The sequence below is a fragment of the Apodemus sylvaticus genome, chromosome 15, assembly GCF_947179515.1.
Source record: "Apodemus sylvaticus chromosome 15, mApoSyl1.1, whole genome shotgun sequence".
Classification (NCBI taxonomy): domain Eukaryota; kingdom Metazoa; phylum Chordata; class Mammalia; order Rodentia; family Muridae; genus Apodemus; species Apodemus sylvaticus.
The window spans coordinates 85136904-85264972 of record NC_067486.1 but is presented as its reverse complement, the minus strand read 5'-3'; the positions used below and the strand labels follow the sequence as shown (position 1 = coordinate 85264972).

Here is a 128069-nt window from a genome sequence, read left to right as displayed (position 1 = left end):
TAGGCTTCTGCCACCTAATTGTAACTATGTCTTCTAAAGGCCATTCCATCTTTCTATCAAGCCACTTGCATCAGAAGAGTGGATAACATGATAAGACCAGTGGAGTCCATAATTGTGGCTCCACTATTACACTTCTCTGGCTGTGAAGTTAAGCAATATTGTGTGGAATACCATGAGGGTGGATAAGGCATTTTGTTAGTCACAGGAAAATTCACAACTAAAATAAATATCTACTCCAGTAAGAGAAAATATTGTCCTTTCCACAGAGAAGTGGTCCAATACAGTCAACCTGCCACCAGGTCATTGGGTAGTCACCCTAGGGAAATGGCGCTATATCTTGGGCCCAGTGTTGGACTTTGCTGTAGGCAGATTTGGAATTCAGCAGAAGCTGTAGCCAGGGCAGCTTTGGTGAGTGGAAGTCAAGTTGTCAAGTCCATGCAAATGCTCCACTTCTGCCATCATGGTCACTTTGTTCATGGGCCCATTGGGCAATGATAGGAATGGCTGGAGAAAGAAGCTGACTGTCCACAGAATCAGTTCTATCTACTTGATTATTATCTTCAGCAACCGATTACCTTTTCATGAGCATTCACATGGAACACACAGATCTTTACATCTTTTGCCCATTTGGAGAGATTTATCCAAATATTTCTTCTTCAGATGTCTTTCTCACCAATTTTCCAATCATGCTCTGTCCAAGTTCCTGACCATAGGGACTTGGGCAACTTAATGTAACTTGCTTGTGCCTTCAACACCATGTAGCTGACCCATTGGCTTCAGCCCACAAATCAGTGAATAACCTCATATCTAGCCATTTCTTGTTCCAAACAAAATTAATGACCATATGCATTGCTGAAGTTCTGTCCACTGCAAAGATTTCCCCTCCCTGGTGCCTTTCAGAGTTGTCCCAGAAAGGGGTTGTAATGCTGCAACTGTTCACTTCTAGGTGTTAGCTGCATACAGTAAACCAGGTGCTAAACTTCTCTTCTTCAATCAACTGATCATAGAGCACACTCACGAGGCTACAGGTTCATGTTTGGCAGCAGATAGCATTGTAATGGGAGTAGAAACCATAGGTGTTTGGGCAACTTCGTTGTGTAACTTCTCGTGCCTTCAGACCTGCTCAGGTCCCAATCACACATACACCACTTCCATTTGACAATAGATTGCTACTGTGCATGTTGTACTTTATGACTTGGTGGGTCAGATAACAGTAAGCATATGATGGGTAGCTCAAGTCATATGGCAATCTGGTGGCCCATTGTCAAACATTTTAGTTTTCATTGAGATCCAATAGCAGGCCAAGAGATGTCTTTCAAAGAGAGAATAGTTTTTTGCAGATGACAGTAGAGCCTTGCTCCAAAAGCTCAATATACTCTCCTGTGATTCACCTATGAGTCCCTGCAAAAGGATCCAAACAGCAACCCCATCTGCTACTGAGATTTTAAGTACCATTGGTTCTACTAGGTCATATGGTCCAGTTGTAGATCAGGCTACGAAGGATCTTGGACCCATTGAAAAGCCTTCTCTTCCAGGCCCTGAACAAAGCCAGCAGCTTTCTGAGTCACTTTGTATATGGCCTGGAATAAAACACTCAAAAGAGGAATGTACTGCCTCCAGAATCCAAATGGGCCCACTAGATAGTGTGTGTTTCTTTCTTGGTAGTAGGAAGGGCCAAGTGCAATATGTTATCCTTCTCCTTAGAAGGAATGCCTTTGCATGCCCCACAACACTGAACTCCTAAGAATTTCACTAATATATAAGTTAATAACCTTTAACTTTGGTTGGATTTATTTTCCTATCCTATGATGCACATAAGTGTTACCAATGAGTCCAAAGTAGTTGCTACCTCCTGCTTACCTGGTTCAATCAGCATAATGTTGTCAATATAGTGAACCAATGTAGTAATTTGTGGAAACAATTGAGATCCTTTCTAATAGAGCTTGAGAGTTAATACATGCTTGAGGTAAAGCTGTACATGTATACAGTTGGCCTTGTCAACTGAAAGCAAATTCCTTCTGGTGGTCCTTAAAGACAGGTACCAATAAAAAAGTATTTGCGGAGCCGGGTAGTGGCGGCACACGCCTTTAATCCTAGCACTTGGGAGGCAGAGGCAGGCAAATTTCTGAGTTCGAGGCCAGCATGGTCCACAGAGTGAGTTCCAGGACAGCCAGGGCTATACAGAGAAACCCTGTCTCGAAAAAAACAAAATCCAAAAAAGTATTTGCTAGAAATTGACTTGCTAGCAGAGTAAGGGAAAGCAGACAAAAAGTATAAGCTTCCTTCTTCCATATCCTCCTATACTTTTCCAGCAGAAGTCGGGGGGCCCAGATTAAAGGTATGTGTCTTCCCTCCTCAAGATCTGGATCAAAAGTGGATTTTCCTACTTCATATTAAGCAGAATTCTCTCACAGGGGTGCCCTTGAGTTTGGGATTTAGTTAGCTGCAGATGTAGTCATGTTGACAACCAAGAATAGCTGTCACAGCTGTAATAGGCTCATATGATTGACTGCTTAGTCAGCAGTAAGCACAGAATGGGTAGTTCATCTGTGATACTACTTGAGAAGGATTAGTAGGTGTGACCTGTTAGAATAAGTGGCCTTCTTGTAGGAAGTGTACCACTAGGTGGGTTTTGAGGTTTCAAAATCCCAAGCCAGGCCAAGTGACTCTCTTTTTCTGCTTCCTGTGGATCCTGATAAAGAACTCTCAGCTCTTTCTCTAGCACCATGTCTGCCTGTATGCTGCCATGCACCCTACCATAATGATAATGAACTAAGTCTCTAAAACTTTTAGCAAGTCCCAATTAAATGCTTTATTTTATAAGAATTACATGACTAATATAATTCCTTTGGTCAATGTAACTGTGTCTACGCTGATACCATATTGTTTTTATAGCTCTGTAGGAGAACTTCAAATCTAGGGTAGTAACAGCCATTCGATATTAAAGATTGTTTAAGCTATACAAAGCTTTTTGTGTTTTCATATAAAGTGTAAAATTGTCTTTCAATCTGTGTGAAGAATTAATTGTGTTGGGATTTCTGTGGGAACTGTGTTGGATCTGTAGATTGCTTCCAGTAGGATGGCCATTTTCACACTACTAACTTTACTGATCAATTAATGAGGCTGAAATATCTTTCTTTCTTTCCTTCTTTCTTTCTTCTTCTTTTTCTTGTTCTTTTTCTTTTCTTTTTCTTTTTCTTCTTATTTTTTTGGTGTCTTATTCAATTTCTTTCTTCAATGACTTAAAAGTTTTTAATCAACCTGCCCACACCAAGAGCCTGCCAGCCTCCTAGATGATCCACAAAAATCAAAGACACAGGTAAGAATTTCACCCAAATACCCATGTCGGTTGGAACAACCACAGAGCCCAGCTAACACAGGGTTCACCTGCCCCGCCAAGCCCCACCTCCCTACTGGTCCACTTCTCCACTTGGGGCAGATCAGTAGGCCTGATACCCTCTCACACCCCACAGCCTATCTGCCTCCCAGGAAGCCCAAAGTAACCAGGGACACAGCCTGCCTGCCTCCCAGGATGTTCACAGTAACCAAGGACTCAGGAGGCCTACTCTAACTAAAGACACAAGTGGCCCACCATAATCAGAGATACCACTACCTACCTCCAAGGAGGTTGGCTCTTGTCAGAGATACCCAGGTCAGTCAACACCAGAAATAACCAGATGGCCAGGAGCAAGAACAGAATCATAAATGACAGAACCCAATGCAATTCAGTACCACCAGAACCCAGTTCTGCCACTTTAGCAAGCCCTGGAAACTCCAACATGTCTGAAAAGCAAGATAGTGACCTAAAATCCTATCTAATGAAGACTATAGATGCATTTGAGGAGGATATAAAGAACTCCTTTGAAGAAATACAGATAAATAGGTAGAAGCCCTTAAAGAGGAAAAAACTAATCACTTAATGAAATATAGGAAAATACAATCAAGCAGGTAAAGGAATAGAATAAAATGGTCCAAGAACTAAAACTGGAAATAGAAACATAAAGAAAACACAAAGTGAGGGAATACTAGAGATACACAATTTAGGAAAGATATCAGGAGCTACAGAAGCAAGCATCACCAACAGAATACAAGAGTTAGATGAGAGAAATCTCAGGAGTAGAAGATACCATAGAAAATATTGACACATCGGTTAAAGAAAATACAAAATGTAAAAAGCTCCTAACCTAAAATATCCAGGAAATTCAAGACACAGTGAAAAGATCAAACCAAGAAAAATAGGAATAGAAGAGGGTAAAGAGTCCCATCTCAAAGGACCAGAAAACATCTTCAACAAAATCATAGAAAAAAACTTTCCTAACCTAAATAAAAAGATGGCTATAAATGTTCAAGAAGCCTACAGAACACCAAATAGATTGGACCAGAAAAAAATCCTCTAATCACATAATAATCAAAACATTAAATGCACAGATCAAAGAAGGAATATTAAAAGCTGTAAGGAAAGAAGGCTAAGTAATCAATAAAGGCAGACCTACAAAAGTTACACAAGACTTATCAACGACAACAAAAGCCAGAAGATTCTGGACAAGTGTCTTCCAGACCCTAAAAAAACACAAATGCCAGCCCAAAATACTGTAACCAGTAAACCTCTTAATTATCATATTTGGAGAAATCAATATATTCCATGACAAAACCAAATTTAAGCAATATCTTTCTACTAATCCATCCCTACAAGATACTGAAACAAAATCTCCAGTACAAGCAGGGAACCTACAACCAAGAAAATACAAGAAATTAAATATTTCACAACAAACAAAAAGAAGAGAATCATACACACATAATACAACTTCCAGCAACAAAAATAACATGAACTAACAACCATTTGTCCTTAATATTTTTCAACATCAGTGGACTGAATTCCCCAATAAAAAGATAGAGGCTAACAGACTGGATACATAAATAGGAATTCTACCAGATCTTCAAGAGTTAAAACCAATACTCCTCAAACTATTCCACAAAATAGAAACAGAAGGAACACAGCCTAATTTATTTTATGAAGGCACAGTTACTTTGATACCTGAAACACACAAAGTCCTGACAAAGAAAGAAAACTTCAGAATATCTCTCATGAATATTTATGCAAAAATACTCATTGAAATTCTGAAAAAACAAATCCAAGAGCACATCAAAACCATCATTCACCACGATCAAGTAGGCTTCATCTCAGGGATGGATGGATGGTTCAATATATGAAAATCCATCGATGTAATACACTATATTAACAAACCCCAGGGGAATAGCCACAGGATCATTTCATTAGATGTTGAAAATGCATTTGGCAAAATTCAACATCCCTTCATGTTAAAAGTCTTAGAAAGTTCAGGAATTTGTGGCACAAACCTAAACATATAAAAGCAGTATATTGCAAACCAACAGCCAATATCAAATTAAATGGAGAAATACTTGAAACAATCCCCCTAAAATCCAGGACAAGGTTGTCCACTCTCTCCCTATCCAATACAGAACTCAAAGTTCTAGTCAGAGCAATTAGACAACAAAAAGAGATCAAGGTGATACAAACTGAAAAGGAAGAAATCAAAGTATCACTATTTGCACATGACATGATAGTATATATAAACAACCCCCATAACTCCACCAGAGAACTTCTAAAGCTGATAAACAACTTCAGCAAAGTGTCTGGATATAAAATTAACTCAAAGAAATCAGTATCATTTCTTTTCATAAATTATAAACAGGCTGAGAAAGAATTTAGGGAAACAACACCCTTCACAACAGCCATAAATAGTATAAAATATCTCGGTGTACCTCTTACCAAGCAAGTGAAAGATCTGTATGACAAGAACTTCAAGTATCTCAAGAAAGAAACTGAAGAAGACCTCAGAAAATGGAGAGATCTCCCATGCTCATGGATTGGTATTATTAACATAGTGAAAATGGCCATCTTACTAAAAGCAATATACAGAGTCAATGGAATCCCCACCAAAATCCCAACACAATTCTTCACAGACTTGTAAAGAACAATTCTCAACTTCATATGTAAAAACAAAAACAGATAACCAAAACAATTTTCAACAATGAAATAACTTCCAGGGTGTCTTAGGGTTTCTATTCCTGCACAAACATCATGACCAAGAAGCAAGTTGGGGAGGAAAGGGTTTATTTGGCTTACAGTTCCAAACTGCTGTTTATCATCAATGGAAGTTAGGACTAGAACTCAAGCAGGTCAGGAAGCAGTAGCTGATGCAGAAGCCATGGAGGGATGTTTCTTACTGGCTTGCTTCCCCTGGCTTGTTCTCTTATAGAACTCAAGAATACCAGCCCAGAGGTGGTACCACCCACAAGGGGCCCTCCCCCCTTGATCACTAAATGAGAAAATGTCCCACAGATGGATCTCATGGAGGTACTTCCCCAACTGAAGCTCCTTTCTCTGTGATAACTCCAGCCTGTGACAACTTGACACACAAAACCAGCCAGTACACAGGGAAATCACCATCCCTGACCTCAAGCTGTACTACAAAGCAATAGTGAGTAAAACCACATGGTATTGTTACAGAAACAGACAAGTCAATCAATGGAATAGAACTGAAGAGCCAGAAGTAAACCCACGTACCTATGGACACTTGATCTTTGACAAAGAAGCCAAAAATATACAGTGGAAAAAGGAAAGTATCTTCAATATATGGTACTTGTCTAACTGGTGGTCTATATGTAGGAGAATGAAAATAGATCCACATTTATCATCCTGCACAAAACTTAAGTCCAAGAGGTCAAGGAACTCAACATAAAACCAAATACACTGATTCTAATAGAAGAGAAAGTGGGAAAGAGCTTCAAACTCATTATCATGGGGAGTGGAGGTTGGGAACTGGGATGAGGGGGATTTCCTGAACATAACACCAATGGCTCAGGCTCTAAGATCAACAATCAATAAATGGGACTTCATGAAACTGAAATCTTGTGTCCTATTGACATAGTCAATAGGACAAATTGGCACCCTAAGGATTGGGAAAAAATCTTCACATAACCCTACATCTGACAGAGGGTTAATATTCAAAATATATAAAGAACTTCAGAAGTTAAGCTCCAAAAAGCCAAATAACCTAATTTCAAAATGAGATACAGAGCTTAACAGAGAATTTATAACAGAAACACTTAAATGGCTGAGAAGCACTTAAATATATGTTCAAAGCCCTTAGTCTTTAGAGATAGAAATTAAAATGACCCAGAGATTTCACCTCATACTAGTGAAAAGCTAAGATCAAAAATCATAATAGCTAAGAGAAAAAACTCAGGTGACAGCAGATGCTGGTAAGGATGTAGAGAAAGAGAAACATTCCTCCATTGCTGGTGAGACTGCAAACTGGTACAACACTCTGGAAATCAATTTGGTGTCTTCTCGGAAAATTGGAAATACATCTACCTGAAGATCCAGCTATGCCACTCTTAGGCATATACCCAAAAGATGCCCCATTATACCACAAGGGCACATGTTCCACTATGTTCATAGCAGCTTTATATGTAATATAGCCAAAAGCTGGAAACAACCCAGAAGTCCCTCAACCAAAGAACGGATATAGAAAATATGGTTTATTTACACAATGGAATAATATTCAGCTATTAAAAACAAGGACATCAGGGCTGGTGAGATGGCTCAGTGGGTTAAAGCCCTGACTGCTCTTCTGAAGGTCCTGAGTTCAAATCCCAGCAACCACGTGGTGGCTACACCATCTGTAATGAGATCTGACATGCTCTTCTGGTGTGTCTGAAGATAGCTACAGTGTACTTACATATAATAATAAATAAATCTTAAAAAAAAAAAAAAACAAGGACATCACAGACGGGATGGGAATGGATGGGAAATGGATGGGAAAATATCATCCCAACTGAGGTAACTCAGACAGAAAAGGACATACATGGTATGTACATGGTAGTATCCAAAAAGTACAGAATACCCAAGACACAACCCACAGACTGTAATACGTTTAACAAGTGGAAAGACTCAAATGAGGTGCCTCAATTCCACTTAGAAGAGGGAAGGAAATAATGACGGGAGGCAGGGGGAGGGGTCTAGGTGGGGGAGGGGAGGAGGCGGGGAAAGAGGGAACAGGTTCAGGTATTGGAGGGGGGACAGGAGAGAAGGCCAAGAGAATGGAGATAAGCAGCATCAGGGATGGGGTGGGAGGGGGCACCCACTAGAAAATACCAAAGAGCTGGAAAGTCAGAGACTCTAAGGATTCAATGGGAGTGACCCTAGCCAAAATGCCCAGCACTGGGGAGAGGGAACTCAAAAAGCCCACTTCTAGGAGCTAGAGAGGGTGTCAAGTGGAGAGACACAGTTACTAACACACAGTCAAAATTTCTGACCCAGATCTATCCTTGTCTAAAAGAACTGCGGGGATAAAAATTGAGAAGAGACTGAAGGAAAGGTAGTCCAATAATTGGCTCAACTTGGAGTCCATCTCATGGGAGGGCACCAAGGCCTGATACTATTACTGATGCTGTGATGTGCTTACAGACAGGAATCTGGATGTCTAGCTGCTGAGAGGCCCTACCAGCAGCTGACAAAGACAGAAGCAGATACTTACACCCAACCATTGAACAGAAGTCAGGGACCCTTATGGTTGAATTAGGGGAAAGTCTGAAGAAACTGAAGAGGAGAGCAACCACATAGGAAGACCAGCAGTCTCAAGTTACCCAGCCCCTCAGGGAGCTCCCTGAGACTGAGCCACCTACCAGGAGCATACAGGGCCAATCTGAGGTACAAATATAGCAGAGGTCTGCCTGGTCAGGCCGTAGTGGAAGATGATATGCCTAATTCTCGAGAGTTGAGACCCCAGGGAAGGGGGAGTTCAGGGGGTACCCTCTGGGAGGTAAGGGGAGGAGGAATGGGATGAGAAACTTTGGGATGGGGGAGCCGAGTGGGGGGAGTAGCAACAGGAATGTTACAAAGGAAAACATTTCATTGAGGCTGGCTTACAGTTTTAGAGGCTTAGTCCGTCATCATCATGGTGGAAAGCATCATCCAGAAAGACATGGTGGTAGAAAAAGATCTGAGAGTTCTAAATTTTGATCTGAAGGCAGCATAGTCTCCTTCACACTGGGTATAGCTTGACCTCAAAGTTCTGCCTCCACAGTTACACACAGTGCCATTCCCTATGGCTAAGTATTCAAGCACTTGACTTTATGGGGCTATTCCTATTCACCACCCCAAGAGACAATGCAAGCCAGGCTAGGTTGTGTTCTTTGGGGAAACCTATAAACTTTTTAATGTGAGCACTTAGAGTTATGAACTTCCTTTATGGAGTTCCTTGGCTGGGTACAAGAAGTTCGTTTTATTCTAGGAGTTTAATTTCCTCTGCGTTCTTCAGTGACTCGTTGTTCATTCAAAAAAGCATTGTTCACTCTCTGCGTTGACTAGATTTATGTTAAGTTGACACAAACTATAGTCATCTGAGAGAAGGAAACATTGATTGAGAGAATGCCTCCATAAGTTCAGACTGTAGGCCAGCCAGTAGGGCTTTTTCTTAGTGATTGACAACTGGCAATGCCCCTTGTGGGTGGGTGCTATCCCTTGGCTCATGGGTTCTGTAAGAAAGCAGGTTGAGCAAGCCATGGGAAGCAAGCCATTAAGCAGTACCCCACAACCCCATGGCCTCTGCATCACTCCTACCTCCAGGTTCCTGTTTGAGTTTCTGTCCTAGTTTCCTTCAGTGATGCACTACAATGTGGAAGTGTAAGCCCAATAAACGCTTTCCTCCCCAACTGGCTTTGTTTCATGCTGTGGTTCATCACAGCAATTGTAACCCTAACTAAGAAAGCCTTCAAGTATTTGTGTTTCTCAGCTTAATCTTGCTATGATTTCTAGTTTTATCCCACTCTGATCTTTGCAAAGTCAGTTATGTCAAATGATGTTTTGCAGGGACACACAGGTAAAAGTATGTCTTGCTAAAGTAGACACATAAAAGAATGTTTTCCTGAAGCAGACACAGGTGACTGGATGTTTTGCTAGAGCAAACGTGAAAGAACACATAATGGGGTGCAAATGTGACCCCACAGACAGTGGGAGCTGGAGCACTGGTTTGGTTTGCTCCACCTTGCTATTCTTTGCTAACACATCTGTACTGGTTCACCTCACCTGTACTGGTTCATCGTTGAGCTCCACTTGTGGTAACACCACTATTGAGAGAAACTTGGCAAAGAACTCCTCATGAGGTTCCCCAAGCATGTTGCTGCTTCAGCAGCCTTGAGCCAGTTGGCCAGCCTTGCAGTTTCTTCAGGAGTGAGCTGTTTCCGGCACGGTGTTTGCCTGCCAAGAGGACTGGGCTGCAACTGCTGATTAGTTGGGGGGGGGGGGGGGAGAGCTTGCGGTGGTGAGGGGATAGGAAAACCGGCTGGATCAAACTCACCCAGCCGCGACAAGGAGTGCTGGCGCTGTGCCAGGATAGGGTGAGCAGGTGGTAGACCTCTGCGGGCGGAGACTGCCCGGGCTAGCAGAGATTTTGCCTGGAGGGCGGGCCCCCAAATACCTGCTATGGGTGAAGCTGCTTGGCTGCGAGGTGGCTCGGCAGGCGGAGAGGAGGCTTAGATCATTTCCCACGGCAGGTGGAAACGCGAGGCCTGGAGCAGTGCTATTACATGGCGGGTTTAATAAAAAAGACAGTTTATAGTTTTATGCTTTATTATTAAAAGAATAAAATGAAAATAGGAGGAAGAGAAGATAGAGAGATGAGGGAAGGCCAAGACCACGTGGAAGAGAGATAGAGAAATAAAGAGTGGGATGAGAGAGCGGGATAAAAGCCGGGGGAGGGGGGCAGGAAGCCTCCATATATAGTAAGCCCAGTTACCTGGCAACAGGTACCGAGGGGCGGGGAAAGCCTGGCTGTAGCCAGGTGACTGCAGAGGTGGAGTCCAGCCAGAACGCTAGGACTGAGGGCCACAGGATTAAGTGGTTGAGTCTCTGGAGTGACCTTGTCCAACCAAGCTGCACACACCACGGTCCCACAGATTCATATTTGATGTTTGCTACAGGACTGAATTGCTGATAAAGAAGACTGAGCTCACCCCCAAAAACTATTACTAAACAGGCCCACTTCTCCCATATCGTAATAACTTTTCTCCTTCAGTACCTCTGGTGGGTGGTGGGCAAGAGGGGAGGTTGAATGTTTACTAAAATAGGCTGCAAAAAAGTTAAGCCTACAATTATCTGATAGGATATAGGGCATTGTTTTCTTTGTCTATCATCTTTCTTTCTTTTTATTAATTAAGGTTTGCTTTGTGCCCTACAATGTACTCACTCTCAAGATAGTTTCATGCATGCTGATAAGAGTGTGTATTCTGTATTCATTAGGTAGAATACTCTGCACACATTTGTAGAGCCCAATTCATTTATTGCATAATTTAGCTTTGAGGTGTTTTGTTGGTTTTTCTGAACATGAGGGGATGGGTCTAAATGTGAGGGTGGGATATGTAACTCTTTCATTAAGCTGTGCCTAGACCTATGTGGATATTTTTATACCATACCAAGTCCACATTACCGGTTTGAAGGCCCCAGTATGTGTCCCATGAGTATTTACAATCGTTATGCCCTGTTGGTGAGCTGGCTCCCTTTTGCCTTTATCTCTCCTGATTAGCTTTGATTTAAAGGTTACATGAGATCTGAGAGTTGCTATAGCAGTTGATTTGCATTTTATGGTTTGCATTGTAGTTTGACTTCTGAGTTCATCTCTTAGCTTGTGATGTAAAGACATCAGAGGCTTTCTTGGAACACATACTGTGTGGAGAAATTGGGAGAAGGGAAAACTACAATCAGAATATATTATATGAAAAATCTATTTTCAATAAAAGAACAGAGGAAAAGAAAGATCTACTTTGAAAGGCTGGAGAGAGAACTCAGCAGGTAAGAGTACTGGTTGCTCTTCCACAGGAGTGGGTTTAATTCCAAGCACCCATAAGACATCTTACAACCACCTGTGACTACAGTTCCAGAGTCTCTGACACACTCTGATGGCTTCCACAGACACCAGGCATGCATATGTTGCACAGATATACTTGAGGTAAAAACATTAATATACATACAATAAAATAACTACTTTGAGAGTCAATTCCCACCCTTTCCCGGAGTTTCTATTGCTGTGATAAAGCCATGACTAAAAGCAGCTTAGGGAGGAAAGTGTTTTCATAACTGCGGGCTTCTGTATCCCTACCCTTGCTCCAGACGGCATGGCGACAATATTTATTTACAAGCGCTTGGCCTGCATTTGGGCTTATTCCCAACTAGCTCATAACTCAATTAGCCCACTAACACTAACCCAAGTTTTGCCATACGGCTGGTTACCTCTCCTCAGTTTCATAAACCCAACTTCCTCTGGGTCTCAATGGCGAATCCCGCCCCCAGTACTGGACTGTCTCCTTCCCAGAGTTCCCCTCTCTGACCAGAAGCCCCACCTTAGTATCCTATCTTTTGCTATGTGCCAGAGTCCTTTTATTTTAATCAATCAGAAGGTGCCTTAGGCAGGCAAAGAAGGGCAGAGACATATCTTCACACAGGGCACAAAAATATCATTCCAATGTCTCTCCCTTTTAATCTAATAAAAGGCTTTCTCTTATATTAATAAACCATAAACAATTAAAAACAATTATGAGAACTGTCATGTAAAACTACACTCACAGCCAGGCAGTGTTGGCACACACCTGTAATCCTAGCACTTGGGAGGCAGAGACAGGCAGATCTCTGAGTTGGAGGCCAGCCTGGTCTACAGAGTGAGTTCCAGGAGAGCCAGGCTATACAGAGAAACCCTGTCTCGAAAAAACCAAAAATCCAAAAAAGAAAAAAAAAAAAAACTACACTCACAACATCCAGTCCATTTGTATTTGGCAACCTTGGAGAAAGTATTCTATTATCTATCCTATCCTGGAAAATTCAATGTTTTGTACTTAAAGCACTTTCTATCATAACTTGCATTTATTGACCTATCAATATCTTTTAGACCTTAAATCACTTTCTTAAATCCTGAAAAACTTAAGTTTAATTGTGACACTTTAACTTTCTAGTCTTCAACCCCATTAGAGGCATAAAAAGATAAATATTACCTGAGTAAACAGGAAGTACAAGCACGAAGCTTCCAAAACTACAACAATGGCAGAGACAGCGACTGCCTGGACAGTCCCCAAGGTTCCTCTACAATGTTGGAGCATCCATCTTTGGCCTCCTGGCCCAGCATATGACAAACTCTTTTTCTGAGGTAGGAATTATGAAGAACCTGCCTACCTCATTCCTGAAAGTCCGGCAGTGAACTCTTCCGTGTCCTGCTTGTGCATTGGTTGGGCAGCATGCTGCTGCAGGGAAAGCAGGGACTGCTTGTCTGCCCAGTGGCTTGCTTTGCCACACTTGAAGTAAACTCCACAGGGAGGTTCCTCGATGCCCATCATCCTCTCTGAAATAGATTATGGATGCTGCCAGGAGCACTTGTATCTCGCTGTTATGAAAAACTTTTATTAATAAAAATGTTTTAAATGACATGTTCTGAAGATCTCTGATGCTTTTGAAGATTACCCACATATCTACAGTATACTGATAGGCAAATGCTGCTTCTTTCTAGTTATCCACAATTTGCTGCTTAACTTTGAAAGCATCTACAGGGTGGTAAATAAAGCTTATTTCTGTAATTAACTGTAATTAGCTAAGTTAGTATCTATCATCACCGTATTAAGTTTAATTGGCTATTAGCTTCCATTTCTTAATTATCTTAGACAGTCTACAATAACAACTTTCAAGGACTAGAACTTCATATTGCATTTTTAAATGAGTTGAATAGGTACAATACCTTAAACAAGAGTTGAAATATATATACAGTATGTTGTAACAAAAATATAACCTTAAATTTGTGTCAATATATGAAATTCCATAGCAATGTAAAAATACTCTTGATTGGTGTTACTTTCAAGTTTAAAAATAGATTCAATAGCCAGGCAGTAGTTGCGCATGCCTGTAATCTCAGCACTTTGGGAGGCAGAGGCAGGCGGATTTCTGAGTTCGAGGCCAGCCTGGCCTACAGAGTGAGTTCCAGGACAGCCAGGGCTACACAGAGAAACCCTGTCTCGAAAAAAACAAATCCAAAAAAAAAAAAAAAAAAGAAGAAGAAGAAGAAGAAGAAGAAGAAAAGAAAAATAGATTCAATAATCTATCCTTTTGCCCTATCATTCCTATATCTCCCCTATCCCATATCTCCCCTACCCCATATCTCCCCTATCCCATATCTCCCCTATCCCATATCTCCCCTATCCCATATCTCCCCTATCCCATATCTCCCCTATCCCATATCTTCCCTTTTCCTTTGCATCCCTTCTTTCCCTCTTCCACCTACTTAGGAGAGAAAAAAAGATAAAGAAAAGAAAAAAGAACAAGAAAAAGAGATTCTTGGATCTGACCTCCTTTAAATTGCTTCCACCCTGACCAAGACCATTAACAACTTGCAACCAACATTCATCACCTGTAAAACAACCAAAACCCACCCACACTATAATTTGGGCATCACCCCCTAAAATTGTTTCCTGCTGTCTTGCAGGGGGGCAGTGTTCTCTTTGGGGGAGCCCTAAGAAACCTGGGATATCGCCAAGTCTAAGGAAAGCTAGTTGTATGATTCACCGTCCAGACTGTGGTGGGGAAGCATGGGGCTTAATGGAAGTCTTCGCTGCAACAGGCTGTGAGGCTGCAACAGGCTGTGAGGCTGCAACAGGCTGTGAGGCTGCAACAGGCTGTGAGGCTGCAACAGGCTGTGAGGCTGCAACAGGCTGTGAGGCTGCAACAGGCTGTGAGGCTGCAACAGGCTGTGAGGCTGCAACAGGCTGTGAGGCTGCAACAGGCTGTGAGGCTGCAACAGGCTGTGAGGCTGCAACAGGCTGTGAGGCGAGGTGTTTTGCAGTTGTTCTGGATGCACATTTTTGAGGAAACAGCTGTTGAGACAGTCTGTGAGACTGGATTGCCTGAGCTGTTTGTCTTGTCTTCATTGATATCTGGCTTTTTGCTGTGCAAACCAATAAACTTTTAAAGTAACAATTTTAACACATATATGGAATGTGTAGTGTGCACAAATCAGGTCATTGTTTGAGCAGGTGAAAGCATCTTTCTTTCTCTTTAAGTCTGCTTGAACTGTATGACCCAGCTGTAATATAAATTATCACCTGTGCCATTTGAAAGGATGGACTATAATAATAAGTCTTGAGGGTCATGCAGCCATCGAGATGCATGGGCTGCACACAGGCACTTCCAGGTCTCAGAGTTCTTCCCAGGTGGAGGGATCCACACTCAGGTCCCCTGTGCTGTTGTCCCTCTGGGTCTTTTCCTTTGTGTCTGCCAGCAAGATTTTCTTGGTCAAATCTAATCTTTACTAATTTTGAAGGAATCCATAGCTTTCTTATCCTGTTGAAACAAGACAAAACCTCTTCCCCAATGCAACTCATTTCCTGCCTTCTGTTCTGAGGCTATCACATTCTGAGGCTGACTTAACTCAGTAGCCCCTCCTAAAGATCTAGTGCTTTCTAGCAGCTGCACTGTTTACATTTAAAATCACTAAAGCATTATTTAATCTATCTCTAGGTGTCTTTATATCCCCCTTTCGTTTTATAAGCACTTCCTAGAAAGTCTTGTTAGATCTTTCTGCAAATGATTATCCTACCGGATTATAAGATGTGTGAGTGGCATGTGTATTACCACGATGACCAAAATATTGTTGTATTCTAATGGGCACATATGCTAAAGCACCTTCAGTGTGTAAAGGTGTTTCCAAGAGAGCCATCATCCTAATAATGTGCAATCTCAGGATCAGAACTCAAGGCAGAAACATATTAAAATATTAAGTATAAAATGTATGATATATTAACATATGTATATATCTTAGTTGTATAAATTCTACAAAATATAATACATAATCTATTGTATGACATTGCTCTAAGGTAGTATCATTAAACAGAATATACATTCTTTTTTATTATATATTGACTTTATTTACATTTCAGTGTTATCCCCTTTCCTCCTTACCCCTCCAAAAACCCCCTATCCCCTCCTCCCTCCCCATGCTCACGTCCCCCCTGCCCCCACCCCCTTTCCTGACATGGAATTCCCCTACACTGGGGCATCGAGCCTTCACAGGACCAAGGGCCTCTCCTCTCATTAATGTCTGAAAAGGCCATTCTCTGCTACACATGCAGCTGGAGCCATGGGTCCCTTCATGTGTACTCTCTGATTGGTGGTTTAGTCCCTGGGAGCCATGGGGTACTGGTTGGTACATATTGTTGTTCCTCCTGTGGGTCTGCAGACCCCTTCAGCTCCTTGGGAAATTTCTCTAGCTGCTCCATTGGGGACACTGTGCTTAGTTCAATGGTGAGCTGTGAGCCATAGGTATTTCGATCCACCTTCCAAGAAGGACCAAACCACACTTTGGTCTTCCTTCTTCCTGAGCTTCATGTGGTCTGTGAATTGTATCTTGGGTATTCTCAGATTTTGGGCTAATATCCACTTATCAGCGAGTGCATACTGTGTGTGTTCTTTTGTGATTGGATTACCTCACTCAGGATGATATTTTCTAGTTCCATCCACTTGCCTAAGAATTTCATGAATTCATTGTTTTTAATAGCTGAGTAGTATTCCATTGCGTAAATTACCACATTTTCTGTATCCATTCCTCTGTTGAGGGACAACTGGGTTCTTTCCAGCTTCTGGCTATTATAAATATGGTTGCTATGAACACAGTGGAGCATGTGTACTTATTATATGTTGGAGAATCTTCTGGGTGTATGCCCAAGAGTGGTATAGCTGAATATGCATTCTCATGTAGTGCTATGTCCAATTTTCTGAGAAACCACCAGACTGATTTCCAGAGTGGTTGTACCAACTTGCAATCCCCACCAGCAGTGGAGGAGTGTTCCTCATTCTCCACATCCTCGCCAGCACTGGCTGTCACCTGAGACTTACATCTTAGCCATTCTGAACGGTGTGAGGTGGAATCTCAGAGTTGTTTTGATTTGCATTTGCTTGATGATTAAGGATTTCTTTAGGTGTTTCTCAGCCATCCTGTACAGAATAAGTATTCTTAATTCAGCCTTTGGTTATCTAGGTTAATAGGCTGCAATTCTGCACTTCGGCCACAAGGTGGCAACATAGGTTTTAGATTGGATTCCTTTATTATGAATAAGTTTTAAATCTAAATCTAGTATCTGATTTTCAGTCTTTTCTTTCTCTAAGTCTGTTTTATTCTGACCTCTCTGAATATATATATATAAAATTGTATATAGATATACAATTTTAATCATTATGATGATTTCTATGCCTATAATTGTAACAAAGCTATATATGGTCCAAATACCCTCTTCTATAGTGTTTTTAACATGGAAAGTGATTCTTTTAAAATATCCCCTACTCTTTCCTTTCTATAGAGACTTTAATTTATTGTGCACATTTATAGAACGTTTTTACTTATTTTCTTTCTTTCTCCTTCCTGTGGAGACTTTATTTCTCTTTCTGCCTCTAAACTTAGTTTTAAGGATTTCTAGTTACTGTACTGGCTCCGAGGTTCCTCTGTGTCGAGGACTTCAGGATCTCAGCTTTCTGCCCTCCATAACCACACAGCCCTTTCCTCTGATTTGGAGATAGTGGTCAACAGCAGCTTCTGCTGTCTGTGCAAGCCTCAAGCCCCACCAGGCTATGACGCCTCACTTCTGCTAGCTCCGGTTTTCCTGCAGGTACCAGTTGGAAGCGCTGAGAAACTGTGGTTGCTTAGGAAACTTTTTTCCACCTTCTTCCCAGGACTTTTTCTAATACCTGAAGCTTGGATTCAGTGCCAGACACTGGATGCCAAATGTAGATGTTTTATGACAAACGTAGAAGGCGTTATGACACGGAGACCTGGTATATTTATTAAAAGCTTCAGGCACTAAGCTCGGCTGTTCTGAAGTATTTTAATGCAAGTCTGCGGGCCTGGCCTGCTTCCTGGCCACACGGCCCTTTACCGCCATCTTAGTCTCGCTCTGACTCCTGCTCTTTCATTCCCGTCCTGATGGAGATTCCTCTCCTTCTCCCTGAGTGCGCCTCTCACTCTCGGGCAGGAAGCCCTGCCTTGGCCTCTCCTGCTCAGCGTCGGCCATTCAGCTCTTTACTTAATGAATAAAGAAGGTGCCTTCGGCAGGCAAGGAAGGGCAGAGACACATCTTCACTCAAGGCATAAACAACGCTCCAACATTTTTCCTTCTGTTTGGTTGGTTTTGCTTTCTAACTTATAATTCCATCACAGAGGGAAGCCAGGACAGAAACTTGGAGGTAGCAATCGAGGCAGAGGCCATGGAAGAGTGCAGTTTGCTGGCTCGCCTTATCTTCATAGTTTTCTCTGTTGTTTTCTTGTAGCACCCAGGGCCACCAGCTGAAGGACGCCACTGCCCATCACCTGAGCCTCCCACACCAAACATCAAGAAAATGCCTCACAGGCTTACTAACAGACCAGTTAGCTGGGGACAACTCTCTTAGCTGAGGTTTTCCCTCCAAATTATGGTGGTTTGAATAAATATGGTCCCTATAGACTCCTTTGTGAATGCTTGGCCCATAGTAAATGGCATTATTAGGAGGTGTGGCTTTGTTGGAGGAAAAACTGTTGCACTGTGGCGGTGGTCTTTGAGGTCTCCTATGCTTAAGCTATACCCAGTGTGCAGTACCCAGTGTGTGGTACCCAGTGTGTGGTACACAGTCTCCCTCTGCTGTGTGGTACCCAGTCTCCCTCTGCTGTGTGGTACACAGTGTGTGGTACCCAGTGTGTGGTACCCAGTGCATGGTACACAGTCTCCCTCTGCTGTGTGGTACACAGTGTGTGGTACACAGTGTGTGGTACACAGTGTGTGGTACACAGTCTCCTTCTGCTGTGTGGTACCCAGTGTGTGGTACACAGTCTCCCTCTGCTGTGTGGTATCCAGTGTGTGGTACACAGTGTGTGGTACTCAGTGCATGGTACACAGTGTGTGGTACACAGTGTGTGGTACCCAGTGTGTGGTACCCAGTGCATGGTACACAGTCTCCCTCTGCTGTGTGGTACACAGTGTGTGGTACACAGTGTGTGGTACACAGTCTCCTTCTGCTGTGTGGTACCCAGTGTGTGGTACACAGTCTCCCTCTGCTGTGTGGTATCCAGTGTGTGGTACACAGTGTGTGGCACTCAGTGCATGGTACACAGTGTGTGGTACACAGTGTGTGGTACACAGTGTGTGGTACACAGTGTGTGGTACACAGTCTCTTTCTGCTGTGTGGTACCCAGTGTGTGGTACACAGTCTCCCTCTGCTGTGTGGTACCCAGTGTGTGGTACCCAGTGTGTGGTACACAGTATGTGGTACACAGTCTCCCTCTGCTGTGTGGTACACAGTGTGTAGTACCCAGTGTGTAGTATACAGTCTCTTTCTGCTGTGTAGTACCCAGTGTGTGGTACACAGTGTGTGGTACCCAGTGTGTGGTACAGTCTCCCTCTGCTGTGTGGTACCCAGTGTGTGGTACACAGTCTCCCTCTGCTGGCTGCCTCAAGATAAAGAGCTCTCAGCTCCCTCTCCAGCACCATGTTGTGTGCATCAGCCATGCTTCCCACAATAATAATAATGGACTAAAGTTCTGAAACTGTAAGCTAGCCCTAATTAAACATTTTTCTTTATAAGAGTTTCCATGGCCATGGTGTCTATCCAATACAAACTAAGATATAATGATTCTAGCTAGTGTCAATTAAAACAAAAGTAGCCCACATGGCCACCACTGATGGGGTCTCAGCAAGTCTCCAGGCAGCAAACAGCAAAGATACGAGATTGAAACTCAGTTCAGATTGACTTCATCAACCTGGACCAAGACTTTTAAAGAGTCTAATCTCAGGGAGTTTATTCCCAACACATTTAAACACAGTACAATTTGGGGGGGAAATCCTGGTGTAATACAATCCCTGGTACACAAACAAGCATAATTACATTAAAACTTGACTCAGGGTCCATGTGGTTTCCTCCAAGAAGAGCGTTCTAGAAATAGGCTACCTGTGTAGCTTTAAGGGCCCAGGGAAGGCCCTGGACTGGCCTTCGTCATTCAAACAGCACAAAGGTCATTGGGCTGTTGGCCACCTCTGGTCCTGGCTTGGGGAGCCTGGGGAGGCCCTGGCTGCAAATGCCAGTTAGATTACAAGTCGTCTCCAGTTCTGCTTGTAGAAGCTTGATATGGCCTGGCTCAACGGATAATGTGGGTCTCCAGGCTGTTCATCAAAGACAATCCTCTGTGCTTAACATTCCTGGTTTCTATGAAGATCTGTGGGCACAGGACCTTTGTGCTATGCTTCCAACACACCATCAAAAAAGAAATGACGGGGGCTGGAGAGATGGCTGAGCAGTTAAGAGCACCGACTACTCTTCCAAAGGTCCTGAGTTCAAATGCCAGCAACCACATGGTGGCTCACAACCATACAAAGCAAGATCTGACGCCCTCTTCTGGAGTGTCTGAAGACAGCTGCAGTGTACTTATATATAATAAATAAGGTTTTTAAAAAAGAGAAAGAAATGACAACAAACGATATGGAGAATATATGGAAAGCAGAGCCTTAGCTACTGTGTGTGGGGGTGCGGACTGGTAGAACCATGGTGGGAATCTTTATTGTGCTTCCTCAAAAACTAACAATAGGACTACCATGTGACACAGTGTACTGGTTGGTTCTTCTTTCGGGTTGACATGGTTTGGGATTATCTTGAAAGTTAGAATTATCATGAAAAAGAAACATCAATTGAGAAAATGCTGCTAACAAAGATTGCTCATGGCAAGTCTAGGGCATTTTCTTGATTAATGATTGATGAGTGATTGATGTGGGCAGGCTTGGCACACTGTAATGAATGGTTTAACCCCTGGGCAGATGGTCCTCATGGTATAAGAAAAAGGGTGGAGCAGGACACGAGGAGCAAACCAGCAAGCAGCATGCATTGCCTTCTGCATTGAGTTCCTGCTTTTGCTTCCTCCGGTGACAGGTGTATATGATGAATTAAACTTTTCCTCCCCAAATGGCTTTTGATCATGGTCTTTATCACAGGAACAGAACCCCTAACTAAGACATCCACTTATACCACTCTCAGGTTTATACCAAAAGGAGTGTCTACAAGCTATGTCATGGACTCCTGCACACCAGTGTCTATTGCTGTTCTTTTCATAATAGCAAGGGAATGGAACAAGCTGTGGTAGTGTAACAATGGCCCTATAGGACCTAGTTGGCAGAACTGTTTCGGAAGGATTAAGAGGTGTGGCCTTGTTGGAGGTGTGTCACTGGAGGCAGCCTTCAATGTTTCAAAAGTGTGATAGTTTGACTAGGCATGGCCTTCACAGATTCCTGACTTTGTATGCTTGGTCATAGGGAGTGGCACCATCAGGAGGCCTTTTTGGAGGAGGGGTGCCTTGTTAGAAGAAGTGTTACTATGGAGGCAAGACTTTGGGATCACATATGCTCAAGGTATGCCAACGTAGTCTCCTCCTTGCTGCCTGCAGAACAAGATATAAAACTCTCAGCTCCTGGTCCAGCACCATGTCTGTCTGCATGCACCCTGGTGATAATGGACTAAACCTCTGAAACTGTAAGCTAGCCCTAACTAAATGTTTCCCTTTATAAGAATGCCAGGATCATGATGTCTCTTCACAGTCCTAAAACCTGAACTAAGAGAAAAAAATTCATATTATTCATGGTATGCTCTCTGCCTCCTGCTTGTGGTTTGAGATGTGAGCTTAGGTTTTCCTTGTGCCACCATGGACTCTAATCCTCTAGAACCATGAGCGCAATTAAACGCTTTCTCAATGAGCAGTCTTGGTTGGTGTTTATCTCAGCAGTAGAAAAGTAACTAATACACGGCTCACCCATCAATAGATGAACTGATGATGAGAGTGTGCACGTGAGTGAGTGCAGTGGAACTTTTGTTACTTGTTAAAAGAGTGAAATTTTTAGGAAAATGATTGGAAGTATGAACATTATATTAGGCATCAGGCTAGCCTCAAAAGATACACACTATATGCTCTCTGTCCTATATACGTCTTAGATTCTAATTGTTAATTATGTGTTTGTAGGTAAAAGTGTATGTCATTAGAGGCCATGAGCAGAAAAAAAATTAAGTGAAGGACTGGAGAAGACAACAGAACTCATGAGTGATTAAAATGGAAGTGGGGAAAATTAGAGACCTTAGCATATGGCAGATACATTTGCATATAGTAGAGACTTTCATACAGCAGGTACATTTGCATACAACAGAAACATTTGCATATAGTAGAGACATTTGCAAACAGCAAGGAAATAGAGAGAGGAGGAGTGGCATTTTTGACAAATGTATAAAACTGAAATGGTCACACATTTTGTTATTCAGTTTTTTCTTAGGATACAAATTGACACAAAACCACAATTACATAAAAATGATTAAAATGAATAGAGGCAATTCAGTTACGCTAGATCAAGGTGCAACCAGATTATAAAGACCCATGAAGTATAAAGCCTATACCTCTATCTACTTGAAATATAAGAAAGGTTCAGTGATATAAAGAGAAAAAGCAAAGGCTTATCACATAGACTTGAGACTTCTATCTTATAAGCAAACCAGCAGAGAGGGAAACAGCTGTCTCAGTGTCACCTCAAGTTAAAGCTCTTTAAACATTTTAGTTTTTTATTTTGTGTGTACGAACACTTTGCTTGCATGTATGTCTGTGTACTATCTGCATGTCTGCTGCCTAGAAGAGTTTCCTGCAATTGAAGTTACAGATGTTTGTGAGCCATCATGTGCTTCGACTTTACCCTTGGTCCTGTAGAAGAGCAGCCAATGTTCTTGTCTACTGAGCCTGCTGCCCAACCCCAGGTCAGAATTTTTTATTTTCTAATTTGTAGTGAGAGCAAGTTATATTCTCAGTGCTTAATTGTATATTTAAAAGAATATGACTTGGGATTCTTACAATCTGGGAAGACACCACCAGTCTGTCTAGTATAAATATGGTGTCTTAGATATTTTTCTATCACGATGATAAAACATCATGACCAAGATAACTTATAGAAGATATAGCTTATTTGGGGTTTATTGTTCCGGTAAGATAGACTCCATGATGGTGCAGCAAAGGAATAGCTAATATTTTGAGACACAACTACAAGGCAGAGAAAGAGACATAGAAATGGTGCGAGTATTTTGAAACATGAAAGCTGCCCCCAGTGACACAGTCCTTCTAATAAGGCCACACTTCCCAGTCCTTCCCAAACAGCTGCACCAACTGGAAAGCACGTGTTTAAACATATGAGCTTATGGGACCGTCCTAATTCAAACGACCGCACCTGGGAGAAGTGAAGCCGAGTCCTTTTCCCGGAGCAGATGCCATGAACCCACCCATGGAGTCGTTGGGGTATGGGACACTTTCTAAAACTCTAGTGCCTGTTCTTCCCGTTCTTCCCGTTCTTCCCTCCAGATATCTCTAGGGACATCCTCACCCTGAACAAGACAGTGCAAAGTTTAAATACATCGATACAAATAGCATCTAGGTTATTGTTTTGACACAAGAACATATGAATCTAAACCGGTTTCGGCCTTTTTCATGGTTTGTTTTGTTTTCCTAGAACTGTGATAAACTTGAGACAGAAAGGATTTGTCTGGGATACATGTCCCCACTATAGTGCATCAGCAGAAGCCAGGGCAGGAATGCAAGGTCGAGACTTAGAGACAACAAAGGAATGCAGCTTACTGGTGTGCCACTGTGTGTGTGTGTGTGTGTGTGTGTGTGTAAAACATCAGCCCGAGACATGACTACATCGAAACTCTTTGCAGAGTACATATGATCTCTTCCATAAAATAAATACTACAGCCTGAGAGACAATGCTTAAGATAATAGTGTAAAAAGAATGACGGAGGGGTCAGGCGTGCCCTGGCATTACAGACAGCACTGAGGTCATCTAGGCTCTGCTCCATTGTGAACTACATGAGACGTCTCAGATAAGGATGGGTTCTACTGACTGAGAAGCAATGCTCAATGTAAAAGTCTAGGGAGGAAGAATCGGGGCATCACATGTGGCCTGACCCGTAGACAGCACAGGTCACCGGGCTATTAACCACCTCTATTTCCAGTCTTCTTGGAAGAAAACAGGTTATGCGCCTCTTCCATTGAAAAGACAACCCTGCATGTTTAACATTCCTGGACTCCCCAGTGCTTATCTGTGACTGTGGGGACCTTGTGCTTTCTACAGCTTGTTCCTCTGACTTACATTCAGGTACCTTTTATACCTCCTTGGATGACCTGTCCAGGGATGGCACCCCACAGTGGCTAGGTCCTTCCCCACAGCACTCATTAATCAAGAAACTGTTGTACAAAATTGACTATAGGCTAATCTGATAAGATTTTATTCTTATAAAGAGAGAAGGCAAACTGGTAACACAGCGCAAAGGAGAAGACCGCCATCCCCGGCCTGAGGTCATCAGCATCACAGAAAGTTCAGTGCTTTACGACCTTAGAATCGCCTCATTTACTCAAACAGATGGCATGACCAGGGAAGCTTATAAAACAAAGCATTACTTGGAGCTCATTGTTTCTGAGGGTGGCTCAGGACTGTCACGGCAGGGAGCATGGCAGCAGGTACCCCAGCACTCCAGCAGTGGCTGAGAGCTCAATATCAAGACAGCAACCACAAGAGATCTAACTGGGAGTGTGTAGGAGTTTTAAATCTCAAAGTTCACGCTCACCGACACATCTCCTCTAATGAAGCTAAACTTCATAACCCTTCCCAAACAGTCCCACCAATTAGGTATCAAACATTCAAATATAATGGCTTATAGGGTCTATTGTCATTCAAACCATCACGAAGATACAGGCACACATCCAAATAAATAATAAATAAATAATAAAAAAGTTTTTAAAAGTAAAAAAAAAGTTTTAAAAATATATTTTACTATATATTTTAATAAGAGTCAAGAGAAAGAAAGGAACTCAGAAAAAAGATACTAGACAGCTTATGTGGATTATCTAAGAGTTAATCATACTTCATGGCCTTTACAATAATTATATTGTTATATAATTACAATATAATTAAAATATAATTATATTATTATAATGTCTGAAACTACTGTTTCCACAGGGTTCCCAAGGCAGGGTGCTTCCTGAGGAAATCTTAAAGGTCACAACTGTTGAGGTGAAACTGTAGACGAGATATGAGGAAGGTCAGAGAATGTTACTGAAAACTAAGTTAACAGTCTTGTTTTGGATTCTCAGAAAATGTTTGGAAAGGAATGAGGCTCTCCCCTAGGTCATAAATACCTGGTCCTTATCTTAGTTAGGGTTATTGCTGTAAGGAAACACCATTAATCAAAAGCAATTTGAGGGAGAACAGAGGGCTAATATCCAAAATACATAAAGAGCTCAAGAAATTAAACACCAACAAACCAAAGAAATAACCCAATTAAAAAATGGAGTACAGACCTAAACGGAGGATTCTCAATAGAAGAATCTGGAATAGCTAAGAAGCACTTAAAGATAGTCACAGGGAAATATAAATCTGATATTCCACCTTACAACATCAGAATGGCCAAGATAAAAAAAAAACTCAAGTGACAACACATCCTGTTGAGGATGTGGAGCAAGGGAACACTCCTCCATTGCTGCTGGGAGCACAAACTTGCACAACTTTGGAAATCAATTTGGTGTTTTCTCAGAAAACTGGGAAGAGTTCTACCTGAAGACCTAGTCATCCTGTTCCCAGGCATATACCCAAAAGATATCCCACCATACCCAAAGACACTTGCTCAGCTATATTCATAGAAGCTTTATTTGGAATAGACAGAGAAACTGGAAACAACATAATTGTCCCTCAACAGAAGAATGGATAAAGAAAATGTGGTTCGTCTACACAATGGAATACTATCTAGCTACTAAAAACAATGACATCGTGAAATTTGAAGGCAAATGGATAGAACTAGAAAACATCATCCTGAGTGAGGTAACCCAGACCCAGAAAGATACACATGGTATGTACTTACTTATAAGTAGCTATAAATTACAAGATAATCACATTACAATCCCCAGACCCAAAGAAGCTAAGTAACAAGGAGGACACAGCAGTGGTTGCTTGAATCTCATTGAGAAGGGGAAGGAGACTCTGCATGGTAGGCGGGAACTGGGGGAGTGTGAATGGCAGGAGGCAGGGTCACGTGGGAGGAGGTCAGATGGAGAGGGTGTGGTCAGAGAAAGCAGCATTGGGAAGGCATCTTTGAGATGAGGTAGACACCTAGGATAATGGAAACTCAGGAATTCATGAGAGTGAGTCTAGCAAGACTCCAACGGGATATGGATCAGCCATCTCCTATAACCAGAGAAGACTTCCAGTGGAGGTACTGGGACACCAAGCCAGCCACAAAACCTAAGACCCACAATTTGTCCTGCCTACAAGATACACAGGGATAAAGATAGAGCAGAAATTGAAGAAAAGGCCAACCAATGACTGGTCTAGATTGAGACCCATGCGTGAAAGAGTGCCCACCCCTGGCATTATCAATGCTATTTTGCTGTACATGGAGACAGGAGGCTAGCATAACTCATCTGAGAGGCTTCACCCAACAACTGATGGAGACAGATCCAGAGACCCACAGTCAAACAATAGTCGGAGTCTAGGGAATCATGTGGAAGAGAGGGGGACTGACGCAGCCATTGATGTCATGACCTCCTCGGGAAAATGTACAGAACCAGCTAATCTGGGCTCATAGGCTCCCAGAAACTGGACCCCCAAACAGACAGTATGCCCGGAGTGGACCTAGGCCCTCTGCACATAGCTAACAGTTGTGCAGCTCAGTCTTCATGTGAGACTCTAAGAGTAGGAGCAGGTGCTGCCTCTGACTCTATTGCCTGCCTCTGATCCATTTCCCCTAACTGGGCTGCCTTGCCTAGGCTTAGCCACAGTAGAGGATATGCCTAGTATTACTGCAACTTGATATGCCAAGGTGGTTGATATCCATGGGAGGCCTCCACAGGAAATTGGGCAGAGGGGGCAGATGGGAGGGATTAGGAAGAGAAGGGGGAGGAGAAGATGTGACATAAATAAGTAAATATTGAGTAATTCCTATTGAATTATTGTTGGCTCATGTAATAAATTTTCTAAATTAAAATGTTTAGTTAGCATATAAAAATCATATTTTATTGAAAGTCAAGAGAAAAAGGCAAGTTTTCAAAACTGCATTGAAACAGTAAAAGATAGCAGTTCACAGAACATCCACATACCATAGTGGAGTCACAGCAGTCTATCTCCAGGCTTTAGTGTGTTGGGAAGAGGCTACCTACAACAGTTCCCTCAGAGCACGCTCTTAGAAACAAGAATAGGACAGGGTCTGCACTGTGTTAGCATAAAATATCCACAGTACAGTTCAGCTCACGGTGCCAGCATACCTCCTCTCCTGTCTTTAAGCCCTTGCTCCTGCAACACATTCTTGCTTTCAAAGGTGCCTCTTAGAAGCTCGCATGCTTATCTTAGTTCAAAAAAGTCTGTTTTACCGAATCTTTGTGAGTTTTCAAATTTAAAAGCATTGCATTGGTTTATTTTATTTTATTTTATTTTTTACTTCTACTGATGATTAAAGAGCTAATGAGTTGCACTGATGTTTATTGGACTTTATATAGAAAGTTACTACAAGAAACACAAACAAATACACTAACAGTTTTTGTACTCAGTATGTGCCCTGTAAAATCTTGCTCATTCTTGGTTCTGGCGAACAGCAATGGACACAAAGTATTGGAACTCATATTCCAGTAAGGAAGTAAAACATGAGGTCCTTCTGCCCTAGTTACTACTCAGTTGCTGTGAAAAAACACCACAAGCAAGGGAACTGTTAAAAGAAAGCATCCAATTGGGGGTTTCAGAGAGCTCGATCGCCAAGGCGGGCGTGGCAAGGTAGAACCAGCTAAGAGCTCACAATGATCCACAGCTGCAAGCAGAGAGGGGGGGGTGGGAGGGGAGGAAGAAGGGGGGGTGGGAGAGAAGAGAGGGGGCTGGAAGAAGAGGAGAGGGGTTGGGAGAAGAGGAGAGGGGGTGGGAGAGAAGGAGAGGGTGTAGGAGAGAAGAGTGGGGGTGGGAGAGGAGAGAGGGGGTGGGAGAGGAGGAGAGAGGGGGTGGGAGAGGAGGAGAGAGGGGGGTGGGAGAGGAGAGAGGGGTTGGGAGAGGAGAGAGGGGTTGGGAGAGGAGGAGAGGGGATGGGAGAGGAGGAGAGGGGGTGGGAGAGGAGGAGAGGGGGTGGGAGAGGAGAGAGGAGGTGGGAGAGAAGGAGAGGGTGTGGGAGAGAAGAGAGGGGGTGGGAGAGGAGAGAGGGTGTGGGAGAGAAGGAGAGGGTGTGGGAGAGAAGAGAGGGGGTGGGACAGGAGAGAGGGGGTGGGAGAGGAGGAGAGAGGGGTGGGAGAGGAGAGGGTGTGGGAGAGAAGAGAGGGGGTGGGAGAGGAGGAGAGAGGGGGTGGGAGAGGAGGAGAGAGGGGGTGGGAGAGAAGGAGAGGGTGTGGGAGAGAAGAGAGGGGGGTGGGAGAGGAGAGAGGGGGTGAGAGAGGAGGAGAGAAGGGGTGGGAGAGGAGAAAGGAGGGTGGGAGATGAGAGAGGGGTGGGGGAGGAGGAGTGGGGAGAGAAACTGGGTCAGGGGTCTCAAAGCCTATCTCCCAGGGACGCACCTCTTTCAACAAGGCTACATCTCCTACTCCTTCCTCTTAACTATAGACCAAACGTCACATATGTGATTCTATCAGGGCCTTTTCCTTTCAAATCACCAGAACAAGTGATTAAAATAAAAGCTATGGAAAAAATGTGCAGAGAAACAGTGCTTATTTGGCTGGGTTCGGGTGCCAATGTGCATACATGAGAGATTGTGAAGAATATCATTTAGTAAGATGGTGATCTATGATAAAGACTTGAAGAAAATCAAAGACTCCAGAATGGACTTTTAAGGGCTGTTGAACACTTACGTACAACTCTTTGTTTAGTGATCACGGCAACACTATACGTAGGAACATTTATTATTCCCATTTACAGACAGGAAATTGCTGTGTAAAAATATAAAGTGCTGTTTATGGCCCACGACTTGGTATATCCAAAGCTGCTGTTCTCATAGTTCCAACCTCCAGAGCTTTCCTTGTGACCTTTGACCCTGTGGCCTGCAGAGAAAGGATGACTACTCCCTGACTTCCTCCTCACTTCCTTGATCCTCAGGTAAAACAGGAAGTCACATAGCTGTACATTAATTGTATGGTTAGGAACCGGGGAAGGACAGAGTTCTTTAGCCATACCAAAGGATAAGCTACATTAGATATAGATCCTCCTTCACTCGTAAGCTAATTTCTAATTGCCCTTTCTTAATTATTAAACTATCCAACTACTAATAACAAGATATCCTCATTTATTGGAGCCTACATAATAGGATAATCAGTTACAACAGCACTTTTAAAAAGTGACTTGTCAGGAAGCAGGAAAGTGAAGTTACACTTCCTAAGATAAATAAGAGAAATTACTTGCTAGTCTCCTGCTGGCTAAGGCAGGACTGGACCTCATCAGTCACAGCTCTCCAGGCACAAAAGCCAAAATGAGTCCGGCCCTGCTGAGGTAGGCACTGCACTCATCTTTTAAAGCAACAAGCCTGGGACGTTCAGAACGAGCCAGGCGATGGACCAGGGAAACAGGTTTCCTTTTTCTTTTTCTTTTTCTTTTTTTTTTTTGGATTTGGTTTTTTTCGAGACAGGGTTTCTCTGTATAGCCCTGGCTGTCCTGGAACTCACTCTGTAGACCAGGCTGGCCTCGAACTCAGAAATCCACCTCCCAGAGTGCTGGGATTACAGGTGTGCGTCACCACCGCCCGGCGGAAACATGTTTTCTTAAATGGGGCTGGTGATGGGATTTGCTGGAATTTACCCGTCATAACATTCTTGTTTTCAGTAAGCTCTCAGCATCACAATTGTACATTCACACAAAAAATTGGCAAGCCAAGCTCTTGGGTATGATTTGCCTAAAAACTGGCCCAGCTGCTTCTGCTGACCTCATAGCTCCCATCTCCAGAGTTTTCCTTATGACCTTTGACCCCGTGGCCTGTTGAGAAAGTGTGACTGGTCTCTGATTTCCTCCTCACTCCCTTGATGCTGAGGCAAAACAGGAAGCCACATAGCTGTACATTTATTGTATGGCTAGGAACAGGGATGGGGTGGGGGGTGGGGCTGAAGGTGAGGTGGGGGTAGGGTGAGGGGTGGGGTGGGGGTGGGGCTAAGGGTGGGGTGGGGGCTGGGGGCGGGGGTGGGAGTGGGGGCGGGGGAGAGAAGCTGTGTTCCCTGACCATCCCAACAAAGGCACAACCAAAAGACCTCACTTGATAACAAACAGATGTTTTTCTTTTCTTCTCCCAAGTCTAAATATCAGTATGTGGAGAGTATCATCGTTTGTTAACTTCAAATTCAAGGACCCTTCTGTTCTCAGTACCCAGCTGCATTTGAGGCATAGTTAATAGCATGATAAACTCAGTTTCGGGAGATTTAAGTGAGAGGCCTCTTCCATGAGTTCCCCTACAAAACGCTTGTCATGAAGAGGGCTTAGTCAACGTTAGGGGAGCTATTAAAATGAGTATTAAAAGTCATCTTTTCCCTGGGTCTCTTATTGGAGTTTCTCTGTGTGGGCATGTTCCTTAAGAAGGAAGTGGGTGGACAAGAGCACATTGGGTACAATTTGTGTATTTGCAAGAGCAAGCAGAGGCTTTCACTGAGGGAGAACATATGTTTCTGGGGCTCCATCTGTGCAAAAAGCTCGGCGCCCTGAAGTACTAAGAACAAAAAAAGACTTTTAGAATACTTCTATTTCATACATCTTTCCTCCTCTGTGAACATTTGGAACAGTGTAACTGACCCTAATTAACTAGATGTGCTACTCACAGCACCGGAGTTCCCAGCTGCACCTATCCTAAGGGCAGCTCCTCCCACAACCCTTTGTGAGCAAGTACGTGGGGCCTCGAGGACCGGCCTGCCCTCCGCCGGAGTGTGCCTGCTTTGCAGGAGCCACGCCCTGTCCCCTGCAGGCCCAGGTCCCTGCGGGGCAGGGCGGGGTTTGCGGCGGGGCGGGGCGGGACGGGGCGGGGTTTGCTGCCGGTCCCCACGCCTCTGCGGGCCGGTCCTGGCAGTCCCTCCCTGGTCACCCCCGCCGACGCGATGGCGGTCCCCGGCTCACTGGCCGAGTGTGGCTACATCCGGACTGTGCTGGGCCAGCAGATCCTGGGTCACCTGGACAGCTCCAGCCTGGCCCTGCCCTCCGAGGCCAGGCTGAGGCTGGCGGGCAGCAGCGGCCGCGGCGACCCGGCGGCCCGGAGCCAGCGGATCCAGGAGCAGGTGCAGCAGACTCTGGCCCGCCGGGGCCGGAGCTCTGCGGTCGGCGGTGAGTCGAGCCCCACCCGCCGTGCTAGTTGTAGGTGTCCGCTGTGCGGACCGGTGTCCGTCCTCCCGCCCGCCCACCTGTTGCTCACCTTCCCTTTTCGGACTCGTGGTTGGTCGCTTTCAAACACGCTTCTTCCCTAACCTTTGGTTCAGGTCTACCTTATTCGTTTGTTAATTACACAATTGTCTGTATTGATGAATTCCATCCGTTTCACCCTTCACCGCTCGCTCTGGGTTCAGCTCTGAGATTCTAAAAAACACTTTGAAATTTTATGCAGACTTTAGTATGCGAGATTGTTCTTCTGAGAAAAGGCGCTTTGGGCTTTTATTTAGATGTTTTAGAGTTTATGACTCTCCATAAGTATTTTTAGAAACAAACCTTGAAAGTCCTGCGGCTCCTCCATCCTCTAAATTGAGATTACCTCGTCCAAGTAGTTAGGAGCGCTCCGCTCAGTATCTGCGACTAAACAAATTGAGCAAGTCGGCTTTGGGCCTGGGAGCAACCTCAACACCCTGCGGAGGAGAAGCAGGAAGAAGACTTTGGCCAGGCTGAAGGTAGCCCCGCCTGCCCACCTCACACCCACACACCAGAATCAACAGACGCGTAGGTGCAGAACCGTCCTCTTAAAAAAAAATCACTCCCCACCACCGCCATGCCGACTAGTTGACAGCAGCGTGGTTGATCAGAAAGATCAGAAGTTCTAGCAGATGTGGTTACTATTAAGAATTATAATGTGTCGGTGCCAGCATGCGGATTTCAAATAGCAGAGTCTGGGAGGCTGTACTCCTTTAAGTTTGTCTAAAGGTTAAGGCAGTTGATGTTTGCATACTTGAAAAGTAAAGAGGTGTTTAATGATTGTAAGCTCACGTAACTGAGTGCCTATAATGTGTCTAATTAAGCTATGTGGTTTGACCCTTACATTATCTTTTAAAAATGAACAGTGTATTTTTTCCTTTCTCTTTCCATATATGTAGATATAGATATGATTTTTTTTTTTTTTTTTTTTGGTTTTTTGGATTTGTTCCCCCCACTCCCCACCACCCCGACAGGGTTTCTCTGTGTAGCCCTGGCTGTCCCGGAACTCACTTTGTAGACCAGGCTGGCTTCGAACTCAGAAATCTGCCTGCCTCTGCCTCCCAGAGTGCTGGGATTACAGGTGTGCGCCACCACCACCTGGCTATAGACATGCTTTTTAAGATACAGCCTCAAACTTCCTGTCTCTGCCTACCATGTGCTAGGATTACAGACATGAGCTACCTGGGTTTTCTGCGGATCTAAGCTTAGAGATTAGGAAACTGAGCAGATAAATAGCAAGATGCCACATAGAACATAGCAGAGGTTGTATATAAAAGCCAAAATGTGGAGTTTTAAACCAATCGTGAGTTATGGCATTGTTTGATTACTAACACAAAATGAGATTACTCAGAAAGTAAGCCTCCCTGTAATGACTCCTTTTCCTCTAAGTAAAACTAAGGAAGTTCTAAGAGGATAGGAGGGCTTACACAAGAAAGAAGTGCCTTAGTCCCTGGTGAGAAGAAAAACCAAATTTTAGTGATAGGGACATAGCAAAAGATGGACTCCAGGATGGCTGAGGCCAGTGTCTGGCTAGTCCTGCATCCTGCAGTGTGAACTGCCTCAAGCCCAGTGCTAATGTGGAGCTGAAGAACCTTCTTCCTTATCCTGTGAGGGTGGCAGCCCAGAAGAACAAGCAGGCATCAACTGGTAAACAAATGGAGGTGGGGGTCCAGTGTACGCAGAAGAACAGGGAGCTTTGCTAAGTACCTGTCACATGGCAAACGGTCATCTCCAATCTCATGAATTTCCATTTTGTTTGCCCTTAAATGGAATGACGGGTGGATGAGCTAGATAAGGCGACCCGTCTCTAGGGGAGGCTTACGTCTCTGAACAGTTGTCGAGTGATGCTCTAAGCCCCAGAAATTTGGTGTCTCCTCTGTACAAAACAATACAGGAGCTGTTTGGTGAACTCAACCACTGCCACTGAACGTGGGTATCATTTCTCAAGGGGAATCATTCAGGTGCTGAATTAAACACACATTTGGTGTGCTTTGTAACAAGAAATTTAAACCCAAGGAAATGCAGTTGCAAATCAAAAGCCTTAAGTACCCAGAGAGCAGCAAGGGTATCCCAGAGCATTCAGATGCTAAGATCTCCCAGCCAAAGAGAATTTTGAAAATCCGTTTGGAGAACTGTGATATTAGCTCCCCACTTCCACCCCCACACTCTGAAACTAGGAGTTTTAAATCTCAGAAATGTGTGACAATTGTACACAGAGCATAGTTGGAGATGTGTTATTGTAGAAGTGTGCACGCATATTTAATAGAGCCGAGTTGACATGGGAGAACAAAGACACAGCCTTAGTGCTTCTGTTCAGTTGAGTGGTTCTTCCAACTAAGGGATAAAGCCCTGAGCTATTTTTGATTACAACAGAGCTCTTTGGCAGGCTGCGCAGAAGTGCAGCTTAGGCAAGGCTAAGGCGTCAGACCCCTGTTCTGAAAGCAGGCCAGCTACAGGGGGCAGGCTTCCATGGGCCCTGGAGCAGCGGCAGGAAGGGACTCCCACCTGTTTAACTGAAGTACTTTGAAAGTGTTTGGAACTCAGGGTGGTTGCATTGCTTTTATATTTACCTTATATCTGTGTCCTGTCTGTAGTGGGAAAACACAGGAATACTGAAACAGTACTGATCTGGAAAGAGTGACCCTGATGTCACTGCACTTAGCACCAGATCCCTAGAGAATTCCAGATTGTTGACACACCAGAAAGGCCGAGGCAGCAGATATTCTGCAGAAAGATTTGTGGTTAATGCCTTGTAAGGCTCTTTTACCCTCATGTCTTCCTTATGGTGTCTGGTTTCACTGTAAGCCACTCACTGACTTTTGGTATCATTTTAAAGTGGTGAATATTTTAAAGTCAGGTTTATCTCTTAGGTTCAAAGGTGTGTGTGGCTGCATTATAAAATATGCATATGTTTATCAAATTTTAAAATCTTATAAAAGTCAGAATGTAACATTTAAAAGTGGCAAAGAAAGCAAAGATAACAAAAAATTATTATACTGTAAAACACTGTTTTACTTATTAAATTGTCGCTCTCTCTCTCTAGTGCCTAAATAGGAAGAAATCATAGTATGTAATGCTTATAACGCACAGTGAAATATATCCCGATACATTTTACACGGTCTTTGAAAATCTACCATAAAAATTTCAGCCATGTTTGTTACTAACATGATTTCCTGATGAAGCTACCATCGGTATTGGAGATTAGAGTGGATTCTGGAGGGCAGACTACACATTTATTCTGGGCTTCGAATGGTGCAGTTAGCAAAAGCCAAGTGTAGTGCCCCATGACCATAATCCCAGCACTGAGGTGGCTGGTGCAGGAGAACGGCTGTGCACTTAGGACGAGCCTCGTCTACAGCATACGACCCCTTTCAGACGAGCCTTGTCTACAGCATACGACCCCTTTCGGACGAGCCTCGTCCATAGCATACGACCCCTTTCGGACGAGCCTCGTTTACAGCATACGACCCCTTTCGGACGAGCCTCGTCTATAGCATACGACCCCTTTCGGACAAGCCTCGTCTACAGTATACGACCCCTTTTGTAAAACAAAGCCGATTAGCAGGTGCTGCTGCAAAGAGAAATTATTTCATAATTGTCATTTATAGTTGCCAATAAAAGACTTTCCCTTTCAGAGAATAAAATGTAAGCTTTAATGATTTTTAACTAGACTAGAAATTCAATTTTAATGTAAAACCAACGTTAAGCTAACTGAAGATAAAATAGCACAAAGCTTCTCACTGTCAGACTCCTGTGCTCACAGCTCTTCCCCAGGTGCTTTCCTAGCAGTCTCAGTGTGTCTGGTTTTACGTGGAGGTTCTTGATCCACTTGGACTTGAGCTTAGTACATGGAGATAAGAATGGATCGATTTGCATTCTTCTGCATGTTAGCTGCCTATTGAACCAGCACCATTTGTTGAAAAGGCTATCTTCTTTTTCCACTGGATGGTTTTAGCTCCTTTGTCAAAGATCAAGTGACCATAGATGTGTGAGTTCATTTCTGGATCTTCAATTCTATTCCATTGATCTACTTGCCTGTCACTGTACCAATACCATGAAGTTTTTATCACTATTGCTCTGTAGTACTGCTTGAGGTCTGGGATACTGATTCCCCCAGAAGTTCTTATACTATTGAGAATAGTTTTAGCTATCCTGGGTTTTTTGTTATTCCAGATGAATTTGAGAATTGTTCTTTCTAACTCTGTGAAGAATTGAGTTGGGATTTTTAATGGGGTTGCATTGAATCTGTAGATTGTTTTCAGCAAGATGGCCATTTTTACTATATTAATCCTGCCAATCCACGAGCATGGGAGATCTTTCCATCTTCTGAGGTCTTCTTAGATTTCTTTCCTAAGAGACTTGAAGTTCTTGTCATACAGATATTTCACTTGTTTGGTTAGAGTCATCCTCAGATACTTTATAATGTTTGTGACTATTGTGAAGGGTGTTGTTTCCCTAAATTCTTTCTCAGTCTGTTTATCCTTTGTGTATAGGAAGGCTCACCAATAGCTTATGCTCTAAGATCAAGAATTGACAAATGGGACCTCATAAAATTACAAAGTTTCTGTAAGGCAAAGGACACTGTCAATAGGGTAAAACAGCAACCAACAAATTGGGAAAAGATCTTTACCAACCCTACATCCAACAGAGGGCTAATATCCAATGTATACAAAGAACTCAAGAAGTTAGTCTCCAGAGAGTCAAATAACCCTATTAAAAAATGGAGTACAGAGCTGAACAGGGAATTCTCAACTGAGGAAACTCAAATCGCTCTAAAGCACCTAAAGAAATGTTCAGCATCCTTAGTTATCAGGAAAATGCAAATCAAAATAATACTAAGATTCTTCCTTACACCAGTCAGAATGGCTAAGATGAAAAACTCAGGGGACAGCATATGCTGGAGAGGATGTGGGGAAAAAGGAACACTTCTCCATTGTTGGTGGGATTGCAAGCTGGTAAAACCACTCTGGAAATCAGTTTGGTGATTTCTCAGAAAATTAGACACAGTACTACCTGAGGACCCAGCTATACCACTCTTGGGCATATACCCAGAAGATGCTCCTACATGTAATAAGGACACATGCTCCATTATGTTCATATCAGCCTTATTCATAATAGCCAGAAGATGGAAAGAACCCATATGTCCTTCAACAGAGGAATGGATACAGAAACTATAGCATATATACACAATAGAGTACTATTCAGCTATTAAAAACAATGAATTCATGAAATTCTTAGGCAAATGGATGGAGCTAGAAAGTGTCATCATGAACAAAGCAACCCAATCACAAAAGAATGCAAGTGGTACGCACTCACTGATAAGTGGATGTTTATCAAAATAAACAAGTTACAATTCACCCAGCACAGGAAGCTCAAGAAGGGGGAGGACTTAAGTGAGGGTGCTTTGGTTTCTCCGAGAAAGGGAACAAAATACTCACAGGAGCAATAAGGGAGACAATGTGTGGAGCAGAGACTGAAGTAAAGGCCACCCAGAGACTGCCCTACCTGGGGATTCATCCTATAAACAGTCACCAAACCTCAACACTTTTAAGGATGACAAGAAGTGTATACCAAAAGGAGCATGCCATGGTTGTCTCCAGAGGGGCCCTGCCAGAGCCTTACAAATACAGAGGCAGATGTTAACAACCAATTATTGGACTGGGCATGGGGTCCCCAATGGAGGAGTTGGAGGATGGTCCAGAGGAGCTGAAGGGGTTTACAGCCCCATGGGAAGAACAATGATTTTGGCCACCCAGATGCCCCAAGACTCCCAGGGACTGAACTATCAACCAAGGGGCACACATGGTTCCAGCCAAAAATGTGGCAGAGGATGGCCTTGTTGGTCATCAGTGGGAGGAGTGGTCCTTGGTCAGGTAAAGGCTCAACAGAGCCCTGAACAAAGGGGAAAGGGGGGAGGTGGGAGTTTGTTGGGTGGAGGGGCATATATGTGGAGGCAGGGCAAAGAAGGAGGGGGAGGGGTTGGAAGTCTTAGGGTAGGGGGATATTGGGAAAGGTTTTACCATTGGCAATGTAAATGAAGACGATATTCAATTAAAAAAAAAAGAAAGAAAAAAAAGAAAAAATGGGGTACAGAGCTAAACAAAGAATTTTCACCTGAGGAATATCAGATGGCTGAGAAGCACCTAAAGAAATGTTCAACATCCTTAGTCACCAGGGAAATGCAAATCAAAACAACCCTGAGATTTCACCTCACACCAGTCAGAATGGCTAAGATAAAAAACTCAGGAGACAGCAGGTGCTGGAGAGGATGTGGAGAAAGAGGAGGAACACTCCTCCACTGCTGGTGGGGTTGCTAGCTGGTACAAGCACTCTGGAAATCAATCTGGCGGTTCCTCAGAAAACTGGGCATAGTACTACCGGAGGACCACTCCTGGGCATATACCCAGATGATTCCCCAGCATGTAATAAGGACACATGCTCCACTATGTTCATTGCAGCCTTATTTATAATAGCCAGAAGCTGGAAAGAACCCAAGTGTCCCTCAATGGAGGAATGGATACAGAAAATGTGGTATATTTACACAATGGAGTACTATTCAACCATTAAAAACAATGATTTCATGAAATTCTTAGACTAATGGATGGAACTGGAGAATGTCATCCTGAGTGAGGTAACCCAATCACAAAAGAGCACCCATGGATAAGTGGATATTAGCCCAAAAGCTTTGAATACCCAAGACACAATTCACATATTAAATGATGTTCAAGAAGGAAGAACATTGCATGGATACTCTGGTCCTTCTTAGACCGGGTAGGGTGGGGGAACAAAATTCCCACAGAAGGAGATACAAGGAGAAAGTATGGAGTAGAGTCTGAGGGAAGGATCATCCAGAGACTACCACACCTAGTGATCCATCCCATATACAGTTACAAAACCCAGACACTATTACTGATGCCCACAAATGTTTGCTGACCAGAGCAGGATATAGCTGTCACCTGGGAAGCTCTGCTAGTGCATGACAAATACAGAGGGGCACACTCTCAGCCAGCCATTGAACTGAGCACAGGGTCCCCAATGGGGGAGCTAGAGAAAGGATCCAAGGAACTGAAGGGGTTTGCAGTGCCATAGGAGGAACAACAATATGAGACACCCAGTACTCCCAGAGCTCCCAGGGACAAAATCATCAACTAGAGAGTACACATGGAGTTACCCATGGCTCCAGATGTATAGGCAGCAGAGGATGGCCTTGTTGGACACCAAAGGGAGGAGATACCCTGGTCCTGGAAAGGCTCAATGCCACAGTGTGGGGGAATGCTGGGTCAGGGAAGCAGGAGAGGGTTGAGGGTTGATTGGGGAACAGGGGGAGGGGAGATGGGTTATGAGACTTTCAGGAGGAGGGGAACCAGGAAAGGGGACAACATTTGAAATGTAAATGAAGAATATATCTAATAAAAAAGTAAAAAAAAGACTCCTTTGCCACAGGGTATTACATAAGTGCATTCTTGAGGGGAGAGGATTAGTCATTTAGGAGACAGGAGGGGAGAAGCCAGTGGCGGGACTGTGCTCATTCTTCCCTGAAGTGAGTGTCACTCAGACCTCAGGGTGCAGTGACTTCCATATTATCCTATAGCACTTTCACTCAGAGTTGGTAACATTTTTTTAATGTGAGGGTTTTCTGTTTTTACTAATTTCTGATTGTACTCTGTCAAAATAGTATACCAACAAAATGAAGGTTAGAAAGAACAGACTTCTCAAGTGGGACAAACATTTTTTTTGTAGGTAAAGGGCTGAGTGGGAGAGTGGTAAGGACACTGCAGAATCAGCGGAACTGTGAGAAACCAAAGATCCCAGGTCACAGGATTTGATTAAAACACTGTGCTTTAGAGAAGGAACTGCCTTAAGGAAAAGATCTGTCTGCTGTCAGTCCCCAGTGCTAGTGTGCTGTTGTCATGGGAACAGAAGGCCACTCTTTAGAACTGATTGTTCTAGCTATCTGTGGCTTGTCGGTGCCTTCTCTTACAGTATGCGTATCATTTTGTATATATTTTGTATATCAACTTTAAAAGTTTTTTGTCATGTATTAAAATAAGACTTATTTTATTTTACCTTTATATTGTTCAACATTGATATTGATTAGAACTTAATAAGAAATGACTCAAACACCAGATTTGATTAATGTGATCTACCACGAGAGTGTAGATCTCAATCTACTCATTTCTGCTCAGATGATCTTCAAGATACTCAAATTATTTAATTCTGAGATAAATGCAGACCTATATTTTGTGCATATATCCAAATGTGCTTACTTACAAGTCCCACGCTCCTCTTTGGCAAGGAAACAGTAAGAATCATCGGCAAGACTGAATATAGACCATGAATTAAGATATTTTTTAATCTTTGTGCCAAAATAACCCCCTTCCCTTCAGTTCACTAAATGTAAGAATAGACAGTGTATAAGGTTTTCTTTATACTAGAACAGCAGTTCTCAATCTGTGGGTTGCAACCGCCTCAGAGGCTACATAGCACATCATTCTGCATACCAGATATTTATATTACGATTCATAACAGTAGCAAAATCAAAGTTACAAAACATGAAGTAGCGATGAAATACTTTTGTGGCTGGTGGTTGGTGGTTTTTCTATGCAGGTCGTCTGCCTACACTGCAGCACCGGCCACCTGTCTGCCCGTTGCGTGGGCCGCAGGGATGCGGTGATGTGGGGGGGCTGCAGTGAGATACACCAGGCCAAACAGTTCCTCGTGGGACTTTATTTAAGATGGGAAAGGGGTAGTGGGCGGGAAGAAGCAAGGAAAGAAAGAGGGAGGGGGAGAAACGCTACCCAGTTATATACGGGTGATGACATAAATTACAGGTAGAGGCGGGCCATTGAATTCTGGATATATGGCGGCTGTTGCCTTGGCAACAGGCCTATAGTTACACTGTTTTAATTGTCACCTATATGATGTCACAGGTCTCGCAGGTCTCGGTACCAACAGTGGTAATCACACATGAGGAACTGTATTAAAGGATCATAGCATTGGGAAGGCAGTGATGACTATAAGAGAAACTTAAAAAAAAACTATTGTACGTCTTTTGTACATTAGATATGGGGCTTGAAAGAATACATTTAAGTGTTTAAAGATATGATTGGCAGCTTAGTATGTAGGCCTTAATATAAGTACTTAAAAGTAGTCTGCAGCATTTAAAAACCTAGTGTACCATTACATCTAAGGGATGCGCATATTTACTGAAGTGTAGCTTTAACTATAATAATGTTAGTTGACCCAAGCAATAATATCCAAATTCTATAATTTTATCATTTCCAGAATCTCAAAGAAAAATCCTTGCATGTTAGAAGCTTCCCGATTATCTTAGACTTAGTATCATCTTGTACGATTATAAGACTCTTTACATTTTTATTTATTTGTTTATGCTCTGGGTGTCTTTTATGCATAAAAGTCTTGTACCACATGCATGCAGTGCCCACAGAGGCCAAAGGAGGCATCTGATTCTCTGAGAAACTTGTGAACTACTTTGTGGATATTGGTAATCAGACTTGCGTTTCCGCAGGAGCGGCCTGTGTTCCTCTTACCCACTAAACCGTCTCTTCAGCCTCAGATTGTCATTTTTTTTAAATTAAAGGATAGAAACAAATGAACATTTTTCTTGATTGCTAAAACAAATTCATTATAGAGTAACAAAAGACATACATGATATGTATGATACATGATATGTGCATGTATAAGTCATACAGATAAGAAATTGATAAATACATATTATCCAAATATAGAATCAGCTTCAACAAAAATGTCAGTTTTTCTGATTCCTCAATGAGAGTTCTCTACATTTTGTAGAAAGCAGTTTCTCTTCTAAACCATGTCCCCAGAAGCACAGAGAAAGGCTGATGTTTAAGTACCTGCCATCCACCTAGGACCAGGACATACAAGACTGTTGACCTCACTGTAGTGATGTACAGACCAGCCTGCAACCCGAGAGGCTGTGCTGACCTAATCTGTGGGAGAGTGCACTGACAGGATCTGTGTAGGGAGGCTATTTTGGATGTCTGAGTGACACTGTTAATGAACATTTAACTAGCCAGGAGCAAGACTTGCTGAGAAGTGTAGGACGACACACGAGTTCTTGTGCGGAGGAGGAAAAGTCCACTTTGTGATAAGAACCTCTTGCTGCTCTGATCTCGCCCCACTCTATTCTCCATACAGCTACGAAGTGAAGATTCTAAATTCTCTGCTTGTTTCTGAGCTGCCTTTGCTTGTGGCGGCTCTCGACAGGAGTACAATCTGTTTTCCTCCTGGCATTCCAAGTTCTCTGTGATGTGATGCCTGCAGCTTGTCGGACTCATTCTTTCCTGTCACTACCACATCCTCACACACACACACACACACACACACACACACACAGTTTATCTTGTTATTTCCATGCCTCCCCTCTGACCTACTCCCCTTTCTCTCTGCCTGCCTAACTCAGTTCAGTTGTACCACTTTGTAGGTGGCCTTCCCCATTCCTCTCTTCACCACGTAGCAGAGATGGGGATTTTAAGTGCTAGTTAAAGAATTTGATAATTGTGAATCATAGAAAGTTTCAGAAAGAGAGTAACATAAAAATGCAAATTTCCTGCTGAAATGCGTTTGGCTTATACGGAATACTTAGAGAACAAAGAGCAGTTTTGCTCAGTAAAGTAAGAAGTCAGCCCCAGCCAGTGAAAAGCTGAAAGATATAATGGGTTGAGATTCCTCATTAAAAAAAAAAAAGCATATTGAAGAATTGTAATAGTTTGTTTTTGGCCTGCCGGTTTCAGCGGACTCTTGGCATTTCGCACAGGGTGGCTCCAGCTGGGAGGACATGCACTTGCTCCACAGCCTGAGCGTCTGGGACTTTTGGGACACATCACCACAGGAATGCAACCAGCTCAGCAGTAAAAACAGAATTGATTGTGGTTTTGTTTTCAGCCTTTTGTGATAGCTGGCTAGGAACTCAGTCTGTGTTGACAGGTTAGCCTCAAACTCACACATCTGCCTGTCTTTGCATCAACCTCAGAAGTGTTTTGGAGTACTGGCAGGCCACCGTACCCAGCACTCTTGTCTCTCCTAAGGGCAATTCAGGAACTGTTCATCCATGGCTACTTCCATTCAAACTAATAGCTGTACAATGATTATTTTTTTCTTATGAGGTGAGATTTTCTGGATGAGCCAGGATGAACTGGACTCTAGTAATCCTCCCAGTTCGACCTACAGACACGTGCCGTTATGCCTCGTCTACACCATCTCTCTCGTTCTCTCTCTCTCTCTCTCTCTCTCTCTCTCTGGAGTCTTAAGAAAAATACAACCACAATAATCAGACAGCTAAGATTCCAAGTGAGTCTTCATAGCATGATTCCAAAAAGCACAACAAAACTACTTCAGGTGGTGGGGGCGGCACATAGAAACCGTGATGACATTGGGCAGCAGTCAGATTTTAGACTATTGCTTGAAGGTAAAATGAATACACTGTACTTTTTGGTCATTTTTATTAGGATGTTGTTGTTTTAAGGCAGTCTCATAGTCTATCTTGAAGTCATTAGTTCAAATGTTCCTCCTAACTCAGCCTCCCCAGTAGCCCTTTCACCATACTCACCTCTAACCTGCTTTGGAAATCAAAAAAAACAAAAAAAAACAAAACAAACAAAAAAAAAACCCTAAAACAAAAGAAAACAAACAGTAAATCTGTTGTGGTTGTTTGAATGAGAATGGCCTGCATTGGCTCATAATTAAAAGCTTAGTCCCTGTTGTTTGTTTGGGGAAGCGTTTGGGGGAAGAATTGGGAGGTGTGGACTGTTGGAAGAGGTATGTCTTTAGAGGTGGGCTGTAAGGTGTCAGACTCCCACACCAGCCCAGGCTCTCCATTCTGTCTGCTGCTATCATGTGGATAAGATAAAAGTCCCAGCTGCTGCTTCAGTGCCATGCCTGCCTGCCTGCCTGTCACCATGCTTCCTGCCGTGATGATCAAGATCATGGGCTCTCCCTCTGACACTGTAAGAAAGCCTCCAATTAAATGCTTTTTTTTCTGTAAGCTGTCTTGGACATGATGTCTGTCTTAGTCAGGGGTTCTATTCCTGGACAAAACATCATGACCAAGAAGTAAGTTGGGGAGAGAAGGGTTTATTGAGCTTACACTTCCACATTGCAGTTCATCACTAAAGGAAGTCAGGACTGGAACTCAAGCAGGTCAGGAAGCAGGAGCTGATGCAGAGGCCATGGAGGGATGTTTCTTACTGGCTTGCTTCCCCTAGCTTGCTCAGCTTGCTTTCTTATAGAACCCAAGACTACCAGGCCAGGGATGGCACCAGCCACAATGGGCCCTCCCCGCTTGATCACTAATTAAGAAAATGTCTTATGGTTGGCTCTCATGGAGGCATTTCCTCACCTGAAGCTCCTTTCTCTGTGATAACTCCAGCCTGTGTCAAGTTGACACACAGAACCAGATAGCACAGTGTCTGTCTCATCACCAATAGAATAGTAAGTAAAATATCTTGTTTTTATTCATCAGCTAATTAATACTTATTTGCCTATACAGACTATAGGAAGTTTCTGTTTATTTGGAGCTAGGAGGAATATAAGCTTTCTTCAATTTACTTCCCCTAAACTCTTAAGGTCAAAGCCTTTTGTATTACCCCTGTATCTATACTGCTATCTCCAATCCCATGCAGCATAACATTTACACCTGCTTCCTAGTTGTCTGCATTGTGGACTGGACTAGGGAGTAAGGGAACCGCTCGTCTAGGAGCCACGCCCTTGTGCATATCCTTAAGATACTCCCTTTCCCTCATTCAGTGGTAAGGCTACTGAGACACAGCAGCTTGAGAAGTTCCCTTAATCATTTAGAGACCTCAGTACAAGACACAGTAGCATTTGTGGCTTGAATACAAAACAGAAATAGCAGATTCAAAGTAAAGATTAGAGATTTTATTTTTAAAAATATTTTAATATTAGCCTGAGAATTAAGGTTAACAGAGAAAGCAAGGTGATCATGTGGAAGTAACATGCCTCGGAGCACAGAGATGGGAAGTGAGACACACCCAAGTGTGGGTGCATGCCCCTCAAGGGAAAGTCAGCGTTGTTTTAGCATTAGCCACTGTGCCATCCTAGTGGTTTTCTGAAGGCATAATCTCACAAAGTCGCAGAGAACCCCCCCCCCCCCCCCCGCCACTGATATAAGTGGCTCCGAAGATTCTTTCCATAGAATTTATGATCTGATAATGTCAAACCAGAAGCCAGCAGGGCTGCACATGGCATTTAATACATGGATATGGTGTCTGTCTCCCGCCACGGGAGTTTCTGCTGAGGTGGTGGCTGGGAAGGGAGAGAGTTTTCAGTTGAGTTGCTGAGTTGCTAATTGTACTGGGTTCTTCCTTCTTCAAGGGCAAGCAGCTCCAATGAATTCCTGAGTCACAAGCTCCTCCCCTTTTCCAGGCCTCATGAATTCTAGAATCAGGACTTGGATAACCAATATTTCAGTGCTTTGCAAGCGACAGGTACAGGCCTGCAGGTGCCTCTCCTCAGGAACCAGACAGAAATGCTTGAATGGCATCAGGAAGTAGGGACATATGTGCAAACATAATTCAAACGGTTTAGCTTTCTGATAACAACAATCGACATTCTCCCTCCAAGTAATTTGTGAGTAATTGTTAGTCTCTTGAAATGTAAACATTTAAGCACTTTGTTAGAAAGTGTTCGGCCATATTGAGAGGGACTGTTCTGTCGTTCTCTCGAGGCTCTTAGGATACCTGAGTGCCTTTCTTCCTCACAAGTGTAAAAGAAACGCTACAGGAGAAAAATTAAAATAGGAAAAGACATTACCTAGGCTTTAGAAGTCTTTTTTTTTTCTTTTTCCTTTTAAGAGATTATAAAACAGATGCCAAGAGAAGGCTAAAGAGACGGGAGAGGGCCAGTACTGTCTTCCACCCCACATTCCTCAGAGATGAGTCATCAAGTGTATGACACACGCATCACTGAGCACAGGCCTGGCTTTCCCCTGAAGTGTTGGTGAAATTGTGTCCTGATTTCACCGGCACGCTCATCACAGGAGAGCAGTTAACTTCCGGGCTACCTGCTCACAAGGCCCACACGGAGCCTAGCTTTAGATTGTTCAGGGTGTTGTCTGTGACTACACTGGCTCCGCCCCAACACCTTGTTTACTTGAGCTCCCTTATCTAGTAGTGTTTGAATGTTTTCATTGACTTCTGAACAGCAAAAAATTCCTGAGCTCCAACCCTGGGAGCACAACTTACTCTGACCTGAGAAACCAAACTTCCAGGGACAGAACCAGGCTGGTGAGCTCCAACTGGTCAACACCCTCAGCGCCCCCCCCCCCCAGCGCCCCCGCCCCCGGCACCCCCAGCGCTGGACTTTCCTAAAGCCTTCTCACCTATGTTGGTTTTCATTCCATTGTTTTCTTGTTTTGTTTCATTTGGGGTTTTGGTTTTTTGTTTGTTTGGTTTTTGTAACTTGCTTGATTTCATTCAGGCCTGCAACTCAGAAAGAAAGATTTCAGAATTACTGGCATACACCTCCTGGCACTTGGAAACACCCAGTAAATGTTTTGATAATCTCTGATCATTTGTCTTTTCCAAATGACAGCTTTCAACCAACATTTTAAAACTGATATAAACTTAAATGCTTGTCGTGCTTCTGATAATTGTTGGTTGGTACATTTGTATTCTAAATTACTTTAATGTTTTCTTAACTTCAGGGACCCTTCACCGAACCAGCAGTGTTCCTGAGTATGTCTACAAGCTGCATGCAGTTGAGGATGACTTTGTTGGACGGCAGTCACCTGTCACTAGGGACTATGACATGCTTAAGGTGGGACATCAGAGAACGTAACCTGTGATCAGATTATCAGGAAAACAATTTCAGACTTTGCAGGGAGGGATAAACTGCCTCAAGTCTCTTCTTTCCCAGTTCCTGAGAAAATTTGTGTAAACATAATGGAAAACCGGAGCTTTAAAGTTTAAAAGTTTGAACAATATTAAATTCTAGTACAAATAAATATGACACAGGGTAACCCAAAGGCACTGACTTCCATTTTATTAAAAGAAATGGACATTGTAATCCCAAAGTCGGTCATTATGCTTCACTTAAGTTTTATTTCTCTCATACAGGCTGGAGTGACTGCCAGTTATGGAAGCCGTTGGGGGAGAGGGACTGCACAGTACAGTTCGCAGAAGTCAGTGGAGGAGAGATCCTGGAGGCAGCCTCTGAGGAGACTTGAGATTTCCCCAGATAGCAGCCCGGAGAGGGCCCACTATGGGCACAGCGAATACCAGTATGCCTGGCGGAGCCACGTGGTGCCTGGTGGGCGCCTCACCCTGCCACGCTATGCTCGCTCAGAGATCCTGGGCCTGCGCCAGGCTGGCACAGTCCGCAGACCACCCGGGTGTGGGTCACTCAGCGATGCCGTCTTCGACAGTGGCCCCCTCAACCCTGCGATGCCTACCCACCCTCCTGGCACCAGCCACAGCGCGGGCAGCCTGCTGGAGGAGACCACTGTGCGCATGAGCCAGGCTCGGCTTCAGGCCACACAGAGCAGAACCGCCCGCTCCTCCTGGCCCCGGAGCTCAGTCCGCAGTACCCTGCGGGAGCCAGGAAGGATGCTGCCCACCGCAGGCCAGGCTGCGGTGGGCAGTGGGGATGCGCACAGGGACAGGAGCACCTTCGTCGACGCCCAGCTGGGGTGAGCCTCCAAACCTACCTCACAGTTTTATATTGTGTTCATGCATTAACTTACCTTTTGCCCCAGTCTTCTATGTTTTTGCTAATGTCGGACTCATCCCTGTATTCTCGGCATCCTGGGAGGGAGGCAGGTTCACAAAAGACACTGTAAAAATGTATCCTGAAAGAGGAAGGAAGGAGAGAAAGACCAAGATGAAATAATGACTTTTTGCTATCTGGGTCCTTTTGTTACTTAAGTTCTACAATTACAAGCAATATTGTTTTAAAGGATAGGGTAATTTTAATAGAATATTTAATTATATTCTAAAGAATAATCTCTTCTGGAGATTCTTAAATTCTAGAGACTAGGAGTTAACTCTTATTTCTGAAGGGAAAGTTTTGCTTCCTCTGGGAAAGAGAGGCAGCTAGGCATTGCTCGAACGAGGTGACAATCAGTGGCACTTGCCTTCCCGAGCCTTGGCGGCTGCCGTGCAATTACACCGTGTCTCTGTCCTTACTCTGCTGTTTCACATGTCCCTTTGGCCAGACCCTGTTTCCAGACTCTACCGTTTTATGCCCTCTAAGTATATTATCATATGTGGGGGTCTTTCTTATGGAATATCTAAATGCATCTGTAAACTTACATTATGATACAAAGTACTAAACTATGGGCTTATTTTTTCCAGAACATTGGAAATGTTTCAGTCAGCAGTGGCTGATGTGGTTGGAAACAGTCTTGATGGTAGAGGAGACACTCGGCACTTGTCCAAAACAGACTAACGAGAAAGGTTTTTAAAAAATTACCAAGTGAGGGACTGGAGAGATAGCCCAGTTATTAAGTACGCCGCCAGCTGCTCTTCCAGAAGACCCAGCACCCATAACAGCTTGTCATTGTCCAATTCCAGGAGTTCTGACACCTTCACACAGATATACGTGTAGGCAAAACACCAATGCACATACAATAAAAAGAAATAATAAAAGCAATCACCAAGTGAAACATTCTACATGGATGTTTCTATAAATGAAATTTCTGTACTTCTTAGAGTTGAATAATTCAACAAATGAATCTAAGATGTCCCCAGAGTGCCCTGTACTTCTGTAAAGCCCCATTGAGAGAAAAACTTGGGGTAAGGGTCTGGAAGACAAGCAGAACATAAGCAGGGCGTTTTGTGAGCAGCAGCTCTGTGTGGAATGAGTGGAGAGCAGTGCACACTGGGATCAGGTAAGGAGATTAGGAAGAGAGGACCTTCAGCAAATCACCAGGTAACGTGCCACCTACGGCAAGTTGGAGCAAACAACCGGTCACACTGACTGCTCTGCCTGTCATGTTTATTCTAATTATTATTCTAACAATAGGAAATCATATATCCTTATTTTTTAACATAAAAAGGAGAATTCTTTACAAAGGAAAGCAAGCCTGGAAACACTCAGTGTGTGAACACTGGAACGGTAGCTGTGCATCTATAGCAAGAGGAAGGCCCCTAGAGGGGGTGCAGGAGCCTTGGGACAGAAAGCTAACAGGAGATACCTGTTAGTGTCTCTTTCAGCCTAATTGATAGTCTCTGATGATAAGAATATCCACTCTGATGACTAGTAAAGTTGAGCATTTTTTAAGATGTTTCTCTGCCATCCAAAGTTCTTCAGGTGAGAATTCTTTGTTTAACTCTGTACCCCATTTTTAATAGGGTTATTTGGTTTTCTGGGGTCTAAATTCTTGAGTTCTTTGTATATATTGGATATTAGCCCTCTATCTGATGTAAGGTTGGTAAAGATCTTTTCCCAATTTGTTGGTTGCCCAACAAATTTGTCCTTTTGATGGTGTCCTTTGCTTTACAGAAACTTTGTAATTTTATGAGGTCCCTTTTGTCAATTCTTGATCTTAGAGCATAAGCTATTGGTGTTCTGTTCAGGAACTTTCCCCCTGTACCGATGTCCTCAAGGATCTTCCCCAGTTTCTTTTCTGTTAGCTTCAGAGTGTCTGGCTTTATGTGTAGGTCCTTGATCCATTTGGAGTTGAGCTTAGTACAAGGAGACAAGGATGGATCAATTTGCATTCTTCTGGGTGCTGACCTCCAGTTGAACCAGCACCATTTGTTGAAAAGGCTATCTTTTTTCCATTGGATGTTTTCAGCCCCTTTGTCAAGGATCAAGTGTCCATAGGTGTGTGGGTTCATTTCTGGATCTTCAATCCTGTTCCATTGATCCGCCTGCCTGCCTGTCACTGTACCAATACCATGCAGTTTTTAACACTATTGCTCGGTAATATTGCTTGAGGTCAGGGTTACTGATTCCCCCAGAATTTCTTTTGTTGTTGAGAATAGTTTTAGCTATCCTGGGTTTTTTGTTATTCCAGATGAATTTGAGAATTGCTCTTTCTAACTCTATGAAGAATTGAGTTGGGATTTTGATGGGTATTGCATTGAATCTGTATATTGCTTTTGGCAAAATGGCCATTTTAACTATATTAATCCTGCCGATCCATGAGCATGGGAGGTTTTTCCATTTTTTGAGGTCTTCCTCTATTTCCTTCTTCAGAGTCTTGAAGTTCTTGTCATACAGATATTTCACATGTTTGGTAAGAGTCACCCCAAGGTACTTTATACTGTTTGTGGCTATTGTGAAGGGTGTCATTTCCCTAATTTCTTTCTCAGCCTGCTTATCCTTTGAGTATAGGAAGGCTGCTGATTTGCTTGAGTTGATTTTATAACTAGCCACTTTGCTGAAGTTGTTTATCAGCTGTAAGAGTTCTCTAGTGGAGTTTTTTGGGTCACTTAGGTAGACTACTAGTCATCAGGGAAATGCAAATCAAAACAACCCTGAGATTTCACCTTACGCCAGTCAGAATGGCTAAGATTAAAAATGCAGGAGACAGCAGGTGTTGGCGAGGATGTGGAGAAAGTGGAACACTCCTCCACTGCTGGTGGGGTTGCAAATTGGTACAACCACTCTGGAAATCAGTCTGGTGGTTCCTCAGAAAACTGGGCATGTCACTTCCAAAAGATCCTGCTATACCACTCCTGGGCATATACCCAGAGGATTCCCCACCATGTAATAAGGATATATGTTCCACTATGTTCATAGCAGCCCTATTTATAATAGCCAGAAGCTGGAAAGAACCCAGGTATCCCTCAACAGAAGAATGGATGCAAAAAATGTGGTATATATACACAATGGAGTACTATTCAGCCATTAGAAACAATAAGTTCATGGAATTCTTAGGCAAATGGATGGAGCTGGAGAACATCATACTAAGTGAGGTAACCCAGTCTCAAAAGATCAATCATGGTATGCACTCACTAGTAAGTGGATATTAGCTTGGAAAACTGGAATACCCAAAACATAATCCACACATCAAATGAGGTACAAGAAGAATGGAGGAGTGGCCCCTAGTTCTGGAAAGACCCAGTGTAGCAGTATAAGACAAAACCAAAACAGGGAAGTGGGAAGAAATGGGTGGGAGAACAGAGGTAGGGAAGGGGGCTTATGTGACTTTCTGGGAGTGGGGGACCAGAAAAGGGGAAATCATTTGAAATGTAAATAAAAAATATATCGAATAAAAATATATATATTATCACACACACACACACAAAAGCATATCCTCTCTTGTGCAAGGAGGGTATCTTTCTTCTGGGAAGTTTTGTGGCCTGCTTTAAGTAGCACAGGCAGTTCCAAAACTGCTTTCCTATCTGGGTTTCTAAGTACCTTTCAGTCTGACATAGTTAATAATGGAGACTGCATATTATGAGGTGATACATTCTAAAACCTCAAAGAGTATTTTTTCTTTTTTTCTTTTTGTTTTTGTTTTTTCTTTTGGATTCTGTAATTTTGCTGTTGGAAAAACTTGCAGTTATACTTTTGTCCCCTATTTTTAATTAATAACTTATGAAGAATAATCAGTTGTCCCTTTGCAGTGGAATGCTGACCACACTGGCTATCCCTGATTTTATTTGCACTGAGCATGTCGTGCAGACAGCAGTTGGGACTGCAGAGGTCATAGCATCTTCCCATCTCTTACACACGGCTGCTTTCAAAGGCGTCTTCTTTCTACAGTCACTTCCCAGTTGCAGACTTCTTTCCTGGCTCAGCTCTGACTCTTGCGATGCTCTCAGAAGTGTCTCTCAGCTTTCCACTAACAGGAGAGAGTCATGGCCACAGCAGCATTCTTCCCATACCTTGGGCGGTTGGGCAGTTTTCATGTCTTTGACACTTACAGGCACCTGATGGTTTCCGAGATGTAACTGGACGTTCTATCAGGAGATAAAGACTGGGGCAAACTGGGTAGCAGGAATGTAAGTTGGGCACACACAAAAAATTAGGATTTTTTGGGGGGGGTCATTCCTTCTATAAAGGCTCTTATTCTGACCAATAGCATTTTGTGTTCTTCCTGTTATATTTGTTATTTACATTTACATTTTTATTTTGTGTGTGTGTGTGTGTGTGTGTGTGTGTGTGGTGTATATGTTTAGTGTGTTTGTGTGTGGTATGTATGTGTTTGGTGTGTGGTGTGTATATGTGTACATGTGTGTATAGTGTTACCATATGTGGTGTGTGTGTTTATGCATATGTATATTGTGTGATATGTGTATGTATGTGTGTGGTATGTTTGTGTGTGTGCATATGTGTGTATATGTGATCTGTGTGTATATGTATGGTCTCAATGTGTCTTTGTGTTTGTGAGTTTATATGTGTGTGGTACATGTATGTGTATGTGGTGTGTGTGTCTGTGTAGTGTGTCTGCATTTGTCTGATATGTATATGTGCAGTATATGTGTGTGTGTGTATGTGTGTGTGTGTGTGTGTGTGTGTTGCTATGGAAACCGTGGAAGCACACTACTACCAAGCTCTCACCTCAGCTGATCTACATGGAGAGTCATAACTAAAATTGTTGAAGGCTCACTCTTTGAGTTCCTAATTTAGAACACAGGAGCCCGGGAACATCTGTTCTTTCTGATCACTCACTTATCTCCCCAACCCCATTTATCAAGTCGTAGCCCGCACTGGCCTTGAGCTCAGTATACAACCAAAAACGGCCTTGAACTTCTGATCCTTCTGCCTCTACCTCCCAAGTACTAGGATTATAGGTTTGTGCTGCCACCCTGGTCCTGGGTATTGAACACAGATTGACACATTGTGCGCATCAGCATGGCAAGTTGAATCCTAGCTCCAGCCTGCCATCTGTTTTTAACCAATTACAATTGTCTCCTGAATTGTATTTTCAAGTAATGGAAACATTATATAGTTCTTAGTATAGAGGATACCAGTGTTCGACTTTTCTTTAAATACCTTTATACTCATGAAATGCCTTCCAGCTCAATATAAACAGTAGCCAAAACTTTTGAGGTGGCATATCTGAGATTCTTTGTTGAAAATGTATTATAGCAAATACTTTATATTGCTTCTTATATCAATCCCTGCTGCATGCGGGGCTTACCAGCACACAGGGGCACCAGCCACAGTGCTACAAGCATTTGTTTCTCACTTGTGTGTGTGATAACTGGCGAAGAGAGACCACACTGACCTTGCTGGCATAGTTAGAAAACAGTCTCACCAAATGTCTTAGGTGTTTGTATTCCTTGGAATGAATTAGATGTAGCAATGTCCATACTAGACTCTCGACCCCAGCTCCCTCCCAGCAGAAGCTAAAAAGCACAGTATTGCTCTGTGAATTAGTCGAGGTTATGTTTCACAGGCAATGCCCTCCATAAAAGGGACTCTGTATTCAACTACATATGACTTCGTCATCACCTGTGACTAGAAAGGACAAGCTGCCCACTAAGCCCCAGGAAAACTTTGTTATAGTGGCCAAGGGAAGGGTAGCAGCATGGGGTCGAAGTGTCAGGAAAGGTGTTTCTAGAAAGACAGTTATGCATTGCTTTGCCTGATGCATCTGCCATACCAGTATGGCATATTTTACCAAAACAAAACCGATTTTCTGACTGCTGTTGTATTTTCAAGTAAAATAGCAGATTCTGAGCAACTTTGAGAAAAATCTAATGTTTTTGTTTTTAGGGAGATGTTTCTACTGTAGCTGTGAAATTCCCAAGTAATAATAATTTTTAATTTCTATGAACACATTTTCTTTAAATTATGTTTAAATGGTTGTATTGGGGGGTTTTAGGTAATTGTTTTTCATAAGATTACAATACTGTACCTGTTTATGTTTGAGAATTGCATTTCTCTTTTAAGTACACATTGTTACTTTCTTCTGCAACGTCCTCAGAGACCAGGTTAAGGAGAACTAGAGGTACTCTGCCACTAGCCTGACACCGTCTGATTTCCAAGGCTGCCGTTTCTTAGGCTAAAGAAAATCTAGAGTGCAGATGTTATAGGTGCTTCCTAATACCAGTTAGGTCACTCCTGGCAATCAAGAGGGCGTGGCTTCCATTTTTACTGTGTCATCTGACTGTTTGTCTAGGAATGCAGACATAGAAATGACCTTGGAGCGAGCTGTGAATATGCTGGATGCAGACCACGTACCAGCTTCCAAAATCTCTGCCGCAGCTACCTTCATACAGCATGAGAGCTTTCAAAAATCCGAAGCACGGAAAAGGGTGAGTATCTTCTATGCCCACGTTGAATCCAGCAAAGTGTCAGTAATATGTTGACCTTGCACACCAAAACCAGTCCTTAGTGTAAGTGTAAAACTTTCCCCTTCTGGCCGAAACTGTGCCTGCTAGTATACACAAAGTCCAACACTGCAGGAACCAGGAGTGCAGGCGCAGGCCAGTAATCCTAGCACTCAGGGTGAAAGCGAATGGGTCAGAAATTCCAGTTCATTCTTGCTTACACCGTGGATTTCAGGAGAGCGTGAGCTGCACTGACCTGTGGGTAGAGTGGAAAGTCATTAGGACTCATTTTATTGCTACATTCCTCTAGCAGGACAGTAGTATTTGATTTTCCAATAGGTCCTTGGCCTATCTAGTCTTAGGTTTTTAGTCACCCAAGCAGTGTTGGGTGTGGCTTCCATCTCGTGGAGTGGGCCTTAAATCAAATAAAAATCTTGGTTGGTTACTTTCATAAGCTGTGTGCTACTAATGTATCAGCATATATTGTAAATCTTGGGATCTGTAGCTAGGTAGGTGTTTCCCTTGCTCCACTGGTAGTGTGCACAGTACGCTGCAGTATCATAAAGACTAGCCTTGAGGGGTGAAAGTTGTAGGTGGGCACCAGCTCCGCTTCTCTGTATTTTGTGAGTTATATAGGCTGTCTTGAGCAATGGGGCCTTTCTGTTAATTTTGGAGGGCAGCAAATATGCAATAACCTGAGTTGTTTGAGGAGTACCATGGAATCCCTTTGTCCAGCCAAGCTATGCTTGCTAGTTTTATGTCAACTTGATACAAACTCAAGTCATTGAGGGCAGGGAACCTCAATTGACACAATGACTTTATATGACCAGGTTGTAGGCAAGCCTGAAAGTCAATTTCTTTATTAGTGATTGATGGGGGAGAATGTAGCTGGTACCATCCCTGAGCTGATGGTTCTGGGTTCTACAAGAAAGCAGGCTGAGCAAACTATACAGAGCAAGTCAGTCAGCAGTACCCCTCCATGGCCTCTGCATCAGCTCCTGCCTCCAGGTTCCTGCCCTGCTTGAGTGCCTGCTATTAGTGTGTTTGATAATGAACTGTGACATGAAACTGTGAGTGAAATAAACCCTTTCCTCCCCAACTTGCTTTTGCTCAGAGGGTTTCATTACAGCAGCAATAATAACCCTGACTAAGTTAAAAGCAATTAGATGTAAACCATTCCTGGCCCTGGGCGCTTCATGTGGTGACGAGAGATGTCTAGTTAGAACTCTGCTCCATCTGCCTATTATTTGGCAATTTTATTTAGACCGCCTTTATCTATGTATGTATTTTAGGATGCTTCTGCTGTATTAGGTTTCCATGTGACCCCCACAAGTGGCCCTTAGTGTTAGCTGTCCCTCCATGAACCCTCTCTCCCTTCCTCTTCCGCCTGCTCCCCATTTGATCCTCCTGTTCTAGTACCACCTTCTATCCTATCCCTCCTAGAGAGATGCATCCCTCCCCTGTAGTTTCCTACTCTATACCTAACCTCTGTACTTACAGGGATTGTAGCTTCTTATCAAAGAGTCAACAGCAACACCCACTTATAAATGAATATATACCATATTTATCTCTGAGTCTACCTTCCCTCACTTAGGATGCCTTTTTAAAAAAGCTCCAGACATTTATCTGCAAATTTCATGTGTCATTTTTAAAGCAAATGAGTTCATTGTGTAACTATACTAAATTTTTACAAAGTCCAAAGACATCTAGATGGTTTCTGATTTCTAGCTATTATGAACCTAGCAGCAATGAACAAGTACAGCAAATGTCTCTGCATGCCCAAGAGTGATATTGCTGGATCTTCCATGCTTTCTCACCTTTCTGAGGTAGTGACACATTGGCTGTATAAGTTTGGGCTCCATCAGCCACGGCTGTGTGCTCCTTTACTCTATACCCTCACTGGTATGACCAGTTCTAAGAGGCAGACAGTGCTTTGATTTTGGTTTTCCTGGTGACTAAGGATGCTGACCATTTCTTCAAATTCTTCCCAGTCATTTGAGTTTCCTCTTCTGAGAAGTCTCTGTTTAGATCTGTGCCACAATGCCCATTTTCTAAAGTACTATGTATTTTGGGTATTAGCCCTCTAGTGGTTGTGTAGTTAGTATAAATCTTTCCCCATTCTGTAGACTGATGTTTATTTGAATGATAGTGTGCTTTGCCTTACAGAAGCTTTTCAGTTTCATCAGTTTCCATTTGTTAATTGTTGTTCTTAGTGCCTATGCTAATAGGGTTCTATTTAGAAAGTCTTTTCCTATGCCAGTGCACTCAAGATTATTCTTCAGTTTCTCTTCTACCAGGTTCTATCTGGTCTTACATTGAGGTCTTGGATGCATTTGGAGTTCAGTTTTGTGCATTGTGATAAGTATTGATCTATTTGGATTCTTCTATATGCAGTCATCCAGTTTGACTAGGACTAGTTTTTAAAAATACTACATTTTTTCCATGGTGTATTTCTGGTTTCTTTATCAAAAATAGGGTATCCATAGGAGTATGAACTTATTTCTGGGTCTTCAGTCCAGTTGAGTTCATTAGTGCGTCTATTTCTTTGCCATGCTGGTTTTTGAGGCCGAGGATGAGGAGACCTTCAGCAGCTCTTTCATTACTCCCATCCATTTTGTTAATTTATATTTTCTTGGGGAGAATTGAGTCCATTGATTTTGAAAGCTGTCACGGAGCATGGTGTTGATACCCATTATTTCTTTGCTCTGCTCCTGGACTTCCCCTCCTGTCTTTTGATTTGTTGGTCTGATATCATTTATTCCTTGTGCTTTCTTCAGTGTGGTTAACTCTTCCACTTGGCGTTTTCTTTCCAGCACCTACTTTAGGGCTGGGTTTGCAGACAGATACTGCTTAAATTTCCTTTTATCTGGAAGAGTCTAGGTGTCTTTGTTTGGAGAGATTATAATTCTGGGTGGTTGTATCTGTTCTTATCCTTATTGGCTGGGTATTTTGTTCTTTGGTTTTTGTTTCCCTCTCTTGTTCTTAGGAGAGGGTGATGGCTATGGGGTGCCTGGTAGGGAATGCTTCTGGGATCCTGGTAGGTGTAGCCACTGGGGATGTCATGTAAGACATTGTTTCTAGGTATTGGGAGCTGACCCCTAGGAATGTGGGTGGGCTAGAGGTGAGTGGGGATGAGGGGGTCCCCAGAAAGGAAGAAAGTAGTGTGTGCCTCCAGGATCTGAATAGTCCCCTGGAAATGGGGGCACAGAGGGAAGAGTGGTCACAGCAGGTAGGGATGAGGCTAGGGATTGGGTTTGGAGGGGAGAGAGCCAAGTGAAAGTTTCCCACCTGTTTCCCTGGCCAGTGTCCCAGGCCGGTGTCCCAGGGACAACTGCAGAAGCTGGTGTCTAAGGCAATGGGACAGGTAGTGAGGAAGGATGTGAGAAGATTGTGTTTGAAGGGGGAAAAGTGAAGCCCTCTTGCTCCTTTCAATGTAGCCCCACATTGGTCGCTAATAGCAACAGGGTCAATATTGAAACTTCCTCAACCAATGAAATTAGTCTAAAACCTTTCAATTTACTGTCAGGTAGATCCTTAGAAGAGGCAAAGGCAGCCGCAGTATTTGTGGAAACATGACGAGAGCAGCCCCTAGCCCAGTTGCTAATGCTTTCCTCTGACTCATCTCTGCCCTCAGAGTCTGCATGGCTTCTCAGCCCCCACTAGGGTGGCCCATTCACCCCCTTATAGTTCAGTCACTTTCTTAGTCCAGAATTGCCAAATCTTTCACATTCCTCTAAAGAACAGCATGGTCAGGCTTGTCATAGCAGTAGCCTGTTTCTTGGTACCAAGTTTTATCTTAGTTACTTTTATATTGTTGTGACAAAACACCATGACCAAAGCAACTTACCGAGGAAGAGTTTCTTGGAAACTAGCATTTTCAGAGGGTGAGGTGATGACCACCATGGCAGGGACCGTGGCAGCCAGCATGATGATTCTGGAGCCGCAGCTGAGAGCTTACACCCTTATTTGCAAAGCTCCCCTCCTCTGTGACACACCTCCAACAAAGCTACACTTCCTAATCCTTCCCAAACAGCTTCATCAGCAGGAGACCAAACATTGTAATATATGACCCTTTGGAGCCACTCATTCAAACCACAACACATTTTAAGTGTTTTGAGGGTTTTTTTTTTGTGTGTGTGGTTTTTCTAGACAGGGTTTCTCTGTATAGCCCTGGCTCCTGGAACTCTGTAGACCAGGTTAGCCTCGAACTCAGAAATCTGCCTGCTTCTGCCTCCCAAGTGCTGGGATTAAAGGTGTGCACCACCATTGCCCAGCAGGTGTTTTGAGTTTTTATTCAGTTCTAGGATTTTGTTGTTTCCTTTTTGATTTCTTTAATGACCAATTCATTATTAAATATTGTGTTGATTTACTCTTTGTCAGTAGATATCAGTTGCAGTAGTGTCTTCATTAGAGTGTGATCCTGTCGGGTCCATGTCCCCCTCTCAGCACTGGGACCCTGTTTGGCTTGAACACGTGCAGTCCTTGTGCGTGCTGCCATAGTCTGTTACTTTACATGTACATCATTCCTGTTGTGTCTGGATTACACTTTCCTTAAAGTCATCTATCATGTCTGGCTCTTAAAATCTTTCTGCCTTTCACATAGGTCCCTGAGCGCTGAGTGGAGGGGTTGATGAAAACATCCCATTAGGACTGAGTGTGCTAAAATCCTTCACTCTCCCGCACATTGTTGAGCTTCAGGTCTCTTTGTTAATTTCCACCTACTGAAAGAAGAACTTTTCTAGTAATGTCTGATCAAGGGTTGGTTTTTACTTTTTTCCTTTGGTGGCGTATAGACTGGCTTTCAGGACCATGAGCACTAGCCTAGTTTTTTTAATGCCCTGATTTCTTAGTCTACTTTGTGTTTCTATTAGACAATACCACCCACAGAAGTCCTCTCTTGTGATGCCAGATTTGGCCTAACCTCCAACCAAGCATTCAAATGATGCTTGCCCCACTTTTGCTTTTTATGTAACTGGTTTTTTTATTATTATTATTAAAAAGTGCTTCCTTTAAAGTTACCACAAACTATGAAGTATGAAGTATGTGAAACTCAGCAGTATGCTGACACCTCAGACAGACTGGAAAGGAAAAACTCGTGGTGATTATTTTGATTATAATTTACTATTTAGATTCATTTTATGATGTCATTTTTTTCCTGTCTTGCTAGTCTTTTCCCTGATCAACTCAAAAGAAAATATAAACTTGGGAGACTCTTGCCACAAATTCTATTTTTGCTGCTTTTTCATGTTTATGTGTGTGCCTACACATGTGTAGCATGGCACACGAGTGGAGATCAGAGAACAACTCATGGGAGTTGATTCTCTCCCTTTGTCTTCCTGTGTCTGCAGACTAGCTGCCCACGAGCTTATGGGGGGCGGGGGTCCTCTGTCTCTGCCTCTCATCCCTACTAAGATCCTGCAGGAATGTGCACATCACACAGCTTAGCACTTGATTTTTGGATTCCAGAGGTTAAACTTAGGCCATCAGGCTTGGAAGCAAGCACTGTTACCCACTGAGCCATCTTGCCAGTCCTTGTCATGCTTTCTGTATTAGAGAGGGAAGCTAGGGTTTGATACACTGTGTAACATGCAAATGTGCCATTGGCACCAGCTGCACGAAGTTTGACAACAAAGCCCATGGTTAGTCATAAAAAAAGATTACTTAACAACATCTGCATTATAATGATGCAGACAAGTGAGGTCTGGCCCAAAGCCCTTGCAACTTGAAAATTTGCCAGGCAGGTGCGGACAGAGGCAACGCTGTGGACAACGTTAGACTGCGAGTTAACCTCAGATGACATGTTCGTGTCCTGATTTCTTTTATGGTGTTTGCAGCCTAAAACACTAAATCACTGCTCAAATTTAACTGTTTATGTTTAACTTATTTTAATGGACCATAATCTGCAAATCTAATACATTAATTTTATTTTATCTTGCTTTTTGTTTTTTGTTCTTTGGTTTTGTTTTGTTTTGCTGTGTTTAGAGACTGGGTCTCACTTTGTAGACTGCTAGCCTTCTCCTTCAACTTTACAAGTGGTGGGCCTGCAGGCACTTACTAACATCTTCAGCTAAGAAATCTGTTTTTCGGGGCTGGAGAGATGGCTCAGAGGTTAAGAGAACTGACTGCTCTTCAAGAGGTCCTGAGTTCAATTCCTAGCAACCACATGGTGGCTCACAACCATCTGTAATGGGATCTGATACCCTCTTCTGGGGAGTCTGAAGACAGCAATGGTGTACTCATGTACATAAAATAAATAAATGAATCTTTAAAATACAAAAAGGGAATCTGTTTTTCTCTTCCCTTCCTAAGTGTGGCTCTTTCTCTTAATAAATATGTTCTTCCTTGCATATATGGGTAGATGAAATGTTTTAAATGATACATTCAAAGGTATACATTTTTTACTTAAAATTCCCACATAGCTTATCCTTTTAAGTACTTTTAAATACTCTAGGCAGTTGGTGGTAACTTAGATTTAGAGGTAGATTTCAAGGCTTCCAACATTGCCATGATAAATGTATTTTTTCTTACTATTGATGCTAATTTCTATTCATTTTCATTAACTATAAAAGTTTATTCTGGAAAAAGTACATGTGTTCTTTCATCAAACTTTCCTGGTCCGCACATTTAAGGTTATCTTACATTTTATTTTGTTTCCAGGTTTCTATTACCAAGTTCTTTTTCTCTTCTTGAACACTCTTCACCCATCCTTTGCTACTTACCCTTTCTTCTGAAAGCTTATTGACAGATTTGCCTTCAGAATACCTGTTCTGTACAACCTGCGTCCCAGATTCTGCTGCTGTGGTGACTGATAAGTATTTTGATCAGCATAAGTTCCTAAGATATTGAATGTCTTAATGCCACATCAAAGTTAATAAGTACCATTATTGTTTTAGTCAGAGTTCTCTAGAGTCACAGAAATTATAGAATGTTTCACTATATAAAGGGAATTTGTTGTGATGACTTACAGTCAGTTTGTATTCCCACTAACCCAACTATGGGCAGCTGTAGATGGGAAGTCCAAGAATCTAATAGTGGCTCAGTCCCATGATGTTGGTGCTCTGCAGAGGAGGTTCCAACAGATGAGCTGACTAGTAAGTGCAAGCAGTCAAAAAAGAGCGAATCTTCCTTCTCCCAATGTCCCTATGTAGGTGTCCAGCAGAAGAATGGCCCAGATTAAAGGTGTGTACCACCACACCTGGATCTGGGACCTGCTTCATCCCAGGCTAACCTTGAACTCGGAGACCTCCTTGCCTCCGTCTCCTGGGATTAAAGGCATGTACCACCTTGCCTGGGCCCAAGTTTGTCATGGCCAGTGTGCCTCAAGACCTCCATGCCAAGATCCAGGTCAGAAACTCGCATCTTCCAGCTTCAAGATCTGGACACAGGTGTGCCCTTCAATTATGGATATAGTCGACAACCAAGAATAGCCATTACATTTATTTCTTCCCTAGGTCAATCAACTTCGAGGCATCCCTAAGCTCCTGCAGTTGCTCAAACTTCAGAACGAAGATGTCCAGCGGGCTGCTTGCGGGGCCTTGAGAAACTTGGTGTTTGAAGACAATGATAACAAGTTGGAGGTAGCTGAACTGAACGGAGTTCCTCGGCTACTGCAGGTGCTGAAGCAAACCAGAGACTTGGAGACCAAAAAGCAAATAACAGGTATTTCTACTAACCATTACAAGCCCAACAGTCGGAGCCAGCCAGGCCTTCATGCCTTGTGCTTTTCTTAAGGTTCCTGGAGTTGATGGTGACTAGACTCATTGATACAAGTCGCCAAGGTGGCTTAGATCCAGAATTTGAACTCCTTTCTTCTGGAGGAGAAAATATTTTGAAATTTTTCCTTAATATTTTAAATGAGAAACTCTATAAACTGTCACTTACTTGAAAACATCTGCAGAAATGATGCCTTTGTCTCAGAGCACACCTCTGAGATGTTAGGCACTGAGCCCCAGGCTGGGGAGATTGTTTTGATTTTCCATCTACTCAACTAAAGCATGAAGGACTTAGTGTGATAAAAGACCAAACCTTGCATTAGAACTCAGCAATGAACCATAAGAAGATCAAGCATATTCTCCATCCCATGCTCTTGGGAGGTTGCCTCATTGTAGGTCTTTAAAGGGATGTAAGGGCCTTAGCGTGGTAGAGGAAAGTGACAGTTGTTCTTGGCAAAGTAAACATGACTAAAAGGGAGGAGGTGGGGCCAAGGTGGGGTTGGTCACACTAAGAAAACATGGAAGCTAGTAAGTGGGTTAGGATACATAGTAGCAGGGAAACTTGGGTGAGGGAGATAATTTCAAGAAAATAATCCATTGATATACACTTTGCTTGTATAGATGATAGAAGGCTAAAGTCAAAGAGCACTCTGTCATGCTGATGCCATAGCAACCATCCAGGCATCAGAGGGCTTGTGTACAGCTGAGAAATAGGGTGCACGCCAGATCTCCCTACAGGAGGACGTTTAATTGTGTTAACTGATTCTTTGGCATTTGATGCAGATGGCCCTAATGATTCCCTTTAGCTGTGGAGCATGCCTTCTGCAGCTCAGAAAGAGAACCTCATAACATAGACACGTGTACAGGGTAAGAACCTACGTGTAGGTCTGGCTGAGCCTCAGAGACCGCTTGACCTGTAACAGCCATGCACACATGGTCCACATACACACGGTCCACATGCACACGGTGAGAAGCCTGCATGTGAGTCCCCTCACTGGGCCACTTCTGTTTGTCTGTGACATTCTCATCTTTTTTCTTCAGTGAAGATGGCAATATTTCTTCACTGTAAAAATCTATATTTTGAGCTTGTTATATTTTACAATAAATTTTGGGATAATATTATAATTACATCATTTCTTTCCTGCCTTCCACGATTGCTTAATTAAGATGCCCAATGCTGGGAGAAGAAAGGTAGATGCTGCTTCAGTTCCCAGGCTTGGTGTCTGGGGTTGAGACCATGAAGGAGAGAGAAGAGGAAGAAGGAAGATGGTGGCACAGCATAGGTGGATTGGCCAGGAGGACTGGCCTGGGTGTGTGAGCAGCCCAGACAGGACATGGAGGGTGATATCTCAGTCATTAAGAGGAACTATACAGCATAGTCTGTCCATCTCTAGTGTTTTGGATCTTATTATAACTACCAAGTCTTTTGCGTCTTTTACTTGGTATCCTTATGATTCAAGTGTGGTATAAATAAATAAAAAATAATATTTACCATAAAAAATCTATATTTTGCTATGTAAAATTAAAGGAGATTTATTTTATTTCTTCTTGTAGTGGGCAATATTAGTAAAATATGTGTTTTAATAGCTGTAAGACCCTTTAGAAGTTGTTAAGCCAGGCATACTGGAGGGAAATATATGCTAGCTGCCACCAGGAGGATTAGGAATGCCCAGCCATTGAGCTAGTCAAGGCACATCAAAATTACCTTGTGTGTGTGTGTGTGTCTGTGTCTGTGTGTGTGTGTGTATGTGTGTGTGTCTCTGTGTGTGTCTGTGTGTTTCTGTGTGTGCCTGTGTGTCTGTGTTTCATTCACGAATCTAGAGAGCTCTTGGATGGGTGCAGCACATGTGTGACCCACCGGGAGCCAAAGCAGTTTAGCTAATTCACTGCTACACCTAGTACCAAAAATTTTGGGATTTTAGGGATGTATGTTGTTTCCCTAGATTGCCATATAGCCTTGACTAGCCTTAATCCTGTCTCATTCTCTTGAGCATTAAGATTGTAAGCAAGTACCACCATGTCCAGAAAGAAACTTTAATTGTCCACATTAAAGCACAGCTCTCATCCCAAAGGTGTGAGTCGTTTTCTCTGAGCTGGATAATACTGCTATGTCCCAGGACCCAGAGTTAGGTTACTCCAAGCACTCTAGTGGGGTAAGGACTTCATGAAACTTTGATAATAACAGAACAAAGTAAGGTGTTGCTAAATACGTTGGTGGAAACATTAGGTAGGAAGATTAAAGCTAAGTGAAGAAGTCTCTGGAGATCTTAGATACTTTCTGATGACACTCTTAGTCTTTGAATTGGTGGAAGCTGGGGTCTATTTGTATATTATAGAAGGATTTTTAACAAGCCACAGGGGTTTTAGGTCATACACAGAGGTAGTTAATAACATGCTATTAAAGGGATTAAAGTTCTCTCAAGATGATTTGATGCCCAACTCACCACCATCATTGAAATTTTAACCCATCTTGTAGATTATTTAATATAACTCCCCTCAGAATTTACACTCAGAAATGTAAATTCTTATAATCCATTTTGAGATTCTGGTGCAGTAAACCTGGATTGCGGGCCAGATTCTGATCTGTCACTGGGTTGGTTCCTTTGCAGACTCTCAATTGAACACTAACTTAAGGATAAAAATCCTTGTTAACATACTGGTAAGAAGTGAGCTAATATTTTACCCACCCAAGCTGGATCTTTTAAGTAGGTCTTTCTGGTTTCTACAAAGTCTTCTGGTTTCTACAAGGTATACTTGTTCCCCCCAAATCTCCCTTCTTGAGATTTTCAGTTGGTGATTCTGATTTCGTCTTCTAGAACCAGAGAGGTTGGTCTTCACATGTTTAACCTAGCCTTTCTTTAGTGTCTGGACATTGAGCACCCCACATATAGTGACTCTAATATCTTTCAGCTATGTGCTAAGGAATTACCCTATTTCTAGCTGATTACTTCTAAGTTGTGTGTGTATGTGCAGAAAGGTACATGTATATCTCCAAAGAATACTTTTCTTCTGATGTTATGCCATCCAGAAATTTGGTGGCCATAAACTAGGTATACATTAGCCTACATTATTTTTTTTAAAAATTATACAAAACTTCCTAAATTGTATACTTGTTTAGATACAGTGTAGCATGCCAATCTAAGAAGGGTATAGAGTGACTGTTAATGGAAAATTCCATTCCCTTTGTCAAGATAATCCTCTTTGATTTTTGTGAAAGATATACTGAGTACTTTGTATGGCTCTTTGTAAACTGGAAACTCCATTGTGCTTCAGATTTTATAGGCCACTGACAAGAAGAGAAACTTGATTTGTTTGCTTATTTTGAACTCAAGGAAGTCCCTACCCACACAGCCCTGCCTCTCCCCCACATTCCGTCTGGCTTTCTCCCCTGTTTTTCTCCTCTTTTGTAGCTTATTAATCAAAACTCAACCTCAGACCTGCCTTTACACTGTCTCCAACTACCTCCTGGGTTTATTCTCTCTGGCCCCTTCCAGGGCTTCATAAGATGAAGTGGGGGCGGGGTGAAGCCATTGTATTGCAGAACCCACGGTTGAGATACTGCTCCTGACTAACCCCAAATGCTAGTGTGATCAGGAGAAAACTTCCTGTAAGTCCAGAAATCCTGTTCCCAGCAGACATCAGTCCTGCTGTGACCATATCTAATGGAAGCTATGTGTAGACTGCATGAAAATCTGGTTGCTGTTTCAAAAATTATACATAGCCAAAGCAAACTGTTTAATCCTGAAATATTAGACCTCATGTGTTTTAAATGATTAGGCCAAATGCACATAGAGCTATGTAGGCCATTATTTTAGTCATTAAAATCAAGGGAGATGATATTACCGATCATAAAGGAGCTATCCTATATATCTACTCTTCCATTGCAGTACATTAAGAAGTAGAAATTACTGACTGGGAGGGCAGAAGAGGACGAGATGGAGAAGGTACAATCATCCCTTCTCTCTTCTGGCCTCTTTCCCTTTCCTGGATGGCAGTTGGTGGGAGCAGCCTATTAGAGACAAAAGATAGCAAGAACACATTACAACACACCATTGTCACAGCAATGTATAGGTCCATAGTTCCTCCACTAAAAATATTGGGGTACCAAAGCTACATTTAAAAAAAATCCTAGCCAGGCAGTGGTGGCGCACGCCTGTAATCCCAGCACTTGGGAGGCAGAGGCAGGCAGATTTATGAGTCTGAGTCCAGCCTGGTCTACAGAGTGAGTTCTAGGACAGCCAGGGCTACACAGAGAAACCCTGTCTACAAAACAAATCAAAAACAAAAACAAAAAGAATCCTACATGTGTATATAATTTTCTGTTATCTTTCAGCACCAAGCTCTAGTTTCTATGTGTAAATGCCCTGGAAAACGTGGGTTCATTCTTTCTTTCCCTTCCTTCCTTCCTTCCTTCCTTCCTTCCTTCCTTCCTTCCTTCCTTCCTTCCTTCCTTCCTTCCTTCTTTCTTTCTTTCTTTCTTTCTTTCTCTTTCTTTCTTTCTTTCTTTCTTTCTTTCTTTCTTTCTTTCTTTCAGACAGTGCTTCTTTGTGTGTAGTTTGGCTGTCCTAGAACTTGTTCTGTAGACCAGGGTGGCCTTGAACTCACAGAGCTCCTCCTGCCTCTGCCTCCAAAGTGCTGAGATTGAAAGTGTGTGCTACCACACTAGCCAACTTGGTATTTCATTTTCTTAATTTTTTTTCCTGGTTAGTTGGCTATACCACCTTTCCCTTTAATAATGGCATCAGGGGGAAATGAGCACCGTGTGAATAGATGTGCCTCTGCTCTCTGACTGTAGCACTGTGGACACATAAAAGGCAGCGCTCTTTGTCTTTTACTGCCAAACTCTCAAAGAAGTACAAAAGAAGGTTGGCAGATCGTGAGGGCAGAAATCCTATCATGGGCAGCAGTTGACAAATATTAACTAGGAGTGTTGACCAGCTGCTGCAGTAGTCAGAAAAGTGTAGCTATTCCTGCTGTAAGTGGACAGAAAGTACCAGGTCACAGGTAGTTAGGCACATTGCTGCCTCCCTGTGTTTCTGACAGAGAAAAACAAAAGGACAAAATGCCTTACAGTGAAATGGTGGTTACAGGAGGGCTATTTCTCACCTCTGGCTGGAGTATGTTAGGTTGATGGGTCAGCTTGTAGTTAGAGTCCATGAAAGAAACAGCGATAAAGCTTAAGTGTGTGTCTTTACTTTCCTCACTGCTAAGATAAAATGCCAAGCAACAGTGACTTAAGGGAAGTTTATTTGGGCTTAGAGCATCAAGAAATCTAGCCCATCGTGGTGGGACTGGAATCATGGAGCTGCTTCTTCACACGGTGGAAAACACAGAAAGGGAAGGAGCAAGAGGCAGGAATCCACTAATGAGCTGCTCCAGGGACCTTCCTCCAGCCAGCCTCCCAGAATGGGAGGTGAGCTTCAGAACATGACCCGGTGGGGTATTTCACACTCAAACTGCTTTATTCACACTCCTGGTTAATTTGAACCTGCATGACTTTGCATATTAAGTAATAGATAATTGTTCTTAGGAATCTTAGCATCAATAAGCACCAAACAGGTTTCTGCCCCACATCCTTTTTAAATACCTGTTCCCAGTCCTGAGGTTGACGGCATTGCCGGGAGTTTGCGCACTGTTTTCACTGAGCCTCTTCTTCTAGGTTTGCTCTGGAACGTGTCCTCTAGTGACAAGCTCAAGCATCTCATGATAACGGAAGCCTTGCTCACCTTGACAGAGAGCGTCGTCATCCCGTTCTCAGGCTGGCCTGAAGGAGACTACCCCAAAGCCAATGGCTTGCTTGATTTTGACATATTCTACAATGTCACTGGATGCCTAAGGTAATGCCTCCCTGCATCCCCACCCCTTCAGATAGAAGGTGTAATTAAATAGGGCACCCAAAGAGAAGCTGAAATGTGTTCTATTTTGGATCCTTTCTGTAATTACACAATTTACTTTTGTCGGACTCTGGGTAAAAACTGATGGAATTTTTTATAGTAAGATGTTTGTCTAGTTAATTGCATTGCCTTAATTAACTGTCTAGTCAGACTTAGTCATACCTTAGTCAGACTTACCATTACTGTGATGAAAAAAATGACCAAAGGCAAACTGGGGAGGAAAGGGTTTATTTGGCTTACACTTCCACACCACTATTTATCAAAACAGACTGTCAGGACAGAAACTGAAGGGGACAGGAGCCTAGAGCCAGGCGCTGATGTCGAGGTGGCGGAGCCTCATTCACTGGCTTGCCCCTCATAGCTTGCTCAAGCGTGTGACACGGGGTGGTAGCCAGTTCTGCTGACAGGAGAAAAGAGAAATTAGCTCCTCACTCTCACTCCCAGCAAAGCTGCAGCCCGTCCTTACACTGTGTTTTCAGGTTTGATGCCTTTCTACAACTCCAAGTCTCATATCGAACCCAGGAAGGCACCACTCACCTGGGCCCTCCCCAGTCACTAATTAGGAAGTGTTCTTCAGGCTTGTCTGCAGCCTGACCCTGTGGAGGCATTTTCTCAGTTGAGGCTCCCTTTTTTCCAATGACTCTAGCTTGTTAAGAAAGTTGACATTAGCCGGGCGTGGTGGCGCACGCCTGTAATCCCAGCACTCTGGGAGGCAGAGGCAGGTGGATTTCTGAGTTTGAGGCCAGCCTGGTCTACAGAGTGAGTTCCAGGACAGCCAGGGCTACACAGAGAAACCCTGTCTCGAAAAATCCAAATCCAAAAAACCAAAAAAAAAAAAAAAAAAAAAAAAGAAAGTTGACATTAAACTAGCCAATATCCAATATCATTATTTAAAGCCTTGTGCTAGCTACTGGGGATTTTACAAGGAATACATAAGTAAATAATAAAGAAATGTACTCAATTGCAGTTTAAATGAAATAGTAAAATAAACCACAGTGACAAACCAGAGTAGTTGTAAAGTATTTGGATGGAATGAACGCACAGATGACCCTTGTGGAATGATCGAGTGTGGCAAGGATCAAAGGCAGAGGCTCACGGGATAGAGGAGTGCTAGTTTAGTGTGCACAGTCATCACATAGATAGCCAGCCAGCGTGGCCAGACTCCGATCTCACAGACACTGTCAGGGAGCACACCTGCAGCCCTCTAGATCTGGAAACCAGAATTTTCTACAGTTTCAGTCATATGCTTTCCAGGCTGGCCAAGATTAAAATTGTCCTTCAGACTGGGCAGGAGGGTGCAGAGGTGGACAGGTCTCTTGAGTTCTGCCAGCCTGGTTTACAAACAGAATTCCAGGATAGTCAAGAGAAACCCTGTCCAAAATAAACAAAACAAAAACAAAAAAGACATGCATTTCTCTTTGCTAGAGATGTTCTTTGTTTCTGTGGCTTACTTTGATCAAGTCCCTGGGATGATTATTTTAAACACTTGAGTAAAGATAATATGGAGAAAGAAGAATCAGTAAAACATAATTTTTAAAATTTTTATTTCTGTGTATGTGTGTTTGTATGTATGTGTGTGTATCTTTTTGTGTATGTTTGTATTCGCATATATGTGTGTGCATTTGTATGTATGTGTGTATTTCTGTGTATGTATTTGTGTGTGTATTTGAATGTGTATGTCTGTGTGTGTTTATATGTGCATGTGTTTATATGTGTGTCTTTGCGTGTGTGTGTGTGTGTGTGTGTGTGTGTGTGTGTGTGTGTGTGTGTAAAACAGAGAGGAAGAACATGGTTATTTTGTCCTCAATGGCTTCTGCGGATTTCAGTCCATTCCTTGGGATTTTGCAAAAAGCACTTTCACCTGTTGAGCCATCGAACCAGCCATGGAAAAATAATTTTTTTCTTATATAATGAGAACTCATTTCACTTGTCTTTCTTCACTGACTAGTTTACAAGTTGAGTCTTGGGCAGAAAAATAATTTCCCAGAATGTCATTGTCAATTTTTTAAAAAAGAGTTAAGGAAAAATAGCTATGTATATATTACTTAAGTTATAGGTAATATCCTGTAAACTGTGTTTTGTAACAGCAAATATGTTTTTATAGAAAAAGGTGTGGCTGATGATAGTCAGAATTATATCTTTAAAAAAAAATTTTAAATTTCATGATTTCTCCCCCCCCCCCCCGCCCCAAATTGGTAGGTTTGGCTGATAACATTACCCAACAGGTAAATGCTCTGCTGAGGCTGACAACCTGAGTTCTATTTCCAGAATCCAGATGTCCTCTGATCCCACATGCAATCTGTGGCACAAGGGCACTCACACATGTATGATAGATAGATAGATAGATAGATAGATAGATAGATAGATAGATAGATAGATAGATGGTTGGATGGATAGATTTAAAGCAGAAGGTTGTTAGGAAACACCCCTCTATCCTCAAGACTTTTTTTTTTCATTGAAAATATTTTTTTCAAACAATCTATTTTTATTACTGTTTTTCCCTTGCTGAATTCCCACTCGTTCCTCCACACCTCCCCTCCTATCTGGATCTATAACCTTTCTGTCTCAGGCATTTAAGGAATGATAACAAAATAAGATTAAAACAAATAAATTGAAATAAAACAAAAGAGAAAAACAAAGAAATAGCATATATAGGTACAGATAGACACATTCTCACACAGAAATCCCATGAAAATACAAAACTGGGAGCTATGATATGTTACATAAAGGACCTATAGGATTGAAAACTAGTAACAGTGCCCTGACTCAATATTATGAGACAAGCTCTAAAGATGCATGAAACCTTTTTTCTTTAAAAACAACTAATGAGTAGGTTTATAGAAAACCACTGGCACCTCGGTCCACAGATATCAAGATAGAAAATATCTACATGTTGTGTCTCTCTGCCCTGTGAATAAATTCCTTAATCATCCACTAACAATCCAAACATCTCCTTTAGGTGTTAAATAAGGTTATCCAAGTTGCAGTAGCTGCAGTGTATATTGTTTAAGTTACAGTTTACTATTTATAATCAACTTTAAAAGGAACTTGTGTGCTACTCCAAACCGTGCAGAATGAGTCTTGCCACCCAGCCATGTGCTTGTTGACTTCTCTCAATATTCAGATGGTTTTGAAATATTCAAAAAAAATCAGGAAAGCAGAGGTAAGGATCCCACACACACTCCTTCTCTCCCATAATAGAAGCATGGATGTTTCTTTGTGAAGTGTAGCTGTGAATTGTAACCTGTCACTGTTGCTCCCACGTGTAAACAGAGGCTGCCTGAGACTGATGCTTGCTGATACCTTCAGGAACTGGTGTTGATTTTAGAGTAACTGTCAAGCCCTTCTTTTTACGTAGATATTCTGTTGCTCTGCTGGTTCTAAGGAGATTTACTTTTCATCCTGAGCAACCACAGCTGCCTCTGTTGCTTTCTTTCTCTTTGTTAGTCACAGATGAGCAGCCACTGTTGGATATAGATCATAAGAAAGTTAAATGAAAGACTGGGTCAGCATCTCAAACAAGGGAAGATAGGCTAGCATCTTAGAGTCTGGAGTAGCCTTTGCCAACTGCTTACCAAGTACTTAATAGACTACATCTCCTTGGAGCTAATGACGGTTGGAATTAAGGTGCCTGGGCCCAGAGCCACCGGACAGTGTGTGGAAAACTACATTGTTAAGTACAAATAGCCCTACTTATTTCTGATTCTTTTTTTTTAAATATTTATTTTTAATATATGTAAGTACACTGTAGCTGTCTCCAGATGCCAGAAGAGGGTATCATATCTTTTTATGGATGGTTGTGAGCCACCATGTGGATGCTGGGATTTGAACTCATGACCTTTGGAAGAGCAGTCAGTGCTCTTACCCACTGAGCCATCTCTCCAGCCCCTATTTCTGATTCTTTACATATTTCTTTTGTAGGGAAAGTGGCTTCCTTCACCAGCCCTTGTGCCTGTCATTCTCATACTCTGATAACCAGTGATAGGGTCTCCAGCCTTTCGCCTTAGAACACTGCATGTCTGCTCGTCACTTCCCCAGGCTCCTTGACTGCACTCTAGACACAGAGCTTCAAAGTATGTTAACAGATTTCCTTACAGCGCTGTCTACCGGACATGTGAGAGCATACCAGAGCATTACCAGAGACATTATATGGAAGGGCAGCAGTTCATTGTGACTTTAGATGCTAATAATATGTCATGATTATGAGGGAAATTCTAGGGTACCATAGCTTCAGAAATGTTTAAAAATTACAGATGAATTGTTCACCATCATGTTTAGCATATACCCTAAATTGTAGCTATTAGTTTGATACTATTTAATTGATTATAAATTAATATATAATTATATATAATTATGACGTAAGTTTCCATATGGAATTTTCGTAACCATATTTCATTTTCTTTGATTCCCAGTCTTCCCCACTCCCTTTGTCTCTCCGACTCTCGTTTCTCGTTATTCCCTTCCCCAGTCCTCCCCACTTCTACTTTGCTCTGCTGTCTTCCCTTACTTTGCCCCTTGACCTGGACCAGCAGGTCATTCTTCAGTGACGGGGTCATGAGGGGGGGGTGCCAAAGATGAGGATGACAGAGAAAATGGACAACAAGAAGAAAAAAACTGGGGTCAAGAGGTTTTGCACAAGCTGTGTCTTATGCCAGGCATGTTCCTGGCTTTAGACAAGGAACTATGTCCCCTCAGTCAACAATAGTGAACGGAAGCTGAAGGAATAAAGGGGGTTAAGGCCCTGTAACTGGGATAACGAATCCTTGGTCAGTATGGAGGGGGACTCCACACGATTAAAGAGAGAACAGTTGATACAGGTAATTTTGAAGTGCCCCCCACCTTTTGGAATAGAGGGACTCCCAATCAGCAATATATATGAGGGGATAACAGAAGCATTGATTTCAAACATAAAAAGAATGTCTTTATGATGGTCCATTGTTGTGGCTAGAAATCCAATTGAGCCTTTTCTTTGGAGACAATGTAATAGATAAATGGGACATTAGAAAGCTGTCTTCATCCTGACCAAGTAGGCCTAATGTCTTAATTAAACCAAAGACCGAGTGTCTTAGGGCTTTATTGCTGTGAAGAAACATCATGACCAGGGCAACTCTTAAAAAGGAAAACATTTCATCAGGGCTGGCTTACAGTTCAGAGGTTCACTCCGTTGTTGTTACAGGAAGCATGGCAGCATGTAGGCAGCCAGGCACAATACTGGGGAGGTAGTTGAGAGGTCTACATCTGGATCCAAAGCCTGGCTTGAGCATTTGAAACCTCAGAACCTATCTCCAACGACACACTTCCTCCAGTAAGGCCACACCTACTTCAACAAAGTCACATGTCCTAATCTTTTCAAAAAAAGCCATCCCCTATGAACCTGTGGGGGCCATTTTCATTCTGCAAACTTCTACAGAGCGCCTCCAGGACAAGCCAACCAGTACCTCATTCAGAGGCACAGAGTTCTTCAGACCCATGGAACATGCCACCCAAGAGGGAATTCCACTTTAAAATCAGGGTTCTGGATTGTTGTTGCATACTAATCATGACCATCCAGGGGGCTAGAGAGATGTCTCATTGGTTAAGAACACTGGCTCTTCTTCCAGAAGTCCTGAGTTCAATTCCCAGCAACCACGTGATGGCTCACAACCATCTGTAATGGGATCTAATGCCCTCTTCTGGTGTGTCATATACATCAAATAAATAAATCTTTTAAAAAAGAGAGAAAAAGAAAGGGAAAAAGAAAAAGAAAAACCATCCAATGGCAGGGTGACCTATGGGTGATGAGAAACTGGAAAATGTCAAGAGAATGAATTGGTAATGTTTGAAAACTGTATATTCAACCCTGCCAGGCTCCTGAGACATGACACTTGTGGGTCATTCCAACGGGAGGATCACACACATATATACAGACAATGACACACACATAGGAATGTGCAGGTGGTGTGCAGTACACTTGAAGGGAGCAGTACAGGCGCCACATGAGGAGTGTCAGGAGTTACACCAGTCTGACACTGTAATACTAGAATAGCCAAATATTTTTAAATACATCTAGTTTTTAATCATTTGTATCAGACCTTACAAATTTTAATATAGTTTGTATTATCTTTGTACTCCAAATAAGTTATCTAGACGTTTTAAAAACAGAAACCTTTCATTTTTATTCTGTAAACAAAATAATCTATCATCTATCTATCTATATAAATTTGTTAAAACATTTCATCTTTTAATTTTATAACATTTTTATCCATTAATACCTTGAGATACTATAGTCATAGAGATCAGTCTCCTACTTTTTACTTTTAAAATAAACACTTGGCTGGGATGGCCTGTTTGGGACGGTTACACTGTAGTCATGAAGACCAGCAGAACCTACTTTAGCATATATTTAATGGCAGCTACTACAATTATGTTTTGATTTATTTTTTTTAGTCTATCAGTCTAAAATATTAGCTTTTTATTAGTTTTGCATATTATGTAAAAATCATATCAAAATTAAAACATTAAAATTATAAAATAAACATCTTTTCAGCTCCAGGATGCTGAGCCCAGGGTGGTGATGGTTGCCAGAGGGAGGGCAGAGGAAAGCTGTCAGCACAGCTTCAGCATTTGCTTTCTGAATTTGTCTGTTAGGCTGGTCTAGTCTCCTTCCTGTCACGGAGCCAGAGGAACGGTGTTTAAAGGACAGAGTGAGGAAAACATGCTTCAGTCTGAAGTGGGAGGCTGGACGAGTATTCCAGAGTCCGGGGCTTGGCGTGAACAGCACAGGGCACTTCGGCCACAGAAGCTCTCTTGTTTATGAGCGGGGCCTCCTTCACCCTGACAGCATCTAAGAGAGGAATTTAGGAACTAGTTTAGAAGTTTGAGCTAGCAAAACCTGGTGTGCAGAAATACTTTAGAGGAGGAGGGGTGGGGTGGGGGAGACCCAACAGGATATTTCAGAGCTTCTGCCATTATGAAGTTAATCAATGCTTGGCTACCCCTAGCAGACACCTTTACCCCCTCCACTGTGACACTGCCTGCATAAATCTGGATTGGTTCCCTTTCCTTTTTGAGGATATCACCGTGTTCTAAGGAGCAGCGACTGGTCAGCTGGCTGCCCCACTACCACCACCACCACCACCACCACCACCACCACCACCAATGTTCCAGCAGCCTTTAAAGACCACACGCACACATTTGCAGGCACCACGGTCTTGTGGAGGCAGCACAGCCACTAGCCAGCTCTGCCCTTCTCTGTTGAACTCCGTGTGGCCACTGCTACAACACTCAACTGTGTTCTTTCTCTTACTCCATCTGTCTGTAAGGGACCTGCTGGAGTAGAGGTATTTGGCTCAGATAAATGAGTAGGAGCCAGCTGGGCAGTGGTTGCGCATGCCTGTAATCCCAGCACTCTGGGAGGCAGAGGCAGGCAGATTTCTGAGTTCAAGGCCAGCCTGGTCTACAGAGTGAGTTCCAGGACAGCCAGGGCTACACAGAGAAACCCTGTCTCGGAAAAACCAAATCCAAAAAAAAAAAAAATAAAAAAAAAATGAGTAGAAGTCATTTTTGGTGATTTTGTAATAAATTTTTTTTTCTCATACTCTGAAGCAAAAGTAGTTTTAAACTTGATGCCACTTTCCTATCTTTAGGACCTTTTATCCCTATTTTCTGTTCTTTATCTTTAATCCTCTGTTGGAAGGAGACTAACCAAATCTATCCAGGGTATTAAATCATGATTTGCTCAACTTTGTTATGGTAAAGGATCTATAAACAAATTCCAGTGCAGGCTCGTCAGTTGGAAACCCACTGACCCTTGTAGGTGATATTTTGTCCTTAAACATTTACACACATGTTCCCATATATTTAAATTTATAAAAACCATTTTAGGGAACCAAGGGCAGATGTTTTTAAATAAAATAGATTAATTTGTTTAAATAAGGAACTTTTGGGGCTGGTTGGTTGGTTGGTGTTTTTGTTTGTTTTTAAAGACAGGGTTTCTTTGAGAGCCTCCTGGAACTTACTCTATAGGCCAGGCTAGCCTTGAACTCAAGAGATCCGCCTGCCTCTGCCTCTGCCTCTGCCCCTGCCTCTACCTCTGCCTCCTGAGTGCTATGATTAAAGGTGTCTGCCACCAGGCCTGCCTTATAAAGATTTTTTTTAAGACTTTATCAATATATTACAAGAACTGAAATGCAAAACTATACAAGCATCCAAAAGAAAACAAGTGCTCCCTGTACCCTGCCCACCCTGAAGTAAGCCTCTCTTTCTTCAGGTGGTCCCTGTGGTATGACTGTGTGATGTTGTGTTTGTCTATAGTTATAGCTGCACTTTCTCTTTCTACCGTACTTGTTTGTCCTTGTTCAGGCAGTAGTTTAACCAGCAGGCCATTCTTCAGTGAAGAGGTCACAAGGTCACGAGGAGGAGGGGCCAAGGATGAGGACGACAGAGAAGAAGACCAGGGGGCCAGGAGGTCTTACACCGCTGTGACTTATGTCCAGCATGTCCCCACTCTAAATATATCATGTTCTCAGGGAAAGCCTTGGGTCAGCCCAGACCTCACTGCTCACGCCCTTAGTTTCCTGGCTTCCCATTCCTCCTACTTGGAGATGCACATTGACAGTTAGAGGCAGGAGTTAGTAGAAAAGCCTGGCTTTCCTTGCTTGGTTTCCAAACCCAATCCATTTTCCTGAAACTGAATTTCTTATAGTTGAACAAAATCCATTTTGTATATGTCTAAAATTGTCATTGTTCATTTATCTTTTGATGGCCACCAGGCCAGTTGTATTTGTTCACTATTGTAAGTGCAGCGGCTACAAACATGGAAGTGCATCCTGTGACAGGATCAGGGCCCTTCGTGTGTGTGCCCAGGTACAGCGGGTGGTGTGGTCATTTTCTTTCAGTATTTCCAACGATTACATGAGCTCCCACTCCTACTAATAGTATCTAAGATCCCTCTTTCCTCACACCCTCTCTAGCATTTGTTGCCATTTGATTTCTTTATGGTCGTTCTGACAAGGCTGAGATACTATCTCAAAGTAGTTTCAATTTACATTTCTCCCATATCTAGAAATACTGGACAGTTTTTTTATCTGGTTTTGTTTTATAGAGGTTTTTTTTTTTTTTCATTTTGTTTCAAGTCTACAGGGAATTGGACCTAAGATTTCATGTGTTCTAAAGAAGTGTTCTAACTTAATCCCCAACTCCTTAATCCATTTGCATTTCTTCTTTTGAAAACTGTTCAGATCATTGGCTTGTTTGTTGATTGGCGACTTTGCTTCTTAGGTTTAATGTCTGACATCCTTTATATGTTCTAACTATTAACCCCCTGTTTGAGGTGTAAATGGACATTTTTCTCTTATTCATTCAGATGTCTGTCTGCTTATTCTGGTTTTTCTTTTCTGTTCAGAAACTTTTTAATTTCATATAGTCTCATTTGTCAATTCTTGAGGCTGTTCCCTGTGCTATGAAAATTCTATTCCATGCCTTAGGTTACTGTATGAACGATGATTCCATTGTGACACCATTAATCTTCACAGAGACATAGCAATCTTTCTTTTAATTCTAGCAAGGGCCAAGGTGGCTTTTGCTGTCTTCATTGTGACTCAGGAATGTGAGAGGGAAACAGTCTTGGAAATAGTCCAGAATCACAGATCTGCTCCAGACAAAGAATCTGAAACATTTAAAACTTCCAAGTCTGAGACACTTCAGAGATACATTGGGTTCAGAATAGTTCCCTGACTCCATTAAAAGCTACATTGGGGGAGGGGAGTTCTAATGTCAGTCATTGGCTGCAGATACTGCTTTTGGGCCTAGTGGAAGTTAGTATTGCCTTCAGTGAGTGCCACCTTCCTCAGAGCTCACTCGTCACTGAGGACTGGTTAGAGGTCCTCAGTTAGAGGTCCTTCATTTTCACTTTGCAATCAGGTGGTTATTTTGGTCTATTTAATTTAGACATCTGAGGTACTTTCCATGTTAAGTCCCCATTGAGCTACATACAGGAAAGAGTGATAAGGAAGTTTTTCTCAATATTCAGGAGGCACGTCATAAAAGGATACACTCTGTCTATGATAATTCCATTTCCTACAAACTTTAAAGATTAGCTGTTTAAAAAATACCATTTTACATAAATTACTGAGTTTCTTCAGAGTAGAGTAAATAACTTTTTGTCTAATGACTTCTGTTCACAGGTGAAGTGGTATAATCTGCCCTTGTTTATATTTTTGGTTGTCTGAATAAGATGGGAAATATTTTTGATATTCAGGGGCAGTAGTGAGGCATCAGGATTCCATGCACTTCCTGTCAGCAAAGGTATCAACTGCCAGAAACCCCTGATAAGTCCTATTTTGAGCAGTGTCAGGATAATAGATGACAAGACACAGTTTACTGCTGTGAAACTGGCAGCAAAACCAACTGCACTACCGTCCTAACTCCTCCTCTCCCCTTTCCCTCCCCCTCTCCCTCTCTCCCTTCCCCTCTTCCCCTCTCCCTCTCTCCCTTTCCCCCTTTTTCTCTCCCTCTCCCCCTCCCCTCTCCCCCCCTCTCCAGAATAGACACTCTGGAGTTAAACAAAGCCAAGTCCTCTTTTTCAGACTGTGCTAGTGAACAAGACAGACCTTTTGACTTGTCAAAGCAATTTCAAGGGGTCACTTCTGTAATCCAGAGGTTAGAAAAAAGTCAGATTTCCTACATAAAAGGCATTTTCTTGTGATTGACAACATATATTTGCTACACAAAGAGCAGGAAGAATAAATGTTGGATAAGCCTTTTTCTCTCCTGTACCCCTCTTCATAAGATCAAGTAGTCCTCCTGTAGAACTGGAGAGATGGTTCAGCAGCTAAGAGCATTAGATGTTCTTACAGAAGACCCAGGTTCAATTCCCAGCCTTCACATAACATCTCATAAACTTCAGTTTCAGGGGATCTGATCCCCTCTTCTGACTCCCACAGACACCGCACAGACATGGCATACAGACCCATACTCATAAAATAAAATGGAAAAAAAAAAAGTCCTCCTGTCCTGACATTCCTACTAATTAATTTTCAGTAGGAAAAGTAATTATACTCTTTGACCCTTTTCTTTCTTCATGTGAGAAATTAGGAGACCAGAAAACCGATATGTTTTCAATTCCTGTGAAGCTTACTACGACTCCTCCTATGTGGACTCTAGCCAGTGCCCCACTCTGCACACAAGAGTCAGTGCAGAAGATCTTTAATGTAAAGCAAGGCCTTTGATTCCTTCTTAACAGATGAACACTGGATTTTTTTTAAAGGGCTCCTTCTAGGCCCATGACCAGACTGTCATCTGTCTTTGACAGTGGAAAAGAAAAGTAGTTGATTTTGGTTACCTTCATGGTCTTAAACACACAACAAAAATGTATCACTGAACATTAAAATGATCAGCAGGCCTATGGGCTCTTAGTGGGCTCAGAAGGTAAATAGCCATACATGGTGTCAGTTTAAACGATCATTTCTTTTTTTTTTTTTTAAGTTTTTTGGATTTGTTTTTTTCGAGACAGTGTTTCTCTGTATAGCCCTGGCTGTCCTGAAACTCACTCTGTAGACCAGGCTGGCCTCAAACTCAGAAATCCGCCTGCCTCTGCCTCCCAGAGTGCTGGGATTACAGGCGTGCGCCACCACCGCCCGGCTAAATGATCATTTCTTAAGAAAAAGCTGTACTCACCTGATTTTGTTTCCACTTAATAAACCCATTCATTATATCTTTTTATTTTTAAAATAGTTTTATTTATTTGCATTCCAAACATTGCCCCCTTCCCAGTCCCCTCTCCAGGAGTTCTTCACCCCATCCTCCCCCTCCCCCACTTTGCCTCTGAGAGAGTTCTTCCTCCACCCAGCATCCCCTTTCCCTGGGGCATTAAGTCTCTACAGGATTAGGCACATCCTTTCCCGCTGAGGCCGGACAAGGTAGTCCTCTGCTGTATACCAGCCCACTATGGGTGGCTCAGTCTCTGGGAGCTCCCAGGGGTCAGGTTAGTTGAGACCTTTGTTCTTCCTACAGGGTTGCCCTCCCCTTCATCTCCTTCAGTCCTTCCTCTAACTCTTCCATGGGGATCCCCAACCTCAGTGCAGTGCTTGGCTTCATCATGTTTTAAAAATGTGTTTTTTACTGGGAGGGATATGCATGTGAAAGTTCAGAGGACAACATGGCCGGTCTGTTCTCTCCAGCATGTGTGTATCAGTTATCAAACTCATATTCTTGGGCTTGGCAGAAAGCACCTTTAATTCTAAACTTTCTCACCAACCTTCATTATCCTGTCGTAATTAACAAAAGTATAGTTTTTCACAGCAAATGAATCACTTTTTGATTATTTTCAATAATCAAAGTCACTAAAGGAATTTTGTTAGTACCATCTTTTGTCTTTCGCTCTTAGGTTGAACTGTAAGACTACCTACCATTTTGGTGCTAAAGGCAGCCAAGCACGGTTGGTCCCACAGAGATCAGCCTGTAGACGGGCCCTCCACAGCCTCGGATGCCGGCTCCAGCTCCCTTTATTTCCCATGTCATGCTGGGCACATTTGTTCTTTTGAAGGCAGTATTTGAGACAGGAAATATTTTGAAATCACTTAATGCAATTATGTTTTTAAATTAAGAAAATAAGTTGCCAGAAGTTCTCAAATTATTAGTCTTCTACTAACACTACCTGAGACATTATAGAGAAGAACTTCTGAATTTATTTGTGATGATCTACTTGCTGATAAATGGGCATTACACTTTTTTTTTTTCAGTTAAAGTTGGAAAAGGGAATAGGAGGCAGTTCTCAAATTCCAAAACCTAATTTTTTTTTAGTGTTCTTTTTATTCTATGTATATGCGTGGCGGAGTTTTTGTGTATTGTGTGCATGTGAGAGCTCACATAAAACAGACAGCATCAGATCCTCTGGAACTGGAGTTAAGAGGCCTTTGTAAAGCACCAGATGTGGGTGGGGGAAGGGACTGAGTCTGGGTCTTAATGAGCGCAGTAAGAGCTCTTAACCGATGCTGTCTCCACAGCCTTTCACTGTTCTATTGACCAAAGTGTTAACATTCTCCAGAGAAAACTATTTTGAGTAGTAAATGATTAAAAGAAAAGCTTAATGCAAGGGAATATAGAAACAATAATAGCAGAATACAAATATGGCCCGAGTCCACAGTGTGAGCACAACGGTCTTTACCGTATTTGATAAGCTGCATTCCTCTATAAGGAAGCAGCTTCCACTTGTGGTCATGGCCTAGCAAAATTAGAAAAAGAGTAAGCCCAAAGATATTTATAGATCAGGGCTCTGGTATCACAGACCCTGGAAAGTATGTTTTCTCTGATAGCTTAGCCTCTGCTGTTTGAAGGGGAGGACTATCATGTTTTAGAGGACCAGGCTTAATGTTTTGCCAATAACAGTTTGTATAAAAACCTTTAAGACTCAAGTAACAGAATCCAGCACACTTTTACTAATGAGGAAAGTAAGGTCCAGAACAACAGTAAGTTGTTTAGAGTTAAGATATGGGGCAAACTGGGACTTGGACACACAGCATATGGCTACATAGTGCTTTATCTAGTGTGCTGTGTTTCCTTACTTACAAACATTTGCCTCATATGTGCCTCTCAAAACTATGGGCAAGATCATTTAAACCCTGTCTGGGCCTTGCTACCATGGAATGCAGCAGGTAGGTGACTCACTGATGGGATCCTGTCCTCATGGTCTCAGGTTTGACCTTAGGACGGTTCCCTGGATGGATGATAAGCTCTCAGACTGGAGGAAACCTTAAATGAACCTTTGAGACTCAGGTCTATTGGGTTCATAGCACACATCTTGCATAGGCCTTTGGGATGTGTAGCACATGACTTACTCAGGCCTTTAGGATACATAGAATATATCTTACCATTTCTTCTTGTTCTTGAAAGAAACATGAGTTCCGCTGGCCTCGATGGGAGGAAGATGATGAGAAGGTGTGATGGTCTCATTGACTCGTTGGTCCATTATATCAGAGGAACTATTGCAGACTACCAGCCAGACGATAAGGTAACGCCACAGTTAACCTTCTTAATCTTTCTAATCTTTCTAATGCCAGCTTATCCATGGCTGGAGATTATAGGTCAGTGGTAATGCACTGGCCTGACATGTTTAACATCTTACTTAGGTTCCTTCTCTAGCACCGTGTATAGAATGGACTGAAGAATAGAAGACCAAGTGAGTTATCACCATTTGTCAAAAGAAGATTGCATCTGAATGACTTGTTCTGTCCTCATCCCTCAGGCCCTGCATGCACAGGCAGTACACCATATGCCACTTCTCCAATCCCATATCTGTCGCTTACATTTGTGTGGCCTTTACACTAGTTCCTATAGTAGCCTCATGAGTGGTCACTGTAAACAGTGTCATCTTATTCTCATCTTAGTGTGCTGCAGGTTATGTATATGATGTCTGAAGTTGTTCTGGACATGTTGTACATGTTTTTTAGGAATGTGTTAAGGGGCTACAACTATAGCTCAGTGGTAGAACATTTGTGCACTGTGCAACACGCCTTGGGTTCAGTCTCCAGATATGTTTCTAAAGGGGTTTGGGGAGGCTACCATTATTTTAGCATAGTACTCCTGCCCATTCATTCAGGTTCTAAGATTAGCCATTCCATTCAGCCTGTTATTCCAGCTTACCTTAGGTCCAAGCATACTGATTTTAAGATCTGAAGCCTAAATAGCCTTGTCTGAAAGGGATGTCAGTATGTATATGAGCAGTCTTCCTGTTCTGTTTCCTCAGGCCACAGAGAACAGTGTATGCATTCTTCACAACCTCTCCTACCAGCTGGAGGCAGAGCTCCCGGAGAAATATTCCCAGAGTATCTACATGCAAAACCGGAATATCCAGACTAACAGTAACAAAAGTATCGGGTGTTTTGGCAGCCGAAGTAGGAAACTAAAAGAGGTATGATGGGAGATTTTTGAGAGGCTGTGGGTTGTAGATGGGGACAAGGGGGCAATGGCGTTAGAGGCTCTGATTTCTGTGTTCATGTTGGCTACTGTTTCAGATTGTTATAGTTCTCATATCAGTCCTCCCATGAGACTTCACCAGGAAGGAAACAGGAACAGAAAAGCTCATTAGTTTTCCTACATTAATTCAGTGTTTGGTTGACAAGGATAAACTTTAGTCCCCACTCATTTGGCTCTGGATTTGTGCTCTTAGCTGTTAAGCCATGTTGCTCTGTGTCCTTTGTGGACTGTGCTTCAGCTCTTGTCTGAACATTACCTGAAGCCTAAAAATATACCATGAACGCATTAATAGCAAATTTCCTAAGAAGATTCATATCTCTTTCAAAACTAACATAATAATAATGGGAGTGTCCATTTTCTTAGTGTTGTGGTTATTCTTGAAGTTGGAAAATGGCTGGTAAATTTAGACCCTGATACTATTCCAAACCACTCTATAAACATCTGAGGAAACAGGCTTATTTTTCTTGTCTTCAAAGTGATGGCAACCATTTAGAATTTAGGCTAAATACACTGGAAACCATTTTAGAAGGACCTATATTTAATCCCCTTACTGTGATATATAAAGTTGGAGAACGTGAGTTTCTTAGAAAGCAACAATTATTGCAAGCTAAAGTTAAGTAATTGAATATAGTATTTTGTGATTTGTTAGTCTTTCTAGACAGTGTTTCTGGTCTGCCAATGTGGATACAGAGTTGTAGGCATCACTTGAAGCATATTTACTCTGTGTGTGCTTAGCAATACCAAGACATGCCCATGCCAGAGGAGAGGAGCAGTCCCCGAGGCACTGAGTGGCTGTGGCACTCCATTGTGGTAAGGATGTACTTGTCCTTAATCGCCAAGAGTGCCCGGAACTACACCCAAGAGGCGTCACTGGGGGCTCTCCAGAACCTCACAGCAGGAGGCGGCCCGGTGAGTCTTGTTTCAGTTTTTCTACTTCTTAAAATAGGGTAACTGTAGACGTGTCTAGCTCAGGTGCAGAGACAAAGCAGCCAGGCAGACACAAAGGCTTCCTCTTTCCAGCCAAGGCAGGTCTCAGACAACACAAGGACTTTAGCCTTCCACCACCTTCAGCCTCAGTGTCTGTACAGCTCTGTCACACCACACTTACAAGGGAACAGTGGCTTTTATAGTGCTTAGTTCTTCTTTCATTACAGACCCAGATCACTGCCTCAAGCTAGCTGAGAAAAAATGCAGGAGGGAAAGGAAGGAATTTCTCGTACTGAGCTCTCTTTTCCTTCATGATTAGCCTTGAATACCTCACTCCTTCTCTGGATTCCGTTTCCTGGATTCATTGCACAGGAAATGAGGATAGCTAGGAATGACCACAGTCATACATCTTATTAACCTGGTGTCCTTACAAATAGTGCTATTAAGAACTCAGCAAATGTGTCTCACTGGTCCCATTTGTATCTCACTTGATAAGGAGATACAAATTTGAAAGGAGACTGTGGTGTTAACTGGCCCCGCCAGGGTAAAGTGCCCAGGGTACAAGTTTGCACAACTGGGGCACTTGCTACTTGCAATACCTTAAAGGAATGCTCCCTTGCAGAAAGTCAATGTTTACACCAAAAGAAGCAGTATGTTTGTTCTTTGTAGGTAAAAACACAATGTCCATGATACCATGGGATTTGAAAGAACACCTGCATGCCCATGTCTCTTTCCCAATAACTTACTTTTATTATCAAAGCCAAAGCATATAGTAGAAGATTATTGCCTGTACTGTACATTGTGTGTCTATTATGTATTCTATTTTCTATATTCTGTTTTAAATCATTATTTAAACTTATAGTACCTTGCTCATAAAGTAAGCACCCCAAAATAGTTTATTACATAGCTGGCCTTCCGTTACATATCTCCACATAAAAACTTTGAGGGAACAGAAACATTGAGTATTCACTTCCTATATAAGTTTCTTCACATATAAGCTTATTTTATGTAAAACTGTGAAATGATAAGATCACCTTACTGTTGTATTGTGGTTGAGAATACAAACAATTGTTTCTTTGATTTGTTATAAGCTTGCTTGTGAACAAAGAGAAAGGAAGAACTCCATTGTTTCAAGAAACGCAAATGAAAAAATATGGAATAAAGTAATTTTTACCTGTATGATTAGGAACTAGTGGCAGAGGAGGGGAATCAGGTGAGGAAGGACAGCCTGAGGCACACCAAGATGGTTAAACTTCATTCTGAAGGTAACAGTTAACCATTAACAGGGCCTCCGTTGATATTTAAAAATCAGCAGGTTTTGTTTTTGTTTTTAATTTCATGTGCATTGGTGTTTTGCATGCATGTAAATCTATGTGGGGGTGTCAGATCCCCTGGAACTAGAGTTACAGACAGCTGTGAGCTGCCATGTGGGTGCTGGGAATTGAACTCAGATCCTCTGGAAGAAAAGCCAGTGCTCTTAACATTTGAGCAATCTCTCCAGCCCCTTACTTATTAAGATCTTTTTTTTTTCCTGAGACAGGATCTCTTACACAGCTCTGACTGTCCTGGAACTCACTCTGTAGACCAGGCTGGCCTTAGACTCATAGAGAGTCACCTACATCTGCCTCCCAGGTTCTATGATTAAAGATATGCACTACCATGCCTGGCCAAAAAAACCCCCAAAACCAAAAAACCCTCAAGTTTATTATCACCATTTGAAATCATGGAGGTGGTTGAATGAATAAGTTTGCAGAAATGCTAACCCAGAAATGTACTATTTATTCTAGCACTGGAACAAATCTAAAAATCAGGAAAGGCAAAAAGCTAAATGAAGTAATAGTACAGTGTTGGTGGGTAGGTAAAATTAAACTGGGATGCCAGCATTGTTAACAATAGAAGGATGGCATTTATGTGATAGTCCTGGAAAGTGTAAGTGTGTAGTCGCCTGTGACTACATTCAAACAGGTTACCGGGTTCCTTGGAAGGAAAGCTGGGGATAGAAATGGGGTGACCATGGAGCCAAGAAGAATTTCCTGTCCAATGCCCAAAGTTTAATGGAAGTCTCCAAATATACATAGGCAGGCGGGGGAAGACCCTTCCCCCAAAGGCTGGAAACAGGTCTGCAGAACTGGTTCTCTTGCTCTGAGGGAGGCTGGCGTCAGGGGTTGGCTAGTGTCTCTCAGGAAGCAGCTAACCTTTGAGAACAATGGGCTTCACCTTGGTCTGAGCTCTCCACCCTAGGTGAGGGAATTATGGCTAGCACAGGAATTCCTGCTCACAAGGCTGGAGGAGGAACTTCACCTTGGTCAGTGTCAAGTCCTGCCAGGTGGCATAGCACCCCAGTAATGCTCTCTATATGGGGGGTTAGTCCTGGGAAGTGTGAGTGGTTAGTCCTGGGAAGTGTGAGTGGTTAGTCCTGGGAAGTGTGAGTGGTTAGTCCTGGGAAGTGTGAGTGGTTAGTCCTGGGAAGTGTGAGTGGTTAGTCCTGGGAAGTGTGAGTGGTTAGTCCTGGGAAGTGTGGGTGGTTAGTCCTGGGAAGTGTGAGTGGTTAGTCCTAGGAAGTATGAGTGGTTAGTCCTGGGAAGTGTGAGGGGTTAGTCCTAGGAAGTGTGAGGGGTTAGTCCTGGGAAGTGTGGGTGGTTAGTCCTAGGAAGTGTGAGGGGTTAGTCCTGGGAAGTGTGAAGTGGTTGGTCCTGGGAAGTGTGAGTGGTTAGTCCTGGGAAGTGTGAGTGGTTAGTCCTGGGTTAGTCCTGGGAAGTGTGAGTGGTTAGTCCTGGGAAGTGTGAGTGGTTAGTCCTGGGTTAGTCCTGGGAAGTGTGAAGTGGTTAGTCCTGGGAAGTGTGAAGTGGTTGGTCCTGGGAAGTGTGAGTGGTTAGTCCTGGGAAGTGTGAGTGGTTAGTCCTGGGAAGTGTGAGTGGTTAGTCCTGGGAAGTGTGAAGTGGTTAGTCCTGGGAAGTGTGAAGTGGTTAGTCCTGGGAAGTGTGAGTGGTTAGTCCTGGGAAGTATGAAGTGGTTAGTCCAGAGAAGTGTGAAGTCATTAGTCCTGGGAAGTGTGAAGAGATTAGTCTGCTCAGCTCCATGGATAGAAAGTAGAGAAGGCTGACAGCCAGTCTTCCATAGCCTTCAGAAGTATATGTCTAGATGGCATATTGGAAAAAGAGGAATACAGTGCCTGTCTTTCCTCTTGTCTGGGATTGATCATAATAAATACCTTCCTCTCTGGATAGCTCTGGGGGAAAGAATCTTCATAGAGAACAATTGGTGAAAGACAAACTTCTTGAACCATTGAAAGTTTGACACTCTAGTAAACTGGCGTACTACTTTCCTAGGAATATTAGTTCAAGCACAAAAACAGTTTTAGAGATCACTCTTCCACCACCATCCATGGCTCTATATTAGGAGGCTCAAGTTTAGAAAGTAGAGTTGAGAAAATGAAGAATACAGGTCGTAGGAGGCAAACTGTTTATATGAGATGATAAATGATAAACATCCTGAAGAATGGTTAAGAATCACAAGAATTTTGAAGCCTCGTATTAGCTTCAAACAGAAGTTTAATATAAAGCCACAGACACAAGGTAAGACACAGTTCTGAGATCTCTTGATGCCAAAAATGGCAAGATCAATGTTTAGATCCTCAGTAACATTTTTCCTAGACCTGGGCCAGCAGTAGTCTCAGATACAGAGATTACAGAAATCTATGCCAGTATAGTGGCACATACTTTAATCCCAGTATTCAGGATGCTGAGGCAGATAGATCTCAGTAAATTCAAGGGCAGCTCAGTCTACATAGCAAGTTCAGTGAAAGCAAGTTACATGATAAGAAAAGATAATCCAATTAGCAGTATGGATTATCTTTTTTCAAAAGCCTAATATCCATCTACCTGGCAGTTGCATATCCATGTGAACTCACAGGGAGTGTGAGGGCATGTATAAGAGGTACAATAAACTCAAGCCAGACAAAAATCCTAGTGGTGGGGGTGGGGCCGGAACACACAGAGTCCTGCTTCTAACTGAGGAGCTGTTGGTACTGACAGCCACTGAGAAAAAGAAAGTTAAGCTTCTTTAGTGCTACAATCCCTGATAAGTCAACCATATACTCCAGGGCAGGCCCATATCTAATAGTGATTGAACAGCACCAATTGCACTTGACGAGCTTCTTTCTTTTCCTTTCTTTTTAAAAGTTGAATAAGATCATTTGTTCTGGAGCTATTATGAATAACCATGGCCAGGGGACATAGCTTTAGGTTAACTCAAATTTCATATTGCAATGTGAAAGTAGTTTCATGAAGTTTTTAAAATCCCAATTCTCTTTTTAGAATGAATTAGGTTTGTAATTTAGAAATAAATAAGTTTGTTGAAATATGCTAATCACCAAAACTTGAACCAGAAGTAACAGGGACAATAACTGAGCATTATCCAGTAAATGAAGCAAATCAGTAAGAAAGGAGCTTGTGATTTCTCACCTCAGTTGGTTGGCAAGCCAGGACAGCAAAGACTCCAGTTCACTGTAGAGCTAAGTGGTCAGCATCCGTGTGACCAAAATCTGCCAAGACCACAAAGAAGAGCTGTATTAGCTGGATAGTTCAAGATGATAGAAAACATACTGTCCAGTTAAGTTTATGTTATTCAAACCTTGGGAGGTGCTCAGTGGTCACATACACTTACTCGTAAGCATAGCAACATTAGTTTGACTGCCCTCCATGCACATAAAAAGCCAGCATGGCCACCCTGAGGTAAAGGAAACATGTGGGTCCCAAGAGCTTGCTGGTCAGCCCAGCAGAAATACCAAAATTCAGGTTCACTGAAGCTGTGGCTCAAGGGAATAAAGTGGAAGATGATAGAAGACACCTGATATCCTCCTCTGTCTTCTACAAGCATTTACAGGAACGTATACACACACACACACACACACACACACATACACACACACACACATTAAAAATTTTATGTGAAGCACAAAGTAATATCAGACTTATTTTACCTATACACAGATGCAAAATAGTAAAAAGTAACCATTTTTAATTGGTTAAAAATACTGGAAAATATTTTTATCACTATATTGAAAATCAAAAAGATGTTAAAGAAAATGTCTGTAACTGCTTTCAGTACAGTTCTAGCTTTTATCCTCCCTCAACCTTTGGAATCTACAGAGAACTTCTCTGATAGCAAATGTGATAGCATTTACAGGATGTATCTCACAACAGATACCCACATCAGTAGCTCGTATGGTTGTCCAGAAGGAAAATGGTCTTCAGCACATCCGGAAGATGCTGCATGTGGGTGATCCCAGTGTGAAAAAGACTGCGGTCTCCCTGTTGAGGAATTTGTCACGGAATCTTTCTCTGCAGAATGAAATTGGTGAGTTGAGGTCTGCATGCCATAGGTGCATTCTGAGTGTACAGCGCAGGAAGGCAGGTGATAAGTGGTAAGTTTGCTGCCCGCATGCCGGGGCAGGCACCCTCATTCACTGACGTTTGATTGTCCTAATATCCAGCCTTTTTGTTAATTTGCTTTGATTACTTGCAGAAGAGAAATTGCATACCACACTAATACTTAGCAAGACGGGCAATCTACGTGATACCTCTCACCCATCAGCTGTTCCAGTCAGTGGGTGTGTCTCATCCACATGTTTGTCAGCAACATACATGTAGTTTTAAAACTGTAAATTTTCTTAGTCTTCAATATGTAATTTAAACAACAAGACCTATCTTGATTCTGAGTTTTAGTAGTCAAGAATAAGTAAAAATCCATTTCAATACATGTTGTGTTTTTAATGAGATTTCTAGCTAGGTAGGTTTCATTTATTGTAGCTGTCCAGCAGCCATGGATGAACTGGGTACCTGAAAGGGAGGCTGGAAATGAAAACAGGGTGGGGGGGGAGTGAGGGGAGGTGGGGGGCACAGGGGGCGAGGGCGAGAGAAGGATGAAGCCAAGACTTGCAAGATCAGGGCTCAAAGTTTAGAGTTCAGCTCTGTGTCTATATAGGGAAAGCCCACAGACCCACATTTTGTTTCAGCTGGATTGAGTTGCAAAGCAAGCTCAGCATGCAGTCAGTTCCTCAAAGCTCCCTTAGGACACTGCAAACTTGGTTAGGCCAGGAGACTCCAGCTAGGCTGTAAAACCCTCAGGGGTTTGTTTAGCCTACTTGAGGCTGGGGGGCGGAATAAATATATGGTGGATATCCCATAGTATATTATAGAAAGTATTTTATTGATACATGTATTGTCCCAAGACAAGAAAGGTGACAGAACACTTCTTTAACTGCTGCTGCTCCTCAGCCTTGATCTATGGAAGGATCTCCTGGTGTGGTGATGAGAGGAGGCGGCGCAGCTCTCAGGGAGCAGGTCAGGCCTTCCTGTTATCTGACTCAGAATTATTTCCATGTTGTTCACATAAGCTGTAAAAGGAATACTCATGCTCTTGAGGTCTTCAGTCTGTGTTTTAATCTTCTGATGATAACTTACATCTCTTGAGAGCTTAGTATGTGTGGCCAAAGTAATGTGCATTAACTCCTGAACTCACTCAGAATAACCTGTAGAGAAAGAGAGTGTTATTTCCAATATTTAGAGAAATTCATCAGAGACGGGAAGATAGCTTGTGTGCCCTGCAGAGCCAGGGACTCTAAAGAATCTGTTGCGGAATGGTCCTGGGTCTCAGGAAAGGTGGATAAGTCCTTCCCTTTTAAACTGAACTAGAAGCTTGATTTTTTTTTCAAGTTTATTTTAGTTAATTAAAGTTATGCCTATAGGATAGTTATGCTTTTATGATGTTTTTAGTTATATATACATATATATATATATATATATAAAAATATAAAATTCTATCTGAATATCTTTGTAGAAGTCTTTCTCTACTTTTAAGGTGATGTCTGCATTGCCAGAAATGGAATCAGTTGAAGAATATGAAATTTTAAAATTCTTGATATTTATGTCACCTTAATTCTGTGGAAAGGTTTTCAGCACACTGAGAGCAGGATGTCCTCTTTGGAAAGCTCTTCAGATTTGATTATAGAGACATAGCATCTTTCCATACATTTATCAACCAGTGACTGGTGACCCCAGCACTCGGAGGTAGGTTAGGCAGATCACTGGCCAGCCAGCACACCCAAAAAGCAAGCTTCTGGTTCAGAGACGCTGTCTTTTGGGGGGGGGGGGGGGTTGGATTTGTTTTTTTCGAGACAGGGTTTCTTTGTATAACCCTGGCTGTCCTCGAACTCACTCTGTAGACCAGGCTGGCCTCGAACCCAGAAATTTGCCTGCCTCTGCCTCCCAGACTGCTGGGATCACAGGCGTGCGCCACCACCACCCAGCTCAGAGGCCCTGTCTTAAAAACAGTAGGTGTAACAGGTGACAGCCTGCTTTGACTTGCATATGCATGTGCAGGTGGCGCACATACCAAATACTCATGTGCATGTAACACACACACACACACACACACACACACACACACACACACACACACACATACACACACACACGAACGCATGCACATATTCTCCCAAAGGAAAAATCTTTCTAATCAAGTATTCTTTTTCTTTCAATTTGTAGCTAAAGAAACTCTACCAGATTTGGTTTCTATAATTCCTGACACAGTTCCAAGTACTGACCTTCTCATTGAAACTACAGCCTCCGCTTGCTATACATTGAACAATTTAATGCAAAATAGTTACCAGAATGCACGAGACCTTCTGAACACTGGAGGTCTGCAGAAAATTATGACCATCAGCATAGGGGAAGGGTAAGTCTCTTGGTACCTGCCCATCACTGTCTCTATTTTCCTGCCACCAGTACTGTATAAATACTCTAGCTGTGGGTACTCTTCCTGAGTCTTATGTAGCCATAGCAGTATAATAGACAGGACTATATCTCCTCTAGTTCTTGGTGATTGGTCACGGAAAGAACTGAGTCCCACATTAAATCTTTAAAAAGAAAAAAACTCAAGTACCCCACAACTAATGTACAGATAAGTGTTATGAATATCAAAACACTTGACATTAAAGAACTTTATAGAACTTTGAATATAAAAGAGAGCTGTAATGTAAGAGAATTTGCTTAGTCTGAGTGACTCTGTCCCTAGGCACTAAAACACTGTAAGATGCTAAGTTGAATCTCCCTTCCTACAGAGCTTCCATTCAGGAAGAGAAGAACTCAGGAAGAGCCCACATTTTTATTCATTGCAGTTTTGCTTTCTGTGGTCTTGATTGTATGTCAATAGACTTTTGTGCCACAGGAAATAAACCACAATCTTTGAAAAAGAAAGTTCAGCCATGGTTTAGTAGGTAATAGAAAGTAATGAAATCCACAAAGAAATGGATCGTTAGTTAGAAATGGGAAGTTTAAGACACATTTAGGAAAGGAACATAAAAAAACCAGTGCCACTGTCAAATGTGGGAAATTGGATTTGTGACCGAGTAAGCTTCTGTCAGCCATATGCTAAAGACACAAATGATTTTAAAACTATTTTAACAAGTATCACAGGAGTGTGTATGTTAACTTGAAATTTTTTCTTGGCTCCTGCAGGGATAGGGCCTTTAGTCTCAGAGGCACGCACATTTTCGGTTGATTTTCTGTGTTGCAATCTGTAAATATATATTATAACTATATAAATGTAAAGGGTCTCTAAGTAATTAAAGGTGTTAAAATGTATATAAGTATCATGGATTTTTCCTTTGTAAATTTATTAGTACTACCTTTGTGATTTATATTTTAAAAAAAAAAAAAGCTTCTTGAAAGGTGAACTCTGGCCTTTAACTCCTCTTTGTGTGGCAACTGTGGAAGCCACATGGATGGGACGTGGAGGGACTGGTCAAAGCTGCACATTCACTGACCCAGAAACATCTCTGTCTTTTCAGCTGTGCCCCCAACAAGGCCAGCAAAGCTGCCTCTGTCCTCCTGTACTCTCTGTGGGCACACCCAGAGCTCCATACTGCATACAAGAAGGTAAGGACACTGACCAGCTAAAACCTGACACCTGGCCCTCATGAAAAATCACCAAATAGCTTCTCCTCTTCTCCCTCTTTCTCCTCCTCATCTTCCTCTTCTTCCTTCTCATCCTCATCCTCTTACTCCTTTTGTTTTTGGAATAGTTTTTTTTGTTTTTGTTTTTGTTTTTGTTTTTTTTCGAGACAGGGTTTCTCTGTGTAGCCCTGGCTGTCTTGGAACTCACGCTGTAGACCAGGCTGGCCTTGAACTCAGAGATCTGCCTGCTTCTGCCTCACAAGTGCTAAGATTAAAATAGTGTACCACCACTGCCCGGCTTGAATAGTTTTTTGTTTGTTTTGTTTTTATTTTTTTGAGAATTTCATAGATGAGCACTATATCTCTGACAAGCCTACCCCTTTTTTCCCCTCTAGTTCTTGTCTCCCAAATTCAGGGTTTCTTCTTTAAATATTATTGTTACATGTATATACATATATGCACAAATACATATACATATATGTGTGTGTGCACATGTGTATATGAGTCTCCTTAGCTTTGCTTATGTCTGTGGTGTAGGAGTTCATCCCTGGAAACAATTGGTTTTCCCATTCTCAGTGGCCCTTGATCCCTGTAGCTCTTCATCTAGGAAAAGGGTGATATGAAATTTCCCTTGTCCGCACTGCTATGTCAAGTGGTAGTGCCATTTTGCTGGTCTTGTTCAAATGATCATATTATTGGAAATTCATGTATCCATTTCCCCTGCCATATCCAGGAGACACAATACAATCAGGCAACAGAAGTCATAGACCTCTGTCTCGTTAAGATCTTTCTATGCTTTCTTCCATGATTTTCCCTGAGCATCGCATTGCAGATGCACTACTTGTAGCTAGGCACTCCACAGTCCTATATTCTCTGCATTTTGATCAGTTGTAGATATCTGTAATAGTTTCTGTATGTTGCAAAAGGAAACTTCTTTGATGATGAATGAGAGCTACATTTATTTGTGGCTATGAGGAAAAGTATTTAGAATACAATTAGAAATTATATTGATTTAGGATCTGGCAGTAGTTGATTCTCCTCTTGGGAATATGACCTCTCCAGGGTTTACAATAATAAACATGATTTCCCTACTGTTGAGTGATCTTTAAATCCAATTAGACCGTTATTAATCATCTCCCAGACAGAAGTGCCACTATCATAGCACTGTGCATATCTTGCCAGTCCAGTCTTTGTTGTGGTACACGGGCTTTTCAGCTGTGTGCACCTACTACTGAGTGAGCTCTCCTTTGGCAATGCCCAATATGTGAGAGCCACTCCTTAGGAAAGAGGCTTCCAGGTCAGTTCCAGCTGGATTCTTCCAAGTCCTGTGTGCACAGTGTGTGGTTTCTGCAGCAAGAGGGATTTATCTTCAAGTTCTGGGAAGCAGCACAGGAAATAGTTATGGCTTATGTGCTTTGGGAATCTCATATTTTCCCTTGACCAACAAAGAAGAAGGTGGTACCAGAGGTTTTGTTAGATTGTCCATGGCTTTTGGGGGGCACATTATCACCCCAGGTGGTCTAACTTTGTTAAGCTCTATATCCTTGTATACACATTTGTATAATTTTGGATAAACATCAATTCACTCTGCCTTTTCAAGCCACCGCACTGTTGCCTACCCTTCCTCCTTCCCTTTCTGTCTGTATTGTCCTCCGCATACCCAACTAAAATGACCCCATCTTTTCCCTTTCCACCTTCATGTCACCTGTGTCTTGTCATTCAAGAACTTTCCCTGTCTCCACCAGACCCCACCTTTTCCTTATCACCCCCAGCCCAACCTTTGCCTCACTCTGGCCCCACCGTGATTCCCCTTTTTTCTTTCCTGCTTCTGCAGATACTCCAGGCTATACACTTCCATGTGAAGATTAAGAGCTAGGGGCCACAAAATAAGAGAGAACATGTGACTTGTTTTTCTGGGTCTGGATTACCTTACTCAGTAAAATATGTTTTAGCTTCATCCATGTGCCTAAAAGTTTTGTACCTTCATTTTTTGTTACAGCTGAATAGAATTTTAATGTGTACATGTACTGCATTTTTATTATCCAGTCATCAACTGAAGGGTATTTAAGTTGTTTCAACAAAGTATTTCAATAGCATTAGCAATTAGAGAAATGGAAATCAGAACGACTTCGAGATTTCCTCTTACCTTATCAGAATGCTAAGATCAAGAGTAAAAATGCTGGTGAGGATTATGGGTAAAGCAGCATCCTCATTCACTGTGGGGATCGCAGCAATTCTGGAAATCAGTGTAGGAAATTCTCAGAGAGCGCAAAGTAAATCAGCCATGTGCCCAGCTTGGCGTATGTCCTTGGCAAGTGTCCTAAGGGCATTGTGTGACACAAATACATGCTTAGCCATGGTCATTGCTGCTCTATTCAAAACAGCCAGGACATGGACCCAACTTAAGTAACCTTCAGGTGACAACAGATGAGGCATTTTCTTATAAGAGAATTTTTATATTTTATATTTTTATCTGCTTCTTCCAAAGGCTCAGTTTAAGAAGACAGACTTTGTCAACAGCCGGACTGCCAAAGCCTACCACTCCCTTAAAGACTGAAGAAGGGGAAAACAGACTCAGGAAGTCCCGCTTTATAGTTCTCCACTTTAAAATAATAAAATAAACAATTAAAAATACCTCCCCAAAGAAAACACCTATTTTTCTACTAACTGACCCAAGAAACCTCAAAAAGCATGCCTTGTTTATATTCTTTTCTATTTTTATCCCCAAACCTAGAAAATGAATAATCAGAATATAATTTTATTAGGCGTCCTGAAGACTTCTACCAGGTTGCACCAGTATGGAATCTGTTTTACCCTGTGCAGATAATGGGCATTATTATCCAGGCTTATAGTATATGCAAACTGATGTGAGTGCACATCGGAGAAATACCCGAGGAAGTGTGTGAATGATGTTTCTATCCTAGTCCCTTGTCTGCACGTCACCTCCTTAATGAGCCAGAGGTGTGTGTTCACTGGAGTTGAACAGGACAGAAATGAAGGAATAAAGCACTGATGGCAAATTGATTGTCTGTGATTGTTCTTGACCCTGTTGGGGTTGTTTCTCTTTGTGTTTTCTCTCTCTAACATTAATTAATGTATGGCATGTGTGTAGATTATAGAGCTGTGTGGCAGTAAGGCTGAGAAGTGGTCACAGGACGCCTGGCTACACATAAAGACAAGTGCGGGTTCTGAAATTCCATGTTCTCCCTCAGCACTGTATAAATGGGATTTTTGCTCCAAGAAATTATTCACCTGTAATGTCAGCGGTAGGTGTGACTCTCTCTAGTTACAATACAATCTAGGCTTTTGTACCCAGTGGAATTGGTAGGAACACTGTCATTCCGCAAGGTTCCAAGAGGAGCCACGGGCCCCAGAGGAGTGAGGCCTTTGGGCACCGAGAGCAGCTTGTTTTAATGAAGTGTAGTGTCAACTTTGTCCAACTTCTAAAGCACAGGGCTGCTGTGGCTCATGCTCTCATCCCTGGTCTCAGGCTCAAGGGACAAGGCAGAAGCGCAGAAGCTCTTAAAGCCCAAAACTGAGAAGTGCCAGCCTACAGCCGCTGACAGATTGGCTAGGGAAGCGCATCTATGGGAGATGCAGTTTTAACTGATAGTAAGAAAAGCCATTCTTGTTAGTCCTGACCTGCAATTCCGCTCATTGTTGCCCCTTTGAAGTCTGACTTCATTTGCATAAGAAAGTAAGAGAAGAAAAAATCCTTCAGCTACTTTGGTGGAAAAAAATAAGGAACAAAAAATACATTCCATTTCTATTTAAATGTGCATTTAGTTCTGTATTGTGTTATAACTTAAAATGCTTTTAACTTTAAAAGCTTCGGCCTGAATAATTAGCCCAGATTGAGGGAGACTGGTCTCCTCTTGACAGCTTCACCATCTTAGAGTCAAAGAAGACACTGAGCATCCGTGAGTTGCTCCAGCTGTGGTGAGACAGCCACTAGGCAAAAACTGCCTCTCTTCATCTACAAATACTGTCCAAAGAAAACACACATACAGGCCTAGGACAGCTTAAATCTGCCGGGACAGAGTAGGTGAGTCCTTAATATTCCTGTTTCTCTAATGTCATGTCAGATGTAGAAGGCTAAAGACTGGGGCTCCAACATGTCGAAGTATAAACTGTCCAGGTGTTCAGCGGTCTCTATCATGTGGCTAAGTCTTGGAAGCTATGTTAAGCTTTCTATATATTTTCAGTTAATATTGGTCACTCTCAGATTTCTGACAAGGTTGAAGACTGTTAGTCTCAGAGCCAGTCCAAGCTGTTTAACTTTGAGAAATCTGCTATAGACTTAAATAGATGGCTCTCAGGTGACATAAAATTTATAGCCAAGACATGAGTCAGTGTTGATTCTTATAGTCTTCTGAGTACAGATGACAAAGGCTCTGTAGAACCTTTGACAGAGATGATAGACTGGGTGTTAGGTCTATTTTATACTTCATAATTCACAAAATGGTAATAGTTATGCTCAATAGAGAGAAAGTTTTTTATTAAACAGAAAGGGTGAAATGTTACAAGATTTCCTACCTATTCACATTGAGGCAGTGAGAGGCCAGTGATTAGAGGAGAGAGAAGAGAAAGAGCTAGAGAGAGGGAGGAAGAGAGGACTGCACCAGCAGAGCAGGAGGAGACCTGAGACCCCCTCCCCTGACACCACAGTAGCTCTCTCACTAAGGGCATATTTCCCAAGAGACTATTAATCTCTTTGAGAATGTTTTATTTATAATACAGGAAGCCAAAAAGAGAAGGGCAAAGCTTCCTGAAGAATTGTATTCCCTTTAGCCCTTTCCTTTGGCTCCAGATCTCAATCACTTCTCTCCTGTTCCATTCCCACAACCTTGTGCAGTCGCTCTCAGCCATCCTAATGCTTCAACTCCTTAATATCATTCCTCATGTTATGGTCACCCCCAACCATAAAATGATTTTCACTGATACTTCATAACTACGATTTTGCTAATGCTATGAATCATAATGTACATATCTGATATGCAGGATATCTGATATGAAAACCCCTGTGAAAGGGCCATTTGACCTTGAATGAAAAAAGAAATAAAAAGGAAAGGACACAACTGTTCTTAGGTATGGTGGAAAAGAACGTTTATTATAGATATGTGGGAGAGCAGAGCTATACGCAGCATATCTGGAGAGTGAGCATGACCAGACTGAGCTGGGCCCTGTGGGGACAGGGAAAGAGAACAGAGGGAGAAGTAGGTGCAGCAGCCAGGAGGCCAAAAGTACAAAAGGGCTAGTAACCAAAATGTCTGGACTAGATAGGGAAAAAGGGCAGCCCATCCGCTCAGCTGGCGAGTACAAGGTGAAGCATCCACTAACAAGCAGGGACTGAGGGATGCTGGCACAGCCTGGGAGCCAGGTCCACTTTCTTATGTTAAACAGGCATCTCTGCCTGTTGCCCTTGGTTTGAAACTTAACAGACCCCCAGAGGGGCTGCGACCCACAGAGTGAAAATTACTGCCCACAACAAACCCATCAGAACTCAAGGGAACTCAATCAGGGAATCTTCCACAGTTATCCCTAGGATAGCAGCAGAAATTAGTGTAGCTTTGGTATCCCAAGCAGAAACCCTGGAGATGTCTTTTTATAAGAAAAACAGCAAACAAACAAACAAAACAAAACAAAACAAAACACACCTGGGTGTGGAAAGACAACTCTGGTTAAGAGCATCGACTGCTCTCAAAGAGGACCTGGGCTCAGTTCCCAGCACCTATATAGTGGCTCCGAACAGTCTATAACTCTACACCCTCTTTTGGCTTCCATGGACACTGCATGCTCATGGTGCACAAACACACGTAGGGAAAATACCAATACACATAATATAAATGCAAAAAAAGGTATAGAACCCAAGGCAAATAATGGGTTTGTTCTGCCCAGCAGTAAAAATTAATTTCCTTTTGTAAAAAAAAAAAGAAAGAAAGAAAGAAAAGAAAAAAAGAAAAGAAAGTCTGATGTTTTGAAAGAAAAGCTTTGCAACAGAGTAGAGTCACATGATCTGCCCTGAGTTCAGATATAGGCAAGTATAAAGTCAACTGGCTCCCCCAAAACCCGCCTTAAGATATGGTGGCTCTTGCCCTTCTCTTCTTCCTTTTGATATCCTACCAGGAATACTGATGCCGCCATCCTGGACCACAGGATGAAGCCACATTGTCATATGGGTCACATGGTGCTAATGACCTAGTCATGCTAATCTTGGACTTTCTTCTTCAGGCTTTGTATATGTGACTAAGGAGTAAAGCTTCATTGGGCTAAGGCTGTTACCATTGGGTGTATGTCATTGTGGGAATTGAATGCAGGACTTTGTGTGTGCACAGCACACATTCTGCTTTAAGCCTCTGAACAAACTCTTGAAAATTAGTTGTATCTGTAAAGCCTGATTAACTTCAGTACTATGGAGACACTGAATTATTGCAGGTTGAGTAACTAATTACCGTATCTGGTGCTAGCTCTAGCCTTGCCCATCTCTGTGCCTGAACTGCCAATTTGAAACCTGTCATGGAGTCAGCCTGTGTCATCAATAGGATCATGTGGAGTTTAAGACTACTGCCCTGAATAACTAAACATTCTTTTATGTTTTATATTTCTAAAATATTTTTATAATTAGATTTTAAAAATCAATTATGGAACTGTACGGTATAGAGGCACATAACTTTAATCCAGCAGGGACTCAGAGGCAGATGAATCTTTGAGGCCAGCCTGTTCTACAGATCGAGTTCTAAGACAACCAAGGCCACAACAGAGAAACCTTGTCTCAAAAAAAATTGATTATAATGTTTAATATTCTACCTAGCAAATGATAAAATAATATCAGCATTGACTTTAATGGACTTTCAAATGAAAATATACTATCTTTCTTCTTATCTTTTCATTATGACTACTTACCCTAAATCCCTAGCTTATTCAAAACTAATGTTTGAAAGAGTCTATTTTTTATTGTCCTTATATGTGTGTATGTGTGCGTTGTATGTATGTATGAATGTGTGTATTCTCATTGTTCAGTATAATTTTGACAGAGCAAGAGAGTCTAGTTTTCTAGTAAACTTTAACTTCATTTATCCTAGCTAGATTTTTATCCTACTCAAAGATTTTGATTAATTCTTCTTACCCAAATTATTCAAAAGACATCAATGTCTAATAACAACACTAATGAAATTTTATGTCTTAAGTACTGATATTTCTTGATCAAATTACTTTCTAAAATATTCTATATTACAATTATCTGGTTTAAAAGATAAACATATTTGTATTTTAGCAATAAGAGGTTAGGTAATTCCACTAAGACTCTCACAGAAGTCCCATTTCTAGCCATTTAAATGTAAATGAGAGTTAATTGAATACAAATAAACTAAACACTTTGGAAACAATATAGTCTATCGCTTTAAAATACATAAATTTCACAGGCTGCTCTAACTAGAAAACTATTGATGAGACAGGCAGACTCTATGACAGGTTTCAAATTGGCAGTTCAAGAGATTAGGCTTAACAACCCTGGCTTCAGGCAGAAACTGCCCTGCCACTCGGCCTGAAGCAAAGACAATGGGTCCGCAGCAGTTTCCAGCCCTCACCCCAGGTAATAGTTCTGGAATGTGTTTAAGAGACAGAGCAAGATAAGGCTACCCCCCCACCCCCCCCACCCCACCCCCACCCCCGCCTCAGTTCCTCAACAACATTCCAGCCTCCATCCCCATAAAGGTTTTGGAATGTCCTAAGAGATAGAGCAAGATAAGGCCACCTACTCTGGAATTCCCCTAATATGCTTAAAATTGAGCCTTTGAAGCTCACTCTTTATCTTGGTAATGGGAGACCTCAGCATGCTGGACTTCTTCAGAATAAAGCACACTTTGCATTGACATACTACTTGAGTCTAGGGTATCATTCTTTGGCGAATCATGGACCCTTATACTATAGATGTTCTTCTATCCTCCCTCTCTACCAAATCTAATCCCCTAGTCTCATCCCTACCCCTGCAGATCAGCTGCTGAGCCCCTCCTCATTAACCCCATCTCCAGTCCTCACACAAACCTTTCCCTCCTAACCTTTGTCCTCTGCTTCATATGCCAGCCTCTAACTCCAGCAGGCACTCCCTGGGAACCCAGGCCACACCAGCTGGCAAAGCAGGTAGGCTGGCTGTAGATCTTCGCCTTTCCCTCTATTCCTCTCCAGCTCTGCAGCAGACCACCAGCTGGACCACCTTCTTCCCCAACCCATCTCCAGTGTATCACACAGATCTTTCCTTCTAAGTTCTCTCCCTCACTATGCTCATTGCTTCATTCTGGCTACCACAGGCACTCCCTGGGAACCCACTGGCCACTCTCACCATGGTAGCAAGTAGGCAAACTGAAGGGTTCACCAGTCTACCCCTTAGCTCTGTACTGCCTTCTGCTGTGGCCTCCCCTTACTGTTTGCTCCCATTCCCAGGGGACTAAGCAGATCTTATGGAACATTATGCTTTCCTCCTTCCTGTGGACTCCTCAGTCCCTCCAGCCCCATTCCTAAGAGTCAGCTCCCAAAACACAGAAATATATTTTACCTGGAATCCACAGTGATCATGCTTTTCAGGATCTCAGAATTCCTACAAAACACAGTCATCACACTCTCCTGAGAACAAAAGAGGGCAACAGAAACCAAGGAACAAAACATTCAACAAAGTCAAGACCAGAAGTCAGTGAAAGGATAGAAAATACAGCCTAACTCTCTAATGACCCCAAGAAGTCAGAAGTTTAAAATGTTATTTTGCTCCAAAGAAGCTCTAACTCCAGCCTTCTAAGGAGCCCCAAACACTTCATTTTCCAGAGCCCACTCTTTGTGCTCTTTGTTAGAAGCTAGGTGAAAGGTCACATTCCAGAGCCCGCCCTTTGTTAAGAGCTAGGCAAAAAGGCCTTGAATAGGTGATCCTGGCCCTGTAAGGTAACTGGAAAAGAGCTAATTATCTGCTTATCTTGCTTCTGTAAACTGCTTACACCATTACCCCCATCCAGGGGTTCAAGCAGCTATAGACCTTCAAGAAAATAGGAAACTAATTGGCCCTTGGAGCGTGGGCTCTGATAATTTAAACTGATTGGCCTAAAAACTATGGAGTGGTACAAATTGATTGGCTCACACTATGTGGGCTCTCGATGCTAAGGAATGATTGGTTTATGATTCACGGGCTTCGTTGGAAACTTATAAAAGCTGACGCAATTTGGCACTCGGGGTCCACAGTCCTCTACCCCTGCACAGTGTATGGCTGTGGAAGCCAGAGTTCTAGAATAAAAGTCCTCTTGCTTATTGCATCAAGACTATTTCTCGAGAGTGATATGGGTGTCACCTTCTGAGGCATGGGGTGCAGGGGCACCCTTGGTTTTTTTCAGGTCTTATATCAGTACCTGGAATTAAAACTCTTTCCAAACACAGATGCCTAGACACTAGTGTAAAAATACAATCAACAACAGCCAGGACAGTATATCTTCACTAGAGCCCAGCAAATATACCACAGAAGAACCTGCATTCAAAATAGCTGACAAAATAGGCCTTACCACAGCCTATATGACGATGATCAAGGTTTTTGGATTTGGTTTGAGACAGGGTTTCTCTGTATAGCCCTGGCTGTCCTGGAACTCACTCTGTAGACCAGGCTGGCCTCGAACTCAGAAATCTGCCTGCCTCTGCCTCCCAGAGTGCTGGGATTACAGGCGTGCACCACCACCACCCAGTTATGATCATGGTTCTTAAAGAGGAAATGAATAAATCCTTTTTAAGAATCTATAAAAACAGTAATGATAGTGGAAGGAAATGATTAAGACAGTTCAAGACCTGAAAGTGGAGATAGAATTGTAAGACCCCCCCAAAAATCGAGGGTGCCCCAGTACCCCACGCCTCGGAAGGTGACACTCAAATCACTCCCAAGAAACAGTCTCGATGCAATAACATGAGCATTTCTTTATTCCAGAATTCTGGGTTCCACCCACAGCCGTACACCACGTAGGGTTAGAGGACTGTGGACCAAGAGTGCCGAATTGCGACAGCTTTTATAAGTTTATGACAAAGCCCATGGATCACAAACCAATCATTCCTTAGCATGGAGAGCCTGCGAAATGCCAGCCAATTGATTTGTACCACTCCATAGCTTTTAGGCCAATCAGTTTAAATTATTGGCCCATGCTCAGTGGACCAATTAGTTTCCTATTTTCTTGAATGTGTATAGCTGTATGAACTCCTGCATAGGGGTAATGGTATAAGCGGTTTACAGAAGCAAGATAAGCTTAGCCCATTTCCAGTTACCTTATGGGGCCAGGATCACCTATTCAAGTCCTTTCTGCTAGCTATAAACAAAGGGCGGCTCTGGAATGTGACCTTTTTTACCTAGTTTCTAACAAAGCGAGATAGCATTTTAAACTTCTGACTTCTTGGGGTCATTAGAGTTAGGCTGTATTATTTTCTATCCTTTCAGAATCAAAAAGAAAAAAGAAAGAAAAATAAAAGAAAAAATCCAAACTGAGGAAAAGGTAGAAATGAAAAAATTTAGGATCTTGAACAGGGATCTTAGAAGTAAGCATTTCTAACAGAATACAAGAGATAAATGAGAGAATCTCAGGCATTGAATACACGATAGAAAAAATAGAAAGAAACATTGGTCAAAGAGAATGTTAAATCTAAAATAAACCCTGGTACAAAACATCTAGGAAACCTGGGACACTATGAAAAAATAAATCTAAGAATAATAAAAATAGAAGGAAGAGAAGAAACCTAGGCCAAAGGCACAGAAAGTATTTTCAGCAAAGTCCTAAAAGAAAATTTCTGTAACCTAAAGAAGAAGGTGTTTATGAAGGTATAAAAAGCATACTGAACACCAAGTAGTCTTGACCAAAAAAGGAAGCTGCCTTAGCACATAACAGCTAAAACACTAAATGTGCAGAACAAAGGAAAATATCAAAAGCTGCAAGAGAAAAAGACCACATAACATATAAAGGCAGACCTATTACAATAACACCTGACTCTTCAATGGAGAGTCTAAAAGCCAGGACAGATGTGCTGCAGACTCTTAAGAGACTTCATGTGCATGTGTAGACTATTAATATACCCTGAAAACTTTCCAATAAGACATTTCATGAGAAGACAAATTACTTACCTACTTACTTACTTGCTTACTTATTATGAGACAAGGTTTCCCTGCATAGCCCTGGCTGTCTGGAGACCATTCTGAATTTAAACTCAGAGATCCATCTGCTTCTGCCTCCTGAGTTATTAAGAGTATATGCCTCCTGAGTATAAAAGGTATATGCTACTATGCTTGGTGATAAGACAAAATTTAAGCAATATTGATCTAAAAAAGCCCAGCTCTATAAAAGTCTCTAGAATAGTGCTTCTCAACCTGTGAGTCAATGACCCCTCTGAGAGTTGAAGTAACCTCTTACAGGGGTTGCCTAAGATCATCCAAAACCACAAATATTTACATTACAATTTCTAACAGTAGCAAAATTACATTTAGAAAGTAGCAACAAAAATAATTTCTAGGTTGAGGGTCATCATAACATGAGTAACTATATTAAAGGGTTGTAGCTTTAGAAAGTTTGAGAACCACTGCTTTTGAAAGAAAATTCCAACCTAAAGATATTAACTACATTATAGAATCTACCAAGAATAAATAATCCTAGAGAACAAATCAAAAGAGGGAACACAAAGACACAATCATACACACAGACACACACACACACAGACACATACATGGACAAAGACAGGCACATGCACACACTCAGACACAGACTCACACAGGCCCACGGACACAGACATATACACACAGACAGACATATGCACACACAGAGACACAGACAGACACAAACACAGGCACACAGACACAAACATACACACACAGAGACACATATACATGCACACATACAGAGACAGACACATGCACAGAGACACAGACAGACACATAGGCACACAGACACAGACATACACACACACATGAATACCTACTAATGACAACAAAATAACAGGAACCAATAAATACTGCTCATTGATCTCTCTAAACATCAATGCTCTCAATTCTCCAGAAAAATGCAAACTGATTTGAAAACAGGGTCCATCCTTCTGCTGCAACTAAGAAACACATCTTAATACCAATGATAGACCTCACCTCATGGTTAAAGGATGGAAAAGTGAAGAGAGCTATTTAGAGATCATATGTGTGTGCATCAGGATATGTGTTGGCTACGTCCAAGTACTAGGATAGTTTACATAAGAGACTGAAGCACCTGAAGTTTGGGAACTGGCAGGGTGTTAGCTAAGGGGTTCAGGAACCATTCCCAGGAGGCTGCAGGGGAGTGACCCGAAAGAGACCCCCCTTTCCAGAAAGGAAAGGTCTGGAGCCAGTAAACCCAACCTCCTAGGAGTTGGGGAAGGTCTGGAGCTGACCTCCTGGGAGTGGGGGGAAGGTCTGGAGCCAGCCTCCTAGGGGTGGGGGAGGTCCAGAGCTGGTAAAAATGGCTTCCTGGGGGTGGGAGATGTCTGGAGCAGGTAAGCACATTCCATAGGGCAAACTGTATCAAGACTGATCAAATAGGTTGGGGGGCGGGGGTCGCCATTACTCTTTCGGATGCAGGACAACTCCAACATGAGTTGGAATAAAATCCTCTTGCTTTTTGCATTGACTCTCTGCTCTGTCTTGTTTACTCAGGGAGTCCTCAGAAAGCTAAAGCTTTCTGGAGTCTTACATTTGGTGCATTGGCTGGGAAAAACCTGTGAGAACACTGGAACAGTGAATTGGAGGGGTTTTGAGCAGGTGCCGAAGTTTGGTTTTTTTCTTTTTTTCTTTCTATCTGATCTGTCCCACTTTTTGTCAAAGTCTGAGTCTGTAAGCCTGTCTGATTTTTGATTTGTTTGCAAGTGTCTGAGAGTGCTCGGAGAGTCCACAGCATTTGGGATAGTCAAGAACGATGGGCAGATGTGCTGTAACACTGTGGCCTTAGGAAGCCTGAGGGACGCTTCAGGTTCCCTGGAGAAAGGAAATTGGGAAGACTCCCCTATTAGACCTGGCCCTGGCATAAGCGGGCTGTGTCACCTGGTTAACTGAATTCTTTGTCTGTGTCTTGATTGTCTTTCTGTGTGTTCTTGGACTGGGATTGATGAAATTTTGGACATGGGACAGCAAAATTCCACTCTGCTGGGGATTGTCCTGAGTCATTGGTATGATTTCCAGCGGCAGGCATGTAACTTGTCACTGGAGACAAAGAAAATGAAGCTCTGGACATTGTGCTCATTCAAATGGCCCACCTTCCATGTTGGATGGCCTCAGGAGGGGACCTTTGACCTCTCTGTAGTTGTGGCCATCCAACAGAAGGTCTTTGAGGCTAGGTCTGTTACCCATCTCAATAAGTAAGATTTCTGGAGGGACTTATTAACTGATCCTCCTTCTTGGATTCAAGATTTCCTTTCCAGCAGGATTCTAGCACTCCAGGCCCAGACCTTGCCATCTGCAGAGCTGCACCAGAAAAAAGGAAGTTATCCAGGATCCAGGGACAGCAGACCTTCTCCCCTTGGATCCTCCGCCTCCATACCCACCTTGCCCTTGCCCCAGCACTCCTCCGACACCCCAGTCGAATGCCGCAGCTTCGGTCCCATCCCCATCTGCTCTCTACCTCTCACTTTCATGACCAGAAGGGGATCCAGGTCCTGCTACGGAGCACATGGAACAAGAGGACCACACCTCCAGAGATGACAGTGGTCCACTCTCTCTGGGCCTATGGTCCCATAGATGAGGATGGAAATCAGGCTATGCAGTATTGGCCTTTCTCTTTGGCTGACCTGTATAACTGGAAGGCTCAGCACCCTCCTTTCTCAGACAACCTTAAAAGGTTGATTAATCTTTTTAAGACTCTCTTGTTTACTCATCAGCCCACTTGGGATGATATCCAGCAGCTTATGAGAATGCTTTTCACAACTGAAGAGTGGGAGAGAATCATGCAGGAAGCTAGGGAAAATGTCCCATCAGATACAGGGGCACCCTCAGTTGACCAGGCTGTCATCGATAGTGGGTTCCCTTTGACCAGACCAGACTGGAATTTTAACATGGCTTCAGGTAAGGAGCACCTAAGGGTCTGCCACCAGGTTCTTCTAGCAGGTCTCAAGGGCACTGCGAAGCAACCCACCAATTTAACCAATATAAGGGAGGTGTGGCAGGGCCCAGATGAGGCTTTTTGCTAATATACACCCTATGACCCCAGCACCAAAGAGCACAAGACCACTATGACCATAGCATTCATAGATCAGGCTGTGAGAGACATTAGGAAGAAACTTCAGAGACTAGAGGGATTACAAGATAAGTCTTTGAGAGAGTTAGTGCAAGTAGCAGAGATGATAGATCATAATAGGGAAACTAAAGAAGAGAAGAGAAGAGAAGAAAGAAAGAAAGAAAGAAAGAAAGAAAGAAAGAAAGAAAGAAAGAAAGAAAGAAAGAAAGAAAGTAAAAAGAAGCAGAACAGAAAGAACATAGGAGAGAAAAGTGTCAAGAGAAGAACCTACAGAGAATTCTAGCAACAGTAGTCAGGGGAAACAGAGAAGACCAGGAGCCACAGACTATAAAGCAGAAGCCCCCACTTGAGAAAGACCAATGTGCTTATTGTAAGGAGCAAGGCCATTGGGCCCAGGAATGCCCCAACAAAAAGAAATAGGGAGAAAAGCTCCAAGACTGAGAAAAGTGCCCCCAGACCCAGAAGGCGTTAGCACTAGGTGAAGAAAGTGATTGGGGGAACAGGGTTCAGAACCCCTCCTCTAATCCAGGGTAACTCTAAAGGTGGAGGGGAAGCCTACTCAGTTGCTGGTAGACATTGGGGCACAACACTCAGCATTACTCCAAACAGATGGGCCCATGTCTATAAAAAACAAAATAAACAAAAAACAAAAAACAACCCATCATAGTTCAGTGTGCCACTGGGACCAAAAGATATTCATGGACTTCTCAAAGATTGGTTGATTTGAATGTAGGCTGGGTGTCTCACTCTTTCATGATTATACCAGATTGTCCCTATCCCCTCCTTAGCCAGGACCTGCTCAGCAAAATGGGAGCCCAGATCCCCTTCCTCCTGGAGGGGCCCCAAGTTAAAGGCCCCCAGGGAGAACCACTCCAAGTCCTGACTATCAGGCTGAAGGATGAATACAAGTTGTTTGAAACCTCCAATGGGGCACCCCAGGACCTAGACTGGTGGCCTTTTCCCAGTCTTGGGCTAAGATGGCTGGGATGGGAAAGGCCACCAACCAGCCCTCCATCCATGCGGAGCTCCGAGCCCAAGCCTCCCCGGTGTCTGTGCATCAATATTTGATGTTGAGGGAGGCCCGAGACAGAATCGGGTCCTATATTACCAGGCTCCTAGAACAACAGATCCTGCAGAAGTGCCAGTCAGCTTAGAATACTCCCCTCCTGCCTGTGAAGAAACCTGGGACTATTGCCCGATACAGGACCTACCAAAGGTAAACCGGAGAGTTGCCTATATGCACCCTATTGTGCCTAACCCATATACTCTGTTGAGCTGCTCCTTGCCGCCCTCTAGGACTTGGTACACCATTCTAGACCTCAAGGACACCTTTTGCCTGACATTGACTCCCCAAAGTCAGGACTACTTTGCATTCTAGTGGAAGGATCCTGAGCAGGGGGTGACGGGGCAATCACATGGACCAGACTGCCCCAAGGATTCAAGAACTCACCCACTCTTTGTCCAGGCCCTGCACCAGGACCTTGCCATCTACTGTGAGTCCAATCCACAAATGACCCTTGCCCAGTATGTAGATGACCTTTTGATTTCAGCTGAGACCAAGGAGGACTCTAAAAGGGACTAAATACCTCTAAGAGCAGCTGGTAGGATTGGGCTACAGAGCATCAGCCAAGAAGGCCTAAATCTGCCAGAAAAAAAAGTTAAGTTTTCTGGACTAACTGCTAAAAGGTGGCCAGTGCTGGTTCTCCAACGCGCGAAAAGAGACCATCTTGCACATCCCTCCTCCGCAGAGCCCCAAGTAGATACAGGAATTCCTAGGCACAACCAGATTCTGCTGGCTATGGATTCCAGGGTTTGCTGAATTAGCTGCCCCAGCCCTAAATAAAAACAGATAGTCCTTCCACTGGGGGGAAGAAGAGCTACAGGCTTTTGATGCTATTAAGCAGGCTCTGCTCGGGGCCCCTGCTCTAGGACTGCCCAGTGCCAGCAGACCTTTCTACTTTTATGTGGCAGAGAACAGGGGGCTAGCCAAGGGAGTGCTCACTCAGTGACTGGGCCCTTGGAACTGACCAGTTGTCTATCTGCCTAAGAAATTCGACCCTGTTGCAGCTGGGTGGCTGGCTTGTCTATGGATCGTGGCAGCGGTGGTAGTTTTAGTTAAAGATGCTGATAAATTAAGTCTGGGGCAAAATCTGACCATGACAGCTACACATGGCTTGGAGAGCATTGTTCAACAGCCCCCAAACTGATGGCTGACTAACACCTGCATGACTCATGATCAGACTTTGTTATTAAACTCAAATCGGGTAACCTTCACATCAACAGTGACCCTCAACCTGGCCACCCTATGACCTGACCCCGATCTCGATCTGCCAGCTCATGACTTCCAGCAGATTATAGCTGAGGACCAGGGATGGTGAAAGGACCTGTTGGATCAGCCACTTCTCGATGCCGAGGAGACCTGCTTCACTGACAGCAGCAGCTACCTAGTAGAGGGACAATGCAAGGCAATAGCGCTATTGTGGATGGGCCCCAGGTGGTCTGGGCAGAACCGCTTCCTCCCAGAATGTCAGCACATATGGTAGAGCTAATATCTCTGACCAAAGGCCCGGACCTAGGAGCAGACAAAAAGATCAACATCTACACTGACAACAGGTGTGCCTTCGCCATCGCACATGTACACGGGGAAATTTACCAACGGAGGGGGCTTTTAACATCAATGGAAGAGAAGTTTAGAATAAGGCTGAAATCAAGGCCCTCCTGAGTGCCCTCCGTAGGCCAGCCAAGGTAAACATTATCTACCCACTGTCCTGGCCACCAGAAGAAGGAGAGACACATAGCTAGAGGGAACAACCTAGTGGCTAAAGTGACCAAGGAGGTAGCCCTTAAAGACACTATACCTGTACAGATCCAACCGAAAAAGCTTAACAAACCAAACAGCAGAGGAGTTCAAGAAGGGCCCCATTGGGCCAAGTCTTGGCCCCACCTGGTCTATACCAAGGAAGAGGAGGCCCAGATCTCTAGCTACCCTACCAACTACTATCTCAAGAGTGAAGGTCAATGGAAAACCCAAGAGGGAAAAGCCATCCTCCCTCAGGACCAGGCCCAAGATCTGCTACAACAGATGCATAGATGAACCTACCTGGGCAGTAGAAAGCAGATAGAAGCCATTAAGGGATCCAGGATGTTCATCATAAAGCTAAGATACTTGGTAGAAGAAATAGTAGAGAGCTGCAAAGTCTGTCAACAGGTGAATGCCTGCCCCACCAAGGTAGGCACAGAAAAAACACCTAGAGGAAATAGGCCAGGAGTCTTCTGGGAGGTAGACTTCACAGAAGTTAAACCTGCAAAATATGGTTATAAGTATTTACTAGTCTTTGTAGACACTTTTTCAGGATAGGGAGAGGCTTTTTCCACAAAACAGGAGATGGCTCCAGTTGTGGCCAATAAGATCCTAAAAAAGATTTTTCCCAGGTTTGGGGTACCCAAGGTAAGAGGGTCTGATAGTGAACCTGCCTTCATCTCTCAGGTAAGCCAGGGGTTAGCAAAACTATTGGGGCCAGATTGAAAACCTCATTGTGCACACCATCCTCAGAGTTCAGGCCAGGTAGAAAGGATCAATAAGACCTTAAGGGAAACCTTGACTAAATTAACCTTAGAAACTGGTGGAGACTGGTTGGTCATCCTTCCCTTGACCTTGTTCCCAGCCCGGAACACCCCATATCATTTCAACCTAACACCTTTTGAGTTCCTCTATGGAGGCCCGGCTCCATTGGTGGCCACCGCACCTAACCTAGTGATCTCCTGAGGAAGAGAGCAAGTCCTTGTCACTGGTGGCCCTTGAGGCAGTTCAGAGAGAAATATGGTCTCAGCTGTCTGCCCTTTATGCTCCAGGAATGACTGAGGTGCCACATCAATTCCATGTTGGTGACTCTATGTTTGCCGACATCAGTCCCGGTCCCTGGAACCCCGCTGGAAGGGCCCCTACTTGGTGTTGCTGAAATCCTCTACAGCCATAAAGGTGGACGGCATAGCTACCTGGATACATGCTTCTCATGTGAAACCAGTGGCCAGTCCACCCACTGTGGACCACCTATCATGGAGCCTGAAGAAGGCAAGCAACCCTTTGAAGCTCAAGATTACTTGGCGAGCCACCAAAGATGAAGAATTTCCTGACCCTGATGGGGGATCTGACTCTGATGAGGCATAAGGGGCTGTGTGCTAGATCTAGCCCTCATCAGCCTGCCAGACTGACTTGGTTTGTGTCATCAACCCTAAGGGGTGATGAGGTGGCCAGGGTAACCTAAGACCACCCCCCATTCACCTGGTGGTCCTCCTTAACTTTCAACCTGTGTGATTTGGCAGCCAGGTTGGACACCTGGGACATCCTGAACCAAGATGTAAAGGGGGACTTGCCATAATGTTATGGGAAAGCCTCAGACCAATGCCATGCCTGGGAAAGGGGCTGGGAGGAAGGGGATGTGGACACCCCCCCAATTAAGAGACTACCTGTGCAAAGTCCCAATTTATGTATGCCCCTGAGATGATAGATTCAGGTCCTTAGCCCATCATTGCAGGGGTGTGTGTGTGGGGAAGTGGGGGCTGAAAAGCTTCTACTATGCTGCCTGGGGCTGTGAGACCTCGGAAGACACCTACTGGAACCTGAGCTCAAGCTGGGATTTAATAACAGTGAGCAGATCCTCTAGAGGAAGGGGACTCATGTGAGACAATTGTGTGTGTGTGTGTGTGTGTGTGTGATATCACAGCTCGTTTGAGAATACTCATTCAGGGCATGTCCCGATGTCTCCTAGGGAAGCCAACAACCCTCAGGGATGTGGGTCGGAGAAGGTCAATGCCTCAACTTTTCTTGTAATCGGATTGCTGTACAGTTTACCCAGAAAGAGAGTGAGGCCAAAAATAGATGGCTAGGGGTAGGACATGGGGCCTCAGACTATACCAGGAAGGATACAATGATGGATTCCTTTTTACCATCAAACTCAAGATGATGGACTCCTTTTTACCATCAAACTCAAGATAGAAGCCCCTACCATCTCTGTGGGATGGTTAAAGGATAGAATAAGGAGGTTAAAGGTGTATCCCATAAGCTGCCTAAACCCAAGCCTCCTGAACCAACCCAGGTAGGATCAACTACTGTCATGACCCCTAACATCCAGGGAACCCCCTCCTGGTCCCTCAGAACCAACCTTGCTGACTGATCTCATTAGTAAGAACTTTCTAGTGCTCAATGAATCCAGGCTTGAAGTGACTTGCTCTTGCTGGCTTTGCTATGATATAGCTCCCCTATATTATGAAGGGATTGTCTTCATTTCCCCCAATATTAGCCTGTCTAACAAGTCCTCTTCCTGCTCATGGGCCCAGAAGTCAGGTGTAGGACTCACCCTTTAGGCAGTTACTGGTGTGGGACTCTGCCTGGGCCATGTCCCCTCCTCCCACTGGTCCCTTTGCAATACTTCATATTCTCCTGCCCACACTGCTTCATATGTCATCCTGCCTGAGAATGGATGGTGGACTTGCTCGACTGGGCTCACTCCCTGTGTACACCTTGGTGTCCTGAATATATCTAGATATTTTTGTATATTAGTTCAGTTGGTGCCCAGGCTGGTTTACTGTCCTTATGAAGAGATGTTAGATAGATGGGGTGGGGACTACCATACCAAATAAGAACCCATCCCTGCCTTGACAGTGTCTCTTCCCCTGCGGACTGAGTGCAGCAGGGAAAGTGCCAGGGACTTCTTCAAGGTAAAAGCTACCAAGAGCTCAGGAATGCCATAGACTTAGACATAGAGAGATGGAAGAATCAATCACCAACCTTCAAGCTTCCCTAACCTCCCTCTCTGAAGTAGTCTTACAGAACTGCCGTGGTCTAGATTTGCTCTTTTTACAACAGGGAGGGCTCTGTTTAGCCCTAAAGGAAGAGTGTTGCTTTTACCTCGACTTCTCAGGGGTGGTTAAAGATTCTATGGTGAAGGTACGAGAAGTACTAGTCAAGAGAAAGAGAGAGAGAGCAAGCCCCAGGATGGCTCTAGTCTTGGTTCTACAGCTCTCCCTGGTTCACGACTATGATTTCTACATTGCTAGGACCCCTGGTCATTTTGTTCCTGCTTCTGACCTTTGGCCCTTGCATTCTAAATCGCTTAGTTGCTTTTTATTAAAGATCGCATAGGTGCAGTGCAGTTGATGGTCCTGAGACAAAGTCAAGAGCTAAGTACAGAGGACCAGGGATATGAACTTCATAACCATCCACAATAACTTCAGGATTGAAGCATGCACAATGAGAAGGGAGGAGTGAAGAGAGCTATGTAGAGGTCATATGTGTGTGCATCAGGATGTGTGTTGGCCACATGCAAATACTAGGATAGTTTACATAAGGGACTGAAGCATATGAGGTTTGGGAACTGGCAGGGTGTTAGCTAAGGGGTTCAGGAACCATCCCCAGGTGGGGGCAGAGGAGTGACCCTAAAGGTTACTTCCCCCAGAGGGGAAGGTCTGGAGCTGGCCTCCTAGGGGTTTGGGAGGTCCAGAGCTGGTAAACACAGCTGCCTAGCGGTAGGGGAGGTCTGGAGCAAACACATTCCACAGGACAAACTGTATAAAGACAGATCAAACAGGCTGGGTTGGGGGGAGCGGTTCACCATTTCTCCTTTGGGTGCAGGATGATTCCAATGTGCATTGGAATAATAAATTCCTCTTGCTTTTTGCATTGATTTTTGGTTCTGCCTTGTTTACTTAAGGGGTCCCTGGAAAGCCAAGGCTCTATGGAGTCTTACAAAAGGATCTTCTAGTAGACCTAAGGACAAGCTGGTGAAGGAATTTTAATATCTGACAAAATAGAGTTCAAATCAAACCTAATCAAAAGAGGTATTGAAAGACACTATATATTCATCAAAGAAAAAAACCCACCCCAGGACATTGCAATTTTTAAAATCTATGCCCAGCAAACAAGGGCAACAAAGTTCATAAAAGAACCACTACTATAGCTTAAATCACATATTGTCCCTCACATCTGAGAATTCAATACCCCATTCTCACCTACACACAAGTCATCCAGACAAATTAAACAGAGAAATGCAGGAGCTAACTGTGCCCTTCCGCATCCCCAGCCTTGAGTTGGCACAACCCCAGACTGTTTTTACACCTGGCTGGAGCCAGCTTCTGGCCTCACTGCATTTGCATTTCCCTGCCAGAGCCTTGAGGAGTTGACTTCCTACTGAGCTTACTTTGCAAATGAATCCAGCAGGGCCTGGCGGTGGTGGCGCACGCCTATAATCCCAGCATTTGGGAGGCAGAGGCAGGTGGATTTCTGAGTTTGAGGCCAGCGTGGTCTACAGAGTGAGTTCCTGGACAGCCTCGGCTACACAGAGAAACCCTGACTCAGAAAAAAAAAAAAAAAAAAAAAAAAAAAAAGAATCCAGCAGGGACAAAGCAACAGAGCTCAGCTGAAACAAAGGATGGGTCTTCGCCCGTACAAACTCAACTGAAAAGTAAACTTCATTCCTTGATCAGAAAACCCTGTCTTGGCTCCTTATTTCAATCCCTGCCTGTCCTTCCTGTTCCAGCCCCTACTTTCCTTCCAGGTGGACCACTGGCAGCTACAGCTAACTAACATTACAAGTCAAATAGACCTGTGGTTGGAGAGATGGCTCAGTGTTAAGAGCACTGTCCTGCTTCCAAAGGATCTGGGTTCAATTGCCAGCACCTACCTGACAGTTCACATTGTCTATAATTCTATACCAAGGGATCTGACACATTCACATCAATGCACATAAATTATTAGAAAACAAATAAAATGGACCTAATACACAAAAGAATATACCTTCTCAGCAGCTCAAGGAACATTCTCAAAAATTCACCATATACTTGGACACAAAGCAAGTCTCAACAGATAAATGAAAACTGAAATAACACTCTGCATCCTATCTGGCCACTATGGATATGAACAACAACAGAAATAATAGAAAGCTTACAAAGTTATGGAAAATGAATAACTCAAACCTGAATGAAAAGTGAGACAAAGCAGAAATTAAGAAGAAATAAAAGGTTTTCTAGAATTGATGATACCCAAACTTATAAGGCACTAACTTCCTATGTAAAACAAAATTGGAGTGGTCTCATACTAGTAAATTAACAGTTTTAGGTCTCAAACCAAGAAGAAATGGCTGAGGTGCCTATTTAACACATCAACGTGGACCTGGCTACCAGATTCTTCCTCAATCCCTCAGTAACTACCTGTCACTGGGTATGGCTAGCATACCTCACCCAGTAGCCTAAACTCCAGCCCCCCAAATGCCCTTTGTATATAATCCAACCATTTTGGTTACCTGACCTTTTACCTTCCTGACCTCTTAGTGTGGCTCTCCATTCTTCCTGCCCCTATCCCCTGGCCTGTCTCAGAGTTATGTTCATTCTGGACTCTCCCAGACTTCTGATTCCCGTCCACACACAGAGCTGATGCGGGCCACAGAGCTACATGCCCAAATATGACCACGAGAGAGCTGGGCTTGCAGGAGTACCTACATACCTGTGCACACAGAGAGAATGGGTCTCCCAAGAGCACAGATACAGAGGCTTGAAAGACAGATAAGCCACAGTCAAAGACAACAACACCAGCTAATACCAGAGATAACCACATGGCAAAAGGCAAACTCAAGAACATCACCAATGGAAACCAAGGCAACATGGCACCATCTGAACCAAGTTCTCCCACAAAAGCAACTCCTGGATAACCCAACACACTGGAAAAGCAAGATCTTGATTTAAAAACACAGCTCATGATGCTGAATAGAGGACTTCAAGCAGGACCATAAATAACTCCTTTAAAGAAATACTTTTGAGGGGAACACAAACTAGACCAGATATTATGAAAGGTAACAAGGTTTGTTTCTTTTAATTTTTATTTATTTATTTATTTATTTATTTATTTATTTATTTATTTATTTAATATGAGTACACTGTAGCTGTCATCAGACAATCTAGAAAAGGGCATCAGATCCTATTACAGATGGTTGTAAGCCACCATGTGGTTGCTGAGAATTGAACTCAGGACCTCTGGAAGAGCAGTCAGTGCTCTTACCCTCTGAGCCATCTTGCCAGCCCCCAACAAGGTTTATTTAAAACTATAAAATCTACCATATATCCCAGCTATGCTATGTGAATATTTACACAGTGCACTTGAAGTCTGTATGTCACAGATACAATGTCCGTATAACAAAAATGTGATACACACACACACACACACACACACACACACACACATACACGATGTATGTAAAGCTATAAAGTAAAATGAAGGAATGCCATTTTCAGGGAAATAGATGTAATTGGAAATGTTAAGTGGTTTCATATTAAGTTAATTAAATTATTTCTGGAAAGATAAATAGGTACTTTTTTCTGTAATTAGTGGTTGCTAGATTTTGTAGAGACACATAAAACCTTGTAGACAGGAGTTCAATTCTCCATCTCCTCAGCATCCTCAGAAATCTTTGAAGTTCATTCTCCTGCACTTAGGAGCAGAAAGGAACCCACTCATGAGGTTGGAGGCCACATCTTGCTCCTAGTCCTTAGAACCTGAGCAGAGCTCCCTTGCCAGAAATTACATCTTTCTCCCCTAACTCAAGGTATCAAATGTCTTGCCTGGAACTCTCCCTGGAGCCTTAGGACCTGAGCAGACCTTGCTTTCCAGGTCCAAGGTCATATCTCCCCTCCAGCAGCCTAGCCCTAGCCTCTCAGGGCCAACATGGAGCCTGTTGCCAGTGCCAATGATCTACAAAGTTAGATGTCCATCTCCCTCTCCAATACCCTAACCCTAGCATCTCAGGGTCCAAGTCCCTCAGTGCCATAGGACCCAAGTGAAGTTTATTCCCTAAGTTTAAAGCCATATCTCCCTCTGCCAGCCACTAACCAAAAGCGTCACAGGATCCACATTGATCCTTTTTCCCAGAGCCTCAGGGCCTGAGTAGAGCTCATTTTCAGGTTACAGGTCATTCTAATGTTAAATACCCTTGACCCAAGTGGCACTACCTTCCAGATAAGATACCATACACTCATCCAAATCTGGCACCTCAATTCTCAGTATCCCAGAACTTACATGAAGTCATCACAAAATGTTTCAGAACCCAAGTAGAGTTAAATGACAGTTCCCTGGATTAGAGGTCTCCCTTCCTCTGGCCCCAAATCTCAGCATCTCAGGACTCGGGTGGTATCAGTGCCCATAGCAGAGGGTATACCTACACCTCTCTTTGGTACTCTAACTTTCATATCACATGACCCATACAGAACGCCTCTCACTCCCAAGGTCAGAGATAATAGCATGGCATGGCTTTTTACTTCTCAAATATGGAATGTCATGTCTGTTGTCTCAACACCTGCTTGCAACATCTGTATGTGCCTCAGGTCAGAGATCACACCCCTGAGACCCCTGAAATCACACCTCTGCCAGCTTACATGGGTACCCACTTATGAGGTCAGAGGCAACACAATCCTATGTTCAACCTGGGACCACCTTAGCTACCTCACTCAAGAATCATTACTGAGCAACTCAAAGACTGAACTTAAATAACAGAGCTGACCTAACTCAGTAAGCTGTCAAACACAAGGCTCAAATATCCGCAGAACATGGGTGGGCCAGAAACTCATACCAAAAGCTATGACCATCATAAAAATACACCATGAAAATAGAATCCAATAAAGAGACAAAAACACTGAAGAAAATGTAAAATGAAATGAGGATTAAAAAGAAAATGTCAGTAAGTAAAAAACTAAATGGGAATTTTTTTCTAACAGAATGGATCATGTGGAAGACAGAAGATTGTATATCAATGATAAAGCAGAGGAACTGGATCATTCAGAAAATAAAGAAAAAAGAAAGAAAGAGAAAAAAGAAAGATTAAGCCTCATTAGCAGAAGAAATATTTTCTAGCAGATGGTTGTTGACTCAGAGAAAGCCAATCTTGCTGTGTGTCTATGCCCATATCTGGACTCAGGAGATTATGCAAACACAAAAGGGGAGACATGAATTTGGGAGAGAAATAGGGTTGGAGTCTCCAGGAGAGTTGGAGGAAAATAATGGTAGATAAACAAGAGCAAATTACATTACATAAATGCATGCATTTTTTTTTTTAAAAAAAAAAGTAAAAAAATCACTTGAAATAAAAAATTCAAACTTGAATGAAAAGGGAAAGTCCATCAGAATAATAGCTGACACTTCAATGCAGACTTTATTAGAGTCATGTAGTTCCAGTTCTGAGCAGATGCCAACCCGGGCTACATACCCAGCAAAATAAACAATGTCAACATTGGTGGCTTGATTATGCTTGGTCCATGGAAGTGGCACTATTAGGAGGTCTTGTTGGAGGAAGTATATCACTGCGGGGGAGGGCTTTGAGGTCCTACACTCAAGCTCTGCCCAGTGTGGAAGACACCCTCCTCTTGGCTGCCTGTGGAAGTCTCCTTCTGGCTGCCTTCAGACCAAGATGTAGAACTCTCAGCTCCTTCTCCAGCACCATCCCTTCCTGCATGCTGCCAGGCTTCCCATCACGAGGGTAATGGACTAAACCTCCGAAACTGTAAGTCGGCCCCAATTAAATGTTTTCCTAAGAGTTGCCTTTGGCCATAGTGTCTCTTCACAGCAATAAAACGCTAAGATAACAACCAAAGGAGAAAGAAAACCTTTCCATATTTGAAAAGGATGAGGAAGAAAATAAGAATGAGGAGGAGGAGGAAGAGGAGGATGAGGAGGAAGGAGAGGAGGAGGAAAACAAGGACGAGGAGAGTGAAGAAGAGGAAGAAGAGAAGAGAGGCTGCAAGAATCTATTGCCACCAAGTCAGCTCTACAGAGAATTCTGGAAGGAGTACTGATCCAGGATAAAAATGAACATATCTAAGAGGTTACAGATGGGAAAGCTGGTAATAGGTCAGTCGTTCACCAAAAAGAGGACTAACAAGGCACACTACACTATAATTAACAAGATGATGAAATTAAGGCACACATTTCAATAACAGCTCTCAAAAACAGTACTCCTAATCCCCCAATGAAAAGGTATAGACTTTTGGATTAGATTAGAAAACAGGATTTATCTTGTACATGTTATGTACAAGAAACATGCCTCCTCATCACAAAGACACACTACCCTAGGCTGAGAGGACAGAGAAGAGTAATTGAAGCAGGTAGAGCCAAGAGCCAGGTAGGAATCGCCATGTCAATATCTGTAAAATACGCTTTAAAGCAGCACTAAAAAGAAGAGAGTTTTTTTTAAAAAGGTCACTTCATATTGAGGAAGGACTAAGCAATCAAGAAGCCACTACAGACTGTAGAGATGTCTCAGTGATTAAGTGCACTAGCTACTCCTCCAGAGGGTCAGGGTTTAGTACCCAGCACCCACAAGGCAGTTCACAGATGGTTGTAGCTCCAGTTTCAGAGGATCCAGTGTCTTTTTCTGGTCTCTGCTGGCATCAGGCACACTTGTCAGGCATGGACAGACAAGGAGACAAAGCACACACACAAAGGAAATCTTTTCAATGATTAAACCTGTGTGTGCCAAACACACTTGCACTCAACCTCTTTAAAAAATACAACTAGATATAAGGTCCCCCACCCCTCCACACATATATATTGTTTTTCAAGATAGGGTTTCTCTGTGCAGCCGTGGTGGTCCTAGAACTCACTATGTAGACCAAGCTGGTCTTGAACTCAGAGATCTGCTTGCCTCTGCCTTCTAAGTGCTGGGACTAAAAGGTGTGCACCACCACTTCCCAGATTAATCCATATATTAAGCCCAGCATAGTAATAGTAGGCGACTTCAATACTCTTTCAAAGATAGAGAGATAGAGCCGGGTGATGGTGGCATACACCTGTAATCCCAGCACTCTGGGAGGCAGAGGCAGGTGGATTTCTGAGTTCGAGGCCAGCCTGGTCTACAAAAGTGAATTCCAGGACAGCCAAGGCTATACAGAGAAACCCTGTCTCCAAAAAACAAAAAACAAGTAAAAAAAAAAAACAAAAAACAAAAAACAAAAAACCACCACCACCACCACCACCAACAACAACAACAACAACAAAAAAAAAAAAAAAAAAGAAAGAAAAAGAAAAAAAAAAAGAAAAAAAATAGAGAGATCATCCAGACAAAAAGTAAGCAGAAACATTTGAGTTAAACAACATCATAGATGAAAAGAACTTAATAAGCATCTACAAATATTCTACCCAAACACTACAAAACAGATATTCTTTTTTTTTTCCCCCAAGAAAGGGTTTCTCTGTGTAGCCCTGGACGTCCTGGAACTCACTCTGTAGACCAGGCTGGCCTCGAACTCAGAAATCCGCCTGCCTCTGCCTCCCAGAGTGCTGGGATTACAGGCGTGTGCCACCACCACCACCGGGCCCAGATAATCTTTTTAGCAGACCATAGTGCATTTTCTAAAATTGATCACATCTACTAATACCAACTCTCAACAAATATTAGGAAAGTAGAAATAATTTCTTATATATTACATGATCACAGTTAAATAAAACTAGAAATCAAAAAAACAAAATGAAACTTCAAAAAGCAGGCAAATGTGTGGAGATGATATGGCAATGATTGATGGAAAAGTATCAAAAGAAATGAAAGAAATACTATAATAGACTAAAAATAAAAATATATCAAAATCTATGAGATACAGTGAAGGGAATCCTCAGAGGGAATTTCATAGTTCTAAGTACCTATAGTAAAGGGTCAGATAAATAACACCATAAATAGCCTTATGGTGTACCTTAAGGCTTTTGGAAAAAACAAAAACAAATCAAATCAATAAATATAAACAACCAAAATAAAAAATATTGCTTTTAGCCGGGCGGTGGTGGCACACGCCTGTAATCCCAGCACTCTGGGAGGCAGAGGCAGGCGGATTTCTGAGTTCGAGGCCAGCCTAGTCTACACAGTGAGCTCCAGGACAGCCGGGGCTATATAGAGAAACCCTGTCTCAAAAAAAAAAAAAAAAAAAAAACCAAACCAAACCAAAACAAAACAAAAACAAAAACCAAAAGAAAAAAAAAGAAAAAAAATATTGCTTTTTTAAAGTTAAGCAATATTGACAAACCCTTAGTCAATTTTACAATAAAAGGAGAAAAAAATTAAAAAAAAAATTAGAGATGAAAAAGGAGATCATACAACAGATACCAATAAAATTCGGAGAATAATAAGAATAAACTTTTAAAACATACTATTTTGTCCTATTGATCCACATGTATGTTTTGTGCCAGTACCATGTTGCTTTTGTTGCTGCAGCTCTCGAGTATAGCTTGAACCCCTGTGTGGGCAATCCCTCCAGCACTGTCCTATTTTTCTTCAAGATCGCTTTGCTTTGGCTTTTCAGTTTGTTTGTTTGTTTCTGGTTCAATATGAATCTTGAATTTTTTTCCTAATTTTTAAGTAGTTGTGGGGATTTTTATTGGGATTGCATTGTTCATCTTTGCAATATGAATTCTACCAATCGATTAGCATGGGCAGTTTTTCCATTTTCTAGTCTTTTCATCTTCTAATGTCTTCCTCAACCGTTTTCTTCAAGGATGTAAAGATTTCATTAGAGAAGTCTTTCACTTTCCTGGTTAGGAACCAAATAAAAGCCCTCACCACAGTTACAGCTAATATCAGGCAAAAATGCCAAAAATACATACTGGAAAAAAAAGATAGTATCTTCAACAAGTGGTGTTGGGTAAATTGGATGCCCACATACAGAAGAATGAAACTAGACCCATATCTATGACCCTACACAAAAATCAGCTCCAAATTGGTCAAAGACCTCAATGTAAAACCTAAAGCACTGAAATAGAAGGAAACATAGTACCCTACATAATATAACTTTTTTTTTTTTTTGAATAGGAATCCATTTGCCCAGGATCAAGGTCAACCCTTGAGAATTGGAACCTCATAAAATTAAAAAAGCAAAAGAAAGAGTCAACCAAGTGAGAAAATGGTCACAGAGTGAGACCTTTGTTAACTATACAGTGATAGAATATTAATACATATGAATATATATTAATATATGTCATATATATGTATATAAATATAACTTACAAAACAAAGAGTCAAGAAAAGGTATGACTGTTTCAAAAATGGACTATGGTTCTGAACAAAGAGTGTAGGCTTACATTTTCCAAAATCTAGTTTAATAAGTGTACTTAAATGTTTTAACCTCCCTTCTAGCCCACCACCCACCAGAGGCAGTGGGAAGGAAATAGGACAAAGGAGGACATGGACCAATATAGACGTCCAGTCCTTATTGTCAGGATATCAGCAGTTCAGTTCACAGGAATCAGCAGCAGTAGCTTGATCTACTCACATGCAAATCAGCAACAGCAGTTCCATCCAGAAGAAACCAAGAGGATCTACCAGTTGGCCTACACCCAAGAAAACAACCACCACAAGTTCTTTGTTACATTTCTAAGATGTCACAAACTCATGACAAATGGTGATCAGTGAAGAAGGCAAGGCAAACCAATGACACAGAATCTTCAGCAAAAGAGCAGCATTAGCAAAGCCCAACAAAGACCAGAAACGTGTGACAAGGCAAACCAAGATCACACAGTGTCATCCACCATCTGTTGGGTTTATATCCTTTTGAGATACCATGTGAAAGATCAAGTGTTCCCTCTACCAAAACTTCACATTCTTTTTTTTCCAGGTTGATTCCTGAAAAATAACACGTGTCTGTTTTCAGCAAAAACATCCTCTTATAAGACAATTTCTAGAGAAATATCACATGACACAACTGAGTCTCCAAAGAAACCATAAATTTCAAAAGAGTGCTCAAAAGAAGAAATAATAACAGATTATAAATATCTCAAAAAGTGTTAAACATCTGTAACAATTTTGGAAATACAGGTTTTTACTTTGAGATTTTCTTATCCCAGTCAGAATAGCCAAGAACATGAAAATAACTGACAATAAATGCCAACAGGGATTCGGGGAAAGTACCTTTATCTACTTTTGATCAATTTGCAAACATATGCATCCAACATGGAAATTAGTGTGGCGAATCACTAACAAGCTAACAATCGTTGGACTCAGTTAGGGTTTCTATTGCTGTGATAAAGCACCATAACCAAAAAGCAACTAGGGAAACAAATGTTTTATTTGACTTACATTTCCATATCCTTGTTAATTATCAAAAAAAGTTAGGATAGAAACTCAAGCAGGGCAGGAACTAGAGGCAGGAGCTGATGCAGAGGTCATGGAAGAGTGCTGCTTACTGGCTTGCTCCCCATGCCTTGTTCACCCTGCTTTCCAGGACCAGGGTACTAGCTCAGAGATGGAGTCACCCACAGTGGGCTAGTCTCTCCCTATAAATCACTAATTATGAAAACACACTACTGGCTTGCCTATAGCCCAATTATATGGAGGCATTTTCTCAATTGAGGGTCTCTCTTTCCTGATGACTTTAGCTGTGTCAAGTTGACATAACTACACAGGACATAGATCTACCATAAGACCTAGGTATATCACTTTTTGCCATATGCTCAAAAGACTCAACATACTACTCTATAGAGACTTTGCTTGGCTGTATTCATTGCTATTACATTAACAATAGCTAGGAAATGAAATGAACAGCCTAACTGTTCTTATAGTGATGAATGGGTAATAAAAATGTTGGTACATAGTCACAACAGAATATTACTCAGCTGTAGAGAAAAGAAAATCATGAAATTTGCAGGTAAATTTATGGATCTAGAAAATATTAAGTTGAACAAGATAACCCAGATTCAGAAAGAGAAATGACGTGTATTCTCTTTCATCTGTGATTTACACCTCTAAGTTGGGAGTATATAATGTGGAGTAACACCAAAACCAAACACAAAAAGAAAAGTCAAGGGACCACTGAGAAGGAATGCAGAAAGGTCTTTAGAGAAGGGGGTGATAGAATATAGATGCTATGAAAGGGAAAGTGGAAAAAATGAGGGGGTCTTTAATTACGGAGAGGTGAAGAAGGACAAATTGTTCTGTAGCAGTTTCCTTTGGATTGAAAAATTCCATCCTGCAGGGAAAATCCATAAGCCTGAAAAATTAACAACTCAAAACAGCTTCAGGAAGTCTCTTAAAGTGACCAGATTCTCTAAGCTCCTTCCTCACACAAGAATGAACAATAAAAACTGCTAGGAACAACTCTTAGACAAGACAAGCTGCAAAGAAGACTCTGAGACCAGACAAGGCTCTTAAGGGGGTTCAGCTCAACTGAATCTCTTGGAAAGGACACTCTCCAACCTGCTGAGCTGCTCCCAGGCTCAACATCAGACACTTTCTGTTGGTGATTTGTGTTTCTGTCATTTTTACTCCTGTCAATAACCCCTCACTCATATTCCTAGAAGTAATCCCAAGAAAACTCACTGGATCTCCAGATGTTCATCATTATTTTGTGTAGATAATACTCAAAATGCTCTATTTTGGCTATTTTGAAATTGGTGTCTTTTCTTAATCCACAACCAAGTAAAGATCTATAAACTATTATTAGTTATGGATGTTGTTGAGTATTCATGCCAACTCAAGTGGAGGGAAAGCCCCTCAACCTCTAACCATGTATTTTGCTCAGTTCTCTGCTGCCTCAGCAGAGGCAGCCACTCTCCTGGTTTTTTCCTTACCAATAAATCTCCTGTATGAGGTTTCTCATTTGGTGTGATTGTGGTGTGTTCCTTGGCTCCCACATGCTAGGATACCTCTGGGAGCAAACCTGTAACACTTCCGCTGGGGAGCCCCCTCCCCCGCCCCAGATCAGATCTACCTTGGGGAAACTTTGGAAAACTTTCCCAGCAGCTGGAGCAGACCTTCTGTAGAGGAAGCGTTTCCCTTCAGGGGGGCAACACTTACAGATGGAACCAAGAAACTTGCAAGTTCAGCCTTCAACTGTTCCTGACTGTCTCTTGGTCAAAACTTCAGCTTCTCTATCACACCAGGTTATAAAAAGGAGATTCTTATATTAAAATGTTTGCCAAGATTGTTGCTGTCATTGTCAAGTTTCATGTCCCACCTGCTTTGTTGTCCCTTTATGAAATACAACGTCTAAGAGACAAAATGGTGAGGGAGGGTGATGACTTGCTATGTCGGACAGTCTAGCTTCAATTTTATATAAACCCTCCATCCTCACCCTCCCAAAGGCTAGGATTGCAGGTATAAACCACCATGACCAGAGTCTGTTAGGGATTGGTTCTAATGCTGTCTTAATTCAATTTGACTTCCAAAAGGCTACATTCCCAGATGCTGAGAATTTCTGCCCTTAGCTGGATTTGATTGGCAATAAAGAATTGCTATACAGTCAATGGCTGGCCAAGTAGACTGAGGTGGGACCTGGAGATTTGCTTGGGCTAGGGACTGGAAGAGAGAGGAGAACTGCCTTGACTTGGGGAAGAAGGATGTAAGAGCTTCAGGGAAAAAGCCAAGCAGCCATGTACGAATTCAGGTCTGGGGCAGCAGGGGAAGGGTTAGGAGTTGTAGGAGGACCATGGGGAGTGTTTGTTAGCAAAGGAAGGTTTAGGAGTGCACAACCTTTAAGCTAGTCATGGCATATCAGAATTAACTGGTGTGAGTGTGTGTCTTTCATTTGTGAATCTAGATTGCTCCTGGGTGGGTGCACACATGCAACCCTCCAAAAGCCAAAGTGGTGTAGCCAACTGCTGCAATAAGAGTTAAATCTAGGGACTGGAGAGATGGCTCAGCTGGTAAGAGCACTGACTGCTCTTCCAAAGGTCATGAGTTCAAATCCCAGCATCCACATGGTGGTTCACAACCATCCGTAAAGAGATCTGACACCCTCTTCTAGCGTCTGAAGACAGCTACAGTGTACTTACATATAATAAATGAATAAATATTAAAAAAAGAGTTAAATCTATTTTTTAAAAAAATTAAATAAACTTTAATACTAAACTGTGGTGGATGGGCCTGGTGCTGTTCTTGTGAACAAAATCTCCTAATGAATAAAGGAGTCAGTTACTGGGTGAGTAATTCTGAGTTGAACAGAAGAAGAGAGGAAACAGGAGAGAGGTCCTTTTGGAACCTTTGGGACAGCAGAGGGTTGAGATGTAGCTGTTAGAGTTTCCTGGTATCAATGGCGGATCCACAAGGATTCGCCACCAGAGGAATCAGATTTTAATAAGGCTTACAAGATTAGGATTTAGTTGTTGGGCCCAGAGATTGAGTTAACCATTGTTTCTGAACTAAGTTTGTGTTGTGTTTTCTTCCACAAGTGTGGGTTTGCCAGACGTGTACCACTCAGGCCATGGGGGATTTAAAGCACAGGGTTGGCAACCTGCCAGTGAGAACCTAGAGAGCTGGTGGGGTGATTGTGGAGCTCAGAGTCAGAATCTCCACGGGATAAAAACAGGTCGGCTGTTGCCCGCCAGTGCATGGCTGTCCAGGCCGCTGGGGCAGGGGCACAAGCGTGGGAACAAGATGGCTCTACTTCTTTAATATTCCAGTCAACACTACTCTGCTGGAGTGATATTTTCCTGCACTCTGTAAAGATTGTGTATTCTACAAATGCTGGTTTCTGAAGTGGCAGAGACGAGATTACAGGCCGGACTTTGATGTTATCAAGCATCACCTCTCTCAGGGGTTTGTAAACGCTCCCTCTCTTACTTTCTGATTAGTTTATTTAAAAGTTGATGGCCTGAAGCCAAGGTAGAAAAGGAAGGTGGGACTTCTGGAGAGAGAGAGAGAGAGAGAGAGAGAGAGAGAGGACCAGTCTTAATTTACCAGACTCCCAAATTGGACCACATGGAGATGGAAATTGATACAAAACACAAGAGGAATTTTTATTAAATCCAGCAAGCTGGGGCCATCCTGCACATGAAGAGAGACCGACCTGGACCCTCACGCTGCGCAGGCCTTTATACCCTTCTCAGGGCGGCCGCCATTAAACACAATGTGATTGGCAGAACAGTGTTTCATTTGAGCTAACTGGTTGTTAGGTGATGAGGTAGGTGGCCAACAGTCAGTCTGGTCAGTCCTCCGGAATGTGTCCCCACCCTTAGGTCAGTCTCCCCCTCCCCTTTCTGATCTGAGGAATGTAACTCAGCCTCTGACCTTTTTAAAGTTCCTGACTTAACTCTTGAGAGAGAGAGAGAGAGAGAGAGAGAGAGAGAGAGAGAGAGAGAGAGAGGGAGAGGAGTCAGTCTGAGGGAGATTTGCTAGGGAGACTCTGAGGAAGACGCAGGCCAGACTAAGGAGAGGTAACTAACTAGCCACATGGCAGAACTAGAATAGAGTAAATGGCTTAATAAGCTATGTCCTAATTGTGAACAAGCCTAGCTATAAAGCCTAGTCATTTATTCAGGAACTGTCAGTCCTGTTACACTTGTAAGACCCCCAAAAACCGAGGGTGCCCCAGTACCCCATGCCCAGGAAGGTGACACCCAAATCACTCACGAGAAACTGTCTCAATGCAATAACATGAGGATTTCTTTATTCCAGAATTCTGGGTTCCACCCACAGCCGTACACCACGTAGGGTTAGAGGACTGTGGACCAAGAGTGCCGAATTGCGACAGCTTTTATAAGTTTATGACAAAGCCCTCGAATCACAAACCAATCATTCCTTAGCATGGAGAGCCTGCGAAATGCCAGCCAATTGATTTGTTCCACTCCATAGCTTTTAGGCCAATCAGTTTAAATTATTGGAACCCGCCCTCAGTGGACCAGTTAGTTTCCTATTTTCTTGAATGTCTATAGCTGCGTGAACTCCTGCATAGGGGTAATGGTGTAAGCAGTTTACAGAAGCAAGATGACCTTAGCCTATTTCCAGTTACCTTGTGGGGCCAGGATCACCTATTCAAAGGCCTTTCTGCTGGCTCTAAACAAAGGGCGGGCTCTGGAATGTGACCTTTTACCTAGTTTCTAACAAAGCGAGATAGCATTTTAAACTCCTGATTTCTTGGGGTCATTAGAGTTGGGCTGTATTATTTTCTATCCTTTCACTTCAAATGCCTTAGTATTAGGCTCTGGGAAGATCTGGAGGTAATGGTCTGGGATGGGTGAGGATTCTCCTCAGCTGAGAACATGGAGTTCCGTCTGTAAACTGCTCAATGTTGTTTGCCTTCTGCATATGACTCTCAGCCAAAAGTCTTGCCCAAAGTTTGTATTTCTCTCCAAGAGCATCCCATATTTAAAGATTAGCCAGTAATAAAATAAAACAGCCTGCCTCCTTGCTTCAACTTGGATGACTATGGAAGGAAATCTCAGCTCCTGACTTCCCCTGGGATCATTAGATGACTCTTGTCTGGCCTGCTGTGATAAAACAATATGACCAATGACCTAGGGAGGAAAGGGTTTATTTCATTTTACAGCTTATAATTCATCCTTCAGGGAAGTCAGGGCAAGAACTCCAGGCAGAAAGAATCCTGAAGAACTAAAGCAGAAGTCATGGAAGTCAAGCATTCTGGCTTGGTCCACATGGCTTTGCTCAGCCTGATTCCTTATAGCACCCAGGACCACCAGTCCAAGCCTGATTCCTTATAGCACCCAGGACCACCAGTCCAAGCCTGATTCCTTATAGCACCCAGGACCACCAGTCCAAGCCTGATTCCTTATAGCACCCAGGACCACCAGTCCAAGCCTGATTCCTTATAGCACCCAGGACCACCAGTCCAAGCCTGATTCCTTATAGCACCCAGGACCACCAGTCCAAGCCTGATTCCTTATAGCACGCAGGACCACCAGTCCAAGCCTGATTCCTTATAGCAC

At 42.7% G+C, this 128069-nt stretch overlaps 1 protein-coding gene across 1 annotated transcript; it reads left to right on the top strand.

The window, feature by feature from the left end:
• Positions 1 to 31100: 31100 nt before the first annotated feature.
• Pkp2 (plakophilin 2) lies at positions 31101 to 95168 on the top strand. The gene is made up of 13 exons (XM_052158865.1): positions 31101 to 31395; positions 46175 to 46287; positions 46587 to 47158; positions 53552 to 53687; positions 61154 to 61361; positions 67074 to 67251; positions 81178 to 81295; positions 82031 to 82195; positions 82996 to 83169; positions 88392 to 88545; positions 90735 to 90924; positions 92039 to 92126; positions 94633 to 95168. Exons 1-13 carry the CDS (start codon positions 31173 to 31175, stop codon positions 94699 to 94701), a joined length of 2388 nt encoding a protein of 795 aa, XP_052014825.1. The 5' UTR covers positions 31101 to 31172; the 3' UTR covers positions 94702 to 95168.
• The last annotated feature ends 32901 nt before the right edge of the window (positions 95169 to 128069 follow it).

Bases quoted from the DNA above. Each gene is read 5' to 3' on its own strand.
- Pkp2 (XM_052158865.1), top strand. From the start codon at position 31,173: ATGGCGGTCCCCGGCTCACTGGCCGAGTGTGGCTACATCCGGACTGTG. The intron at 67,252-81,177 runs GTAATGCCTCCC...TGTTCTTGAAAG, and splicing joins AATGTCACTGGATGCCTAAG to AAACATGAGTTCCGCTGGCC. The intron at 88,546-90,734 runs GTGAGTTGAGGT...TTCAATTTGTAG, and splicing joins TTCTCTGCAGAATGAAATTG to CTAAAGAAACTCTACCAGAT.